Source organism: Rosa rugosa, chromosome 2 (genome assembly GCF_958449725.1).
Source record: "Rosa rugosa chromosome 2, drRosRugo1.1, whole genome shotgun sequence".
Lineage (NCBI taxonomy): Eukaryota > Viridiplantae > Streptophyta > Magnoliopsida > Rosales > Rosaceae > Rosa > Rosa rugosa.
The window spans coordinates 68911312-69034814 of record NC_084821.1 but is presented as its reverse complement, the minus strand read 5'-3'; the positions used below and the strand labels follow the sequence as shown (position 1 = coordinate 69034814).

The window sequence follows — 123503 nt, the reverse complement described above, 5'->3', positions numbered from 1 at the left end:
CTTTAAGTTGCTGGCTTTTGTTTTACCAAACAAAAATAGCTGCTTAAATTATTTTATAAGTCACAATCTCACAATCACCTAAGGACCAAAATGGGCCTGAGAAGTGAGATAGTTTAGAAGTGGAATTTACTGTTTGTCTATTTTGAGTAATTACGTGTGTTTACAATGTAATTCCGTTTGGATAATTTAAAATCGTTCATCTTTAAGTTTTACGTACGTGTGTCAAATTAACAATACAATGATTAAAATCAGCTAAATTCTAAAACAAAATTATTGTTACTAGTGTCTTTATCTTCTATCGATCATCATTAGTCTATCTCATTGTAAGAAAATATCAATCTTCCACGTTATCAGGGGCGGAGCCACGTTGGGGCCTAGTGGGTCCCATGCCTCACTGGGATTTTTCGAGAATAAGTAGTATAGAGTTTCCAATGATAACTAAATGTTGAGTTGGTTCAGTGGTAGCTCCTAGTTTCTAGCTACTAATGTAGCTGCAGGTCTCAGGTTCGAGTCCTTTTGCAGCATTAGGCTAGTTTCCTGTTTTTTTTAACCTACACTATTATTTCTTATAATTTTAAAAATCAAAGATAAAATATATAACCATCATAAAGAAAACTATAAATTTGATTAAAAAATATATATAGTTTTTTTTTAAATATTGATATTTTCGTAACTTTATTACAATTTATTAATTTTTATTAGAGTTTGATTACTTGATATATGCAATTTTTTTTCTAAGATTTCCGGGTGCCCCACTTGAGTTTAATTTCTGGCTCCGCCACTGCACGTTATTATTATCATTTGTAACAAAATAGTTTAAGAATAGGAGAAAAAGAGTTGCCATGCATGAACTGTTAATTACGAGATTAATTAATGTTTATCCCATCATTAATTTCATATTATTCCCAAGTACAATTATGGGAGCAATACCATTCACTGAATCTGATAGAGGAAACACCTTGAGTCATTGTACTTTCATGCATCTATAAGCTTAATGGACACAATATTATAATCATGTCATGAGATTGTGTTTAAGGGAACAGATCGTATCTAATGATATCGATTATGAACAAGATTAAGGCTGCCAATTGAACCCAATGTTTAGTTTAATAATAGCTGTGTGTTCAATTATAGAGGGAGCCTTTCAAGTGCTCGTAATTCATATGCAGCATATAGAGAACAATTAAGTTACACTTGCCAAATATGAGAAGGGGGTCTAAAAAGTAATAAGAAAGGGAAAACATCCTCATTTTCAAGTCTTTGCTCATAGATTTTGATTTTCAGTTGGCAATTTTGACCCAGCCAGCTGTTTACTTGCTACAGTTTCATCAATACAATACATTTCTAGACTGGTTTATATACTAACAACTATCAAGGGTTTGGAACCTGTAGGCATAATTGTTAATATAATTATAAACAAAGAGATGATTAACATACCTAAAGTAAGGTTTACTTTAATCAAGCTAAAGTACTGAAGTAGGGGCAAAATCTTAACGCTTTCATAAATGCTTGCTTCCTGCATATGCTATGAACAACTCCACTAAACTCACACGCCCATAATGCTCCCACTACAAAAAAGAAGTCAATTCTCTATGACCCAATTAATGTGCCCAGTAAAAGGGCTTTCATGCAATTATAATATACTTAAGGAGAACAAAATCAAATTAGCCTTCACTAATCAAAGAAGATCTTGCAATTACCTCTGTTTAGAAGAACCCTTTTTTTATTATAATGGGAATGACTAATTTTATTAGAAGAACCTCAATATGTGGCTATTATTTTCTGAGAGTAGAAGACAGAAGTAAAGTTAAAGAAGAGCATGAGAAAGAGTGTGATCTTAGAACATTTCATTATCACAAAAGTTTATTTGAATTGTATAATTAGTTATGACCATATGTTATAATTTAAAAGGTACATAAAATTATGGTACCATCATTCATTGAATTTAATTAATTTGTACCGAAAAGGACTACTAACATTCATGTATGTACTTCTTCTCAAGATCTATAGACAGTACACATGTCTAAAATTATGTCTGATTGTGTTAAATAGATTCGGATTTAAGCAGTGGGATTATGATATTAGAATTTGGTTGATGCTTGTTAATTCACTAATATATCTTGGTGTGATACATGGGATGCATATAGTAGGGGTTTGGCTTCAGCTCCCTGCGGCATCTGCAAGTATTTTTTTTTATTAACCTTCTCCGTCTTCTCTGGCATCGTTGATGTTCTCTAAAGGCTAAATCCGCATATTTATGAGTAGAATATTGCGGATGTGTATTATGTTATGGAATGAATTACATGAGGTCATGAAAATCGACGAGTACGATTGTAGCAATTTTTACAGAAATTAAGGCCCTTTACAAAACATAATGATAACCATGACTCGAGTCCGGCCGTGACTCTTACTCTCTCATCAGTTTGGACGGTGAGGCTTGAATTGAACAATGTTGTGTGGAAATCGGTTCATGACTAATGAGTCTGACTAAATTAGTAAAACCCACATGAATTTCTTTTTAGATGGGAAAACCCACATGAATTTCAGTCCAAATTAATGTTCACTCTTTGATTTTGGAAGTTACATGAAGACAATCGAGATTCATGATCGAAATACCAGATCAAAACGAAGATAAACCAAATACAATTCACTAATCTGTGAACTACAAAATTTTGTACAACCTTTGATGCACAAAACAAAAGCTCAAGCTTTCCAACCACCTCATCTAAATCTCTCTCACAAAAAAAAAAAAAAAAAAAAAATAAAATAAAATAAAATAAAAAAGAGAGAAATCCAACACAGACCAATCAGCTAAGATAAATGATGAGCATCAGCACCACCACGATGGTGAGAGAACATAGAAGAAACAGAGTGAAGCAGAATCCCCACTATGGCCATCTTCACCTGACCCCTCTTTGGGATCAGACGAGCAGTAATCCTCTGACTCAAGTTCCCACCGTTGATCATAGCACTCCTTGCACCTTCCATCTAGTTTTTGCTTCTGGGTTTGCTTTAAAATCACTGAAACTGAGAAAGATATAAGAAGATCGAGAAGCTTGAAACTTTGAAGCTAGCTGTGGTTTGAGTTTGTGGGTTTTCCTTGCTTTATATAGCGCTCAAAGACCCTGTAGGCCACCTCATCAGTTTGTTTCATTTTTTAACGCTAACGTTGCTCGTAGAATTTGACTGCAGTTTTTGTTTGATAAAGACAATCTTGACTTTCCCGAGTTGGTCACGTTCAATGTGAACCCTGGGTTTCTTGTCGGGTTTCCATATATAAAAAGCCAAACTTTCACCTTGTATTCACAACCGGAAAAGCTTATCTTCACGGCGACTTGACCTTGAAAAGTCACTCCCAACAAGAACCGCAACAAATTAATTTGAATCATTGAAAATTCTTAGTGGGATTAGTATAAAAAATTAAGCACGTGGTTCTGAAATAAAATCACAAAGATTAGTCTATTTTACTCATTGACTGAGCACTGGCTCATCTTTTTCCGAAGAGCCAAAGCATCCGGGCCCTTGTCCACATGGACCAGAATATTAGGGGACCCAGTCCAGACTCCAGACTACCAAACCTTCTTTATTATCACAAAAGTTTATTTGAATTGTATAATTAGTGAATAGTGATGACCATATGTTATAATTTGAAAGGTACATAAAACCATAGAACCATCATTCATTGAATTTAAATTGTACTGAAAAGGACTACTAAGGTTCATGTATGTACTTCTTCTCAAGATCTGCAGACAGTACACATGTTGAAAATTATGTCTGATTGTATTAAATAGATTCGGATCTAAGCAGTGGGATTATGATATTAGAATTTGGTTGATGATTGTTCTTCATATAATAATTCACTAATATATCTTGGCGAGATATATCATATATGGAATGCATATAGTAGGGTTTGGCTTCAACCCCCCTAGGGGTGCAAATGAGTCGAGTCAGAGCGAATACCAAGGTGATCATGTTCAACTCATTTACTTTTTATCGAGCTCGAGCCGGGCTAAAGCTTGAATTTTTTTTTCCATGCTCAAGCTCAGCTCGGCTCGGCTCAATTTATTGGACGAGCTCAAGCTTAAATAGGATCGGCTTGGCTCATTTGACTTTAAATTATAAAGATAAAAAATGAAGAAAGAAAATTTAAAATAATAATCTAAATTTGATTATTATAATATATACTTTACTTAAATTCTCAGATTCTCTTCCAATTGAAAATGAATGTAACAAAATGAATTAAAGTTTTGAGATTAAAAAATTTATATTTTTATGGGCTATTTCCCGTATACCCAGAAATCTCATGTATTGTGCCTGAATGCACAAAGACTTTTGTATTCTGCTGTTCTCCTAGGAAAAGACTAAAAAGGGATAGTCCTGTGTTTGACCTATAGGTTTCTGGATCTAACTATCTTCCTTTGGAAACTTCGTTTCTATCTTCTGAGAAAAACAAAACTAGTCTTCAACATGCCCACGTTTTTCACCTAACGGCTCCTTGCCTAGCGGTCACTTTAACAGGCGGAATCACTGCTAATTGCCTTCTCCTAAGGTTTAAAACTGATTTCTTTTGGTAAATAGAAAATCTAAAACTTCAGGTTTCGACAGGATGTATGTATGAAACACATAGATTTAACAGGATGCATATATTAAACAGAGAGATAATTTTGATAATTTGACAAAACAGATGGCCATCTGATTTCATTTATTCAAACATAAATACATGCTAAACATCCAGAGCCTCATTCTCAGGTAAATGCTGTTTAGCTATCCATAAGAATGAGTGGATACTTACTTGAAATGGAAGCACACTACTTCACACTAGGAAGAAAAAGCCACACTACTACTATGGCTTTCTTACTTCTTGAGAGAAGACTCTTCTGCTCAATTTTCTGATGCCTTACAAATGAAGCTAAAGCTCTTTATATAGAGAGCGGATCTCAACTAGAATTCAAAACATAAAAATATACAGCACAACTCCGTGACTTTCTGCTTTCCTGAGTGCTCCTGATGATGGAGGTCGGACGGGGAAAAGCAGAAATTATTTAGGTGAAATGTTTTTCACCTGTCTTTTGAGAAAGCAAAAGTAGCTTTTGAAAGTCTAAAAGTCTACAGTTGCAATTTTTTGGTGTTTTTTCTTCACCTGTTGTTTCACATGTTCTCATCAGTTTTTGAATTATGGTCAAGGACAAAAGAGTCGTTGTCAGCTTGAGCCATTCTAGCAGTTGTAGCATTATCTTCGACATCTGTATCAACATACATCTTGTAGTGGTTGTCATTTTCAAGTCTTTCGACCCACTTTAAGCATGCCAGTGTCGAGTCTATCTCCTTTCTTGTGAGAGATAAAAATAGGTCACTGCTGACTACGTCAGGATGATCATAGGCAGTAACAATGATTTTTTCTCCTGCTGCCAGGAAAGTATTGTTTGTATCTTCAAAGATGATCTTTTTGATATATTCTAGAGACATGGTCTTCATCTATGGGATGCTTGAATTTGGCTGGCCATTGTATCCAACACAGGCAAGCTGAAGATATTTTCTTTGAATAATTCTCACATAATGATATGGAGAAATATACTCAACTTCACCATTTGCCTTCTGTATCCATTCTGGTGGAGTGGATCTGAACTTCAGTCTCAGCATACAGTCATTTTTTCTGACATTTTTGACTGTGTTGACAATGATGGGGGGTAGTCCCTTGTGATCATCATTCATTTTGCTCCAAAGATTATGAACAAAACCATTTTCAACAAGCCAAAGCTTGTGTTCTTGAGGATGTTCACTCTGAACATTGACTAGGTATCTTCCAACAGAAGGTCCAGCAACAATGAATACAGTTGGAGGAATACAGGCTTCAGAATTATGACCTCCTATCAGATTATGGAATTCTAACCAATCTGATTCTTTTAGTGCTATGTGATACGCTAAAAGCAAGCGCGCAATTTAACCCTACAAAATGTAGTTGTTAATATAGAATAAGTAGGGATCGTTCTAGCCGGAGATTGAGGGTACACCTGTAATTGCAAAAACAAATAAAGAATTAATAAAAAGTAAAAATTATTATGTACAAAAATAAAACAAAGAATAGAAATATATACAAGTTAATGTAAAAAGGGGGGATTAGGATTTTTAAAATCAAAAATTAAAATAAATAAAATAAAGAAAATGTAAAAACACATATACAAGGGTCCACGCAAGGAACAAATATCAAAACCACAATCATATGAATGAAATCCAATTACAATTCCTATAGTTGATTATCTATATCATGAGAAATAAGTTGACCATGTGAAACATTCGAAGCAAATGATTTCTCATATTTTACTTTCATTGAATATTTAATCTAAGTGAAAGCACCTAAATTAAACCTATTGAACATGCAATCATAGTCTCGAAAGCTAGCTAATCAAGAACACATTCAATGCATGAAGATTAAAGAAAGGATGTCAACTAAAGTGCACAACCTAGTATGAAAAAGTTCATCTATTTGCAATCTCCTTAATTGATCTCGACTTTTGTCCAAAGCCTTTACTACTTAAATCTAGCTCCAATTACATGCATATATCCTAAGTTGGCCACCAAAGAACACATATATATATAATTTTTCTATAATCCAAAATCAATTAAGCAATCTCACATAAGCAACATAAAAATCAACATAAAGAAATCGCAATTTTTATTCAAACATAAGAATGGGCTTAAACTTTGCCCTAAACGTTTATGTTAACTACAATTCATAGTTCTACAAGGAAAAAGATAGAATTACACCGTGAAGGGAGTGGATGATGAAGAGCTTGAGACGTTGATGTTGAATCTTGAAAGCAAGACTTCACTATCACGGCACAAGGTGGATGATGACGGCTAGGAGGCTTCATGGCTTCTTCTTCTCTTCTTCTCTTTGCTTGAAAATGCAGAAACTTGAAACTAGAGAGTGGAAAGGAAATGAAACTAAGAATTAGAGAAAAATGGAAAGGAAATGGAGAGACAAAGAAGATGAAATGGATGAAGGAATGTGTTTTTCTTCTTTGTTGTAGCCTCTTTATATAGGCTACCAAGCAACACTATTTGGCCTTAAAAAAATCATGATGGGTTAGGTTTGAGCACTTAAACACTAATGGAATGTTAGGTTTGAATACTTAAACACTTAATGAAATTTGTTAGGTTTGAGTCACTTTATGCTCATTTTTCCTTCAATTAATTCTCCACTAAGACTTCAGATTTTGCCCGTGACTTCTTCATATGAAATGATCCACCATGAGTGTAAATCATGTTGTCAAATTTCAGAATTTATTTCCATGGCATTGGGCCGGAATCGCTGCTGGACTCCTTACAGGTCCAATTTTCCAGTTTTGCTTCTGCAGAAAATTGGGCTGACTGTTTGAAGGCCTTCCACTTCTATCTGGCTCTTGCACTCTTCATAAGAAATGTTTCTTAGGATGTCTAGAATGGATCTGGAAGGTTTCAGCTCATTTGGAGTTCATTCAGGTGGTCGCTCCTTCTTCATTGCTTGGCTTGATTTCTCCCAGCCGGAGTAGGAAAATGTGTAAAGTTGACATTTTTAGTGCATTTCCATTTTTCTTCATCATTTCTAGGTAATTATGGACCTAACACTTATTTCATCATCATCTACTCCAATGTACCTAAAAATAGAAATTGAGTTAAAAAACGATTCGTTATGGAATTAACTAAGCAAAATGTGAGGAATTAACTATCAAAATACCACATTAAAATGCTTATCACTATGATAGGAACTCTAGCACTTCCTGGATCTTCAAGGAAGTGAATTTTTTTATTTCGAACAGCACTCTGCTGCATATGAACTTCTTCAAACTGTGGTCTAGCATTTTCATAGAGTTCTTCAGCAAGTGCAAAGAGAGCTAGGAACATCAGACCACTGCTTCTTTCTTGAAAGGCGAATAAAAGATTATCCAGGATTGCCTTTTGGTGGTAAGCTAGCCTCTTGCCAGTTCTGAACACAGGAGCATCAAATGTTTGGAGTTCATAATTAAAAACATTTATTACTACATTTGGAGTAGGTTTGCTTTTTGACAAAGCAACAACCTTCAACGGTCTTGATGAGCCTTTACCTTCTACCGTTTGAGACGGGCTAGCCAATCCTTTACCCTGGGATTGATCAGTTGTGGCTAGTCCTTTTGGACTTAGCAAGAATCTTTTGAGGATTTTTTCTTTAGGCTCCTCAGCAGGTTCATGTTCTTTCCCAGTTCTTCTGTTTCTGGGGTTGCGTCCTTCGTCATTATCTCTTCGGTTGAACATTGCCAGTTCTCTGGTTAAGGCGTCTGGAAGATAATTCTTGTTTCCTGCAATTAATTCAACATTATAATCATATTGGTTAAGAAATAATTGCCAGTTTGCTAATCTTCCTCTGTCAGCAGCTTTATCAAGTTTAAAATTTTTAAAATTCTTTACTCTAGCACAATCGGTGCGGACAGTAAAGGGTTTTCCAAGAAAAGCTGGAGAATTTAAAATAGTTTTCTTGACAGCCAAAATTTCTTTTTCCCCTGTGGGATAATTTAGTTCTGTAGGGCTGAACTTGCCACTACAAAATTTACAGATCTTTTCAATGTTAGTTCCAGGTGTTTTTGCCAGAACAACACTGAACCAGTAATTATCACTTGCATCTATTTGAAGGATAATTTCATCATTTTCCTCTGGTTGTTGAAGAGGAGGGAGATTTTTGCAGAGATTTTTTATCTGCTTCATCGTTTTTTCATCATCTTCTGTGAAGTTCCATTTTCTTTTCGAACTTGTCTTAGGAGATAACATTGCTGTTAATCCTGAGATTTTGGGAATGAAATCTCTCTCATAGTTTATAACGCCTAAAAATCTCTCTAGACTCTTAGCATCAGGAATTCTATGTGGGAATTTCCAGATTTTTTCAAGGATGTGAGGTTGGAGTTTTATTACTCCATTCTTGATGTTTATTCCTAGGAAATCGACTTCATCGAGGATAAAGAAGATTTTCTTTTCTCCTAGGATGATTCCATGCTGAACTATCAGCTTTACAACCTCATGGAGATGTTTCATATGTTCTTCTCTGGTTTTGGAGAAGACAAGGATGTCATCAATGTAGACAACGCAGAATTCAGCCACATGTCTGAAGATGTTGTCCATCTTTCTCTGGAAAATTGAAGGGGCTTGTTTTAGACCAAAAGACATTACCAACCATTCGTAATGGCCTTGTGGTGTTCCAAATGCAGTGAGAGGAACACTCTCAGGATGCATCTTGACTTGCCAAAAACCCGACTTTGCATCGAATTTTGAAAAAACTTTAGCTCCTCTGAGCTGGTTTATCAGTACCCTTACTTGAGCAATCTGATAATCGTCTTTGACAGTCTTTTTGTTGACGTCTCTGTAGTCAATCACCATTCTAGTTTTTCCTCTGAGGTTTTCTGCATGATTTCTCACGTAGAAGGCTGGAGCATGATGACGGCTAGTGGAAGGTTGAATTAATCTCTTGTTCAGGAGATCTTCAATATCTTTTCTGAATTCTTTCTGATCTTTCTCTTTGTACTGAGGAATAGCTTTGACATGACAAATGGTATTCATATCATGTAATCGTAATTCACAGACCACTGGGTCTTTTTCCCAAAAATTTTGGGGATCTACGTCGATGTTCTGTTCGAGTAGTTTCTTGATTTTATCAAGAGTAGGAATTTTCTAAGACTCAAGCTTGTTCCAAAAATGCTTGATGTTATGCTCATGGATGAAACTAGTTTCTTCTACTTCAGAAGATTCTTCAACAAGTAATTCCTCTTGTTGTTTGATTTGGAGGATGGGTTCGAATTTGGGTTTGTAGTAGTTAAGATCACCACTATTCTGTTGCAATCTCTGATATTGGGTAGTAAAGTGTGGTCCTACTACACTTTTGGCTTGAGTAAGCCTATCTGCCCAGAACACCCGTTCTTCTTTTCTGAAGCCTATCGCTTCTTCATCCTGGATGAATCTTTGTTGGAGAATAAAATCATTTCCCAACAAGAAATCAGATCCTTGGCCTTCAGACTGCCAAACATTGTGGATGATAAAAACATGGTGATATGAACATTTTTTGCTACTTTATTAATTGTGAGATGGCTTCCATCAAACGTAACTCCACTAGCTATTCTTTTCTTATCTTCTTTCCAGAGTTCTTCTGGAATTGCAAATCTCTTTGCAACAGTCAATCTTAATCCATTATCTACAAAGGCATGTAGATGATATTTTTTATGGTCAGGGAATTTTAATCCAATCTCTATGTAGTTGCTATAGCGACTAGTAGAGACGATTTTTGCTTGTTGAAGCTCTTTTTCTTGAGCTTGTTCTTGTGGAATGAATGGTTTGCATTCTTCTGGAACATTTTCTGGTATTTCAACCAGTTCTATTGTTTCATCAATTTTTTCTTCATTGATGATTTCTTCCTTTTTTGAGGAAGAAGGCTCCATGATTTCTTGGAACAGAGTTTTTTCTATTTTTTTCTCTTTTTGATCAGAGAAATATTCTTCATATTCTTGTTCTACCAATTGGCTGACAAGGCCATTCTTGATTTTTCTTCTTGCTTCAGCTATGAAGCATTCTTTGTGATAAGTCTTTTTTGACTCTTCACAATACATAGGAAGTCCATTCCTTTCGTGACATAGGCAGTAGTCACAAACGAATATACCAGGGTTCACCTGATAGGAAGACATTATTGATTCTGTCTTACTTTCTTCCCAATTTTTGATTTTTAGAACATTCATCTGTCTAGATTCTAAGTATTCTATTTCAGAATCTGTTTCAGAGTCAGATGATTTTTCATTGTCAGACCAGGCAGAGTAAACTGACCTGTCATATTCTTCATCATCAGAATAGGCTATTTCGTAGCCTTTCATGTGTGATGTTTCTACTATAGGCTCATATTCTTCAAATAGAGCTTTAGTAGTTCTTTTACCCTTTTCCGGGCATTCATTGGCATAGTGCCCTTCAGCTTTGCATAACCAACATCTGCAGGCTTTCTTTCCTTGTTGTGTATTCTGATGGTTTGGTCGATGATTCTTCTTTTTCTTGAAGAAATTCTTTTTAGGATCTTCATCCTGTTGTTTTTTTAAGTTGGAACTTGTAGGGGGCACTTTGATCGGAGTTGTACGGCAGTGGATATTCATGGGTAAGGACCCAAAACTTTGCCCCTTTGTCTGAGTTAGCGAAGACTAGGCCCAGCAAACTTCGAAGGACCTGAGAATCCTAGGACAGTTGCTGTTGTGTTCTTCCCGGCAGTTCCTTGTATATGCACGGCAGTGAATTGATCATTTCAAAAGAGGCTTGGCAAGATGCGTGTGGTGTGGGAGCTAGAAAAGCATGAGTTTGAGAAGAAGAGGTTCCAGCAGTGTTGTATATTGGTTGAGGTTTGTGAGATAAGGGGGTTTGGATAGAAGGTGAGTTTGAAAGGGTGGAAAACTATGGATGGATGTTGGAGAGAGGAAGCATGAGAGAATAAGAGTGCTAGAGAGCTTGCTAGCACACTCCATTCTGCCCCCCTGCTTGGTTAGTAACATAGCTATTTATATGCAATTTCAGCAGCTAAAGGAATCTCGGTGGAAGGTCTCTACTCCATTCTGTCAGGTTTTGTCTAAAGAAGATTGTGGAATAGGTTTGGCATATTTTCTGCCGTGAAATCTGCTGCTGGGATTATGTGTTGCTGGGATTATGGGATTATGCTATGCGGCTAGGATCAAGAATCCTATGTTTAGCATTTACTATTTTGTTTGGTTCTAAAGGATTTGGGCTTGGGTTTTTGGGCTCTTTCTCTTCTTCACTTACTCGTATTAAGAGTTAGGCCGTTGGGCATGAATTTTGGTCCCAAGTCCAAAATTATCAACGAGCCTAAAACTAATAACGGGCCTCATGCAATTCCGTTACCTTCCATACCACACCCATTCTTGTAAGCCCCAAGTGCGTGAATGTGGCTTGGGTCCACGTGCGTGGCGTGATGTTTGCGGGTGTAATTTTCCTCGAAATATGAATTGGGCTTAAATCATGAATTGGGCTTGTTAGCTGGATTTTTGGGTGTCAACATTAGCCCCCTTGATTATGTAGGTCGTGCAAGCATGTTGCGGGCTACATAATCGAATCCGAAGACTCATTGCATGATATATTGGCTTGAAAGATATGTTGGCTTGCAAATCCTCCAAATATGAGCTACGACTTATTCAACTTGAAAAACAAATGCTAGTCATCATCGAACTCCTAGAAGGAAAGAGTTCAACCTCCAATCACCTTTCTTTTAGGAAAGTGGTCTTGGCCTGTGAAATCCATTAGGCTTTTCTCATCTTTTTGTTTCACAAGACGTCTTTCTCCTCAAAAGTCAGTTTTTTAATTTGGAGGGAAATGAGCTTGTCTTCCTTCACAGTCTTTTGATATGAGAAATCATGTTCACGACCTCCTTAGCCTCTTACAGAACAGATTGATTGCGTCAAGCATGTGGTAGAGTATCTTTAGGCTTCTTGATCAGATTTTGCGCCTGGAAGAAAGGAATGGAATGAAGATTGCTCTATAGGCTTGTTGGGTCGAACTTCCTTCTGCTGGGTATAGGCTTCTTATTCCTCTGCTATCTCTATCTTTCCCCCTTCTCTATTTTAGCGATGATAATAGCTGTGTTATAGCGTATTTTGGTTCTCGCGTTATCAATTTGCTACTGTGATTGCTTGTCGCTTCAGCGACATTGAATTGTTGCTGTGATTGATTTGCTGCGTTTTTCGTATTTTGGTTTTTGCATCAATTTGCTGTTGTGATTGTTTGTTGCTTCAGCGACATTGATTTGTTGCTGTGATTGATTTGCTGCGTTTCGCGTATTTTGGTTTTTGCATCAATTTGCTGCAATGACTGCTTGTTGCTTCAGCGACATTGATTTGCTGTTGTGATGTGAATTTGCTCAACAATGTCGGCAACTGATTGAATGAGAATAACTGTTGATACTGCATTTGAATTTCTTGTCATCAAGCCCTACCACTTAAATATACCATCTTGGGAACAAAACTGTGAACCGGTTAGCTAGAAATCCAGAAATTTTATGCTTCCTCTAACACTTTGCTGATTCACTTCACTCTTATGTATGGCTGAATTGCTTGACTTTGATTATAGGCATCACTTTGTATAGTATGCTTTGCCATGGCTAATATATTTTTTTAATGCCGTGATTGCAATAAAGCATGATGCAGCATGGTATTAATTGGCTTTATTTACCATGTAAATCATGTTTCTTAGCTTGGCTTGGCCATATTAATTCAATGGTTTTAGTTTTGCTTGGTTTCTTGCTTGGAGTGTGAACGGCATGTAGTAGCTTTGCTTGGGTGTGTGCTTTGGTAGCTTGAGCTTGTGGCCATCTTAAGTATTTTTAGAGGGAGTCAGCATTAAAAAGAATGAGCTTGGTTGCTTGGCATGGCCCTCATATGTTCTATGGTAGAAGCACGACCTTAAGAGAGGAGCATGGCATGGTTTGTGTATGCATGTCGGATGCTTGTATGCTTAAATTACTTTTGCTTGGCGTAAGCTTGTTTAAGTATTGGCGTGTTCCTCTTGGTCGTGGGTCTGCTTGGCTTAAGCATGATCTTAGCACGAGCATGTGCTTGGCATGATGTTCGGGTGGCATGAGCATAAGCTTGGTATTAGCATGGACTTGACATGATATATTGGTTCATAGAGTTAGGCTAATATGCCATGTATTAAGCATGAAATTTCTCGTGATTGCCACCTTATATAGGGTTTAGACATATTTGGGCTCAAATTTCATTGATTTCTTGTTTGCCTCTACACCTTATAGATCCATCTCAACAATGATTTTCTTCTAGAAAATCAGGTATGATTTTCTCTGTGATGCTTTGAGGGAGAAATTAATAACTTGGGTTCAAGATTTTGGGCTTTTAATGATATATACGGGACATTTAAATGGTAATACTTGATGTGAAGAACGGGCACTAAATTTGGTGATAGATTGGATATGTAGATGCTTGTATAGAGTAATGAAGACTCAGAGTATAACTTTGGTTACTGAATTTTGTATGGGTAGCAATATTTGGATTTGTATATGTAATGGCGTTGGAGCAAAAATCTATGACAGGTTGGAATTTGAATTAAGAGTAGGTATATGCCTGATGTTGAAATCATAACATGTGAAAGCTTGTATAATGCTTGCTGGATCACAAACCGAAGCAACATTCAAATCCATAGGCACGCCTTCGTCTCCCTCAAGCCCTTCAATTCCAGGCAGAAAATCCAAGTAGTCCAAGAACCTTACTTTGTGAAATGGGCATCATTAGTTCACTTTTCACTACTACAAAAACTGAATATGTGGACACCTCATTAAAAGATACAATGACGCAATTTAAAAAAAATGTCCTTATAAGTGATTAAGTACGTTTGAGAAACACGGGGCTTTGTTTTAAAGTCGGCAGTATTTCTAAAACCACGGGCGCTTCACTAAAAGTGAAAACTTTTCTCCTTTGCCTTCCCAACACAGCCTCAACGCGATAAACGTTAGTCTTTCTCCAGTACCCTAGTAAGATAGAACGCGCCTCACGCGCGGGAAAAAAACAGAGAGATTGAGAGCGCTCTCTCCCGGCCGATCGTTGGCGGCGCCCCTGCTGCTGTGTTTCGGTCCGGGGGGGGATGATTACGGAGGTTAGCGGCGTGGCTCTAGGGCGGCGGTCTGGCTCAGAGATGGGTATTGGCGGCTGCTGCTTGGATCGGGGCGGAGTTACCAGATCTGGGTCCGTTCTTCATGGGAGCTGGTTTGGTCTTCCCGGCGTGTTGCGATTTGCCGGCAGGGTTCGATTTGCTGGTTGTTGAGGGTGTCTCGGCTTTGGACGGTGGAGTGGCAGTGGCCGGATTCTAGATCTCTTGGAGGTGTCGAGCCCAGTGTGGCTCCGATTCTTCTCGGGTTTCGATCTGGGATGCCGGCCATCTTCTGGTGTGGTTGGCTTTGTCTTGTGTCGGTGCGGTGGCGTTGCGATACACAGCCTCAAGCCCTCAACGCAAACACAAAATCCCTTCTCCATAGCTGAAATCTCGTCTTCTCATCACCACCTAGAACCCATACCAGGTTCACATCAGTAGATCTTTCGCTATCACATCAGTAGATCATACCAGGTTCACATCCGAGCAGAAGCTTCATTGTTTTTCTCAAGTCTCTAATTTGAGAGGTACCCACTTTGTGCATCACAACAATTTCTTATATCAGCTAAAGGGACTTCTGATCTGGGGTGTTAATTTGACTGTTTATTTGCTTATCCCTTTGTAGGTGATTAATGTTTCATCACCCAACACCCCCGGGCTACGTATGCTTCAAGGAAGAAAGCAGTTAAAGGTCCTTGTGAAGAAGGTATGGAGCTCAACTATGTTCAATATCGTTGTTCACAAAACTAGTGCAAAATGTAACACTTTCTGTTATGAAGGTACAAGCTGCTCGTGATGAAATGCAATGGGGTGAAGAGGGCCCTCCTCCATTGCTCGTGAAAATCGCTCCAGATTTGTCTAAAGAAGATCTCGAAGATATTGCTGCAGTATGTATATATATGCTTGTAATTGATTACTTCTTTTGTCCTTAAGATGGTGCTCTCATGGTTTTCTTCTGTATGGATATAGGTGGCCCTTGCCCTTCGCTTGGACGGATTGGTATGTTTCCTTTTAAACAGAAACTTAATGAGTATCCTTGTTTGGCATATATGCTCTATCATGCCTATCAAAATGTGAATATTACTTGCTTTTTGCACTGTTAGGCTGCCAACTCTGTGAAGTAATAAAATTATAAAAGACTTCTTTACTGCTTAGATGTTGCTGTTGATGCGTGGTTTATTAAAATCAAAGTTTCTCTGCATAATAGATACTTTATGATTAACATCTCAAGAATTCGTTGTCTTTGATCACCCCCTTGAGATTTCTGAGAAATGGGGGAAAAAGGAAAAAGCTTTTTCTTTGGCATATGTTAAGAAGAATGGCCAATTACTCAACTTATGAGAAAGATGGAAAATTGGCTACATTATCCCATGCTGTGAAATGATGACTATAGGGTATTCTATATGTTACTGATGAGTTTATAATTTTAGTATGTGGGGTTTATTCTTGAAATTTTGTTTATTGCGAGTTAAAAATTTGTTTAATTTGTTTCTAGATTATATCAAACACAACTGTTTCAAGACCAGACAGAAGACTCTGTTAGTAGAAACCCAGTGGCTTCTGAAGCTGGTGGCTTGAGTGGGAAACCACTATTTGATACCTCTACCAGACTCTTAAAGGATATGTACCTGTTGACAAGGGTACGTTGGCTTTTCGTATAACTTGTTATTCATGATGTTTACACTGAGGTAGAGTGTACATAGAACTTGAGATTGCACTTTTTGGTTCATTTTGAATATATGAATCAGAGCTCGAAACTTTTTGACTTGTTATCTGTTATCAATCAGGGGAAGATTCCTTTAGTAGGGTGTGGGGGTATTAGTAGGTAAGATGCGGCAAGAATCAGAAGATTCAAAGTATAGCAACTAGGTGGGTCCTCACTGTCATTTATATTTTTATCATTTTGATTTGTTCTTACATCTGTATAGTTTGTTTTTTCCTCTTGTTTATTTGAGATGTCTTGTACGCACTCTACTCTTTGTGCACTTGGGTATCATATATTGTTAAGAAGAGGTAATCTCTTTGAACAAAAAAAAAACAGAAGAGGTAATTAATTTCAATGGTTTGGATGCAGAATCTAAATAAGACTGGGATTTATTTGTGTAGGATGATGATGGTTGCTAGAAATTTCTTGATGTAAGCAACTTCACTTTTTGTGGGATATGGTTTTTGTTTTCTATTTCCTTGTATATACTACCTTATTTTGTTATTTTTTTTATTTGCAGGTGGCAGGGTTGCTTCATTTCTTCTGAGCTAGGTTGCTGCATTGGCTTTGAGGTATATTCTGTATTGACCTTTTGAAACTTTTTGTTCCATTTTGGTGAAAATAGCTTGAATCAATGTGGTAGGCAACGTTCACTATGTTGACGAATGATATATTTATACATCTTTATGTTCGTGCTGAAGTTTGCATGGACTTGTGAACACAATAGGGGTAATCTAATTAAGATCATGTACCATATTTTCAGTTTCAATATTTTCTTATAATTCTCTGTTATTTGAGTGATAATGTAAGGATGCTGAGTTCATTTGTTAATTTTTGGGTATGTAAATTACAGGGAATGAAAGATCTAAAGCTTGATAGAAACATAAAGACACACGGCCCTTCTTCATTAATGAGGTAAATTTCATCTAGTTTTTTCTTGATTTATTGGCACTTGTACAAGTTTATGATTTCCAATATTGGTGGGTTTTTTTGCCTAAATTTCTGTGATAAAAGTTGGAACACTTGTATGTGTTGATATTACTTCTAAGTTTTAAATTCTAGGCAAACATGTGTTCGATGTTACTATTATTTACTACTCTTTTATTGGTTTTGCAGTTAAAGTAGAAGACATTCATGGACCCTCATGATGAATATGATCTGATGGAACTTGTATAGTTGTTATTAGATTGGATTGTAATTTCTAGTTTAGTAAACTTATGAAAATGAATGTGCTCATATTTTAGCTATTAATTTATAATGGTTCGTAATCATTTATGTAAATATGTATATTTTATATTTTTTTTTTGTGTCATGGAAAACATACCAGGACGTTTTTTCCACATCCTTAAAGATTTGAGAGGACGTTTTTATGAGATACAAGGACGTTTTCATAGCGTCCTTATAGATATCAGATGATGTTTTTATGAGTTACAAGGACGTCTTTCTAGTGTCCTTGAAAATATTAGAAGACGTTTTTTTATAGAAACAATGACGCTTTTACAGTGTCCTTGTAGACATTTAAGGACGTTTTTCGAATGTCTTAAAAGATGACTTACAATGACTCCTTGATAGATGACGTTTTTTTTAAGCGTCATCTAAAGTTTTTTAGGACGTTTTTCGAACGTCCTTAAATGCATTTTCTGTAGTAGTGTTTCTTTGTTGATCTGATTTGGGATTTTCGTCCATTTCAGTGGGTTTGGTTCACTAGTGCTTGTTCAGACTGCAGGACCAGAAGCTGGGACAAATTGGTGAAGCCCAGAAGGTGTTCGATCAAATGCCTAAGAGAGATGGTTTTGCGTGGACTACAATGGTTCCTTCTCATACTCGTGTAGCCGTGTAGGGAATATGATTTCGGCGAGGACATTGTTTGATGAGATGATAGAAAGGTGTACAACTACTTGGAATACTATGATCGATGGCTATGTGAGACTTGGTAATGTGGAGTCTGCATATTTGTTGTTTAATCAAATGCCCATTAGGGATTTGATCTCGTGGACAACGATAATCAATTGTTATTCTCAAAACAGGATATTTGGAGAAGCATTAGCAGTGTTTACTGATACAAGGTGGGTTGAGAGAATTCATGGCTGAGATTTTGAGGATGGGGAGACTATAGGATAAGAATTTGGTCCAAATGCGAAGGTGGTGTGGAGAAGGAAACCAGAAGAGAGAACAAAGTGTGAAGTTGCAGAGAGATAGGAGGATGAATACTGAAGTTCCAGATTTACCCCTCAAAATTTAACGCCGTTGACGACTTTACTGTTGCTAGGTACGGAAATTGGGTCGGGGCTAAAACTTCCGGTACCATTATGACATTTTTCAAAGTATAGGTATGAAAATTAATAGTCTGGAAAAGTTCAGACACTGTTTGGACGAATTTCCCGTGAAAATATAGTAAGAGGATTCCTCTTAATAGTTGCAATGCCTTTACACCATAAGTATTCCTGTGCTCTACCCTAAAAATAAACTACATAAAGTCACAAAGGACTGGTAAAAACAATCGATACAAGCAACAACGAATTGTAAGTATTTGAATTGGTTTAGGATTTAATGAAAAGTAGTTATATATGACAAAAAAAAAAAGCATATCATACACACAGTGTAATACTATATGTGATTGCTTAACCGTTATTGCGAATATATAGAGTTTGCGTATAGAAAATTGATTTGTAGCCATCAATTTAGTGAAAATCGTTAATTTGAAATATTATTATAACAAGTTTCTCTACACTTAAAAGTTTAAGTTCAAGAAAGTATTCACACATATTTTGATAAAAACACAGCTCAATAGGAGCTCTCTCTCTCTCTCAAGGAGAGGGCGGCTAGGTTTCCTTAGGTAAGCTTAGAGGCTCTCGTCCAGCGGCTCCCGTGCCGCGCTAGGCTATGGCCTTGTCGGTGAACGGTGAGTACGGCCGGGCGGGGACGTTTTGATGGCCGTTTCTCAGCCTGTGCTGCGACGGCGCGGCTTGGACCTTGACAAGATTGCAAGCCTGTGGTGAGCCTGCATCTTCTGATCGTTTGGAGGCTCTATCGGCGTTCTGTTCCCTTGATCGACAGCGGCGGCTAGCATGACAGCATGAGGTGGGGCTTCGACGGGCGCGTTTTGGATCGGAGTTTTCCGATCTAGTATGGGTGCTTCAGATCCTTGCGGGGAGGAGGTGTTTTCGGGGAGGTGGTGCTTCTTGTCGGTGTGCTGGCGACGATGGCGGGGTGGATGGTCATCTGACGTCTACTCGTGGCGGTGGCTAAGGTCTCTTAAACTTGGTGGAGGCATGGTGGCTGCTGCAGCTTGGAGTTTGGCTAGGGTTTGAGTGCTCTGGGATCTGGGCTTTGCTTTGGGCCCAATTTTATTATTTGTTTGTTTTTTGTGTAATAATGCGCCATCTTTTACTGGTTGGTGCAGTGGACCTTGGCCCTGTATACCTTGATTCTTTGGGTTGTTACAATGTGTCCAAGGATCAGTACTGATGTACACCAACAAGGTCTTAGGCGGATGTACTGGTTTTTTTGGTGTTGTAGCCTCTCATTGATCAAGGCGGAGTAGTCTAAGCTAGTAGTCATTTTTAATGTGCAGTCAGTGCACTACTTGAGCAACGATTGTAATGGGTGATCTTCGGATCTCCTAGCTTGACCTTGTACGGTCGTATGATCTTTTTGATCACAGGAATATATCTTCCTTTCCCCTAAAAAAAAAAAAGTTTAAGTTCAAGAGCACTAGGTCTAGAGTACAACATAGGACTAATTATTGTGCAAATATGATAAAGTAGTCATATCACGTTGCTTATACGGTCAAAAACTAAAAATAAAACTTCTTTGAAATGATAATTTTCTCCGCTTTCTTCCTAAACTCTAACCCTTTAGTACTGGTTGTCTGTTGCGGAACAAAAACCCTAACGGATAGATACTCATTGTAGACGTACAAAAACTCAAAAACCCTACCATTGATTTTGCTTCTGTAGAAGTGATCGATTATGCATGGCAGAGATCTGATCATGAGAGATCAATCACAGGTCGCCCTAGTTTTCACAACTAGTATCGATGATCTCGTTGTATTGGTTGTAATCCTTTATCGGCTTCCTCCCAATAATGTGTCGAAGTGTTGGTTGAGTCTCCTCTCCGATTTGCTGCTCGCTTTCAACGTCTGCAACTTGAGGAATGAGGATCACAACTCACAAGCCCATTACATGATACTCTAGCTGTGTGGAGACCCTTCTACGAATGCTTCATAACGTCCACCGACCCAGTTTTCAGCACAATTGACTCGTCTCTAAGATCCCATATATATTGGCTCACATTTCTATCAAAACTTTGTGGTGATGGAACATCAGAGGTAGTTAAAAACTTGAAAATATTCAAGACCTTTGGGGAAAATTTTATAATACATACCCGTATCTCACGCACACATTTATAAATGTGACAACAAATTTGTTGTCAGAGTAGTAATGTTGAGTCATATTTTGTGTAATCTTCGTTCTAATAATAGTAATTACACCACCTACAACCTTGTTACAAGTTTTTGAACAAATTTGTTGTCAATGTTGTAATTTTTGTGTAATTATATGTAAATAGTGTAAATGAATATGGTAATTTTGTTCTCAATGTTGTAATTTTAATTCAAATAATTATAATTTTTGTTTAAATAGATGTAAAATGAGTGTATCATAAACATCACAGTAAACTATGCTCGACCTTTGGACCCTTGAATTTGCAATTTTGCATCTGTCTACCAATTTGTGATGATGATCGAGCAATTAGCTAAGATAAATGATGAGCAGCAGTAGCACCACGATCGTGGCTAGTGTGAGAAAACATGGAAGAAACGGAGTGAAGCAGAATCACCACAATGGCCATCTTCACCTGACCCCTCTTTGGGATCAGACGGCCAGAAATCCTCTGAGACACAACATTCCTTGCACCAGCCTCCATCTAGTTTTGCTCTAAAATCCGAAAGGGTCACTAAAATTGAGAAAGATATAAGAAGAAAGGGGCCGTGACCACTTACCCATTTTCAGCTTAAAAATTGCTCACTTACTCCACTAAAAGTTTTTTAACCCCATTTACCCAATCTAAAATTCATTGACAGTTTTGTCCCTATTTTAATTAATAAATTACATCTCTTCTCAGACTCTCTCTCCGATCTATTTCTCTCCCCTGCCCCCTCACCGATTTCTCTCTCTCCATGTTTGCATCCCATTACCACTGGTACACCTCGGAGTTCGCCGACCCAACTCAAATCCTCCACGTATACGACACCGTTTTCCATGGCTTCTCTGCAACTCTCACCTCCGATCAAGTTGCCTCCCTCAGCCAACACCCTGCCATTCTCCACGTCTTTTAAGACCGCCGCCGCCAGCTTCACACCACTTGCTCGCTGCAGTTCCTGGGCCTGAGAAACTAGAAGGGCTGTGGTCGGAATCTGACTACGGCTCCGACATCATCGTCGGGGTTTTTGATACTGGAGTTTGGCTAGAGTGTCAGAGCTTTTCCGATAGGAATCTCGGTCCGGTTCTGAAGCGGTGGAGAGGGGTCTGTGAGACCGGAGTTAAATTTACAGCTCGGAATTGCAATAAGAACCTGATCGGAGCTCGGTTCTTCATTAAAGGTCATAAAGCCGCCGCCAATGCCGATGGTCCGATAACCGCAATCAACGGCTCAGTTGAATTGTGGCGTGTAGGGAATTGGCCAGGGCGATTTTAAAGTTTGGGGAGATTTATGTGAGTTCTCTTGCAATGTTTAGAGGTAGAGAACCCAGACCAAGCAGAATAGCCAAAAAAAAAAAAAAAAAAAATTCAATGTCATTGGATGTGTCTGTAACTCTCTCTCTCTCTCTCTCTCTCTCTCTCTCTCTCTCTCTCTCTCTCTCTCTCTCTCTCTCTTTCTCTCTAGAGGGGTAAGCAAATGTTGTATCTGGGCTTTGATTGCGGTGGTTTGTTTCTCCAAAAAATTGGCCGATTTCAATATGGGATGTTGCTAGAAGTTATTGTTTTGTTTATTATGATTTGATTGGGCAATAATAAGATCATTAGTGGGCAATAAAATGATTATTAGAAGATAATAATAAGATTTATTGGGGGACAGTAAAATATTTATTGGGCAATAATATATAAGATTATTTATTTGGATAAACCTATTAAAATTTTCAAAATTAAAAACATCTTCATTTTTCACTAATTATTAACTCCTAATAAATTTGTTATTTGGGGGCAATAATATGGTTACTGGGTATTATTAAAGGGCAATAAATTCAGACGCTGGAATCCAGTCACCGGTCGTCGAAGTCCGCGGTCGGCCACTGGTCACCGGAGTCCGACAAGGTCTCCGATGACTTATCTCTCTAAGTGACAAAGAATGAGAGCGCAAAAATGTCTCAAAAATAAATAAAAAGGAATAAAAAAAATAATTAATTGGGTAATAGGGAAATGATCTCTTAGAGTGGTTGGGTAAATGGACAATCTTTTAGGGCACGTTTACTTACTTGGAAGGAAATGGAATGATTACGGGGTAAAAACATTCATGCGTTTACTAACATAAATGAATCGGAATGATTCCGGGTAAAAGAAATCCTGCGTTTACTAACACATGAAGGAATCGGAATGGATGTAGGTCCCACCTCCTTATCAGGAATCGATTCCTGAATACTCAGGAATTCGATTACGAAGGGGGGAGATGAGTTTAGGAATCATTCCTTCGGAATCAATACCGATTCCTTTCTTCTCTCATTCCACTTGTCTCCGATTCATGATTATTTTCTATTCCAAGTAAGTAAACGTGCCATTAGAGTGTTTGGATAAATAGGTAATTTTTATCCTAAAATGGTGTAAATGATCATTATCCCAAAAAGAAAAGCCTGAAACTTTGAAGCTATGTTTGAATTTGTGATTCGGGGTCTTCTTCGTTGTGCGTTATATAGTGCTCAAAGACCCTGTAGACCACCTCATCAGTGTGCTTTCATTTTTAACGTTAACGTTGCTCAGAATTTGACTGCAATTTTTTTTTTTTTGACAAAGACAATATTGACTTTCCCGAGTTGGTCATGCTCCATGTGAACACTGGGTTTCTTGTCGTGAAAGCTTATCTTCACGGCGACTCACTCCCAACAAGAACCGCAACAACTTTGAATCATGAAAGTTGCTGGCGGGATTAGTACAAAAAATAAGCACGTGGTCAATTGGTTCTGATTTCAAAAAGATTAGTCTGGTATATCCAGAATCCAGAGGCAGCTTTTTGTTTGTAGCTCATCTTTTTCCGAACAGCCAAAGCTAGTTCTGGATCTGAGCACTTGTCCACATGGACCAGAATATTAAGGGACCCATTCCATACTACCAAACGTTTTAATACCTCTTTTTTTTTAGAGCAAGTTCACCCGTTGGGTCACCAGGTCACGGTCACCAGGTCACCAGGGCACCAGGGCAGGAAACTATTCACTGCCACTGGATCTTTGCTTCCACCCGTTGGGTCAGGGTCACCAGTCAGTTACTGTTCATCGAATATTTTATTAATTTTTTTTTGGAAAATGAGAAATGTATGATGTAAATAAATAATATTGATAAACAATTTGAAAATGCAATCAAAGAAATTTTTATTGGTAGACAAATTATATGTCCACCGACACTCTTTTTTTTTTTTTTTTTTTTTAACTCCACCGACACTTTTATCCCATATACACCACCGAATAAGTTTTTGAAAAGTGTGAAAATATTTAAAACTCCACCGACACTTTTATCATGTACACCACCGACAAAGTTTTTGAAAAGTGTGAAATTTTTTTTAACTCCACCGACAATTTTGTCCACCGACACCACCGACAAGTTTTTAGAAAAGTGTGAAAATATTTAAAACTCCACCGACACTTTTATCATGTACACCACCGTTGGGGTTTTTGAAAAGTGTGAAATTTTTTTTAACTCCACCGACAATTTTGTCCACCGACACCACCGACAAGTTTTTAGAAAAGTGTGAAAATATTTAAAACTCCACCGACACTTTTATCATGTACACCACCGTTGGGGTTTTTGAAAAGTGTGAAATTTTTTTTAACTCCACCGACAATTTTGTCCACCGACACCACCGACAAGTTTTTGAAAAGTATGAAAATATTTAAAAATCCACCGACACTTTCATCACATGCACACCAACGACAAATTTTTTGAAATGAGTGAGTGATAACCCACCGACACTTTTATGTGTGAAAAATTTCAATAAATAGACATGATGTTTTCACTACATACACACACCATCCGAGCTTAACAAACCTTCACTCTTTTCATATCTCTAGCATTACATATTTCCTAAATTTCCCTCGTTGCAATGAACAATTTGTGGGATCAAATTCGACGGTCTCAGGATGAAGATGATGAAGAGATGATGGCCACCAACGCCATTGTCATGGCTGCAGTCGCAGAAGAATCTGGAAACCAACACCGAGGGCGCGGTTCTCATCCGGGTCGTGCACCAAATGAGGAACGATTTAGAGAAGAAAGGGGCAAAGGTATGTTGGCCGACTACTTTGTCGACCGGCCAGTGTTCAAAGATCCGGATTTCCGAACACGTTACAGGATGAGTCTCAATCTCTTCATGCGTATATCTACTGACCTTTGCCAGTACGATCGTTACTTTGTTCAAAGGTCAGATGCTACCGGCAAAGTCGGACTGCTTCCGGAGCAGAAGATGACAGCTGCCTTGCGAATGCTTGCTTACGGTGCAGGGGCAGATCAATGTGCTGAGTATTGTCGGATGGCGAAATCCACCTCCGTCGCAGCCCTTCAGCACTTTACACGAGGAATTGTTGATCTTTACTCAGCAGAATACCTCCGCGCTCCTACTGCAGCCGACCTCAGACGACTTCTTGCCAAAGCTGAGAAGAGAGGTTTTCCAGGAATGATTGGGAGCATCGACTGTATGCATTGGCAATGGAAGAATTGTCCGACAGGTTGGGCTGGACAATATAGTGGTAGGAAACAGATCCCCACTATCATCCTGGAAGCATTCGCATCTTACGACACCTGGATTTGGCACGCATTCTTTGGAATGCCCGGGGCATGCAACGACCTGAACGTCTTGGCAAAGTCTCCGTTGTTTGATGAGCTTACCGCCGGTAGAGCACCTCTGATCCAATTCCAAGTTAACAACAGAGCTCACAATCTAGGGTACTATCTCGCCGACGGTATTTATCCTCGATGGGCGACTTTCTTGAAAACTGTTCGAAATCCTACACGCCCCAAGGAAATCGAGTTTGCAAAGGCTCAAGAGGGGTATAGGAAAGATGTAGAGAGATGTTTTGGTATATTACAGTCACGGTTTGGCATTGTTAGAGGAGCTGCTCGTGGGTGGCATAAAGAGGACCTTCGATACATTATGTTGACGTGTATTATATTACACAACATGATTGTTGAAAATGAACGACCTGAAGACAGCGATGATGAGTTGGAGTCCGATGATGAGGAGGATAACAATATGAGGCCCAGGATTGCTGAGGTATGGGAGGGACCAACCGGTAGAGACTTTGATCCTGTTGGTAGAGATGCTCATCATATGAACGGATTCATGGACCGCTACCAACAAATTAGATCTGAGCACAGTCACTCCAACCTTCAGGAAGACATCATTCAACACTTTTGGGAATTTCAAGGCAATAGGAGTATCTAGATCTGCTATTTGTGTGTGTTTTCTATTAGTTTTTATGTTTTTAATTATGTTTGTGTGGTTTCTACTTTAGTTTTTATGTTTTTAATTATGTTTGTGTGGTTTCTACTTTAGTTTTTATGTTTTTAATTATGTTTGTGTGGTTTCTACTTTAGTTTTTATGTTTTTAATTATGTTTGTGTGGTTTCATTTAGCTTTTCATTTGTATTGGCAATGGACAAATAAATTTTCATTTCATCAATCTAATATTACATAAGTGAAAAACCAAGCATTGAAATCATAACAATACAATTATTTAAAATATATAACTCCCTAATTTTCCTAATCCTCATCTTCATTAGGAATCCAATTTGTGTTTGTGGGGTCATCCATATGGTTGGGGTTGGTGGATTCACCCGAAGAGAAAGGTGGGGAAGGGACACCACCGGTGAATGGTGGTTGTGGGAAGCCACCGGGGAAAGGAGATTGTGGATAATACCCACCGGGGAAAGGAGGTTGTGGATATGCACCGGGGAAAGGAGGTTGTGGATAGCCACCGGGGAAAGGAGGTTGTGGATAATATCCACCGGTGAATGGTGGTTGTGGGAAGCCAGATCCACGGGTTGCATCTTCAGCTTCTTTCTCCGCAATTTTTTTTTGTTTTCTTTGCCAGTAATTCTTTTTGGTTGGCGTCATCTTACTTGTGTCCATCTCCATAATACGCTCTTCCCTCTCTTGATTTTTGAATTGTTGATCTTGAATATCCAATTGCAAGCGTATATAATCTCGTTGTTGTTGGTCACGGAGATGTCGAGCATATTCCTCATCACGTTTCTCCTTGGCAGACAGCATTGATGTTTGGTTGGTTGCTATAGTCTCCACAGCGGCTGTCAGAGGACTGGAATCATTAGATGCTTTCTTTCCTTTCCGAAGAGCTTCTTTGGCAGCCTTCTTTCCTTGAGGCCTCACCGAAGGATTGGGAGTTGCATCGGCGTTTACCTCATCTGCATCTATGTCTAACTGGACATGAGAATCAGGAACGGATTGTTGTGTGTGCATCGGTTCAGTTCCTCCCCTGGAGGTTCCTCCAGCCGAAGAGGAATGGTTTGGAATGTCATCAAATTGTTGAAACCCCTTAACAATCTCGTAACATTCTAAACTAATGAAATCACCTTTTTTTGGTTTTCCTTTCGATTTGGTCATCGCAGCTCTCCACAAATCTTGTGCTTGACGTACCTATTTAATTTAAAAAAAAAAGTATAAATCTATTAGTACAAATATAAACGAGGTACAATGTATCAACTATTTAAATATAAGGTGACTATAATGTATAATTTAAATAAAATGAAGTCTAAAGTATGATTATGAAGTACTAATTTGAAGTATAATTATCAACTAAATTTTAATATATCAACTAATAATTTAAAGTATAATTATCAACAAAATATTTCAACTAATAATTTAAAGTAAGATGTATCAACTAATTAAATTTTAATATACACTAAAAGAATCATAAAAATTAATATTCGTGTTACACTACAAATTCATACCTCATCAATCATATTCGCACCACTCTTGTACCACAATTTCGCTTGCCTTAACGCACAATGCCAAGCATAAAGTTCGACTTTCAAGGTTTTCCACCTCCCTTGAAAAGCTTGCAATGTTCGGACATATCCATCCCAATGTTCGGCATAGTGTTGGCGTACCTCTATCCATAGATCATCTTTTCTTCGATCCGTACCGATTGCCGGATCTTGGCTAACAGCCTTCCAAGACTTGCACAATTGAATGTCTTCAATAGTCTGCCAACGTGTCCCGTCAATACTTGGATTTCCTACGGGTTGGACAATCGTATTGCCTCGTACACTCATATTGGAATCAAAAAATTGTAGAGTATGAAAGCTATGAGGAGAAGGAACAAAAAATTTTGAGGAAGAAAGATGATTTTTTTGGTGTGAGAAGTAAAATAGGAGGTGAGGTATTTATAGGAAATTGTGGTTATATTTTTTTTTGTTACCGTTGAAATCTAACGGTATTTTTTTTTTTTTTTTTAACCCCTGCAAATCGATTTTGGAATGTCAGCCGTCAGATGCATTTCAGTTTCATAAGCAACGGTCCAGATCTGTGGACCGTTGCATTCAAATCTGCAAAGTAGCCCAACGGCTACACGCCACGTCGCCGCAGCACGCCAGAAGACGACAAAAAAACGGCGCTACGCGCCTGCAGGCGTTGTCCCCGCTAGACGACAAGAAACTGCGCTTCACTTTCCCCCCGCGGCGCGTCTCCCCGAGCGTCAGTTTTTTGGGCCACGCTGGCATCCTGGGTCACGGGCTCGGTCACCCTCCTACCCGAGTTCGTGACCTGGGCCTCCCACTGTTGTTTTGCCCCAAGCCCGGTGGAAAGGTGAATAGTGAGCTGGGTCAAGTTTTTTCCTGCTTTTAACGTGGTGCCCGGGCAATAGGATGCCCGGTGAACTTGCCCTTAGAGGATTTTATTAATAAGAAAAATTACGACTTATAAATATAGAAACTACATTAAAATATAAAATAGTAAAAGAAATACTAGATGCAACAAAGCATCGGAAATAAAACCTAGTAAGGATACGAAGGGATGCAATTAAGCATTTGATGAGGCACCAAACGTTAATACTTTATCTCCTTTGAATTCTTTCTTTATGCCCAAGTTTTCTTTCTAAATTGATACGGTCGGGACTAGAGACTAACTCCCAAATATTGTGATGCAGTGGTATTCTACCTAGGAAAGTTATATATACAGTATTTGATGATGTGTAAGTTATAAGTAAATAAAAGCCTCGTTTGGGATAGCTTCGCTTTTAAAAAAAATCAGCTTTTGTTTAAAGTTTTAGATTTTAATGTGTTTGGTAAATAAATAAAAAACAGCTTTAATTGAAAGTTATAGGTCACTGGCAGCAGATTTTAGAAGCAGCTCAGAGGTTGCTTTTAGAAACTATTGTGGATCAAAACACGCTTTGAAGTTGTTTTATGTACTGACAGCACTTTTAAAAATATTATTTACCAAACACGAAACTGTTTTGATTCACAGCTGATTATTCTCACAACACAGTAGCAGCAGTTTTTTTTTAAAAGTCACAGCAATCCCAAAGTAGACTTAATGAGTGAGCTAGTTAAGAAGTGAAATTTATTGTTTGTCTATTTTGAGTCATCTTTATAATGCAATCTCATTTTAATTATATAGTTTATTATTAAAATGTGTCCTAAATTAAAAATACAATGGTAAAACCGATTAAAATCTAAAAGACAAAAAAATGATGATTAATAGTGTCCTTTGATCATCTTTAGCAGACTCTCTATTTTAGCTTCTTAGCTATTTTAGAGAACAGATTTAACTTTTTATATATTTTAGCAGTTGCACCAGACTCCTAAGTGACTCTCTATTATAACTTTTAGCTATCTCGCTCCTAAATATAGAGAGCGAGATGAGGCTCTCTATAATTTAAAACATTCTTTTTGAGTTACTTTATGTAATTTATAAATACATTGAAACTATTTAATATTCTTTTAAAAAATAATATAAATTCAAAATAAGCTAAAATAGAGAGCACTGAGAGCATCTTTAGCAATGCTAGCCATTTTTGAGTCAAATTTTAGCTAAAGTAACTAAAATGAAAAGTCATTTTAGCTAGCCACTTTAGAATTATATATGCATTAATTCTCTCTATTTTAGCTAGTTTTGAATTTATATTATTTTTTAAATGAATATTAAATAGTTTAAATGTATTTATAAATTACATAAAATAACTTAAAATGAATGTTTTAAATTATAGAGAGCCTCCTCATCCCACTCTCTATATTTAGGAGTGAGATAGCTAAAAGTTATAATAGAGAGTCACTTAGGAGTTTGATGCAGCTGCTAAAATAGATAAAAAGCTAAACATGCTCTTCAAAATAGCTAAGGAGCCACAATAGAGAGTCTGCTAAAGATGCTCTGATACAGACGTATTTCTAAAGTAGTTAGTCAAAATGACTTTTTAGCTACTGTAGCTAAAATTTGACCAAAAAATGGCTAGCATTGCTAAAGATGCTCTAAGTATTTCTAATGTTGCTAGCCAAAATGATTTTTCAGCTACTTTGACTAAAAAATAGATAGGATTACTAAAGATGCTAAGAGCATCTCCAACAGTAAAAGCTATTTTTTTAGCTAAATCATCTAAAAGTTAAATTTAGGTAGTAAATTTTCAGCTTTTTCTCCAGCAGTGTTAGTTAAACTAAAAAAATAGAACATGGAGTGTTTAGCTTTTTGTTATTTTTTCTCTCCTCCCTAGCTAAATTTAGCTAGAGATTTTAGCAAAAGCCAAATTTAACTTTCATATAGCTATTCTGCTGGAGTGCTAAACTATCTCAAATTAGCTAAATTTTTAACTTTTTGTTGAAATAGCTAGTCTGTTGGAGATGCCCTCTTCTATGGATCATTATTAGTCTATCTCATTATAAGAAATTAGTTTTAAAAAGAGTTGCCATGACCTGCTAGTTATATAAGTCTTTGTTTATCCCGTCATTCACTGAATCTGATAGAGGATCTTGATTCATTGTACTTTCATCTTCACTTAACGACACAATATTTTAATCATGTCAGATTGTGTTTAAGGGAATAGATCGTATTTAATGGTTTAGATTAATTATGAACAAAATTAAGGCTGTCAATTGAACCTAATACTTAGTTTAATATATAATCGCTGTGTGTGCAATTATAGAGGGAGCCTTTCAAGTGCTCATAATTTATATGCAGCACACAGGGAACAATTACGTTACACTTGCCAAATATGAGAAAAGGGTCTAAAAAGTAATGAGAAAGGAAAAACAACCTCATTCTCGACTCTTTGCTCATAGATTTTGAATTTCGGTTGGCATTTTTGATTATTGACCTAGTTGAGTTTACTTGCTACAATTTCACCAATACAATTAAATGATTAATACATTTCTAGACTGTTAACTAATAATATCAACTATGTAGGGTTTGGCATCTGAAGGCATATTTGTTTTTATAATCATAAACAAAAAGATGATTTAACACACCTACAGTAAGGTTTACTTTAATCAGTCTAAAGTACTGAAGTAGGGCAATTTTAACCCTTTCAAATTCTTGGTTCCTGACTTCCTGCATGCTATGAACTAGGGCTGGCCCTGGTACGGTTGCCGGATTTTTTGGCTTCAGCCGCTACCGTACCGAAAGCCTTCGGTTTCGCCAAATTCGTAGCCGTAACCGTGCCGGACCTTTCGGTTACCGGAAGTTCGGTTTACCGATTTTAACGGTCGGTTTCGGCCGGTATTTCAAAAGTCCGATCATCGGTAAGCCAAGTGAAGGAGATGAGGTTTGCAGTTTGAGGAAGAAGAAGAAACAGAAAGAAGGAAGACTACAGAGGTGGAAGAAGAGTGAAAAGAAGAAAAAACAAAGGAGGAAGAACCGAAGAAGAAAGAGACCAGAGTTGAGGATCCCAGAGGATATAAAGAAAAATTTTGATTCTATTGTGGTGATAGATGAAGCTGAGAGTGAGAGAAGTTTGATGAGGTCTGGGAAAGAAGAGAGAGTTCTTTGACTGGATAAAGAAGAGAGAAGATCGAGACTTTGTGGATGAAGAAGAGAGAGAAGAAAGAATTGGATATAAATATTTAAATGTATTTTCGAGCCTCTAAATATTAATGTGGGGACAAATTATGACAAGTAAAGCTAGTGGTCCAGTGGATGAGGCACGTGCTTACATTCAGAAGGTGCAAGGTTCGAGTCCGGGGAATGTATTAAGGCAGATTATTCCTTTCATTTTGGAATAATCACTTACTCGGCCGGTTCGGTTTGTACCGAACCTCTGATTTAAGTGAACCGGTGCCGAGCCGGCGACGTCCACTTTGGTCGGCATTACCGTACCACACCTCCGGCTGTCGTTTTGGTCGGCGCCGACTCCTCCGGTTCGGCCGGTTTCCGGTTGGTTCCGGCAGGTTCGGCATTTCAAGCCAGCCCTACTATGAACAAGTCCACATAAGTCACATGCCCGTAATGCTCCCACTACAAAAAAGAAGCCAATTCTCTATGACCCAATGTGACTAGTAAAAGTTTTGCTTTCATGCAATTATTAAATACTTAAGGGGAACAAAATCAAATTAGCCTTCATTAATCAAAGAAGATATTGCAATCTCTGTTTACAAGAACCTTTTTTTCAATTATAATGGGAATGACTTGTATTATTAGAAGAACCTTAATATATGGTTATTATTTTCTGAGAGTGGAGGACAAGAATAAAGTTAAAGAAACGCGTGAGAAAAAGTGTGATCGATCTGAAAACATTTCATTATCACTTTCATCGAAAAAACATTTCATTATCACAGAATTTTATTTGAATTGTATAACTAGTAATGACCATATGTTATAATTTGAAAGGTACATAAAACCACATATAGTACCATCATTCAATTCATTGAATTTAAATTGTACTGAAAAGGACTACTGAGGTTCATGTATGTACTTATTGTTTCCAAGATCTACAGACAGTACACATGTAATGTCTGGTTGTGTTAAATAAGCATATATTCGGATCTAAGCAGTGGGATTATGATATTAGAGTTTGGTTGATGATTGTTCTTCAATTAATAATTCACTAATATATCTATTGGTGAGATATATGAGATGCACATAGTAGGATTTGGCTTCAGTCCCTCCTGGCGAGGTATTCTTTGATTTATGCATGGCTGATGTTCTCTAGAGACTAAATGCGCATATATATGACTGAAATACGGATGAAATATGTTATGGAATGAATTATATGAAGATCGATGAGTACTATATATTAATTGTAACACATTTTACATAAATTAAGGTCTTTTATGAAGCGTAATGATAAACATGACTCAGCTCTTATATACTCGTACGGACTCTCCCATCAGTTTGGAAGGTGAGGCTTGAATTGAACAGTGTTGTGTGTAAATCGATTCATGAGTCAGACTACGCTCCCCCTGTTACATACATTATTGACATTTCTTTAAATTTAACTGCTAAGACTCTGTTTAGTTTTATCAAAAGACCTCGATATCGACAGTATTGTTTTACTTGTTACTTACTCCATATATATGGACTTGCATAAATTTAACTTTGTAATTTTCTCCAAGATCGGAACCAATAAGGCAGTGTTGGGTGCCACAGATCGTCGACCTTGTGAAATTCAAGATTGAAGACCAAATATATGTGAAATTATACGAGAGTAACTGTTGATTTTTAAGTGAACTTGGAAAATGAGTTGCTGGGTAATTTAGATGAAAACCTGGAGAATTATACCAAAGAGATGCATGTTATTTGAACTCTAATCTTTGAAGATTGTTTTTTTGGGGTTCCAATTATTATTATTATTATTATTATTTTTTTGGAGAATGAAATACTTTCATTAAAGAGGAACAAAGCCTCGAGTGCCCAGCAGAAGCTGAAGCAAAATACAACTAAAAAAGACAGTCATATAGATCCCGCGGGAAGTAGAGACTGGAAATACAACCAAAACTACAGTGTAAGACCCCATGGTCAGATCGCCACCCTATGTGGGCATGGGAATCCATCATTCCTCAAAACTCGAATCAGAGACGGTGGTGGCTGGTCAGCCCATCGCGAGGCCGCCATATGCGCAGCGCAATTCGCATTTTCTTCTAGCTTTTAGATCAGAAATAACCTCATTTGAATCCGATTCAATTCGGACATTTTTCAAATTCAGAGAGATAGCTAGATTAACTCCACATTGTACTGCTTCCGCTTCAGCAATTGACTTCTAACAACAACCCCCAGACCACCCGAAAAAGGAGGAGTTCAATTAGCTTGAGCTTGAAATCCCCTGCTTCTTCTAGAGGCTTATTTGATATTGATTACTGAATTACTGATCCAAGCGAACTAGCGAAGTTGTGAACAAAAGAGAAATATAGAATCCCATTCATATTTGATGCAAAAATCTACAATGTACAAAATTTAAGATCCACCGGTACATGAAGCTCAAATCTTTTCCGAAAAAGAGGGAAAATCAAGAGGCGAAAGCTATCTGCAGCACTACTACTTCGTAAGTACTATTCCTAATAGTTAGGAGTTACTAGAATGCTGCTTGTCCATGGCTGGACGCTGAGGAGTGAAAATGGAAGCCACAGAATTGGCCAGTCCCACCACTATCCCCATCTTCACTTGACCCCTCTTCGGAATAGGGCGCCCCGCAGGAAACCGCCCTGAAAAGTCACTGGCGTTCATCATTGCTCTCCCGGAAGTGGCAGTGGCTGTGGAACGCTCCATCTGTGCTAACTTCTCTGGACTCTAAAGTGTTGCAGGCGTTTGTTATGAAAGTTTAGAACTTGGTTTTGCTAGCTGTGTGCTCATCTAAAGCTTAGAGCGTTCTTATATAGTAGTACTCGGTGGATTGATTGAGCACAAGGTTGAAGCAAGGGTAGTTCAGTCACATCCATGTTGATGCAAGCACACTAGCAAATAATGATGCAAGCACACTAGCAAATAATGATGCTAGCAAATAATGATGCTAGCAAAGTAGCAAATAATGCTCTACAAAACTTAAAGCCGTGCATATGGTTCACATGGGATTTCAGTTAGGTTTGGTTAAACGAGTTGGGACACCACCACGACCACAAACATCATGTCGCACTGTTTGATACTTAGATTCCTTGTCATTTACACAAAATTCATCTCATTGGAAAAAGGAAAAGAAGAAGATTTGTCACATGTGTGTTCTATCATGCAATATATATAGTTGGTTTAACCAACTTTCTTTTTTGAAGATACGATTGTATGGACCTGAAAGAGCAAAGAGTATCAATAACCGCTGAAAATATAGTAAGAGGATTCCTCTGAATAGTTGCAATGCCTATTGACCATAAGTAGTCCTATGCTCTACACTAGAAATAAACTCGACAAATTCACAAACAATCAGTGAACACTATACAAGTGACAATAAATTGTAAATACTTGAGTCAATTTAGAATTTAATGATAAGTAGTCATATATGACAAAAGAAATGCATCTCATACACATTGTATAATGCTATATGAGATTACTTAATCTTTATTGTGAATATAAAGCACACAGATTTATATCTACATATCAGTTCGTGAAAATCATTAATCTAGTTCCACTAGCTGAAAACATTATAATGACAAGTTTCTTACGCTCAAATTAAAGTTGATGTTGAGGTTCAAGCACTAGGTCTAGGGAAGCCTTTATTTCTAGTGTAAAGCATAGGACTAGTTATTATGGTGTAAATAAGTTTTATGATCGATAGTAGTCATATCACGTTGCTCATAAGGTAAAATTAAAACTTAGTAGGATTTCTAATAAGAAATTAATTTCCTAGCATAATTAGTTAATTGTTTTCCTCATCTGAAATGATAACTTTCTCCGCTTTCTTCTTAAACCGTAAACCTATAATACTGGTGGCCGGCTGCGGAACAAAAAACCCTAACGGATAGACACTCATTGTAGACGTACAAAAACTCAAAACCCTAACCTCTATTTTGCTTCCGCAGAAGTGATCGATTATGGGAGAGATCTGATCATGAGAAATCAATCACAGGCTGCCCTAGTTTTCATGCACGACTAGTATCGATGATCTCCCCGACGTTGTATTGGTTGAAATCCTTTATCGGCTTCCTCCCAATAATAAAATATTCAGTTTTCAGTGCAAGTGTGTGTGTCGAAGCGTTGGTTGATTCTCCTCTCCGATTTGCTGCTCGCTTTCAACGTCTGCAACTTGAGGATCACAACGGGCAAGTCCATTACATGGTACTCTAGCTGTGTGGAGACCCTTCTACAGTTGTACGAATGCTTCATAACGTCCACCAACCCACTTTTCAACACAATTGACTCGTCTCTGAGATCCCATATATATAGGGTCACATTTTTATGAAAACTTTGTGGTGATGGAACATCGGAGGTAGTTAAAAACTTGAAAATGATCAAGACCTTTGGACCCTTGAATTTTCCTGTTTCTACCCATTTCTGCTTCCAGGTGGTCAACACCAGTTCCTAAACACCAACCAATATACGGTGCGTAGACTTCAGTAATCTTCAATCTATTAATTTCGGGCATTGATATATACTATATTTGATGTTTCTGCATTTGTAAGTTTTGTAACATATTACAAATTCAAGAGAAAAGAACTTTAAATCAAATTGTTGCTCACTACTAATTAATTTCTGCATATATAATAACGCTGGCTTTGTCGTTCAATCCTCTCATTCTCTCTTTACATTGCGCAGTGCAGATAACTTTTCTGAAAATATGTTTTAAATTGAATTTAGATTCAAGCTACAAATTGCAAATTCGAAATGTGGATTAGTTATTTGTGCCGTGTTAAAGTGGTATAGTTAGCAATAAACGAACAACGTATTGAATAAATTTTTCCTTATCATCTGATTTTCAGTCTTTCAGACTGCTGTTTGTCCTTCTGTGAAATATATATAGGCCATTACTTTATGAGAGTGGAGAACAAGAATAAAGCTAAACAAAAGCATAGAAAGAGTGTGATCTTAAACATACAATATTCTGTTTGAACTCATCTAATTAATTAATTGTGAAGGGCAAAACCATATAGTACCAGCATTCACTGAATCTATCTAAATTCTAAGTAAAGGACTACTAACCAAGGTTCATGTATGTACATCTTCCCATAAACTATATATAGACAGTACGTACAGATATTCAATTATGTTTGATTGTGTTAAAGAGGCATAGCTAGATTCGTATCTAAGCAGTGGGATTAGAGTTTGATTAATGTTTGTTCTTCATATAATAATTCACTAATATATAGAGTTACATATCCTGGTGTGATAAATGAGAAATGCACATAGAACGGTTTTGGCTTTAGTGTTTACATATATTTTTCGATTACACTAAGAAACTTCTCTTTCTCTAGCACCTTCAAGAATATCCAACAAAAAAAAAAAAAAATGCACATACATATGAGTTGAATACGGACATATAATTAATATGATGTGAAGTGATATATATATGAAGATTGATGAGTATGCTTGTAAACCTCTTACATAAATTAAGGTCTATTACTCATGATTTATTTATGGTCGCTGTACTTTCCCATCGGCTTGGAGGGTAAGGCTTCTTCGGTAATGAAATAGACCCACACACCACGTACTGTAACACCTTACAATGTCTGTATCTCCAAATTTAGCCAACATATACATATGGCTCTGGCTCTAACCTCACAATTTTCTCCAAGATCTGACCAATAAGGTGGTTTGGTGCCACTCCCACTTATTTGTCAAAATCAGGATTTCAGGACCATATAGATGAAATTATACTATACCTATAGTAAACCAGTTGATTGTTAAATAAAAACTCAAGAGTGGACTGTGAGTATGAGTTACTGGGTACTTAAGAAGTTGAGAGCAAAAACTGGAAAACTATACCCAATACCCTAATAGCTAGAATTGAAATCTGATTCTTTGAAGCTGGCTAATTGCTTATGGGGTTCCAATTTTAAGTAGCTAGAAATTTCCTTCTTCTTAAGATTATATATTCATCCCATCCAGATTGTGAACGAAAGAGAAGTATATAATCCCATTTCATATTTGATGTAAAAATCTACAATGTACAAACTTTTAGGAATACATGAAGCTCAAATCTTTTCCAAAAGAGGGAAAATTAAGAGGCAAAAGCTCTGGAGTACTGCTACTTCCCAAGTATTCCTAATCCTATTCCTTACTTAGGACTTGGTTGAATGCTGCTTGTGCATGGATGGACCATGAGGAGTGAAGAGGGAAGCCACAGAATTGGCCAATCCCACCACTATCCCCATCTTCACTTGACCCCTCTTCGGAATAGGGCGCCCGGCAGGAAACCGCCGCGAATAAACTCCACTGTTCAACATGGCTCTCCCGGAAATGGCAGTGGCAGTGGAACTCTCCATCTGTTATAACTCCTCTGAACTGTTGAATCACTTGAATGTGCTGCTGTGAGTGTTTGATTTGGAAGTTTACTACTTGGTTTTGCTTGATGCTCATAGAAAGCTCAAGGCTTTCTTATATAGTACCGGGCAGTGAGCACAAGCTGTGTAAGGGTAATTCAGTCTCTTGGGGCAGTGGGTGTTGATGTGAGAAATAGTGCTCAAGATATGGGCTCTACAAAAATTAAAGTTGATGAATTAAAATATTGGTGGCTGCTGCATATGCTTCACATGTTTTTTTTTCTTTCGGTTTGGTTGCTTAAAAGAGCTGGGATACCACCACAACCACAAACATCATGTCAAACTGTTTGATTCCTTGTCCCATACAGAAAATTCATCTCCTATTAGTCTATTACCTGCTACAGTGCTATATGTGTGTTATATCATGACTCGCTCCTGGCGAAAAGAAAAGAAACCTTATCACTTACTATGGGTGTGCTGTAGTACATGATAGTGGCTTTAACCAATCTAATAGCCACAAGTCTATGGAGGGTTTTATTTACACTCGGAGCGTTATATTTTGTACGTATTTCACTAAAAGTATCGGTGTCTTCTACCCAAAGTGTTAACAATGCATTTGAATCCATCATTAAATGATAAAATAATGCATTTGATGTTGGCCCACATTAACAATATATCCAATCGTATTTCAAGTTTAAATAATATGACATTCATTATCCAAAACACATAAAATCTAATGCATTATATTAAAAATACCGATACACATAACATAGTGCTCATAATGGACTACTTTGTCAATACATTACTTCTTTTGAGCGAATCTCTTCTCACTTCTAACACAAAGCATAGACCCATAGTGATGAGATGGCTTGACTTTTTCTTCTTAATAAAAATGGGAGTGTACATCTCGTAAGAGCTATAGTTATCAGTTCAGGGTCTCACTCGAGTACAATAAGAAATCATAATCTCCACTAGCTGAATGACATTATTTTGAAGTTGACAAGTTTCTTTACACCCAAACTCCAAGTTCAAGCACTAGGATTAGGAGAGCTTTATCTTTTTTTATTTTTTTTTTTCCTAAGATTAGATAAGAAAGAAAAGAAGATGAAATCCGATTTCAAAACTTTGAAATTGATTGATCGAGATTGCAACATCAACCCACTCAAGGATTGTCGTGCTGCTCATTCTGTTGATATAAATGATAAACCCATGGAATCTGGATAAATTTTCTTCCACAACAATCAATAGTTTTACATGTGTAGAATCTGGGTTGGTCCTGAAATAGCAACACGACCAAAAAGAATTCATTACATTCGGGTGGGAGCTCAAGCCCATAGCTCAACACTTGTTGGGCCTTCTATTTGTTCATTTGCCTGGTTTTGTTTTTGGTGGCTCGTAAGAGTACTAGTAAATAGTTTGAAGATTGACAAATTGTTGGATAAAATGTCTTATAAGAAATTGAAATATGCAACTTGAAAAGAAAAGAAAAGGTTTGGATATCCTACTGCTTCGAAATCGATGTTCTTTTATTGATACAACATGAAAGAAAAGAAAAAATTCGAATATCCTACTGCTTCGCCTTGATTTCAATGTTCTTCTAGTAAACACAACATGGAACCGATACTACAAGTCTTACAACAAACAAGTATACGGCTATACACAAGGGACGCCATCTAAAACAAAAACAAAACAAAAACTATACAAGGGACAAAATCAGACTGCGTCATGCTGTTGAAACGCTGAAGTAAGTTGAGCTCAAGCTGTTCAGCCTAAGGAGTTGCAGATATGCCATCAGTTTGTGAATTGCGGCACGCCGGCACCTATTACTAATCCTAATGCCTTCTACTTTCAGAATTTCAAAGAAAGTAGGCAGGAGTGGCCACTAGAGAGTAGAGAGTCTCGGTCTCCGCAACTTGACCTATTGAGCGACCAACTGTTTTTCCCAAGACAAAAGATGGGTTTGAATCCCTCCATCATGCAGTGAAATTCTTATGCAATCGTACAAATTAAGAATGATGATGCTTGAAAGAGGTCATCTTAATTAATTATTAGTACATATGTTAAATTTAAACATTGGTCATCTGCAAATCAATAATTGAGACTAGGCTAAAAGTGACTAGATTCACATTATGACTCAAAAACAATCGATCTGAAAATTTCCAGCACAATCATATTATCAACTTCATAGTCTTTGATATCATATATGGTAAATTGGTAATGCATCATGAAGTCCCAAATTAGTACTGAGAAAATGTACTGGGTTTATGACTGGCTTGATCCTATCCAATCTGTTTGATCATGGAGAAAAGATCGATGTGTTCCAATTCGGGACCCCAAGTCCTTCCACTCACCTGAGCAATGAGCACCAGTTTCCAAAAAAATCAAAAATAGTAGAATCACTTATGAATCACACTTCCTATGAGAAATCCACAAAAGATAGAAATCCACAGAAGATAGAAATCATGAAGGTCATGATTAGGGAGGTGGATGAATACAGTTCCCACCCAAAATAGACTGAAAAGTGAGTGAGGATCCCCTCATCTATCAACCTGAAGGTGGATTGCCTAACAATCTCCCGCCGACGTGAGGAACTTGCATACGCCTTGATGAGTTCATAATGACTCGAACACTATTCTTTGATGAGTTTGATCAAATAATTTGGTTTAACTAACGGGTATAGCTATGATACATTAATATTTCTCATACATGTCATATTTTATGTAATATTTATACTTTGAGAACTCATGTTATAATTTCAATGACTCATGTAGTAACTAGAAAGAAGTCCTCATTGAGATAAATAAGGTCCTCGTTATGATACGTTAATATTTCTCATACATGTCATATTTCATGTAATATTTACACTTTGAGAACTCATGTTACCATTTCAAGGACTCATATGGTAACTAGAAAGAAATCCTCATTGAGATAAATAAGGTCCTCTTTAGAGCAAAGTATGTAATTAGAAAAAAAAATCATCATTAAGGTAAATAAGATTCTTGTTACTTTGTTAGAATAAAGTAAGTTCTCATTTGAGTAATTAAGTCTTAAAAGTGATAACTGTATCATATCATATGTTAACATATTGTAGAATTTCCCTTAACTATTGGTCTAGCGATATTCTTCTGACAAATACTGGAGTGATTCTAAGTTTGAATTTTAAATTTTTTCAGTTCGTTTAAAAATTTAATATTTAATAATTAGGAGCATGCATGAAGTAATGATGATGTTATTATGAGCTATGCCTATGAGTGAGTAAGCTCTCCAACATGTACTGGTTTTCAAAATGTCTCCTCAACTTTGACGAGGCTAAAAATGTCCTAAAAGGAATTTCAAACGGTAATTTCACCTTGTCGATCTAGTGCATTTACTATTGAGTATTGACTGACATAAAATAAAACAAAGCAAACGAAAAATAAGTTCACTTTTCAGGAAGAAACCAAGTTTGCTATCATTGAGCAAAAGACCAAAATCAAGATAGAAACCACAGAGAACTATGTTGCATAAATTATGTCTGATCGAATCGGTTTTCAACTCCCAAAAACCAACCCGGTTGAATATGATTATTGTTGAAAATCATACTCTAATCTATTAAACTAGATTATTGATTGGTCAATTTGATCAGTTTAGTTTGGATAGTAAATGCACTAGATCGACAAGGTGAAATTACCAAAAATTAGTTTGGATACATCTATCTAGTCATGATTTCATAGTACCAAAAATTTACCTAATTGCTTCTACTATAAGAAAGAAGAAAGAATTTACCTAAAAATGGTTTACATGGATTAGATGATTTAGATCACACCTAATGGTGTCTCATTATTAATAAATAACCCTTATACAAGTTATATCACAAATTTGCTTCAACTTGTCCTTGGCTCAATTTTGTTCTTAAAGGGTAAGGCAAAATCAAATGACATAAAAGAAAGCCCAAGTTCCAATTATGATGCCATAAAGCTATCACTTTCTCTTGTGTTTTTCCTTTTATAAGAGCACCCCACATACTCCAAAATTTGAAAACACATAAATAATAGAAAACCACACGCAACACAAACACACTCAGCTCAGATCTTTTTCTCTACATTGATGATATGCCTTTACATTGTTCTAGTATGGCTATAAAAGCCTCTCACAATTTAGGACTCGTGAAATTGAATAACAAGCGCAAGTCCATAATCAACCACGTAGGAACAGTTAGCTTCTCTAAAACCCACCACCACAGAATCTCAAAACCCATTGGCTGCTTATCCAAGCTCAGCCAAACCCAGTCTTTCACAGTAATGGAGGACCCAAAAAGGTTGAGTCTTTCATCCCTACAATCCATGAAGCACACCCAAGAATTGGAAACTGCAGTCAGAGCTGTGCAAATGGCTTGTTCACTCTGCCAGAAAGTTCAGGAGAGTTTGATTTCCAAGTCCAGCGCTGTGGTTCAATCCAAAGGTGACAACTCTCCAGTCACTGTTGCAGGTTTGTTTCTTCACTCTTACATTTTTTTTTTATGAACTGGGTCATTGGAAATTGTGTTGATTTGAACTGGGTTTTCTGTGATTATGATTATGTAGATGCTTGCCTTTCTGGGTTTCGGAAATTGTTCTTCAATAATGACTGATATTATAGTTTATGCACACAAATTGACATGTGACGCATTGCTTTGAGTTGTAATTTGCTTTAGTTGAAAGTGCTATAAATTTTAATAAAAATATGATCTTGTGCATCTGTTTTGGTGGTTTCCTAGTGGCAACTTTATCATATGGGAATATGCTAGTCCCATGCTAGTCCTTTGTCTCCTAGGGTATCTGAAAGATGTGTGCTTTATTAAGCATTTGGTTTCAGTCTTCTATTTTATAAACCAGGCATTAACTTGTATAATGTGTGAATGTTGAACCGAATCACTAGAAGGCACAATTTAGATTTTGGACAGAGCATATAGGCAACTTGAGCCTTTTTAGAGTGTCTATTCCAGCAGCTCTATGGTTATTCTACCTTCAATAGCAATCTTTCTGTCCTTAAGATGAAATAATCATAATTGAACCGAATGTTTCTGTCAAAATTGTGTCTTGGTGTAAGAGTCAGCCATTTTGTTTGTAATTTATATAATCTCTCTGCATCATGTTATGGAACTTGGCGATTTGTTAAGAACCTCATATTTTGCTGTCTCTGGACTCATTATGATCGCTGTTTGGCTGCTCCCTTAGATTTCTGATTGAGGAAAAGTATCCCAATTTGTCTTTAACTTGAGCATCTCTGACAATTTGAACCAAATTCAGCTTCAACACCAAAGATAGCTTTTAAAACACTGATAACTTCTCACCATCCTCTTAAGAAGTTGCTGCTGGTTTATAGTTTTCGACATCTCTAAATGGAATAGCTTACAATATTTTGTTATTATACTGGAGTTCTAAATTAAAAATAGTGAAACCTGTGGTCTAAAGTATGTGACCAAATGATTACATATTAAACTCTATTGCTTCAACGTTATCATTTCATTGATTGATGCCTTGTGAAGTGGAAGGTTCAGCATTTTAGGTGAAACTTTATGGTCAATCTTCAGTACACAACATTCTATTTTATGAGAAATCTCTCTGATGTTTTATACTTTTTTTTTGAGGGGGTGGAGGTTATCCTTTCTGATCTTTTTAGGCATTTTGTTGTGTCTTATTCTATTGAATCTTGATCATATCATGCAAACAGATTGGAGTGTCCAAGCAACTGTGAGCTGGATACTGTCGGAGGCTTTTGGGAGTAGCAATGTGTCCATTGTAGCTGAAGAAGACATTCAAAACCTGTCCAAGGCTAAGGCAGCTGGAGTGTTGGAAGCAGTAGTAAAAACCGTAAATGATTGTCTAGCTGAAGCACCTCGTTTTGGACTTCAAGGTCCGAAAAAGGCCCTTGGGACTACAGAGGTTCTTGAAGCCATCAGTCGGTGCAACTCAAGGGGAGGCCCTACTGGGAGATTTTGGGCTCTTGACCCTGTTGATGGAACACTGGGTTTTGTACGAGGGGATCAATATGCTATAGCTCTGGCTCTAATAGAGGATGGAGAAGTTGTGCTTGGAGTTCTTGGATGCCCTAATTACCCAATGAGAAAAGAATGGCTAAACTATCATCACCGGTATCATAGAATTATATCCAAATTGACTCCACCAACATCAGAATCATGGGACAAAGGCTGTGTAATATATGCTAAAAGAGGTAGTGGTGAGGCTTGGATGCAACCCCTGCTCCATGTAAACAAGAACTTTTTGTGGCCAAACTCTGCAAAACCTGTCCGAGTGTCCTCCATCGATAATCCATCATTGGCAACCTTTTGTGAACCGGTTGAGAAGGCAAATTCAAGTCATTCCTTCACAGCAGGACTAGCTCACAGTGTTGGACTTAGGTACATATGTTCTGAATTCGTTTCTCTTTGCCATGTGTGTACTATAATTTGTCATGAATTCGAAGGAACTCACATGAACTGTATTGATATATACTCTGCCATTCTTAAACAATAGTTAGAGGCATTTTACCCATTGTGATTTGTAACCATGAAATCAGTTTGTTAAGCTGAGCCCCTTATAACATGATTGCAGATGAAAATAAGTTCTGGGTTATAACGGAAGCCTGGAGGTACAATAGATATGTGATAAAATGCACCAGGTTTAGACTAATAGAGCTTGTTATGACTGCAGGAAGCAACCATTAAGAGTATATAGCATGGTGAAATATGCAGCTATAGCTCGTGGGGATGCCGAGATTTTTATGAAGTTTGCAAGGGCTGGTTACAAAGAGAAGATATGGGATCATGCAGCTGGTGTTGTCATCATACAGGAGGCTGGTGGTGTGGTTTCAGACGCCGGGGGGTGTCCACTGGACTTTTCAAAGGGTATATACTTGGAAGGTCTTGATCGAGGTGTGATAGCTAGTGCCGGAGCAAACCTACATGACAAGATCATCAGGGCTGTTGATGCTAGCTGGGACTCCTCTAGTCTGTAGTCCCTGCTGCTCAACATAAAATTGCACATAACTCCTTGCATGTCAGAGAGGAGCATTGTACATTAGTGTTTTCATTTTTCTATTTTTGGTTTATAAAATAACATAAAACATCAGTTTGCTTCAAAAGCAATCGGGGATCTTGGTATTCAGAGTCAATTATAACGGGACTTTTAGGGGAGAAAATCATCCAATTGTATCAGAAAGGTGGAAATGCTTAGGAACCAATTATTGAACCCCAAATAAAAAATTAAAAATAGCAACCTATTGCCTTCACTGCCTTGCGTAATGATGCAAAACCCATCAACCAAATGGAGTATGCAACAAGGCTTGGGCCTATGGCCCCAACTCAATGAGTCTCAAATTTTTTTATACAGAGATAGAGGTTACCAATGTCCATGCCCACGCACAAGCTCACGCTAATGCGAGTGAGGCTACTAGTGTCTCCTCAAGCGAGGTTAAATACACTTAAAAGACGTATGCTTTACCAATTCTGTGGGAATCACTTTTTGAACTTTCTCCTAAAAAAACATAAAAAATTTGTCTGAGACCATGATTTTCCGTAAAATTGTAAAAAAAAATTAGGTTGAGATTTTTGAGTTCCATCAATTAGAGAATTACTTAAAAATCATGATTTATGGGTGAAAGATTTTGATGAGAAAAGAAGAACATGCGATTTTTGAGAATGACAGACACAAATTTGATAAATTAAACGAGAAATGCTAGCAACTGTTTCTACTGATCTTTTCCATTACTCTTCACATCCAAGTTATGCAATTTCCGTAGTAACTTGGGAATAAACAGTCCACTCAGATTTGTGACAAGGACAATGTTCCACTCTGCATCTCAGCAAAGAACTTATAAAAGTCATACGTGTTCTTAACTGACATGAACTTCTTGACTTTGACAGCTGCTATTGATTAGGAAAGGACGAGTAAGTGCCTATAGATATCGAAGCTCCGTGTCCAAATCGATATTTAATACCAGAAGGAATTAAGCAAAGTGTTCGTGAGGAAAGATTGAGATCACTAATTAGTTAGATGCAAAACAACTCATTTTCTTGATAGGCATACCTGTATGGACTCAAATGTCAACTAATTAAGATAAGTAGATTGGTCGGCCCTAGAGTTTAATGGCTCACGTACTGCTCAGCTCCCCCTGTTGACATCTTAATCAACCAGCTACAATGCCTGGTTGTCGAGATCTAGGATACTCATCAACAGTTCTTTTTTTGAAGTTTTTCTACGATACTTATCGAATCTAACATAAAAAACAATCTATACTTCAAAGAAAGTGAGAAACCTTTGGTTTAGCCTGCTCGTTTAGTATAATATTGCTTGTTTATAAACTACCCTAACCATAAGCACAACATGATTCCACATTTCCATGAACATATCATTTTTCTGAAATTATTTACTGCATCATTTTGTGAACAAGAAAAGGATCAGTTCAACAAAGTCGGTTCACTTTAATATTAAAATTCTTGTAACTAGCCTATAGGCATATTTGCCTCACTATGAGGAGAATAAGTGGATTCAACTTTAATGGGGTAGGGATGGGTCCAAATGATACAACCATTGGACCACACTCATAAAGAAGTTTTTTTTTGGACTAAACACTCATAAAGAAGTTATCAATGAAAGTTGAAAGGTGGGGAATATTGATCAGAGAATTGAAACTGCATTTTCGATAAGTAAAAGTTCAGATCCCAGCTCTGCATTATGAGTTTGGCAAAACTTAAGTGCAAAATTAGGTGTTTAGATTGAATATTAATCTATCCAACACTGGTTTTGTCATCTTGTTTGTTAACTCGTATTCCGATCATTTAATGTATGGAAGAAGAGGTCTCGTCCGACTTCTCCATCCCCGACTACGTATGTAATATAACATCTGATACTCTCTAATAGCTAGGTGCACGTTGACGCTGTACGTGAGAGAGGATATTAGCTAGGTAGCTACTCATTCGATCACAAAACTTTTGGGCACGATAGTAGTCTAACAAGTTAGGCCATATAGTGTTGAATCTGTTGTGCTCTAACAGTCGTCCTAGTGATTGTAGCTTTGCCATAGGGGACTGCATGCGTAGACTATACACTTGAAGGTGTATCCATCCCTACAAATTGTGACAGAAACTGAAAACGATGGTTTCGAAAATATGACCTATTAGGTCAACCATATCAAAGATTTTGGGAACCAAAGCTCGACTCACACATGCTGAGCTACTAGCTAGTGAGTAGTGACTAACATCTCTACAAGTGCAGATGTGTACCTCCCTTGAATGTGGTCATGACTTCAAGTTTCACCGTCGTCTTTAAATGAGTTTGCAGATACGAAGTTGGCTACATTTATTTCATGTCTAAGAGCTTAATTTAATGTTTCTACGACTCTTGTGACAGCTAATCCAACTTCATTATGCTTAGCAATCCTCAAAAATATCTTATTGTTTGCGAGAGTACAAGTGTATGACTCAATGCGTAATAAGATTGTATTCATCCCTTTTTTAATCTTTCGTCAACTAAAGCTTAATGGGATTGTACTCTCCATGTTACGTTACACTAAAAAATGACATTTTGATTTTATATACTGAAGATTGTTTTATCCGATACATCAATTTATAAGACTCAAACTATTGTTTAGATAAATAAAACGTGATGAATAAGTAAAGAATAAGGTCAAAATATACAAAAATATGAATAAAATGTTATATTTTGTTACTTATTCTCGAATTTAAAAAAAAAATCTACCAATCAAGTCTCTATATCAAAAATTCTCTTATCGATATATTAATTAATGCATCAATAGATGCTGGGAGCGTCACCCGAACTCCATGCAAATAAATGATAAGATGATACAATCTAATTGTATATTTGTCATCTCCTGCATGAAAGTAATCTAAAATCAAAGTCGGTGTACATCTGTGTATATCACTATATCCCATTAACATGTCGGTTCCCAATTGTTCAATATTATCATGTAAAAATAGTGGGTGCATATCACTAAAAGAGTTACCAAACTTCATGTGTCAAACTTTGATGATCCAATAAATGAAGAGATGAAAAAAATTGAAGAGGATAATAATTGCACCCAACCTACTCACCCTCTGTAACTGTCCTCCAACACATCCTCCTCCTCCATTAATGTCCTTTGTCTTCCCACTATCATATATCCACTTCAACTTTTGTGTATATATATCCCTTTCTCAAACACTACCTTCTCTTCCATCTCATCACACTCCTAAAGAGCAAACATGATCCCAACAAGTCTTCTCTTGGCAACTTTGATCCTCACTGCTTCACTTGGTGGCTTGTCTGCCCGACCTGAGTCCACCGGAGCCTTCTCAGCTGAGCTCAAGCACTCAAACAACAAGAACAAGGGTGGTGGAGCTGGTGGCAATAATGGTGGTGGAAACAATGGCGGCGGCGGCGGCATGGGAGGGTTCTTTGGGCCCGGAGGTGGGTTTGACATACCCGGATTTGGAAAGGGCTTTGGAGGCGGCTATGGTGGAGGGTACGGCGGTCCGAACGGAGGCTCCTCCAAGGGTGGTATCGTGAGGCCTACTCAGGTGTGCAAAGAAAAGGGTCCTTGCTTCAACAAGAAGCTGACATGTCCCGCTAAGTGCTTCACCTCCTACAGCCGCTCAGGGAAGGGCTACGGCGGCGGCGGCGGAGGCGGTGGGTGCACCATCGACTGCAAGAAGTGTACTGCTTATTGCTAGAGGAATAGGGCTGGTTTGTTCTTGTTATGATGGAACCAGTAGATGGTAAACTATTAGTATATAGAAATTATGAGTTTGTAATAGTTCCTATGAGACTGTTCTATGTTTTTACTGAGTCACTTCCTCTCTAATCTATTAGTTAAATAAAGAATTAGTTGGTAATGGAGGGGCTCTTGTGTTTGTTTTCTAAAAGCTTTAGGGCTTGGCTGGGTGTTATGCTTCTGTTGAGAACCCATATATACGGTGATGTGAGCTCTAGTTTATTTGAAGTCTTCTATACATTGGCAATACCATACCAAATTGCTAATTTAGCCACAGGCACCTAATTTGAATACCAAATTGTTAGCTATATGGTATACCCAACTTCCGTAAACTGAGGAAAGCAATCTCATAATCAGAAGCTCTACATTTCGCCATCAAAGCAAATCCCAAACAGCAGAGAAGTTAAGCAACCTATCTGTAACTAATATGATGCTTCAATCCCCACTGTAAATATTGGGTCAGACGGAAAGATGTGAGACGGATCAGTAAGATGAAGTTACAGCTCTCAGAATTACTCAACTCTGGAACCGACACGTGGTTCCAAAACATTGTACTGAGAATGATTGAATTAAACTCCATTACAGAATTCTTAGAAGCAGCAAAATGCAGAAAACGTGTATCTAACAAGCCCTTGGATTCAAGTTTCCATATCACTCCAATATACTAAAAAGAGGTAGTAGCACTTAATCACTTGTGAAATATGTAGAGGGGGTACAAATCAAAAAATAAAGGCTCGAGCAAAACATCTGTATCCGCAAATCCTGTAGCTAAGGGCATATACAACCTAAATCAATACAGAGTCGCCATCTTTTCCTTCTGAATACATGTTTCATTGCCTTATATTGCTGCCCTCACAACATGTCTTGCTCCTTCACGCCTCATTTCAGCAGCTTTACCACTTCCCCGGAAGTACATGTATACTTGCTGAATATGTAAAGAAAAAGAGGTGTTAAAAAAGAAACCAAGAATCTAGTGCTACAACAGAACCCGAGATATTACAAGTCCTTTTGTGACAAATTGACAAGGAGAACAAGACCTGAATAACCCAGATGCTAAGCACTGATTCAAGACAGAACATGCCAAATCCAATGAAGTAGAAGATCTATAAACAGAGCAAAATCATCAGTATCAGCCATCAGATCGTAATACAATAACAAAAATATCAAAACTATAAAATAATATGCCATCTACATGAACAGTCATGAGTAGAATTTTGTAGTCTCATATATCCATTAAAAGAAGAGGAGGCATCTGAAATCAGTGAAGGGTACATGGGCATAAGCGAAATTCTATAGTCTTACCCCAACCAAAGCATGATCGCCTAGAACATCAATTGCAGCCAGAATGCCACTGTTCCAAAAGCACACAACAGGTACATCATAAGTAGAGAACAGGAAAATAAAAATTTCAAATCATAAACAATGTTCAAGCATATTCCCAATTTTAATTCCTTACGTTACAAGCATCCACTAAATATTCACTTTTATCTGGGTATATAACTAAGTGTATAACTAAGAACAGAAATATAGATCAAGTGTATTGTAGCATGTCTGGAGAGAATAAACCTCTGCAAACAGTAGAATTAAATTAAGGTTTCTAGGGACATACGTGAGAGATTTTCCTTTGAAGATTATAGGGGGAGCGACCGCAGCAAAGATGCAGAAACCAATGTGAAACTGTACAGAAAAGAATATAAGTATTGGGTATGCTAAAATTCCTGGAGTAAACTGCAAACCTACTACAACAGGAGATCTGAGACAACATTACCAGGTAGAACAGGAAAAACCATCCGTACTTCAATGCACTCTCAGACCTGCAATAAGATTATAAGAAAGAATACCAATCAATAGCACAGCTAACACTATATTCAACAGTTAATGCATTATTCCACTTGCTTTCAAAACTTACGCATGCATTAGCATAAATTATAAGGAGGGAGGAAATTCTACAATGCACATATTACTTATTTGAATCACATTGATTGGTCATAACTAACAGAACATAGTATCATATTGCAACATGTTCACTATGCTTGTTCTCAGTTGCTTCATTATAGTCTAACACAATGTCCAATCTTCAGAGAATTTCTTTGTGGCTTATTAACAAGGGAACAGTAAAACTGGAGCTTGGTAGTTAACAACAAAAGATATCAACAACCAAATTTATCACCAAGAGAAAGTAATACCTGAACACGCGGTAAAGAGGACGGTACCACAACACATAAGATCCAGGGGCCCCAGCAATGAAATATATAACCGCAAGGAACCAAATTTTCACCCCTATACCAATAGGAGGAAATAATCAATTTCACCAAACTCGAAACAGCAGATCCAAAATCAATACTCAAGCAATTGCAGGACAGACACAAGGTATATCTTTGTACTCACCTTCACCCTTAATCCAGGCAGTAGTCACAGCTATTATATTCCAGAATAGGCAAGCAACAATTCCTGCATAACATCACCATTCATCAATAAATCTCTAAAGTCTTCAGTATATAGTAGAAAAACTTATTCATACATCTCTATAGTCTCCAGTATATAGTAGAAAAACTTATTCATACAGTCTACCTGACACTCTAATCATGATAGCAGAAGACAAGTTCATGCAATGATATATGGATTACAGAATAACAAGAACTGTTAAACATCGGTTATATTATCTTTGACCGCTATAGTTTTAAGGCCATCAAAATTGTGAACTCAACACCATGTTACAAGGCCAACCATCATGGCACCAACAGCCATGATTTCAACTAAAGAAAACTATTGCCAGCACATGTATACATTTTTTTTTTTTTTTTTTTAATTGCATGCAATTAGAATCCTGACACATGTTATCAAACAATTTATAAATCAAGCAACAGTTGACATACCTAACCATGTTGTAAATGCAACATACATCACCCTTTGTAAATGAATTGGTATTTCATTTGCAATATCATGATGGATAAGTGGAAAGAAAGGGGGCCAATTTTTTTCCTCAAGAACAATTCCAGCTGCAAAACAAAACAGAGCATGTCAGGACTGTAGGTGATCAACTTTCAGAGGATATCCACTTTCTAAGTTTTTAGATAAGGTTTTGAACACATTTACCGATATTTCAGCAAAATAAAGAGCAAGGAATAATACCTCGTGCTGCAGCATCCTCTTTCCGTTTTACAATCTACGTGAAACACCCAAAAAAAAAAAAAATGAATGAATGTTGAAATTTGTATTGTATGGACCAATAAAGAATTATAATACAAATTTACAGGAACATTTGATGCCGATTTTTTTTTTTTTTGTCAAAAATGTAAAGTAAGAAAAAGATCAACAAGAGACCAAAAAAAAAAAAAAAAAAAAAAACTGCTCTAAGAATATTCAAGTAAATATCTCAGAAATTTAGTCCTCGCAAGATACTCCTATTCATCCCTAACCAGAGTCACCGAAAAAATGCATAATGGCAAACATCAGTGCTCTACATCCTTTATGTTCAGGATAGTTATGAAAATTTTCAGTCTCTTAATAAAAAAAATATATAAATAAATAAAAATTTGATAAACAGGTTGACAAACATCAGTTCTCTACAGCTGAGTATTAAATTTCCATGCAATCAGAATTTAGAATTTCTTTCAAGTCATACCTCTTCACGCTTTCTCAGTTCAGCTTCTTTAGCTTGGAGTTCCCTCTCCCTCTTTTTCAAATCCTAAATCAAATAATAACTAAAATTAGAAAAACACTAGGCCAAATACAAGTAGTCTAATTAACATCCTCTCAATTCAAACTTACCCCACTTCCATCAATAGGTATATCGACGGTTTCACCAATACCGTAATTGAAACCAGCACGTTCCGGAGGCAGAGGTGATAGTCTGGAGTTCTTGGCAGGAGCAACGCTTCCATGATTCTGGTCAATACAAATGCATTAGAGCTCAAACAGGTATAGTTTCTATGTTTCTGCATACAAAACCACCGTCTATGTTCTTCATGCCTAATAACTTCACAGTCCATGCTACGACTTACCAAAATTTATCTAACAACCAAGGAAAGATGCACGAAAACTGAAATATTCAGGAAACTATCTTCCAACGATTGTTGTAACATTTCCTTTCAATCTGAATATAAACTGGCGAACACTTTTGTTCATCAACAGCCGCAGAAAAATCAGTTTCTACAATCCACTCCGACGAAGTTTTGACTGATTATTTTTACACACAGAGATTTAGATCACAAATTTCTATCGCAAGCTACTGTAACACATACTCAATTACACAGACTTCAAATCCATGGAGATTCTACATTCAAACTGAATAGCTACAAACTTAACACGATTCACTTCAATTTCACTGACAATCCAAAACCGAAAGGATCGCAGATCTTAAGATCTACTAAACCGCAGCCAAAAATCGCAAAGACTAGCTAAAAACCACAAAACCTTTCAAGTCAACCCACCTTCAAATCCAAATTTGACTAGATTCAAAAACCAAATCATCGCATCCAAACTCATCACAACCAGAACCAGAAAATCGCAAAAGGACACTCACCGAGAACGGATTGACTTCCTCTTCTTCAGCGAAGGGGTTACTATCGAATCGACCGGCCATGGATGAGGGCGAGTGGTTCTGTACTGAGAGAGATCTGAGAGATTAGGAGAAATCGAACAAGAAGAAACTTGGAGGAGAAGGAAGAAGAAGAAGAAGTAGAATTGAATATAGAGAGAGAGACGAAGAGAATTTGAGGGCACGAAAGCTAAGTGAGGATTGAATTAGAATTCTAGAGAGAGAAAATGAGTAAACGGTTTGAATAAAGCGTTTTTTTTTTTTTTTTTTTTTTCTGGAGAGAAAAAACGGAGGTCCTGACTCGTCTATAATCTTTTGTCACCTTTTTGGACAACGAAGGCGGCCTTTTCGTTTTGATTTTCGCATTCTTCAGGGGCAAAAATGAAAATTTGGGTGTTTGGTATTTCTTAAGATGTATTAGTTGTATAGTTAGTCAATTAATCCATTATGCTCTGTTTTGTTGCTTTGGTTGTAACAAATTCCATTTTTGGGTTTCAGCTGGGAAAGTCCCGTCTGTGTAGGGCGGTACTAAGTTTTTATGAATAAGTTATGGCGGATTATTGTCTTGATTACTAGTGCTTCATGCTGACGTAATTGGCTTCTAGGTTTTATGAATATGTTGTTACCAGATTGACACCCTTCCCTTTCAAAAAAAAAAAAATAAAATTCTATTGTTGTTTTTTTATGGTTGTATGAAATTGTTGTCATTTTTCAATAGAATAAAGTAAAATTTGGACGATTCAATAGTCTTAGTAGTCTCACAAGAGAAAAAATGGTGTTTAACGCTTTCAAATTGATAAAAATTAAAAAATAAGGAGTGTCGATGAAATCCAATAGATTTGGTTTAACCGTAAAACCTTAGGCAATTTGGCTTAATAAACAAAGAAGGTTCGTACGGCAATAGAAAATTATGCAAGCATCACATGGACTACAACTTTGTAAAGTTATAAAATGACTTTTATTTTCCCTTAAAAAAAATGACTTCTATTTAATTTTTCATTCTATTTTCTTTTTGGCCAAAAGTTTTTCATTCTACTGGAAAACTTGTTTTCTCATTATTAAGGCTAGAGCCGCTAGACAACAAGACTATATCAGGCACAAGCTGTAAAGACTTGATTTGATTATTATTCTCTACGCGCTATTAATAGTCTTCTAGAATGATTAATTTTCCTTGTTCAAAATTCCTTCTTTTTTTTTTAGTTTTTATATAATCTTGGCCCAATGTAAGTCGGCCCAGTTCTAATGAAACCCAACTTCCCAGTCCACATTGCACAGCTACAAGGCGGGCAACTTTTCTACACCCACCCATTTGGTTTTTGCAAGGATTGATCGGCTGATAATAGAACAAAAGTAACGAAGAGTCAAAACAGCAGGGAGTTGCGGGGAACAAAGTTTTTCGAAGGTTCAAAAAATGAATAGATTATTGAGTTCAATGAACGCTACACATACTAAACTATCGAGTATAGAGGATTGTGTATGAGAAGGTGCACTAAGAATTTTCTCAAGTTAAAAAGCTTCAATGGTTGTTGCGTAACCGCTGTTTCTTTCTCCGTCTTTGGTCAGTTCTGAATGGATCAATCCACTTCTTGTCCTCTTCTACAGCACGATTCCACCGTTCTTTGAACATTGTAAACTCCCGCGTTGATTGCCTCCGAATCTGCCCAAGTGCATGTGAAATGTAAGAACCATAAGTTCATCTAGCTCTCCTGAGGTGATTGTTTTTGATTAACAGTACAAGAGGTCCGAAAATATCTTAACACATTAGATGGAGTCTCACCTCGGTTCTTCCATCGTGATTTGAAACAATACGTTTCTGAATATCAATAAGAACAAAAATTAATAAGCTGGGGCAGTTATAGAACCTCTTACGAAAAAAGAGTTTTATCTATTGGTTGTAGTAAAGTTTACCTTCTTAGAATTGGAAACCTGCATATAGGGAGAGAAATCAGAAGTGTTAGCAGATTAATGTGCAGGACAATGTTAAGAGACGATCTGAACACAATGAAAATGGGGAAAGATGCAAGGAGCACTAACCTTTTTTTCGGGTGAGTCACCCCCTCCCAAACTTTGTATACCCTTATGAAAAATAAATTCACTATCAACAACTCCAACATTCTTTGTACGGTCCCCCTGCAAAATGCCATATTTTATTTATGACCTCTGGCTGAATGCTTGATGTTCTATAACTTTATAGAAAGGATAAGAAACCTAAGCAATTTTGAGCAGTACCAACCCTTGGAGCAGAAAATGTTACAAGAAGATTAGTATGAAAGTAGATCTTACCTGTGCACAATACCCAAGCTTCATGTCCAGACCCCATCCATGTACAAGATCATTCTGACCAACAAGAAAGCAGCTCCATGAAGAATTTAATAAAGGATATTTGACACGTTGGTGGTGCTCAAATTTAACAAGAGATAGTACTCCAGACGATACAATTACGAGTTGAAAATCAATACATTGAGGATATGGAGCTATTTGATAGTAAGAGTTTGATGTAAGTAGTAACAAGAGTCTGATTTTCTTCATCATATTTCAAAATATTAATTGAAGCCACAGACCAATATATAGAGGTTACCTGTATAAGATGCCAAGTGCAATGCCAGGCAGATCTTGAAAAGACTGGAGCCATACCTTCCACAAACCTGCATTTTGTAAACTTAAAAGACTAAGAAGGCCCGCCATTGTATTCTTTAGTTTTGACCCATACAGAAGACCACTGTTCTATGTATAATTCTAGAAGACTATAAAGAAGCAAATTTGTGTCTGCTTAGTTATGCAGAGATAGTGTTTATCCACATCCTAGCAGTCAATTTCCACTTTTAGGATGTGATTAAACCAACGAAATTTCTCATGGTGTCAAAAAGGAGGAGACCCTAAATTCTAATCCTCAATAATAGATGGATCACTCCTATACAGTATGAACTTTTAGAAAGAAAGTAATCTATCAGGAAGGTCGCTACTCATCGGAATGACAACTCACCCAGTGCATGGTGGTCCTCGACTTTCCTCTGTACACTTCACACTGCCTCTACTATCATAAACTCTTCTGCAGAGAGTGAAAATGTTTTATAAGTATAACAAGTATTCAGAAAGATGAGCAAAAAATTTTCTGACACCAGCCTATTTACCTATGGAACTTCTTTTTTTTAGCACGAACTGTAATTCTATGATGTATATCAGATGAATTTGGATGCAAAGCTGGCTGAGATATCTCCAGTCCTGCTTCTCTTACAATTTCAAGGTACCTGGGAAACAGCATCCAATATGAATTGACAGGTCTTCAAAGAGTGTATACAATCTTAATAACTAGAAAATAATTCCATATGCTGCCCCTACCAGACCGATTACAGATATTTTGACAAACTCTCTTTTCAGTGTGCCACATAAGTTTACTACTCAAACATATAACAAAGATGTTTAAGTACAAGTAAGTGCAATGATGGAGTAATAAACTTGAATTCAATTGCCCCCCTACTATATATAATATATATATATATATATTTTATAATCTTAGTGCATTTGCAAGATTTGAGTCATCAAGATCATAACATTTTCTTTGGATATTCCAGCATGTATTCAAATAACTCTCTAAACTGACTATTGTAATTAAGGGTATATAACACCAGAATAGTACCTTGCTGGGTTAAAATCCTTGACCCCCAAATCTTCATCCCAAAGGAATATGTAATCATAAATGGACACAATATCTGGATGTAGAAATCGTTTTGCAAACCACCTAAAAACACCCAAAAAGAAGAGAAATGAGAAAATCCAACAGCAAAAGTAGGACCTGCTCTTTGATAACTCCAACTGTGAGAGGAGACAAATTGCATTATTTTTAGATACATTACCACATTTCAGCAATACACTTCATACTTGAAATATTCAGACAGCTGCTAAACTTTGGATAAAACTAATATGTGTGTGTGTGTGTATAAAGAATAAAAAGAATAGTTGCTTAATGCCAGAGAATTTCACAGAATCATGAATGCAATTGCTAACATACCACTTTGTTTGGTTGTGGGCAACTATGTGTATGGCCTGATTACTCCACTCAAGATCCCACCACCCTTTAACATTCCCATCATAATGGAATAGTATAATCGTAAAGTTTTCTGGAAGAAACTGAAATTGATAAATTTAGGTCAAGCATGTCTCTTGATAGCATTTTAAACATTGTGTAGAAAAATCTATTACCTTTTGCACAATATCATCAACACTATGTTTCTGCTTAATACCAGCTGCAATAGCCAGTAAATTGCGATTGCTATAATCAACCTGAATCATTATAACCACCCCAAATCAGACAAGTGTCATCATCAGCACAATAATTACAATAAAGAAATTTCTGTTTATCCATTAAAGCCTACCAATCTAGCAATCATCTACCGGTGTTCAATTAAAGAGAGTAAGCAGACATGCAAGAAAAACATAAAAACGAGACAATCAGAGTATTACCGTTAACTTTGAACTAGTCAGCCATAAAGGCCTCAGTTCTAAATCCGACCTAGCTTGTATTATGCCACGAGGTAAACCATCCAATTTTCTGGAACTCAAAAGAATTTCCTGAAGGCAAGCATCAGAAGCACCTTAGAATATAATGAAGATAGAAACATACATCCACATCTGATCGGCATGCAAGAATTTTAATTGGTCTGGTTATTGCAGTGATTTGATAAGTTAATGATGAAGAACTACAGAAGCCTTACTTTAAGGTGTTACAAAACACAGATGAACCGAAGCAAGAAAAATTGATATGCATACAAGGATTCTGAGCATTTACCTGATTAAAGGGATGCATTCTTTCTTCCATCTGATAAATTAGAGGAGAAAAAAATGTAATCAGTAAGAGTGACCACTAGGTAAGGATAACATTACTTTGAAGAATTAACATAAAGGTCAAGTTCAGATAAATAGAAGGTTTAATTTACCTCTGTCTCCTTATAAGCCTGATATTGGTAATTGGTGGTTCTATACACGATGAACAACATTACTGTACACACAACTCCCATAAACGACACCTGCTTCATCTTTAATCCTCCGCTTTTTCCCTGCATCAGCAACATCTTTTATACTCAATGACACTGACTTCTGAGAAAACTCAAACTTAATGCTATAAAGTAAGAGATTGCGTATCATACCCCATCAGAGAAGCTGTTCTTCTTCTTGAACACCCATATCCAAGAGGTTGGTGTCTTCATAGATATCAAAACCTTCTACTTTCTCTACATGACAAACTGCAAATCACTCAAATCAAACAGACACCAACGTTAGATATAATTCCAACCAACTGCTATCAGCTCCACAATTTTAACAAAAGAACCCTCTTCCAAAATCAGTAGGAGAATAAGAAGACATTCAGTTATAATCTGGCTTCAAGTAAACACAAGAGATTGCAGAACCAACCAAACTTCAATGCAAAAAATCAATTACTTAATAAGTCTTAGAAGCCAAGATAATGTAACCTGGCACGAGAAGTTTGCTTTAAGCAAGTCCTAAAAGCCTAGACAATGTAATCTGGCACCATAAATTTGGTCTATATATTCAAAGAGATTGCAGAAAAAACCAAACTTTGAACAAAAAAATTTATTAGTTACTAAATTCATACAAGCACAAAACACGTAACCTTCTAATTTTTAACTCGCCCATCATGGAAAAACCTCAACAACAAATGGATCCCATTAGATCTTAATAACCCAATAACCAAAAAAAAAAAAAAGGATCCCCCCATTGCTTGATCACAGTAAAGAAAAAAAAAAACTTACCCGGAAAAACAAAAAGCAGAGAAACTTGTAACGGTTCTTCTTCTCTGGAAACTCCGGGACCCAATAATCAGCAGGGATACTAGACCAAGATCAAATCAAATCACCGAAATAATAAGGCCGGAAAACTCGAACAGTGTTGCAGCTGAGCTGATGAGATAGAAGGAGAAAACAGAGAAGGGCCAGAGACAGAGAGACAACAGTGACTAGGACAAGAGACCCAGAAACAATGTCCGTACGATTCGGGCAAAATCAGCAAGGGGAAGCCAAAGTCCGAATCAGATTGGATTAAGAGAGAGACTCGCCTGGTTTTAAGGTAAGCTGGGAGAGAAGAGAAGAGAAGAGAGAGGTATTGGCCTATTGGGCTGTGGGGGTGTTGATGGGCTTCCCGCCGACGACGAGTGTCGCTCACTGTATCAGACACGCAACAGGAAGGGTTCGCTTCGTGTCTCCTGGTCCATCATTGTTATATAAAAACTACAAGGGGAATCACACTGTTGCATCTCTCTCTCTCTCTCTCTCTTTCTCCTGTTGTCGAATTTTATAGTGAAAATTTTAGTCCAGATGGAGCCGTTTGGTTTGGTGCGGGTTTCTTCGGTTTTTGGAATATTATTAAATTGGAGTTAGTGAGGAGTGGGTTTCTGGAATATAATTAAATCGACGATAACCTCGCGTGTCACATCTGATTTACTAATTAAATGATTGCGAAAGAAATAGAGAGTGATATTTTCAGTGATTTGTGTGATAAAATGAAGATGATTTGGGTGTTGAGTTTCTAAACGAGGAATTGTGATTAGTGAGTCACACATCAAGTGACACAAGGATTTACTTAACTTGTGTCCGCTAAGCGATCAGAGAATTCGACATGTCAAATGGAGAAACTCTTGAATGATACGGTCATGCTATGTCCGTTTTAAGTATTTATATGACAAATGTATAAAATTGGGGTGTGGAGTTTCTAAGTGAGGAATCGTGATTAGTGAGTCAACATGTCATAAAACGAAATGTTCACTAATATTGCTTGTCTATGACTAAAGAAGAGGATAATGCCGAGCACCGACGTGCACTTGCACCAACATTAATATAGGGTTCGATAACATTAAATACAATTTTGTTTAAGGATATCTCTATTTGTGTTTGGCCCAAACTCTAGGTTACTTGACCTAGTGGTAATAGGGTTAAATTAGAAGAATCTAGATTCCTATTTAATGTACGATTACTTTCCTTGTACGATTAAGATTCTATGCATTGTAATCCTCTATATAAAGAGGTCCCTATTATCAATGAGAATACACAACAATTTCCTCTCAATTTCAGTTTCTCTACAACACGTTATCAGCACAAGCCCTAACCCTAGCTTTAGAAACCAAAACCCCAGAAATTGATCAAGCTCCACCAGATTTGCCTTGCCTACGCTACTACTGCCCCCGCGTCGCAACTCATCGCTAACCCTACCAGGTTAGCCTCGCTGCCCCTGTAGCGCCCGCAAGCACTGCTTGCCTTCTACCTTCGCGCGCGCTCGCCTGCCCTCGCGACCGCGACTCACTAGCGGCCTCGCGGCATCTCCACAGCATCCCCGCAACTGTCCTCGCGACATCCCCGCAGCAGTCGCATCCCCGCAGTGGCCCCGCAACAGTCCTCGCGACATCTCCGCAGCATCCTCGCGGCATCCCTACAGCGACCTCGCGGCATCCCTGCAGCATCCTCGCGGCCCTGCATTCTCGCAACACCGCGACCCTGCGACACAGTCCACATTCGCAACCCCGCGACACGCCCACAATACCGCGACCCCCGCGACCTCGTGCCCTCGCGATTCCACGACCCTCGCGTCTTCGCTACCAGCTTCAATCCTACAAGTCTGCTTACTTGCACTAGGACTGAAGCTCGTCTCCAATCCTACGACAAGGACCATATGTGTTCTGCAATCCTAAGAGGTAAACTTTTCTAAAAGTTCCTATTTTTGAAATTTTTCATTCTTTTCTTCTTTTCTCGGGGACTTGCAACCTCCTCTCTTCTACCCCCCTTTCTTCTTCATAGGGGAGACCAATAGCCGAACTGTGGGGGTTCGTGCTCACTCCAAGCTTGGAGCTTGTAGAGTCCTCCAAACTTAGAGTTTGTAGAGAATCTATGATCGACCACTTACATCATTGTTTCGATCTAATCCAATCCCTCTTGGAATTGAATTTCTTGGAAGCGACTACGCTCGGAAATTCCTAATTTCTTGGAAGCGACTACGCTCAGAAATTTTATATGTTTTCGTGGTAGCTTTTTCCGCTCCGAAACTAACCCTAATTTCTTGTTCTCTTTCAGGATGAGTAACCTGAACAAATTGGACTTTGCTCCATTGGGAACAACTGGCTCTGGATATCACAGGTGGGTTCGTGATGTCCGCCAGCATCTCAAGGCCAATGGAATCCTGGATACGATTCTCAAGCCTAGCCAGGACGTGCTAACTGTTGAGCAAGCTCAAGCTTCGGAAGCAAATAGAGCAGCCTTAGAGGCAAATAAGGCGAAAGCCATCATCCTAATGACTCGTCATATGGATGATTCGCTCCAGTACGAGTGTATGAATGAAGAAGACCCCAGAAAGCTGTGGGCCTCACTCGAAGAAAGATTTGGCAACGTCCGTGACTCCCTGCTTCCTGACCTAGAAGTGAGATGGCATAGCCTCCGCTTCTATGATTTCAAGTCAGTTCTTGACTACAACTCGGAAGCACTTCGCATTAAATCCTTAATGGAATTCTGTGGTAAAGAGATCACAAATGCGATGTTGATTGAGAAGACTCTCTCTACTTTCCCCGTCTCTGCATTGATGGTTGCTAAGAACTATCGAATCGATGTTAATGCAAGACGAATCACAAGGTTTCATGAGCTCATTGGAGCTATGAATGTCGCTGAAAAGCATGACAACATCCTTGTGAAGAACTATAATTCGAGATCCGTGGGAACAGAGCATATTCCGGAATCCAATTATAGTCGCGCCCTAAAGAGAGGGCGCCAAGAGCGAAACCCTAATATTAGGGATACTTCTGGACGTTCTGGTCCATATAATCGCTCTACTTGGGAAGGTAACCGCCAAAATAGGCGAACACGAAACCGAAGAGGTAAACGTGGAAAGAGAGAAGGAGGCAACGCCTCTGGCCATGTTGGTGGCGCCACCAACACTAAGAGCCATCTAAATGACGCTTTCAAAGCGCCTCAATCAATGGAGTTTGAGCAAAGAGATGTATGTTCCCGATGTGGAGTGTCTGATCATTGGGCACACATTTGTAGAGCTCGTGAAGAAATTGTCACCGCCTACAAAGCATATTGTGAAGCAAGAGAAGCTCACTATGTGGAACAAGAAGATCAAGAAGATGATCTAGAGTAAAGGGTTGAAGACTACAAATTTGGCTGGGATCAATAGATCGCCAATTCTGTTTAAGCCTTTATTTTCCAAGAGATGTAGGCAATTGCCATATCATTTTTGTAGTAGATGCCAATATTTTTGTCTTTCTTCAAAGTAGGCGTACTCAACGTAAATGTGATGTCTAGGAAGGTTTTGAGATTAGTGGTACTTAAGCTAGCCTTGCTCCACCGACATCTCTCTACTCACCTGGTCACATTTATTTTGGAATTACCGAAAGAAGTTAGACGACTACCATTGTTTTGCATTAGCTAGCATTTGGATTAGATTCTCCTAATGATTAAGGGACAATGATGTACTCTGTTGGCTTATGAATAAAACTTTGAGTTCTTTTCATTATGACTCCATTTTGATTCATGAGCATGTTACCTTGTGACTACAATGGCTGGGCCATCAGTATTAATTCAAGGACATGGAATAGCCCAAGTCTCTTTGCCAAATGGCACCTTGATTAATGTCACAGAAACTCCTACGCTCCTAGGGCAACTCGCACCTAAGGATAGCCAACGGATTCCATGCGAAAACGCATATAGAGAACGGAAATGAGTTTCTTTGCAATACCTCTAATGATTGCGAACAAAGGCGCATCTTAGAGAAGTTTATGTGTCTCTCTAGTGGACTCTATGTCACTATTCGAGCTATTAAATCCAATAAAGTTATGAGAGAAGATCTCTTGGATTTAGACACATATTGGCTTTGTCTCGACAGGATAAGTCACCCTAGTCATGATATGGTGATCCGTCTACTAAAGACTTCATATGGACACCCTCGAGCGAAATGAAGCAAGAATCAAAAATTGGTTCCTGGACTTAGCAAGACCGCAACAATTGCAGCATCTGGCGCTGCAGCTGTCTTGGGGCGCCATATGGCCGCCCAAGTCCCTTGTGACAACGCCATATATGGCGCTACCCATGGCCATGACGCCATGGATGTCAATCCCCATGGTTATAACGCTATTGATGCCACTTCCCATGGTCATGACACCATGATGGATGATGTAGTCACAAACTTTGCTTCAATATGCGTTTCAGACGCTCAGGCCCAACCAAAATTCTCATTGGTTGCTTCTAAAGCCTCTCGCTCGTTTTACAAAGCCCGTTCCTTAGGGAAATTAGGACTGAGACCGTCCTATGCAAAGGATATGAAAATACTCATTATGTTCTTACATAGAATCCGTAGGGATTCTGTGGACTAATTCCACCAACTTGCGGACGTTTAAATATCTCATGATGTTGGTTGATATGCAAACACGCTGGTCACGTGTTGTGCCATTGTCCACTTGTAATGCTGCTTATGAAACACTCCTAGCACACATCATATGACAACGGGCTCACTCCCCGAATCATCCTATTCAGTCAATTGGATTTGACTATGCTAGTGAGTTTACATCGAAGACTTTCGATAGTTATTGCATTTGGGACTGATGTTGGACATCATATTCCCATGAGCACACCCAAATGGTCTCGCGGAAATGACTACGATGGTAGTCCGGACATTGGTAATGCGCACCAACCGCCTTATATCCGCTTGGGGTGATGCAATATCGCATGCAGCAATGCTAATTCGTCTACGACCCACCGCCACTCAATGTACCTCTGCGTTACAGCTAGTGACTGGGTACAAGTATCGTACTTACGCGTATTTGAGTGAGCCATTTATGTGCCAATTGCGCAGCCACAGCGCTCTATGATGGGTCCTTACAGACGAATGGGTTAACTCAGTTGGATTTGAGACTCCAACAATCGTCCGCCACTTAATGCCCTTGCATGGCGATCTCCTTACCGCTAGATTTGCGGATGTCACTTTGATGAGACAGTCTTCCAGTCGTTAGGGGGAGATACGAACACGAATGTTCAACAGGAACGACAGGAATTGTCGTAGTCTGTCCCCACTATGTCTCATCTCGATCCCTGTTAAAATGACGAGATCACACAAATATGCTGCAAACATGCCTGCAAGGATGGATGTCCCTACGAGAGGACGTAGCACCACCCTACACAGAGGTAGGCATGGCGCCAACGCCATAGAGAGTGGCACTCTGGCGTTACAGGCCATGGCCCCAGCTAGGATGCATGGGAGGCCCGTGGGTTCGAATGATACTTTGGCACATTCCAATCCTTTGATCATCGACACTCATAATCCGTCTCATGAGAATCTTCCGGGTTATGGTTATCGTTGGGGGACGCCTCAACTTTAGAACCCTATTCCTGAGAATATAGAGCTCTATGAAACTTACACTAGTGTACATGAGATGTGGGATAGAAACTCCATCATAATTGATGATGTAGTCGCGCATGAGTTTGTTGAGTCTGATGATATCGAACCACGCTCCGTTGATGAATGAATGCCAACGTAGAGAGATTTGGCCCAAATGGAAAGATGCGATCCAGGTTAAGATGGATTCTCTAACGAAGAGGAAGGTTTTCTGAGCTAGTGATGCCAACACCTCCTGACATAAAACCTATTGACTAATGGGTCTTCCTTAGAAAGCGTGATGAGAAAAAGAGATGGCAATCTCGCCTTATGGCGCAAGGCTTCTCACAAAACGCCCTGGAATCGACTACGATGAGACATATTCTCTCGTAATGGATGTCATTGCACTCCACTACCTTGTCAGTTTGGTAGTTTTCGAATAACTGAACATGCAGCTTACAAATGTGGTCACTACGTATCTCTATGGGGATCTAGATACGGAATATACATGAAGGTTCATGGTGAACTTCATTTACCCAAGTCAAGTGGCTCTAGACCACGGAGCGCGTTACAAAGAGGTTGAAACGCTCACTAAAGTGACTACTTGATTGGGAAGGGATATGCCCACGCGTTTCCATTACAAGTTTCGGATTCTATCGCGGTTTATGTTGGACATGATCTTCATTAGAAGCCCTTAAAGAGTTAAGGGAAACCGCTGAACACTAGAAATCCGAGTTTGAGATGAAGGATTTTGGGAGAACACGATTATGTCTCGAGCATCGTGTTGATAGATGCTTAGGCATTTTGACAAGGTCAAACCTTCAAGCACCCCCATGATCGTCCGTAGTCTTGATCCTGAAAAGGATCCTCTTCGTTCAAAGGATGATGACGAAGATGCGCTAGGGGCAGAAATGCCCTAGTTAAGTACAATATGAGCATTATTGTACTTAGCTCCATGCACAAAACCGGACATCTCATATATTGTGAACTTGTTAGCTAGATATAGCTCTGCGCCAACGCGACGCCATTGGATTGGTGTAAAAGATATCTTTCGATACTTGAGATGTACGATTGATATGGGCTTGTTCTATCCCTACAGAGAGATGATGGATTCGGACCCATCACACACCAGGAACGCCGCCAACACTGGCCTGCGTCCCCTCTCCCCATCCCAAAATGAAGTTAGCGTTTTGGAAGGTTTTGCTGATGCTGGGTATCTCTCTGACCCACACAAAGGTCATTCCCAAACTGGTTAAGTGTTCACCATGGGTAAAGACCGTGATATCTTGGAGGTCTACAGAAATAGACCCTAGTCGCTATATCTTCGAACAATGCAGAGACTATTGCTCTTCACGAAGAGATTCGTGAATGTATATGGATTGGATCCATAATTACGCATGTTCGAACAATTGTGGTTCGAAGTCTACCATAGATGAGCCTACGAGCATTTAGGATAATGCAGCTTGTTTTGAACAAATGAAGCAAGGCTACATCAAAGCGACAACACCAAGCTTAATCAGCAACAACATACTCTCCTCAAGATCAAAATGAACTAGGTTCGATCTGAGGACAGTGTGGCAGACTTGTTCACTAAGTCATTGCCTAAATTCCACTTTCGAGAAACATGTTGGTAGCATCGTTTACGGAAGTTATCCGAACTCCCATGACCATAGTCATCAGGGAGAGATGCAGACATCAGGGGGAGATGTCTATATGTATGGTCTCGAAACGTGAAATGTGTGTTGTGCTCTTTTTCCCCTTCGACCGAGGTTATTTTTGTCCCACTGGGTTTTTGTTACTCGGCAAGGTTTTTAACGAGGCAACGAGAGAAGCACCGCGTTTGGACAACACAAGGGGGAGTGTTTAAGGATATCTCTATTTGTGTTTGGCCCAAACTCTAGGTTACTTGACCTAGTGGTAATAGGGTTAAATTAGAAGGATCTAGATTCCTATTTAATGTACGATTACTTTCATTGTACGATTAAGATTCTATGCATTGTAATCCTCTATATAAAGAGGCCCCTATTATCAATGAGAATACACAACAATTTCCTCTCAATTTCAGTTTCTCTACAACAAATTTTTAGTTATTAAAAAAAAATGTTGACTGTAAATATCAAGGGTTGAGATTACCAAATAAGTGTTTGGTCACTTACACCACCGGTACATAGAAGAATTCTCATACTAAAGAATTTCGTTGTATTCATATCTAAAGTTAATGCAAGGTATTGAGATTAGAACACTAAAAAAATAATTGAATATTCTCAACCCAAATACAAAAATTAGAAGTTGATGACAGCAATTTATTAGTGAGAATAAAGATTAAAAAAAAACATCTGAAATTTTGAATTGGTGTTTTTGTTATTTTTCTACACCTGGGACAACACAAACAAACAACAATAGTAAACCTGTTTTTTAACCTGTTCGGTCAAGTGTCGCCGTCTGGCTTACTCCAAAGTCCAAACTTCAATCTTCCCAATCTTGGAACTTTCCGGGGTTGGCTGGGCCTTCTTTCTTAAAGTTTCTTTCCCCTTTAATATCCAAATCTCTGTTACTGAATAATAACTTTAAATGTAATTTCGTCCAAAAAAAAAAAAAAATTAATTACATTTGGTTTTTTTCAACTTCTTTCGGAAATTTCACAGATATTTCCTGAGATGTAAAGACTGGCTTTGTCTCCTTTTGATTTTTTATCTCTTTTGGGCAAAGATATTGATTTAAACATAATTACGAATTTAATACATGATAATGTAATAAATTTTATCCAAAGATTCTTGATGAGTCGAACACATAACCTTGTAATTCTCAAATTAAAAGTCATTGTCTTTCCACTTTACCAAACACACACACCTCATTTTTATCCAAAGATTTTAGTTGAACTGATATTATGCTGCAATTAATAGCCTTAATCCTATCAATAAATCACAGTGAATGGGTTTGTTAGAGTTAACGAAATGTGAGTTTATGAATAGTAAAGCAAAGATATGACAAAGACGGATTATTACATTGCTACACTACATAGCATTGATGATCAATTGCGGCAAACTAGGGAAATTTTTAATTTTCATTTCGCAAACTCTGCTAAGGTAATCAAATCATCAATTTGGATAATGAGTAAAGTTTTAATTAGATTTTACAAGTTTATAATAAACTGACTCTGTCAAGTTTTATATCAACATTTCGTTGCTTGTAAATTGAAGAATATATCAATAGTTCACACTTTGTAACGCGTCAAGTTGTTAGTTTAAGACAATAATAACCAAACAGGTCATTTTAATGCTTTTTACTAATTTGACATATATATGTTCTTTGTGAAGGAAATTTGTGACAGTGTTCTGAAACCGCAAAACATATGGGAGTCGATGTCTTCCTTCAGTGAATGGGTTTTTCTCATTGACATATTCTTATCATGATCACTATGGATCTCACAATTAAAAAATAGAAAAACCTTAGCTCAAACGTGGGTTTAGAAACCTGAAAACAGAGACGGAGGGAGTTGGTATACCATCGATCAATCAAATTATCAAAATATATAAGACTTTTTGAAGGTTTAAAGTTTAAACAAAGACAAAAGGCGAAGACTTCAAGATAATGGTTGGACAAACACGTTATCATACACTACGTGTTTAATAAGAATTGGAGGTGCACGATCTATAATCTATGGCTAGATACTCCCCATAATATGGTCCTAATCATTTAAAATTAGTTAAGAGATAAACCAAATGCTTAGAGATGATCATTTTCTATTCCTTTTGGCTCAAGTTAGGTGCCCAAAAAGGCAATACGTGCGGCTATGTGAATGGCCATAGTTGATAAAAAAAGTTGGGGAGCTAGTTTTGTCACAAATCATTGTCTAAATTCACATGCATGATACGATTGATGTACTCGTTGCGAAATCTCCCTATCGATCTAAAAAGAAATGCTCGGACCAAAAAAAAAAAATTCAACGTGAACGATGGATTTGATTTATTTAGTTGTTGGTTTTGTGTGGCTTAGCTTTGTGATTATTGGTCCATGCATATTTGATGGAGAGATGGTTAGGGGTTGTTGGGGAGGTTGAAGTGGTTCTATTTCCTAGTCAAACATTACCAATTTCACGTACCCCACGTCTTACTCTCTCCACCAGGAAAAATGAAACCCTTTACCTATCACATGCAGTGACATAGTCAATGAAAGGAGGCTAGAGAGCCTGGTGAGGTAAGACCTGTCCGGAGTAGTCATAGCCCAACGTCGCATGCTGAAAATAATAGGTTGATTTTATCCGTTCATTTTTTTTTTAAATAAGGATATATAATGTATAGCTTACTTTTTACAATGTATCAATCTCTAAATCTCTAAATCTCTTTAACAAGGATGGTTGAAACTAAAATCGAAGAGGTGAAATCATTGACGGATCTACAAGGAGTTGTCATAGTCAACATCTTTATGACCTATGAGATTGCCGAAAATTAACAGGTGGGTATTACCTACTATTTCTTATAAAACTATAGTCTAAAATGATTTGTCCCAAAGTCATTTTGTTACATTCAATACATTGATCTCTAAACCTGTTTAGACATACTTGAAAGCTCATCCTTTGCGGCGAAAGTCCCACCCCGACTTATATGTTTCTTGCGTGATCCTATTACTATGTTCCATGTCCATCCTCGTGTAAAGAAGTTGAAATTGGTCATCATTTGAAATGCATGCAATTGCAATCGTTGAACTACAATGGCAAAGGAACAAAACTAACAGAGAAGCATGTTGCTGAGCTAGTCTCCTCGATCACCTGACGCATAACTTTGAAGAAGTCTTGTTCTTTGCAACTTGTTTTGGTTCGAAAACAAAGCATATGGAGATGTGGATCCATCTTCTTTTGTCAATGACGTTGTAAATCTCCCAACGAGTAACACTCAAAAGTACCAATTAACCAACTATATGTGATTTACTCCAAATCATCTGCGGGTCCAATATAAACAAGGGAGGAGTTTGATTAGTTGAATAGTTAAGCAAAACGCACATGAAGACACAAAATCTATGTCTTACTGGTATAAATTACTACACTGCAATAAAGAGGACATTCCATTTTACAAAGAACATAGAGTAAATTACAAATTTTGTTATTCAGTTTTAAGCAAGCTACGTACTTTCCAAGTAGGACTGGGATTCCTAAACCCTTAAAGCTTCAAAAATGAAAGCAAGAATTACTCCAAGCATTTCAATAGATAATTGTGCACCCTGGGCAGTAGTAGCCGCCCCTGGGCAGCTCAATTTCGATGAAGTCCGCCCGGCAGATCCAGAGGTTTCGAATCTTTTGAGAAATTGCAACTTCTTGGCCAGGGCATGCACTTATGGCGAAGTGTCCTTGGCTCAAGAAAAAAGCACTGGATAAATTATTAATTTAACAAAAAAAAAAAAAATTAAAGCTGGCGAAGGAGAATTATGAGAAGGAAGGCTTCCCCATCAATAAGAGAAATCTAAGATCCTATCACGAAAATGTCATCAAACTGAAGGAGGTTGTCAGTTTTGACATCTCCAAGTCATGATGCTGGTGACATCTATATGGTGTTTGAATACATGGACCATGATTTGACAGGTCTAGCTAATCAGGCGAGATTTTCACTCCCACGTACAGTTAAGTGCTACATGAGCCAACTGTTGAAGGGGCTTCACTATTGTCATGCAAGTGGAGTACTTCATCGTAATATCAAAAGCTCAAATCTTCTTATAAACAATGAGGGGAATTTGAAGCCTGGAGACTTTGGGCTTGCAAGGACCTTTTCATCGAAAGATCATCACAATGCCAAGCTCACAAATCAAGTCGTCACGCATTGGTATAGACCTCCAGAGTTGCTTCTTGGGGCTACCAAGTATGGTCGAGCTGGTGATATGTGTTCTGCTGGATGTATGTTTGCTGAGCTTCATTGCTGCGGCAAGCCAGTTTTCAATGGTAAAACTGAGGCAGATGTTTTGACTAAGACTGTTGAGGTGTGTGGAGCTCCAGATGAGGTCAACTGGCCTGAAGTTTCAAGGCTTCCTTGGTTTAACAGATTCGACTTCAAGCAAATGAAAGCGCGAAAGAGGCCTCTTAGTGAGACTTTTAGACATTCTGATCGCCATTTTGGACTTGTTGGGGAGACTGCTTACTCTTGATCCTTCTAAGAGAATATATGTCAAGGATGCTCTTGATGCTGACCACTTCTGGACTGATCCATTACCTTGTGATCCAGAAACTCTTCCCCAGTATGTATCAACACATGAGCATGATATAATTAAAGAAGCGTAAGCAGCAGCAGCCATGTGAACCTGAAGAAAATGATGCAAAACATCAGAAACCAGTGCAGTACCAACAGCAACCTCCCCGGGGCATTCCAGTCAGTCACCAGCAATCTCAACAAGCACAAGCCCGACTGCAACCTTACAAGGCCAGCTATAGGTCTCAGCCATCGGTTGCTGCAGGGCTTCGCCACCGTTACGAGGGCAGGCCTCCTTGGCCCTCTGATGGGACAAGAATATATTATCAGAATGATCGTTCTGCTTCAGATTGGGACTCAAACATGGGGGTGGAAGCCGCAGTCGGCGTTACTAGCTATAAGAAGTGATGCTTTTACCTACTAATTAACAATGAGTGGGTTTTGGCCAGATAGCTAGAGTTGCTATAGGTTTAGCTTAGCATGGCTCCAGGCCTCCAGTTGTAATATGTTTTCACATCTGTAGATTGACCAAACTCTTGAAATGAAAAATTAGAACTTTCTTCCAAGAATTACCAGTTGTTATGATTAATGTGTAGAGTGTAGTTATGTAGTCGTTAAGTTGCACCAACCTAAATTGTTCACAAACTTTAATTCTCAATAACACATGTTATATTCAATCTAAAAGAGATTGCTAACTAAAGACGAAACAAAATTTTGATTTCTCTCGACTGCTGTAGTGCATTTTACAATGTAATCCTTCTAATGTTTGAACCAGGACTGTTTTGTACACAGGATCCCTACACACCCAATTCACACCTACATCTACTTTGTACGACCTCTTTTCCTTCCCTTCACAGGAACTACATTTTGTTGACCAACAGTTTTACGTCCCACTTTCCTTTGGTGACCAGATGTCCTTTTTGTCACAGCAAAAGATTGGACTGAAGGAGAAGAATCTGCATTAGCATTACCGGTTTTCTTACTTTTGTTTGAAGTCTTAGCAGCAGCCTTTCCGGCATTGGTAGCTTTTCTCGACAGCTTTTGGTTACCAGGGCGAGCACTTCTAGGTTTAACTGGAGGATTACACACTAGTGTATTGGAGGAGAGGTTTGCAGAGGTAGCCTTGCTGCTAGAATCCTTCAGATGCTGCTGCAATGTTTTGGTAGTGAGGTCTCTAAGAAGCAAAGCAGATTTGTATTCACGTGTGCTCTTGGAGTAAAACACTAGGGCATTGTTGGCGAGCAGCAACAGATCTCGAAACAGTTCCTTAACTGACATGACAGAATGGCTTGCAATTCGTGATCCTATTGTGTCAAAATCCATGTGCCTACGGATCATTTTCTTATACCTTCTTCTCTTCTGTATTGAATATGGTAGATAACTGTAAAGCATAGTTGTAAAGATCATTCTCTAGTTGAAAAGCATCAAATACTATCCATACCTGGCTATCAAGTCGATGACGAAAGACAGAAGCACTTTTATGTTCCAAAAATTTATTGAAAACATCCAACAACTTATTAGTTCCATCCTTGGTCAAACCTCTTTTCCAATCACCTGCACCAGAAGATCCCAAATCCTCACGACACTCACTGGTTGAATGTTCTATACACCGCAAGGCAGTTATAGCATCAGCTGAATCCAAAAATCCACTATCCCCAACACTCGCCTCCTTAACATCCCTACTACAATCCTTCCTCTTCCTCTTGCCCCTTCTCTTTCTTAGAGTCCCTCCAAGTCCACCGTAGAAAGCCCCAATTGAGATTTTTTCGTGCTTGAATGATTGTGAAACTTCTCGTTTAGTCTCAGTGTCTTCAGCTGACACTGTCGCTGGTATCTGGCATTCCAGTGAGCAGCTTGTCAAGGCTTCACATGTGAAACTGCCAGCGGATGGCTCATCCTTACAAATCTCTTTACCACAAGGGTAATGTCCCTCCGACTTTTGAGAAGGAACAGGTGATTCTGTTTGGCCAGAGCCATAGTTGATGCAACCACCTTGCCCTTTCTCAGCTTTAAGAGATTCAAGTTTTGATTCCAAAGACCTGTAACAGCCACATTGAGTAAATATCAACACAAACACAGGCAGAGGCTTTAGGACACCTAAGACTGCAAATAGACAACACTCCCCAGAGATACGTACAGCAAATTTTCTACTCAAGGTCTTGAATGCAATGCATTATAGATCAAAATTTTAATCACGTAAAGTGTCGTCTTCTTCTAATTTCAACTAATGACATGTTCAAGCTAGCTGATATTTTCATCTTAACGTCCTCAGAAGGGAAGCAAGTATTCTTCTAAATACCAATTGGGAAGCTGGCTGCTTTTTCTGACTTGTAAACATAAACATCCTGAGAAGACAAGGAAATGACTCACCCTATTGAGTTCTCAGATTGTTTTAGAGCTTGCCTCAACTCTTCCATTCGTTTCTTTCGTAGTTCCTCAAACCACACCCTGCAGAGAAAAACATAAGATATGTAAGATGAGCACATATGTAACCAATTCAGAAAGTAAAACAGTCCAAGCATAGGGATTAAATATATCCGAGTATGTTAAAAGTATCCAGAAAATTGAAAGACACATGAAACAGTAAGCTAAGAATTAGAAACTTAAACTCATAAGAATATGATGCAATGTGCACACTTCAGAACAACAAAAATCAGCTTACTTGCATCCAGAGTAACGCTTTTGCAAGTCCTCATATTTGGCTTTACAAACCTGAAAGCAATACACAGGCGTATCGAATCAGAGAATGCTAAAAGCAAGAAATCAGCCACATATATCTGACATTTTGCACATCAATGAAATCAACAAAATCCAAGAACTAATCAAATGGAAAAGCCTAGTTTAATAGAAACAATTCAAATTCAGCATGTTACAGAGCACATTCAAATACAATTAATTGGTATACAAAAATTTCACCAAGTGGTAACTCGAGTAACTTTACTCACAAGTCACATCTTCACTAGCCAAGTACAAACCAGACTTGTAATAATTTTGGCCTAAACTATTTATGGACTGACCCAACAGAACAAACAAAAACACAAAATTATAAGCTCCTACAACAGAAGGTAAAAACTATGGGTTAAAATTTTCACCCACCTTTCAATTTCCTAGAAAGAACAAAACTTTACACAAACCGAACTGAATACAACTTACGACATGGTTCAAATGTTTCTCACAGCAATCATTGAAATTTAAAAATGAAAAAAAAAAAAAAAAAAGGACCTCGGGTGTAAATGCGTACGGACAAACGGTTCGGGCTCGGAGCTCCGCGGCGACCAGGTTCCAATCTCGGGTCCCGTATCGGATTACGGCCCCAGCCAAGAGAAGCTCAAGCCATGTGCCCCACCTGCTCTCTCCTATCACCTCCGCCACCATCTTCGCCCTCCACGTGTACGGCTCCGATGCATCACCAACCTCCACCACCACCACCTCCTTCCCTGTTCTCTTATCCTACGCGCCCTCCACGACCCCGGCTCACGTTAGCCTCCGCCGCCGCGTCCACCACCGCGCTTGAATTAAAATGGAAGGAAGAGACGGAATTTGACCAAATCCCTGTTCTGGGTGTTTGAAAAAGCGGTTTTGGATGAGAGAGAAAGGTGGTTTTGGGATGATCAAGGTGGTATTGAAGGTGGTTTTTTGAGGTTGTTTGTTTGTTTTTGTTGTTTATGGGAAACTCAATTATAGTATGCGTGAGACAAGGTGTTGACGGATTCTAGTATTCTAATAAGGTTGACGAGAATAAACGTTAACCAGGTTGAAATGAAAATGAGAGAGAGAGAGAGAGAGAGAGAGAGATTGAGATTTATATACGAAGTTACGAACCAACTGAGACAACCCGTGTAATTGGGTTGATCTTCCTAATAATAGAATAGAGGGACCAAAGGGTCTTAAAAGGAAATAGTAGAGGGGCTCTCTCTCTCTCTCTATACTATGTTGATCTCTAAAATTTCTTACAAAAATGTTTTCGTTTTATTTTATTTTTATCAAAGGAAATCACCATTTATATCGACTTCATCACGCATTTCGGCCTAATTGAAATATAATAGAGATCAACATCCTTCTTCACTATGAATCTTGTTACATTTATTTTGTTACAAAATTTTCATGGTTGGCCTAATTGAAATACAATGTTGATCATTCTTCACGATGAATTTAGCTATTTCTTGAACTACCTTGTTGCATTTATTTTGTTACAAAATTTTCATGGTTGGCCGCGACTAAAAATTCATTGTTACTCATCCAGACGTCTTAGGTTCAATATGCAAAAAAATTGTTTAAAGTAAGCAAGGATGCAAGCGTAATTTTTGTTCCCGGGTTTGACGTCTTCATCATTGAACCTCCATGACATGCTTATAAAGGTAAAAGATCTTAGAGCAAGTTCACCCGTAGTCAAGAAATGTCAAAGTTGAGAAGTCAAGAATTCGACCAGTTAAGATACTGTTCACTGCCACTGGACATGGGTTTACACCCGTTGTTTTTCTTGACCGGTCAAGACTGGTCAAAACTCCACCGAACATTACCGTTACAATTAATTCCTATCAATATTAACTCATCCACCGTCGGATTGTTCACCTTAATTGAAACCAACGACCCAGATTAAAGGACCGTTGGTTTCAAATTTTTTGAAAAGCCAACGGGTTGATGCCACCTGTCCCCTGCCGCAAAAGCAATGTCGCTACGCGACAAAATAAGGATATGCAGAAGGTGCTGGGCCACATGGCGCTTCTCGATTGGTCCGTGGCCTCCACTCCCGCGACTGTCTCCTTGCGTCCGCACCTGACGTCACCCACGTTCTCCTCTTTGGCGAGCTGGCAGCTCCAGACCTTGGGCAAGAAAATAGTCAGAGGCTTGCCCATTTTTTTGGCTTGGGTCAAGAAAAGGCAAAGCTTGGCTGGTCAAGCAAGGCCCGGTGGAAGGTGCTTTTTCAATATACCCGGTCAACACATCATCAAAATGACATTTTTTGCCCAGTTAACTCCACCGCTGCACATGCTCTTAGGGTGGGTAAGGGTATAATTGTTTTTGCGAGACGTGAGAGATCTGAGTTCTATCAAGTTCTGCAAGAAGCCGAGTGTGAATTGAGATTTATAGAGGGTAAGGGTATAATTACTCCATATTATCATTGATTGTAAATATGTTTTGCATATATAAAAATACATGGAACAAAATAAACCATATTAAACCAAACATCAGATAACATAAATAGATTTTGACAAAATACTTGATTTAATGAGAACGACTGAATGAGAATGACTAATTTTTGAGTCTCAAAACACAGACACCAAGGCATGCAAAAGATGACAATGACCCACATATAGACGTAGCAAAAACACCCGCATGTATAGACGTAGATAAATACATAGCAAGGTCTTAAATTTTTTTAAAGAGACAGCTATATCCTAACACACGACACCCATTGCTATTACGTTTATACGTTACATGCACCCGTAAGGACGCTACTCTAAACTAAATTAGATACCCTATCTTTCAATTAAAGTCTTCGCCTCTGTTTCTCATCAGAAACTGTGACATTAGTCTGCAATAAACCAAAAACCACAGTTAAGACAAGAATCTGCAATAATACTTATAAGGAACAGTAGAGTAAAGAAATACAAATGAAGATAGGAAAGACTACGAATCTAATTGCTGATGCAAACAATGGTAATGGGGTGAAATAGAAACAGGAGGATTAAATCCAAGTCTAATTGCTGATAGGAAAGATTACGAATCTAATTGCTGATGCAAACAATAGTAATGGGGTGAAATAGAAACAGGAGGATTAAATCCAAGTCGCATCTTGAGTACACACCCTAAACACTAGTTGAATTGAATTTAGTTGGGCAATTTCCACCAGCCAAAACGCAATTTGAAGATGGCAAAACTATATGAATACAGAAAGGCCACCACCAAAGAGCTTTGAACGAAATTGAAGATTAAAATGGAGGGTTTTTATCCCCATTAGGGCCGATGAGGATTTTTTTTGTATGCTAAGATATTTGCTGTTACCTTTAGCAACACCCTTATATTTTTGTTGATCACAAAAATAGATCAATTCAAACGAAATTGCAAATAATAAAAGAGTGAACGGATGTCCAAAATTGCAGATAACAATTACAATACCACAACGGATCAGGAGGAAAAAAAAAAAAACAATTAGGGCAATGTATTTTGTTTAGGCAGATTCATAACTCATTCAAGTAGATCTTAAATTTCTAAAGGAAGGAGATGTAGATGATAAAGAAATTCTTACTTCTTACACTTGTTGTCCGTTTTGGAGGCGCTTATGAACGATGGGACCGTCTGGAATAAAAAGTAGGCTACAGATGCATAACCCACAACTCGAAGAACCTGATTCGCCTTTGCACGAAAGGCCATGGCCTCCAAGACAGAGGAAAATTTTGACAACTGTTTTAGGGAATCAGAAACTGAGAGAAATTCGTTGTGTATTCTCATTGATAATAGGGGCCTCTTTATTTATATAGAGGGTTACAATGCATAGAATCTTAATCATACAAGGAAAGTAATTGTACATTGAATAGGAATCTAGATCCTTCTAATTTAACCATATTACCACTAGGTCAAGTAACCTAGAGTTTGGGCCAAACACAAATAGAAATATCCTTAAACAACGACAACATTTTTGCGAGATCGATTTGATTTTGCTGATTTTAGGGTTCGATGACCTTTATATCGCTGCCCAGATAATAATATCTCAAGATTTAAGTTGGGCCTTCCGTTAAAGAGTCTTCAATTATTTTCAGGAGCCCAACACATACATGTAGAAAGGGCCCAACACAAGTCCACAAAAGTCCCTATTCCAAGTGCATTTTAGTGCTGGGATCTACTTCTTGCTGCAGGGCTTACCAAGACTCTCTTGGTAGGACTATCTTCCTTTCAGCCCATTTTTGTCGTAGTTCGATTGTCCGGATGAGTCACTGTATAACGTTATCTACATTTATTATTAATGAATTGATCCCCTTTTTTTTTGAGGTGGTTTTGGGATGATCAAGGTGGTATTGAAGGTGGTTTTTTGAGGTTGTTTGTTTATTTTTGTTTATGGGAAAACTCAATTATAGTATGCGTGAGACGAGGTGTTGACGGATTCTAGTATTCTAATAAGGTTGACGAGAATTGGGTTAGGGTATAATTGTTTTTGCCAAACGTGAGAGATCTGAGTTCCATCAAGTTCTGCAAGAAGCCGAGTGTGATTTGAGATTTATAGAGGGCCATCTTAGTTGTATTGGATAGTAATAGAGGGCCATCATACATGAAAATACATGGAACCAAATAAACTATATTAAACCAAACATCAGATAACATAAATAGATTTTGACAAGTTCATTCTCTTAGGCAGCATTCCCATTCAATTAAGGTACAGAACAGTCTCAACAGACATTAAAAATCCTCACTACATTAGTTATAATTACATCAGCCAAAAGTACTCTCAAAGATTCACATTATGATGGGTTCATCTGTTCCGATTCAGGCCTGCAAATCAATCAAAAACCAAAGAATAGACAAAGAAGTTAATGTCACATAAGAATCTTTGCAACAATTTTCAGAACAGCACATCAAACACAAGCTAGCTTTATGTCAAATCTTGCAAATCAACCAAGAAGAAGAAACTGGAACAGCAATCAATATCCAGATTTAGCTGTATATTCAGACCACACCGAAAATTAACAGAATTGTATACCTGTGTTCCTTGATGCAAAATCTCCTTTGACATCTTTGTTGACCATTCTCCTCCTCTCTCCACCTCTCTGCACAGTACAGTGAGCATTTTGTCATACGCGCCTGGTGGGCATACTTATAAACAATCACCTCTGTAATAATTGATTTGCATGTATTGGAATTTCTAAGCAATTTTTGCTGCACATATACTCATATTCCACAAACCAACCTAATAAATTCAAAACACTTGATGAATTGAATACAGGATGAAAAGAGGTACTTTGTAGGTTAAATGGGGAAATCTAAACTATTAAATGTGCAGAACAATTTGCTCGTAGCAATGCATAATATTATGTAAATCAAATCGAAACAAACAAACTATATAGAACTAACCTATTCTCTCGATTAAGCCCTCATTGACTTCTTTCCACACTTGTATCTTGTCTCGAGTGAGATCCGCCAAAACCACAGCAGCTCCAACTTGCAGGGCTGCAAGAAAGGAGATTTCGAGAGCATAGAACCAAGACATCGAGAATTCTGAGTGTGGGTTGCGGGATTGTTTTTTTTTTTTTTCTGGGTTCAATTCATATTCGCTAGCATAGAGCATCCTTTATATACTTATTTGAGCTGTGTTGGGCCCTTTTTACATGTCTTGGGCCGTCTTTCGTTTCCCGGTGAGTCTCTGTGTCTATTTTTTTCGGCCTAATTCTTTAGGGAGTCCTATTTCAATATAGAGAAGGAAGTGGGCCGAGGGGGGCCTAAAAAAGAATTAAATTCAATTTGCCTCATCAGGAAATTAAATGAATTATTAGAAATCCTAATAAGTTTTATTTTCACCTTATGAGGAACGTGATATGACTACTTTATCATATTTGCACAATAATAAGTAATCATAGACCTAGTGCTCTTGAACTTGAACGTTGAGCGTAGAGAAAATTGTCATAATAATGTTTTAGATTAATGATTTTCACTTAACTGAGAGCTACAAATTATTTTTCTGTACGTGTGCTCTATATATTCACAACAACAGTTAAGCAATCTCATATAGTATTACACTGTGTGTATCACATGCTTTTCTTTTGTTATATATAACTACTTTTCATTAAATTCTAAATCAACTCAAATACTAACAATTCTTTGTTGCTTGTATCGTGTTCACTAATCGTACTGTAGAACATATGACTACTTGTGGTGTAAAGGCATTGCAACTATTAAGAGGAATCCTCTTACTATATTTTCACAGGTTATTGATACTCATTTAAGGTGCATACAATGAATCTCCAAAAAAAGGATGTTGGTTAAACGTGCTATATTGCAAGTTTGCAACACACGGATTACGGATACAATATTCCCCTATTTGTATAGTGAGAGATCTGCTTCTTTTCCTTTTGCCAACGAGATGAATCAAACAGTGCGACATGATGTTTGTGGTCGTGGTGGTATGCCGACTCTTTCCGCCGCCCCGCCGGGATGTTATTCCATTCCCTAGATATCCTGGAAGAGCAGATCTTTAAGTAAGGGTTTAGTCTAATATATATTTTTGATGGGTTAACCACAGTAATGTCTCATTGATATTCCAAAGTTTAGACAATTGTGTGTGTGTGTATATATATATATACATTTTTTTTTTTTTTTTTTTTTTCTGAATTTATGTTATCTGACTAGCAAATTTGTGGATTTCTATATATGCACCCTTCCACGTTCTAAACGAACAAAATATTCAACACACGGACCAAACACAACTGGAGGTCAACATGTTGAATTGTAGAAGATCTGAAATTGAAATTAGTAATAACAACCCTCCCATTAAGAAAATGCTAAATGAAAAATGAGGGTCTAAAGAGAAATAGAAAAATCCGAATTATTTTGAAATATGATCTTAATAATGGAACACTCGTGTTTATTGGAATTGTTTATTGGACAAATTTGGAATTCTTATTCCGAAATAGAAAAACTATTTACTAATTTTTCTTCACTGGTCAACACTCTGTAGTTGAGCAACTAACTGAGACTGCACTTGCTATCACCAACCAAGGACCAACAGGGTCACATTCCTACTACATTTTAGCACGATCTTACCATAGCAAGGTAAGAAAATATTATGCTCTTCTTTTTTATATGGCAAAGTCATGATAATGAAGGGTTCTTTATATTTTCTCTAATCTCTATACATGTGTTGGTAAAAAAAGTATAGCTGGGCAATAAAAGATATTTGTTTGACGTGTTCTTGGTCATTTACTCATGGGTAATTGATGGTAGAGGGACTGATTTGTACTATTTGTAACTGTTAATGCAGGGACTGGCTATGGTAATGCCACGTCTAAAGTTGCTGTAAGTAATCCAATTAACCTATTTGATAATTCCTACACTTGATTTCTTTGTTGATAAAATTTGTATGGAAGTGTTTACACTGATATACTAATCCATTGGTTATTTATTTATTTATTTATTTTTCAATTAAGTAGAGTTTTCTTTCGTGAATGTCTTACATTTTTAGATTATGACATGAGCCAGTATAAAATGAGGCAAAAACAAGTTGATGTCTACGAACAATAAATCTGGTTGGCAACTTTTATTGAAATTGTATTGACTCACTGTATGCATGTGGAATTCTTAGAAATACATAATTTCTGTAGAAATACCTTATTAGTGATTTGCTATCGTTTATATAATGTATTTTTATGCTTATTTCGAAGAAATTTGACATCCTTGGCTTTTGTTATTTTCCTATCTAAAAACAGGTTTTAGGAGGAATCAAGTCTGCCACATTATGGTGAGAAGCAATCTTCTTTGTGTGTATTTGTTTTGTGAGATCAATACAAAAGTGGGAGAGGGATTTGGGTTTTGATTACAGTCCGAAATTCCCAATTGTTGGTTTTTTCTTTTTTCTTTTTTTCTTTTGGATTTTGAATTGTTCTCTTATTCTGATGTGGGGATATGTATTGGATTTGAATTTGCAGGTTTTTATTTGGTGGTTTGCATGAAATCTCATCTCAGCTTTCATCACCAACCCTAAAAATTTGGGTTCGTCATCAGCAAGGTAACAGTTTGTGTCTTACAACGTATTCCTGGTCTAATTTCTCTTTTACTAATTTTATCATGCTTTTTTTCAGTTTAGATTGTTTGCAAATAGACCACTTCTTTTCCATTTACGAAATCGTTCACAAATAGTGACTTTTTCTTTGCTAAGGTGGAACTGACAAGAAAATATTTTAAGGGACGAATTGTCTTTAGATTTGGAAGGTAGTTTCTTAATCTTTTTAGTTTTGATGTTAGCTTTAGTTACATTTCTGGACAGATGTTCGCAGTTTTTGATTAGTATTTAACTCGATGTTTCAATCTTTGAGAATATATGCTGTTAGTATTCATGTAACTTGAAAATGACCATTTTTTTTCATACTGCCTAATAAGAGGGGCTTAATTGAGTTTTTATATCTGTATCTTTGAGGTGACCTTAATTATCTTTCCCCGTTTCTGTTGTCCTTTTTTGTTTGTAATTGAATGTGGTATGGTTGTGTTATTACTTTGAGAACCTTAGAGGTATGAGGCTTGCAGTATAGTTGTTGAATCAGATGATAGACCCTGTTTCCAATCATGAGATTTTTGGAAACAATGCTTTTGTCTACATTTTAGATATCTGTATGAGCTGGACCAGCACATTGACCATATTTTGAGGTCAGCATCCATGGCCAAAATTGGCTTATCTTTTGATCGAGAAAGCATTAGAAGAATACTCATACAGTGTGTGCTTCCAAGTGCAAAACAAGATCACCGAGGTACTGGCTCTCGGCAGGACCTGGTGATTTTCAATTGTCTCCTTCTAGCTACAATCAGCCAGCTCTTTATGCTGTTGTAGTCCAATACAAATCACCTTTTAGTTCAAAGGGTGTTAAAGTAGTAACTTCATCAATCCCTATAAAACCGCCCCAATTTGCAGTTATGAAGAGTGAATTATCTTCCAAATGTGCTTTCAAAGATGGAGGCTGAAGAAGAAGGTGCCTTTACAGCGATTTGGCTGGATGGTGATGGATTTATTGAGGAAGGGCCTAACATGAATGTGGCTTTTGTTAGAAAAGACAAGGAACTTCTGATGCCTCAGTTTGACAAAATACCAAGTGGCTGCACGGCTAAGAGAGTTTTGGCCCTTGTAGAAGGCCTGGTGAAGGAGGGTAAGCTTCGGGGACTGAGAGTCGAAAATGTGACTGTTGAGGAAGGGAAGAAGGCAGATGAGATGATGCTTATCGGCAGTGGAGTTTAGGGGTAATTCTTTACATTCTTCTTAGCGGAATACCACCATTTTGGGGGAGGACAAAGTCGAGCATATTTGATGCTGTTAGGACAGCTGATCTGAGGTTCCCATTTGATCCCTGGGATGGCATCACTGAATTAGCTAATGATTTGATTCAAGGAATGCTCTGTAAAGATCATTTTAAAAGGCTCGCCACTCACCAGGTTTTAGGTAGTTTAAGTAATGATTGCAGTAACAGAGTTTGCTCAAATGAACACGTTCCTTGAGAATCTGAGATCATTCTAGCTAGCATCTGTAATATGATACGAGTTAAAGTTGAAAGTTTGGTGTAGTATGATCAGTACTTTGATATGAATTTTTTTAAAAGTATCATGCCATATCTACCGGTTCACTTCCAAATTTGGAACACAAGTCTTCTTCCATTTGTTACTTTCTTCACCTTGATGCAGAAGCTAAAGGCTGAAATTTCAATACCAAACTACGACTAATTGGAAGAATTCCTGAAAACAATTGACCACTTTCCGATTAGTCACAAAAAAACCCGCAGCAAAGCGCGGGCTGATTTATTAGTATTAAACCAAACATCAGATAGATTTTGATACTTATCCAGACAAGTTTACTATCTTACGCAGCATGCATTCCCATAACATTAAGGTGCAAAACAGAACAGTCTAAACTAAGCCATGAGAACATTTATGTAGTTATAATTACATCAAGCCAGAAGTAGTGATGCCATCCCATTTGATTCCTAGGCAGACACAAATAGAGTTAATTAAATTAGATGAGAACAACATTTCCTTTTGCGGTCTTGCCTTTTGGGGTTAATATGCTATTCATATATGAATATTCAGCTACATTCCTCAAAAAGCTAGCAGAATTTTATTATCTATTAATTTCCTAGCTAGTGAGGTAATAATTTCCTAGTCAAACATGAAAAAATAAGGAAGACAACTTTTCATGGATTCCTATTGCAATGTCTAAAAGATTTATTTTCGCGGAGTCCTATATATCCATTGTATAAAAGAGGTGTGAGGTTTGGTATTACTAGCTTGTTGGAAAACAATGGCTGGAAATAACGATCAGGGAATCCTCATGCATAGACTGGAAGCAAATTAATTTTCAAACAGATGATTCGATCTTCTGAAGACTTTGAGTAATTTGTGGATGATGAGAAATACATTGAAGGAGTTAGCCGAAGATGTCACTGGCGAGACTGAGGGACTCGAGCTATGATGACCCAAACACAACGGTAACAACATTAATGGACCTACCGGCTACCGGAACATCTTACTGTCGAAATCCTTATGGAGACTGCCTGTAAAATCACTCTGTTGCGTCCAATGTGTGTCTAAGACCTCTTTCGACATAGCTCGCAGCCCAGGCTTTGCTACACTGCACACCCTGCGCTTACTTGACTCTGCTATGAACTCCAGTATCGTTGAATTACCTCAGCTTATGCTTGTTACTGGAAGGACGTGTGATGATAGGACGTTAGTGTGGTGGCAGTCATTCAAATACATGGCAGCAAGCAGACATTGACAAAAACCAAATATGTCTCTCAAAGTTGCTTCGAAAATAACTTCGTTGTAGACTTTGTTTTCTGCAACTTGTTTTTTCTTAAAACTTAGGCATGGAGGTCCATGCTTGTTGGTCAATTAATCCACTTAGGGAAGAAGTTTTACAGCTACCGATTAGTAACATCCAAGTTCCAACCACCAATGGTTCAGGGGATAATGATTGGTATGGAATGGTATTTGATAATATTACTAGCACGTACAAGATTGTTCATGTTTCGGCAAGTATGAAGCGCATGCAACTGTGTTGTGGCCCAAGTTCTTGTACGTACTACGTACAAGCTCATGGCGACAGATACACTTGGCTCCTTCTTTTGATGTAAGCTGTTACTTTTCGGGCAGACGTATAAGGAATGCAATATATGTATGTGGAGACATGCATTGGTTGATTGCCAATAATATAGAAAGTCCCGGTCACATAATTTCATTCAATTTTAACAGAGAGGAATTTTATGCGACTCTTCTTCCCACAAGTTATGGCACGGGTTATAACTTATTACATATTTGCTTAAATTGAGAGGATCTTTGGCATTTGTGGAATTTCATCCGGATGAAGATAATATTAAGATATGGGTGTTGAAAAGTTATGATGAGAAAATATGGGTGCTACATCACAAAATAAAGAAGAAAATGCTCATACGATGTGGTTGTTTTAGAGAGACTTGTGCTGAATGGGAGCATGGCATATGTTTTGCATAGCCGGAGGAATGTTACTTTTTGGACCTAAGACATCCTTCGATGAAAAGAGTAGAACTCCCTGTTTGGACCCAAAATGAGCATTTTGGTTTGACAAAGCGTGTCTTGGAGAAATTGAGCCAATATCAGTGGCTCACATATATATTTTCGATAAGTTCAAAAATATATTATTAAGAGGCTAAATAAGGCCTACCAAACATGGAAATGAAAAATCAACTTTAGCACATTTTCCTACTTCGGCTAGGAGAAAGCGAGCTAGACAAGAAATGAGGGATGGCGGACTAACCATCCGAACTCCAAATGAGTTGAAACTTTCCAGATTAATTCTAGACATCCCATTGATCATTTCTTATGAAGAGTGCCAAAGCTCGTTCGGAGTGGAAAACCTTCAAACAAACAGTCCAATTTTCTGCAGAAGCAAAACTTGGAAACTGGACCTGTAAGAGGTCCAGCAGCATTTCTGGCCCAACCACATGGAAATAAATTCTGAAATTTTACCACAATAATCTACATTCATGGTGGATCATTTCATATGAAGAAATCGAAGGTTGAATCTGAGTTCTTAGTGGAGATAAAAATTGAGGGATAAGGGAGCAGAAAATGACTTAAACCTAACATTCCATTAGTGTTTAAGTGCTTGAACCTAACAAATCCATAAACTCATAAGTGCCCCATAAACTCATAAGTGCTCCATTATGATTTGTTTAAATGCCAAATAGTGTTTCTTGGTAGCCTATAAATAGAGGCTACAACATAGAACAATTGACTCATTCATACATCAAAACATCTCTAAGATGATCTAAGTTCTCTCTAGAGCAAACCTCTCTAAGAGCAACTCCTTTCCTTCTCTTTCTCTTATAGGTGATCACACTCTAAGTCCTAGTCTCCTCAGGAGCCGACTATCAGTGCCACCAAACCCTCTGTCAAAATGCTTCGGTCCTAGTCTCCTCGGGAGCCGACTGTAGTACCGCGACCACAACGGTTACGGAACCAGCCAAGCAAGGGTAACGCCCTAGCAACCCAGCCAAGCTAAAGTCACGCTTTAGCAAGTACTTCTCTCTACTTCCCGGTGATTTCGCTCTGCTTAACCTACAACGTTAAGTATCGACTTGGTGACACAAGACAAAGTCCTCCAGCACGAGGCACAAAGAATCCTGCGACGAGGTTGGTGCTCTCCTCGTCTACAGTCGCTCAAAAGAAGTCAGGTCAAGGGACACCCCCAACGACCGCACCCAAACGGTGCTGGCACGCCCGCGCAGAAAAGAGACTGTTGACCAGCTGCAACAAAATTGGAGCCAAACACTCCCCACACCGGAGCTAAGCATATATGGTCCTGATTTTTGGCCAAGAATCTTTAGTCTTGATTTTTGGAGAGGAAGAGATATACTCTGCAGCATCTTCAGCTATACTGAAAGCTTAATTTCACTGAAAAATTATGGCAAGTTAAATGATTGAAGCAAGGGAAGGAGAATATATACATCCCACATGGGAAAAATGGGACCTTGCCTATGAGTTTATAAGGGTTTGGGCCACTCCATCCATTGCCAATTAGTTTTGGATGTGAACCCTAAATTACTTTATTATGGTATCAGAGCGGGTTATCCACGTGTGCATACCTAACGGCCACACGGGCTCCACGTCACCCAAAATTTTCCACGTGTATGTGCATGCCTAATTCGCCACACGTGCGGGGGCGTGTTGAGAATATATACATCCCACATGTGCATGCCTAACGGCCACACGGGATCCACGTCACCCAAAGTTTGAAAATTCGCCACACGTGCGGGGGCGTGTTGAGAATATATACATCCCACATGAGTTTTCCACGTGTATGTGGCTCCACGTCATCTCCCACATCAGACCATCAAAATCAGGAGAATTTGCACAATGCCTGAACGGGAATACTGCAGGGATTACTTCCTGTCTTGAAGCTCCTCAGGCAAGACTTTCCTCACAAAATTCTTGGGCTCTAGTATGCGGATATTAAGTAATGCCGAAGACTACTCTAGGAAGGGATGACTACTTCTGTCTTCAAGCTCCTCAGGCAAGACTGATATTGCTTTAATCTTTGCCTCACAAAGTTCCTGAGCTCTAGTCTACCAAAATTAAGTGATTCGGTGTATGACTAGAGGAGGTAGAGAGCATTGAGACAAAATTGTGATAGGAACAGTAACTTGGGATGAATGTGTTTATGCAATCCTGTTACACATTATATCAGTGAAGCCACCTTTTGCAGTTCTGACGGACAGTATCTGTTATGACTCTTGAAGAATTAGATTCAATTCTAGAGCACATCTTGCCAGCACGCCCCCCTTCCTACAAACAAAATAACAGGATAGACTTTCTGAGCGTCGATTACTATATTTTCAACTAAATAAGAAATTATGTCCAAATGAAAGTGATATAAGTATGCAAAGATGACCGGATACGTTTAATAAACGAATAGCTACTATCTGTACCATCTAATTGAAAAGGAATAGCAACAAATATTTCCTTAAGGTTAATCCACCTCCAAAACTTACACGTGCACAGAACAAGATCAGAATATCAGAACTTTAATGGGAAACTCTACTGCATATCATTCATTCAGTAGAAAAAAAAGGGGTGTGATTTGGTCACTATTACAAATGCATGATTTCATTAGACAAAAGGGTCTTTCCACCTCCAAAATAGGTTGTGTGCACGTGGAGAATTGTGTTTGGAACTTACTTCTGCTGAATAAATTCTCATACAAGGGCAGGATTTGAAATAGTCAATGAGGCATAATGAAAGGGAGGTAGTGCTTCTGGTACTTCAGAAGGCAATGATTGCATTTGAACAGTACTAGGACCGACACTTTGCAGTGTGACGGATTTTTGTCCCATTTTATTTTTCACTCGAAAGAAGGGATGTCCGTGTGAGTTCTTTAAAATACGGATCATCATGTCACGACCAGGATGCCCTAGGCGGTCATGCCAAAGTTTGTATGAGTTAGTGTCCCACATTTCATTGTTGGTGATGGCATATGATTCAATGATCCGAATAGTAGTGAGGTACAGTCCACTAGATTGACTCATTAATTTCTCTAAAATGCGTTTCCTTCCGTATTCATTAGAGGTAATATAAAGGTATTCGGTTCCATTCTCACAGTGGGTTTCTATATGATAACCGTTGAAACAAATATATTTGAAACTTAATAAGGTTCGATTAGCTCTTGGTGCATACAGAGCATCTGTGACTTTAAACATTGTGTCGTTAGGCAACAAAAATTTGGCGGTTTCTCACCCTTTTATTACAATCATCGTAGTCGCAAAGGAATTATAGGCTCTTAATTCAATGAATAAGTGCCTATTCTATAATGTGGTGTGGGTAGTCCCACTATCAACTAAGCACTCACGTTCTCCTCGATTCATTCCTACAAGTAAATGGGGGGTATTATTAAAGAATTCGAAAATATATCTCATATTCTTTAGAGTATTTCTATTTAGGTAGAATGATAATATTTTCATTCTAATTTTTTTTTCTTAGCTATTGGCTATGAGCGTGCTGATAACCTGTGAAAGTAAAATGAGAATTGGTCTACTTATTTCATTAGATAGTCTATTTATATGGGGAGAGAATTACAATGGAAATAACTTTTAATGCATAGATGTCTGTTTTGGTCATTTAACCTACCTACAAAATATAATTTGAAATATAAAATAATAGGGATGTGTATTAAGTGATTAGGGGTGTGTATTTAAAATTTCTCAAAACTTAATGAGGTAAGTGGGAAAAAAAACATCTTAGAAATGAGGTAAATGGACAAAATCCCTATAATCTAAACCTTAATTAAATTATAATTGGAAGTGAAATAAGGGAAGAAATGAACTCACATCATATGAATGATGTGTTGGCAATTTCTAGTAAAGCTCTGAAAAACCAAAAGAGTTTGCATTACTCTGTCTCTTCCCCGGCCCTAAAAATCTAAAATCATTGCTATATATTCATATTCTTATGTTCGTCTCCTTTAGAACAATTATGATCTAAATCAATCTACTATATATACATGACTTTGCAGTCTGCATATTCTCTGTTTTCTGAGGTAGTTTAAGAAGACCTTCCTGTATCTACATCCAAGGAAACAAAATAAGACAGATAAGAAACACGGTATACAGCAAACTAGGCACAAAAGTAGAATAGCAAATTTACAAAGAGAAGAAGAAGGATGAATGTAACCCCCATTCCCCCAACCCCAAGTCCCCAACTACAACTGAAACCTAGTCTACAGATCACCTGCTTAGTTTAATCTAAACAATGACCAAAAATGCTTATGTGTTCAGACTTCAGACTATAAAATAACAAACAAAAAAAATTGAATAATCTAACATATATAGTAGACAACTATAGTTTGTGTGTTAAGTTTTGTTACAAATATCTTCTCAATAATTGACAAGTCATTGTGGACCTTGACTAACCAAGGCTTGCACCATCAATTGCTTTACAAACCTTCTTCTAATCTCTGCCCTCTGTAATTGCATTACATGATTATGATCCAACCGTCCGTCAGCGCATGGACACTGGCAGCGTACGTGCTAGTCACGTGCCTGAGGTCAAAACTTAAAAATATAGCATGGCAACCACGTGGCTCGAACATGACCGCCTACCTGTACCGCTCCATCACTGAGAGACAACCAGCATCAGTGTTGGGTTATTCATTCTTTTGAGAGATGACCACTGCGCCAACCACCAAAACCCATGATTCTTCATCTCTCTGGTTCAAGAAGCAGCACCCACAAGCGAATTTTTCTTATTTTATTCAATTTGAAAGTACTCATATTAACAAGCTTGCTACTTCTGCATCTCAATCCGCACCACCTCCGACAACTCGCGCGTCGTTGTTCATGTACGCAAAAGAGGAAAAGTTTACCTCACAGTTATTAGGAGAAACGAAGCAAGTGAAGCCTCTCTAGCTCCTCCGCCGCCTCCCTGAAGCTGCTCGATCTGGAATTAACCGGAGATTGGTGATCTTGAAATTCTGAGCAATCTCCCTCACAAGCCTCTGGAACGGCAGCTTGCCTATCATCAGAAGCTCCATGCATGCTCTTCTCTTTAACTTTAGTCTTTAAAAAAGGAAAAGGTAAAGCCGGAAAGGAGCACTTGCATTCTTTCTTCTTCTTTTTTTTTTTTTCTTTTTTTTTCTTTTATCTGGTCGTAGTTTGTTATAAATCCAAGATGTCGGCAGCTGACTTGTAACCAAAAAAAACGATGTAGTCAGCTGACTGTTGAGAAGATCGAGAAGCCAAACATAGCCATCGATTTGACCTCTTCTAGTAACAAACTCAGCTGTAAAATATTTTTTCAACCAGTGCGTTTTCCAACAACTGGAGCCATACATATTTCTTTTACCTAATCTGGCAATATCAGGCATCCAACGGCTGAGAACCAATGATACCAACCCTACCCAGTCAGCCATCAATACATATCATATCATGAGAGAAGGCATCTCTTAGCTGCAGACTTGTTGTCTGATTTTTTTTTTTTCTTTTGCTGTACGTCTTCGGCTCTGGACTCTACACAAGCATGGATTTGGTCTTCACTAATTTTCGTCATTCGATTTCATCTAATACTCATTAAAACTGATGCGTTGACGCATTTTCTCATCAACAACTTCATCGAAAGGTATAATTTCCATCGATCTTCAAGGTCTCATACAGGCCTTGACGATTTACATGCAGAGGCCAAGATCTGATTGATATAATTTATTGCAAGTTTTTGTTTTTTCTTTTCCGTACAATTCTCTTCTCTGCAAGTAGGGTGGCCAGCGATCAGGAACCACTCAGATGGATCTCTCCATTTTCCTTAATTTCAGACTTACGATTATCTCGTTTTTTTCTGCAAACAAATAAGAATACCCTAACCGGAGCCTGTCGAGTGCATGCTTTACTTCTTCTTTTTGAATTTTGATTAGTATTATTTGTTACAGATCTGATATTAATGTGTAAATTTGTACATCTCCTTGTTGTTAGGGATTGATTTGGCCTTCTTTTACTCCTTCTTCTTTTTCAATTTTAATTAGTATTATTTGTTACAAATACCTGACACTAATATGTAAATTGATTGATTTGACATTCGTTTTCATACTTCTATGCAAATGTTGTCCTGAAAAGTAGTTATTAATAGAAACCTATAAGGCTGTAACCTACCTATAGGGATACACACGTAGCCCAAGGATTAAATGATTTATTATGATTTCAATTAAATGTGTTTTCCTTTTTTTTCTTTCTAATAATTTATAATTTTAATTAGTCGATGCACCCATTGCCGCCTCTGCTGGGGTAGTATTTCCGAGTATTAAAATTCTGAAACTCAGTGTTGTTTGATTAATTTATCGTATGATCACTCTGCAAACAATGACCAACCTAACAATTCCATAATTATTAGTTTCAATACTCCCCATTGCAGCACGATAAGACTTTCAAGCCCCGCTTAATGTATTTTATGTTTGCTTCTAGCAGGTGTCGCGAGCTGAAGTGATGAATGAGTTTTGAGTCCTTAGATGCTCCTTACGATATCGAAGCACGTGATGGTTTCCAAACGTTCTTTAAAGAGGCACTTGTCAGTGTGATCCTTAAGGAAGAAAGGAGACTCGATTGTGGTCTTTGAAGGAGGAGAAGTCTACAATATGCTACTAAATTCGTACATCAATGATAGACGAGCTTCAAATAGTATAGACATATTGCATACAGTGGTAAACCAGTTCCTTGTGTACTATTGCATGAGTTAGTCTACTGGAAACTGGTCTACAACTGCATGGAACTTGTGTACTATCTATATGGAGTTTGGTATTAAGCCCCATTTAGCAGGTACTACTTAGTATGACGTTATTGATTGCAGTGTAGGGACTTGTCAATTATACGTGAATTTGTAAAAATAAAGACCTAATCTATAATGTCATTAAGAGAATAGAACTTGCTCTCCATAACTGATTTTTTTTTACGATAAATCAAATGACTATAAATATGGTAGAAAGAAATTTTCCACTACTTTCCCATTGAGAAAAAACTTTCCACCATTCCATACCTTCCTACACACGGGCTCACACTCTTACTAGTATTGTTTAGTATTAAAATTCCATGTACCTATTTGAGATGTAGTCCTTTCAATCTGTGATTTAGGTGAAAAAAACTGTAATACATTATTAGCAAGTAAAATGCAAATGATTTAAACATGAGTATGATACAACCTCTTCTCTTAATACCAGTATAGATGCATACATATTATTACTAAAGAGATCATTATTTTAGTGGCATTTGTCCCGTACTGAGAGATCACATTATTAGTGCGTTTGAATTGGTTCTTGGCTTCTTATATTGATTATACATTTATTGTTGCCATGAGAAAAACAAAATTAAAATGAAAACATAAACATATCCTTCAGAACGACTAGCACTCTGCATATTTACTGAAATTGGTTTGAAAATCATTTTTCTCGATCAGGTTTTCCACTTAAATTGAGTTAAAGATCTAATAAAACAAATGAGTTGATGATTGGAGCTCATCGTTTATTATTTATTTATCTTTGTGCGTCTAGTTCATATTAGTGCTCATCGTTGCAGGAGTATGAGCGGTATATCAACCTTGGGTCTCACGTAGTTGATTTCATCTTGGTCAAAAGAATGGCTAGTCATATTTCATCTCATTGATAGGCAAGCCCGCTGGATTCCAGTAAGCTCTCATGCAGACCTTCCAATGTACGTTTTCTCAAAGCTATTTCATAGTAAGCGTCGTTTTAAAGTTTCCGTTATGAATTTAAAATATTTGCCTAGTAATGCAACTTTTAACAAAAATTTAAAATTTGATGATCTATAGAATATTAATGCAGTAGCTCAATACCATTTGGTTTAGTGATATTGACTCATTTTCATTAATTGAGGATTGTGGAGTTTTGACTTACGGAAAAGTAGTTGATGTAATAAATAATAAAAAATTAATGCATTAAAATTTTACTTAAATTAGCTAGATACATTATATTAATTTGAGCATAGGACTACGGTATAGGACGAGAACTCTACACATAAATTTTCTCTTCTTTTTGTTGTCCGACAATAAATTATATTAGTGTAAGACAATAAATTCATTTACTGCTACACATGAAATTTGTAAACAAACCATTTAGAGGATCACTTTAATGAGGACTAGTTGAAAACTTTCTAATCAACGGTATGTGAGGTCTACTTTTCGATTACATTACGACAAATCAACCGTTAGATGTTTATATATGCATGAGTAGATCACTCCTAAAAAATTTCTTCCAAATTGCTAATTGTTAAGGTACCATACTAGATCAAATTAATGTACGAAGCAAATCTGTCAAACATGAATTGTTCATGTTATAATTGATAAATAACGATTATAAATGCCTTAATGATTTTCATTTTGGGTCAAAAATTGAATAAATGATCCACACATGAATATCTAAACATCTAATTGTTGATTAGCGAAATGAAATTTTTTAAGAACAGTAAAACACATATGGCTCACTAAGAAGATTGGTACGTTTTCTTTCAAATAAATCAAGACAATACATGAAGTTGAAAACTCAACCCAAAATTGGTATGTATTGTTACATCCTCGTTTAGTCAGTGTGATTTTGGTCAAATTTGTAAGGGCAAATCCGTTTCTTCAAGGATTGATGAAAAAATAAAATAAAAATAAAAAATAAATAAAGAAGAAGGAGGATAAGGAAGATGAAGAACAAGGAGATCGAAGAAAATCAGATTTGGGTATCCAAATCAAACCTTGATATGGGGAGGGACTGAGGAAGGAAGGAGGAGAACAAATCAAACCTTGATGTCAAGGGGGGAAGGAGAAGGAGGAGAAGATCAAATTTTGGTGTCCAAACCAAACCTTTGAAATACTAAATTATCCTTTGAATAATAAATATTTGCATAAGGTTAACGGTGTTATTAACGTCATATACTAAAAGTGTGCCGGGTTTTGAAAGTCAGGTACCGTTTTGATTTATTTGAAAGTAAATGAACTGAATTTTGGAGTGGGTCATATGTGGTGTACCATTCTTAAATATTTTCCTTTGAGAAAATATAATCCAAAAGTGGTTTCACAAAAAAAAATCCTCAACAAGTCCTCGTTTTAGTAGTCTTCATTAGAGCCTCTCTCCATTTATCATAACTGTTTATGCTGTAACCTGTAAAATCAGTTAGAAAAAATCATCGATAACTACAGTCACACACCATCACACACAGAGGATGTTTGTAGAGGTTCACCTTTGTTCACTGTGGAGCTAGGCTATGTCCAATTAAGTATGCATTATGGGTAGAGGGGTTACAAGGGTCAAGAACTAAGAGCTCTATTAGGAGAGTTTAACTCTCATAAGTGGTAAACGTGTAATGTTGTGAGGGTGTCTTCCTTACATAGCAGTGGAGGACCTTTTTTACAAATGGACTAGCTAATGGACCTTATTACAAGAATGTCATCATATATATGTGGTGGGGAGCTCCTTATGTATGTATGTTTGGTATCGATGAAGAATATTCTCTCTATCTTGACAAGGGATACTAGTCATGAATCCTTTAATAATAATAATAATTAGAGCTAAATATTGTTTACTACTATGTGATTTAGTCTAAAATTCATTCAGTTCCTGGACAAGCACCCATGTACTTTCAATTTTGATTTAATAGGTCCAAAATGTTAGTCTTCCGTTAAGTGAGCCAATTATCTTGCTAACATGACTAGTGTGGGGCCTATATTTTATGACATGACGATTAGGTGACATGCATGGGCAGCTAATTAGGGGTTTACATTGACTTGGTGGGCTTCTCTTTGATGACATGTCACCTTGTGAGTGAATGAGTGGATGCCACTATTAGAAAACTATCAAAAATAAGGATTTCTAGTAAACCTTTGCTCAAATCCATGACCATTAGAATACAACTCGCACAACAAACCACCATGCTAACCTTGCATTGTTATAAATTATCCTAAGTTTTTATGTTTATACAATGTCCCTTGAATTTTCTCTTCATCAAACTATATCTCCTAAACTTTGAAATAAAAATTCATTAACCATTTTTTATTTTATGAGAAATGAAATATTTTCATATAAAAAAAGAGACAATTTTGTTCAAAGGAAGATATTTAATTTTTTAGCAATAGATATGACTCAATTAAAAATCAAGTATTGTAAAAGTAAATGGGACTTGATCTACTTATTTCATTAGATAACCCCTTTATACAGGGAGAGACTACAATGGAAATATCAATTACAATAATGACAATAAATGAAAATTGAGCTGTAATCGCTAATCCCCTAGTTTCCTCTTCGTCAGTTACTTTGACGAAGACACGTAATGTGTTTTTCCTTTAACACTTCCCCTTGTGCTAAGTCAAAGACGAAATGGTGCATGAATTGTTGCCTCACTAAAAACATTGCCAAGTAAAAACCCTGTGGGAGAAAAAATACACTTTGATATAAGGAAAAGAGCACAATGCACCTATTACATTTGATGATGACATGTGTGTGTTAAGACTCCCCCTAACGTCTACACTTCCCTCTGATCCTTACATTAGTCAAGGGAGTTTGGAAAGTCTTCGCATTCTTATGTTTTTCACATTTTTCTCAAATATGGCCTTAGACAATGATTTGGTGAACAAATCTGCCACATTCTCCTCAGACCTTACTTGATTCACTTGAATCTTGAGGAGAGTCTGTTGTTGCTGAAAAACTTTGGCAATATGTGTTTTGTATTATCACCCTTGATATAACCTACCTTCATCTGTTCGATGCAAGCTGCATTATCTTCATCAATGCAAATAGGATATTCAGTTGTAGAACTCAAACCACTTGTCCCTCGAATATGTGTAATGATAGCTCTTAACCATATACACTGATGAACCGCCTCATGTAGAGCAATGATCTCAGAGTGATTCGAGGAGGTAGCCACTTTGCTTGGTTGAGCTCCAAGATCTCGTTGTGTTGCCAATGGTAAATACATAACAAATTTGGGAACAACCTTTATGTGGGTCAGAGAGGTACCCAATATCAGCAAAACCAACCAAAACATTATTTGGGGTTTCGGTGTAGTCATTGACACTTTCGCCATCAACATTTCCTTTGGGGATTGCAGTTCCATCTGCGACCCCTCTTGTCTCTTTGTAGGGAAAGAACAGTCCCAAGTTAATGGTTCCTTTTAGGTATCAAAAAATGTTCTTGATACCATTCCAGTGACGCTGCGTGGGCGCTCAGCTAAATCTAGCTAACAAGTTCACTGAGAATGCAATGTCTGGTCGATTGCATTGGGCTAAGTACAATAATGCGCCTATTGCACTTAGATAGAGAATTTCAGCTCGCAACACCACTTCATCATCTTCCTTTGGACGAAATGGATTTTTCTTTGCATCCAAACTTCAACTGATCATGGGAGTGCTAGCAGGATGCGCTTTGTCCATGTTAAATCGCCTGAGCATCTTTTGGACATACGCAGACTGGTGGATTAGTATTCCACAAACTCGGTGTTCTAGTTCAAGGCCTAGACAGGATCGAGTTTTCCCAAGATCCTTTATCTCAAACTCGGATTTCAAGTAGCCCACGGTTTCTCTTATTTCATCAAGAGTACCTATTATGTTCATATCATCGACATATATAGGTACAATTGCAAGTCTGGAACTTGTTTTCTTTATGAATACACATAGGTATAATTCATCGTTCTTATATCCCTTTCCAATCAAGTAGTCACTTAGATGGGTATATCATATCCACCCGGATTGTTTCAATCCATAAAGTGAGCGTTTCAACCTAATTGCAAACGCACTCCGTGGTTTAGAGTCACTTAATTTGGATAATGTAAGGTCATCAGACACTTTTATATATATGAATCAAGATCCCCGTAGAGATATGCAGTAACCACATCCATGAGCTGCATTTCCAGTCCTTTGGAAACTACCAAGCTAACTAAGTATCGGAATGTTATAACGTCCATTATAGGAGAGTATGTCTTCTCATAGTCAATTCCAGGGCGTTGTGAACAACCTTGTGCCACAAGGCGAACCTTACACCTCATGACTTCATTATTCTCATTACGCTTTCTGACAGAGACCCAATGTCCTATATGCTTTATACATGGTGAGGTTAGTACTACCGGACCAAATACGTGTCTCTTTGCCAGAGAATCTAGTTATGCCTGGATTGCTTCTTTCCATTTACTCCAATCTGCTCTTTGTTGACTGCAATAGAGCGTGGTTCGATATCATCGTGCTCTATGATTTCTTGAGCAACAATGCATGCAAATACATCATCAATGTGTATGGAAGATCTTCCCATCAACTCGTACACACTCTCATAATCCATTGAGATTTCTTTGTTCTCTGGAATCATTTTAAACATCAGAGCGTCTTCCAGTATTGATTCATGGACATAACTATAATCAGAGACAATCTCATGAGAGAGATTCTCTACATTGATGATTAATGGATTGGTTTGTGCGTTACTCGCCCTCTTCTTCCTTGGGTAAGTGTCAATCGAACCAAGTGGCCTCCCTCTCTTCCTTTGGGGAGCCACCGCCTCAACCATACCTCCACTAAGTGTTGTTGCAGCGCCTCTATCTGCGGCACTGTGCCCCTTGTTGGAGACTTCAAACCTTGTAGGCACATTTGCAGCTGGTATATGTGATATCGTCAGTTTTGCGATATCAGTAAATACATCAGGCATTGAATCTGCTACGTTCTGAAGGTTGATTATTCTTTTCACTTCACTTTCACTTTGTGAAGTGCAGGGATCAAAACGAGACAGAGTGGGGACAAACCACGACAATTCCTGTCGTTCCCTTGGAAAATTCTGTTTTCTATCTCCCCCTAACGATGAGAAGACTGTCTCATCAAAGTAGTGCAGGGATCAAAACGAGACCCTAACGACGAGAAGACTGTCTCATCAAAGTAGTGCAGGGATCAAAACGAGACAGAGTGGGGACAAACCACGACAATTCCTGTCGTTCCCTTGGAAAATTCTTTTTTCTATCTCGCCCTAACGACGAGAAGACTGTCTCATCAAAGTAACAATACGCAAATATAGCAGTAAAGAGATCGCCTGTTAAAGATTCTAAATAGCGGATAATTGTTGGAGATTCGTATCCAACATAAATCGTCTATGAGAACCCATTTTGGAGCGCTGTGGGGGCGCAATAGGCACATATACTGTGCAACCAACTATGCGTAAGTGTGAAATGTCAGGCTCATATCCAGTTATCAAACATAGAAAATGGTTGGCTAGCCGTGGGTTTGAAACGAATAAGTAAAGCTGCATGTAATATTGCATAATACTAAGCAGATATAGGCAGGTTGGTGCGCATAACGAGTGCCCTAGTCACCATTTGTAGCCTTTTGATGGTGGCTAATGCGAGACCATTTTGTGTGTGCACATGAGATACATGATGCTCTACATCGCTCCCAATAGACATGCAATAATCATCAAATGTTTTTGATGTAGACTTGATAGGGTGATCAGGGTGGTGAGCCCTTAAACGTATAATATGTGTTAGGGGTTTTACAAATGCAGCATTTCTTGTGGACAATAATGCGATATGTGACCAGTGTGTCGAAGCATCCACCATAACCAAAAAGTACTTGAATGGTTCTCATTCTGGATGGATAGGTCCACAAATATCTCCTTGTATCTTTTGTAGGAATAGAATGTTTTGTTTTGTATCTTTAGCATAGGAAGGTCTCGGTCCTGTTTTTGCTAAAGAGTAGGCTTTGCAAAACGGGTGATGTGTCTTTGAAATAGTCAATGAGGCATAATGAAAGTGAGGTAGTGCTTCTGGTACTTCAGAAGGCAATGATTGCATTTAAGCAGTACTAGGACCGACACCTTGCAGTGTGGCTGATTTTTGTCCCATTTTATTTTTCACTCGAAATAAGGGATGTCCGTGTGAGTTCTTTAAAATACGGATTATCATGTCACGACCAGGATGTCCTAGGCGGTCATGCCAAAGTTTGTACGAGTCAGTGTTCCACATTTCATTGTTGGTGATGGCATATGATTCAATGATCCGAATAGTAGTGAGGTATAGTCCACTAGATTGATTCATTAATTTCTCTAAAATGCGTTTCCTTCCGCATTCATTAGAGGTAATATAAAGATATTCGGTTCCATTCTCACAGTGGGTTTCTATATGATAACCGTTGACACAAATATCTTTGAAACTTAATAAGGTTCGATTAGCTCTTGGTGCATACAGAGCATCTATGACTTTAAACATTGTGCCGTTAGGCAACAAAAATTTGGCGGTTTCTCACCCTTTTATTACAATCATCGTAGTCACAAAGGAATTATAGGCTATTAATTCAATGAATAAGTGCCTATTCTATAATATGGTGTGGGTAGTCCCACTATCAACTAAGCACTCTAGTTCTCCTCGATTCATTCCTACAAGTAAATGGGGGGTATTATTAAAGAATTCAAAAATATATCTCATATTCTTTAAAGTATTTCTATTTAGGTAGAATGATAATATTTTCATTTTAATTTTTTTTCTTAGCTATTGGCTATGAGCGTACTGATAATCTGTGAAAGTAAAATGGGATTTGGTCTGCTCATTTCATTAGATAGTCTATTTATATGGGGAAAGAATTACAATGGAAATATCACTTACAATAATAACAGTAAATGATAATTGAGCTGTAATCGCTTTTCTTCTTCGTCAGTTACTTTGATGAAACACATAATATGTTTTTCCTTTAACAAGTATTCATTTATCTTCATCAAAAGTACTTAGAAAAAAAACAAACTAAAAATCTGAATGATGAAATTTTTGAAGTACTTGAGTCTATTCATGGGATATAGTATTAATATAAAAACTAAGGTTAACCTAATATTATAAATAAACATTTTTATTTAATTTTGTGAGGAATATAGTATAAATATAAAATCTAAGTAAAATTTGTAATATTGTGGGGTTAGTGTGGTGATTTGTTGAGTGACTTGTATGTAAGAGGTTGTGGATACAAGTTATTGGTTAGGTTGCTTGTTGAAAAACATTTTATTTGATAGATTTCTAATAGTGGAACTCACTCATAAGTTGACTATGCATACCATCTCAATACCACATTATAAAACGTAGACCCCATATGAGCCACACCAGCCAATAAACGGACTCACTTAACACAAAACTAACGGATTTGCTTGTTGTTTTTTTATTAAATGAGAAATTGAGTAATTGAATTAATTTTAGACCCGAACCACATGATATTAATCTGTATTTAGCCATAATAGCTATCCTCTTTGTTCACGAAACACTCATCTAAGCATGATAAGAGAAATTATGTGGACTCCACACTAGATTGTCAGAAAACAAATGATTATAAGTCTCCAAAAATTCTTCATTTACGCTCCATTTAAGACTAGAGCACAAAGGCCCAAGCCCAGTAAAAAAATAAAAGATAATCCCCAAACCGTCGGTGCAATGTAACCGCGTGATAACCCTATCATATAGTACCCTTGGCTTACATCCTAACAATCTCTACCTTGACATCTCCTCACTAACCCGATGTCGAGAATTTCCTTCCTTGGCCGGATGGTGGCCGTGGTGCCTGTGCGAGCTTACTGTACTGGAAGGGAGCTGAATCAGCTGATGGTTATTGAACCTCCTCAATCCCGCAAATGGTGGAGATTTCCTTTTCGAGGGTTATGGATGGGGACGAGTGCTGTTGGAGTTGGGACCTTGTGTATCTCTTACTATTCAGTGTCCATTCAGAGCAAGTCTCACCGCCTCGATCATCATCGATCTGTAAGGGAGGAAGCTAGGGCTGAGAAGGAGGAAGCTAGGGCTGAGAAGGCCGAGGCTAGGGCTGAGAAGGCCGAGGCTAGGGCTGAGAGTGCCGAGGCAAGAGCTCAGAGGGATGAGGCAAGGGCGGTGGCAAGAGCTCAGAGGGATGAGGCAAGAGCTCAGAGGGATGAGGCAAGAGCTCAGAGGGATGAGGCAAGGGCGGTGGCAAGAGCTCAGAGGGATGAGGCAAGGGCCAATCGGGCGGCGGCGGCTCGGCAAGGAAGGATGGTTTGGCCGTGGAAAGAATAACGAGAAGAAGGAGAACTGATTTTTTTTTTTTTTTTTTTTGAGAAGAACTGATTTAGACTTTCTGTTAATTGTAATTGAACTGATTTAGACTTTCTGTTGTGATGTATTTGGATGCGATGATTTGGTTTTTGAATCTAGTCAAATTTTGATTTGAAGGTAGGTTGACTTGAAAGGTTTTGTGGTGTTTAGCTAGTCTTTGCGACTTTTGGCTGTGGTTTGGTAGATCTTAAGATCTGCGATCCTTTCAGTTTTGGATTCTCAGTGAAATTGAAGTGAATCGTGTTAAGTTTGTAGCTATTCAGTTTGAATTGGTAGAATCTCCATGGATTTGAAGTCTCTGTAATTGAATATGTGTTGCAGTAGCTTGCAATAGAAATTTGTGATCTAAATCTCTACATGTAAAAATAATCAGTCAGGACTTCATCGGAGTTGCTTGTAGAAACTGATTTTTCTGTGTTCACCACCTTAGGTTTATATTTAGATTGAAAGGAAATGTTACAACATTCATTGGAAGATAGTTTTCTGAATATTTCAGTTTTCGTGCTTCTTTCCTTGGTTGTTAGATCGATTTTGGTGAGTCGTAGCATGGACTGTGAAGTCATTAGGCACGGAGAAAGCCGTTGGTTTTAGTATGTATAAACATAGAAACTATACCTGTTTGAGCTCTAATGCATTTGTATTGACCAGAATCATGGAAGCGTTGCTCCTGCCAAGAACTCCAGACTATCACCTCTGCCTCCAGAACGTGCTGGTTTCAATTATGGTATTGGTGAAACCGTTGATATACCGATTGATGGAAGTGGGGTGAGTTTGAATTTAGAGGCTGTTAATTAGATTACTTGTATTTGGCATAGTGTTTTTCTAATTTTAGTTATTATTTGATTTAGGATTTGAAAAAGAGGGAGAGGGAACTCCAAGCTAAAGAAGCTGAACTGAGAAAGTGTGAAGAGGTATGACTTGAAAATTCTAAAGTCTGATTGCATGGAAATTTAATACTCAGCTGTAGAGCACTGATGTTTGTCAACCTGTTTATCAAATTTTTATTTATTTATATATTTTTTTATAAAGAGACTGAAAATTTTCATAACTATCCTGAACATAAAGGATGTAGAGCACTGATGTTTGCCATTATGCATTTTTTTTTTTGGTGACTCTAGTTACAGATGAATAGGAGTATCTTGCGAGGTCTAAATTTTCTGGGAATGATTTCTGAGATATTTACTTCAGTATTCTTAGAGCAGATTTTTTTGTCTCTTGTTGATCTTTTTCTTACTTTACCTTTCCTACAAAAAAAAAAAAAAACATGGCATCAAATGTTCCTGTAAATTTGTATTATAATTCTTTATTGGTCCATACAATACAAATTTCAACATTCATTTTTTTTTTTCTGGTGCTGCATGTAGATTGTAAAACGGAAAGAGGATGCTGCAGCACGAGGTATTATGCCTTGCCTTTATTTTGCTGAAATATCAGTAGTCTTCTCATTGTTTGGGGTTAAATGAATGTGTTCAAAACCTTACCTGAAAACTAAGAAAGTGGATGTCCTCTGAAAGTTGATCACCTAGAGTGTTGACATGCTCTGTTTTGTTTTGCAGCTGGAATTGTTCTGGAGGAAAAAAATTGGCCTCCTTTCTTTCCACTTATCCATCATGATATTGCAAATGAAATACCAATTCATTTACAAAGGGTGATGTATGTTGCATTTACAACACGGTTACGTATGTCAACTGTTGCTTGATTTATAAATTGTCTGATAACATGTGTCCGGATTGTAATTGCATGCAATTGAAAAAAAAAAAAAAAGATGTATACATGCGCTGGCTATAGTTTTCTCTAGTTGAAATCATGGCTGTTGGTGCCATGATGGTTGGCCTTGTAACATGGTGTTGAGGCCTCAATTTTTATGGCTTTAAAACTATAACGGTCAAAGATAATATAACTGATGTTTAACAGTTGTTGTTATTCTGTAATCCATATATCATTGCATGAACTTGTCTTCTGCTATCATGATTAGATTGTCAGGTAGACTGTATGAATAAGTTTTTCTACTATATACTGAAGGCTTGAGATTTATTGATGAATGGTGATGTTATGCAGGAATTGTTGCTTGCCTATTCTGGAATATAATAGCTGTGACTACTGCCTGGATTACGGGTGAAGGTGAGTACAAAGATATACTTTGTGTCTGTCCTGCAATTGCTTGAATATTAATTTTGGATCTGCTGTTTCGAGTTTGGTGAAATTGATTATTTCCTCGTATTGGTATAGGGGTGAAAATTTGGTTCCTTGCAGTTATATATTTCATTGCTGGGGCCCCTGGATCTTATGTGTTGTGGTACCGTCCTCTTTGCCGTGTGTTCAGGTATTACTTTCTCTCGGTGATAAATTTGGTTGTTGATATCTTTTGTTGTTAACTACCAAGCTCCAGTTTTACTATTCCCCTGTTAAAAAGCCACAAAGAAATTCTCTGAAGCTTGGACATTGTGTTGGACTCTAATGAAGCAACTGTTCTCAGAGTGAACATGTTGCAATATGACACTATGTTCTGTTAGTTATGATCAATCAATGTGTTTCAAATAAGTAATACATGCATTGTAGAATTTCCCCTCCTGACAAATTATGCTAATGCATGCGTAAGTTTTGAAAGCAAGTGGAATAATGCATTAACTGTTGAATATAGTGTTAGCTGTGCTATTAATTGGTATTCTTTCATTTAATCTTGTTGCAGGTCTGAGAGTGCTTTGAAGTACCGATGGTTTTTCCTGTTTCTGGTAATGTTGTCTCAGATTTCTTTTTGTATTAGGTTTTGTTGTCTCAGATTTCTATTTGATAAAGCTGTCCTACATTTCTTGTTGCAATGTAGGTTTGCATTTTACTCCAGGAATTTTAGCATAGCCCTTTACTTATATTTTCTTTTCCGTACAGATCCACATTGGCTTCTGCATCTTTGCTGCGGTTGCTCCCTCTATAATGTTCAAAGGAAAATCTCTCATGTATGTCGCTCGAAACATTAATTTGATTACTGAATTGCACAGATTTATACACAATAAAATTATATAACTAGTGGGTGCCTAAGGAATTAAAATTGGGAATATGCTTGAACATTGTTTATCTACTTATACACAATAAAATTATATAACTAGTGGGTGCCTAAGGAATTAAAATTGGGAATATGCTTGAACATTGTTTATCTACTTATGATTTACCTGTTGTGTGATTTTGGAACAGTGGCATTCTGGCTGCAATTGATATTCGAAGTGATCATGCTTTGGTTAGGGTAAGACTATATAGAAGTCCGCTTATCATATGACTGTCCATGTACCCTTCACTCATCTCAGATGCCTTCTTTTCTTTTAATGGTGTATAAAACCTATAAGCAGTTGGCATATATAATTTTGTAGTTTTCATATTCGTGTTATAGTATTAAGATCTGATGGCTGATACTGATGAATTTGTTCTGTTTATAGTTGTTCTACTGTATTGGATTCGGCATGTTCTGTCTAGAATCAGTGCTTAGCATCTGGATTATTCAGGTCTTGTTCTCCTTGTCAAATTGTCACGAAATGATATGCATCATATTTGGTTCTGTTGCAGCACTTGCTTCTTGATTTCTTTTAACACCTTTTTCTCTTTACATGTGCAGCAAGTATACATGTACGTCCCGGGAAGTGGTAAAGCTGCTAAAATGAAGCGTCAGGGAGCATGACAAGTTGGTGAGGGCAGCAGACAAGTTGGTGAGCAGCAGTATAAGGCAAAGAAACATGTATTCAGAAGAAAAATTATGGTGACTCTGTATTGATCTTAGATTGTATAGGCCCTTAGCTACAGGGTTTGCGGATACAGATGTTTTGCTCGAGCCTTTACTTTTTGATTTTACATATTTCACAAGAGATCTCATTTCACAAGTTACTTTTTGAAAAATTATGGCAAGTTAAATGATTGAAGCAACAGAAGCAAGGGAAGGTGTAGGGCACCTGGATTCAAACACTCACTTCCTTTATTAATGCCAGTGTTGTTTAATTGTAATTAATTTGTTTCATTAAACCTTTTTGTTTAATTGTATCCTAAGTATTGCTTTCTCCTCTGTGAAGCTAACTGCATCCTAAAGGCAATGCAGTTAGCTAAAATGCCAATAGGAAACTCATGTCCCTGAATCGCTAAGCTTTGAAGGAACATATATTTTTAATTTTTATATTTATATCATTGAAGGATCTACATTGCAATGTACATACATATATGAGAATTAGATACACGGTAATTAAGACACAAACTGCAATCTCCCTCATCAGACCATCAAAGTCAGGAGAATTTGCGCAATGCCTGAACGCGAATACTGCAGCGATCACTTCTCCTGTCTTGAAGCTCCTCAGGCAAGACTGTCCTCACAAAATTCTTGAGCTCTAGTATACCGATATTAAGTAATGCCGAAGATGACTCTAGGAAGGGATGACTACTGTCTTCAAGCTCCTCAGGCAAGACTGATATTGCTTTAATCTTTGCCTCACAAAATTCCTGAGCTCTAGTCTATCAATATTAAGTGACTTGGCGTATGACTAGAGGAGGTAGAGAGCATTGAGACAATTGTGATAGGAACTGTAACTTGGGATGAATGTGTATGCAATCCTGTTACACATTATATCAGTGAAGCCACCCTTTTGCAGTTCTGACACAGTATCTGTTATGACTCTTGAAGAATTAGATTCAATTCTAGAGCACATCTTGCCAGCACGCCCCCCTTCCTACAAACAAAATAACAGGATAGACTTTCTGAGCGTCGATCACTATATTTTCAACTAGACAAGAAATTATGTCCAAATGAAAGTGATATCAGTATGCAGAGATGACCCGATATGTTCAATAAACGAATAGCTACTATCTGTACCATCTAATTGAAAAGGAATAGCAACAAATATTTCCTTAAGGTCATTCCACCTCCAAAACTTACACGTGAACAGAATAAGATCAGAATATCAGAACTTTAATGGGAAATTCTACTGCATATCATTCATTCAGCAGAAAAGAAGGGGTATGGTTTGGTCACTTTTACAAATGCATGATTTCATTAGACAAAAGGGTCATTCCACCTCCAGAATGGGTTGTGTGCATGTGGAGAATTGTGTTTGGAACTTAGTTTTGGGCAGGATTTTGCTTGCCATTATACTCACATGGGCTCATAAGTGAATATCCATCCACATGGACATCCTTAAGGCTGGTGGATTGAGGATACCTTTAGAAGAAGCTGCGGAGTAATTTTGGCACTCAACTTTTCAACAAATTTTACCACTTGCACTCCAGTTTGGAAGTAGTTACATGCGGAGTGCAAGTTGGAAAGCCAAAATCACTCACAAAATTGTATAGAACTATTATTATAGAAGTCTACTATCACATCACTGGTGTCAGGATCTAACCTTACAAAGACTGGGAGAATTTTCTGGATCTTTTGCAGGTGTACAGAGCATTGGTTGCAGCACTCCAGCCTGTATTCAGAATAAATATTGAATCACAACTTGTTTTACGGTGAGACTATCATTCACAACTTACAAGAAGAGAGTGTGTGGTAATACCTTTGCTCTGCCTGAAGATTGACTCCGACCGCTGGAGGTGCTGAAATGGTTGACCGTATCACTGGGCCAAAGACTGCTACTAGCTTCAACAGCATCTCCAATGACACATGTGCATGCCTGTACATTTGCAAAATTATAAATTTCTGTAAGAAACACAATCCACCACCAAAAATACTATCATGGGAATTTGACATAGACCTTTTATCATGAAGACCATATCAACATGCACATGATTCAATTCAAGTATTAAACTGCATGACTCTTATTGGTCAGGAAGATTTCAAAATGGTATTTTTACAATATATCATCAAGAATAAATTCTCCCAAGAAATAGTATAAAAGACTAAAACTCCTAACGGCCTCATTTTAATATTAGTTTCTTTCAAAGGTAATCTCCCTATAGTCATATCATCTAAAAATGTTAGGAAGCTACAATCTGACTCCCATATTAAAATGGAGTCATCCTTAATTATTGGAAACAGTTAGCAGAGTAATTTCGTTCCTCTGTCAGTACTCACTATTAACCATACATAGTAGCAATTCTCGTGTGACAGATTTTTACCACTTCCCCCAAAAATTCCTACACTTCGAGTATCTCATCCATTTAATAGTTACCTCTCAATTTTGCTATCAAGTAAGCCCAGAAGCACAGGCAGCAAACACGAAAAGAGATCTAATGTCAGAATATCCATTTTCTCCAGGATAACACTAATCACATCTTCTTGTACCTGCACCATGATCAGATCATTATTAGAAAACCAAATATGGAGAGAAAAACACCAGACCTTTAAGACCACCAGAATCAGTACAAGTAACACATGAAATTATCCAATAAATACCCACCGAATGATCTGGCAGCTTTCTGATAGCACTGATAGCACCTTTAATATCATTTCGTTCCCAAAAATGCCTCACCACCTGCAGTTTGCACAAAGGGGGCAGCGTCAGGGAAATATTCAAGTAATTCAAATATGACTCATCACAGCAGAGAAAGATATGCAATACTATGTGTAAAACTACAAAGACAGATTTACTGGAGAGATGATTTGTATATTGATCTGTAGCACATATATACAATACTACAGCTTGATTCTAGTGATACAAAAAGGAAGCTATTCTAGCCCTATTAATGTCTAATAATATAGAATCAATGTGATGATACAGAGTGAATGTTGACAGCTATACAAGATGCTAATTTAGCTCACTTTCCAACACTCCCCCTCAAGTTGGAGAGTGGATATCCTGCACACCCAACTTGCGAATCATAAGCTCAAAGTCCTCCTTGCCAAGAGCTTTAGTTAGAACATCAGCCAGTTGATTTTTAGAACTCACAAATCGTGTCTCCACTGCACCATCTTGAATCTTATCCCTGATATAGTGACAATCCATTTCTATATGCCTTGTACGTTCATGAAACACTGGATTTGCTGCTATATGTAAAGCAGCCTTGTTGTCACAATAGAGCAATGCCGTTTCCTGGTGTAAAATCCCCAAGTCTTGAAGCAAATAACGTAGCCAAGTTAATTCACAGCAAGCTCCTGTCATAGCACGATACTCTGCTTCAGCTGAAGAAAGAGAGACTGTTTTCTGACGTTTTGACTTCCATGAGATTAAAGAAGGCCCTAGGAACACACAATACCCTGTAGTAGACCTTCTTGTAAGTGGACATCCTGCCCAATCTGAGTCAGAAAAAGCTCGTAGCCGAAGATCACTATTTGAGGAAAAGAACAAGCCTTGACCAGGAGCTGACTTGAGGTAGCGTACCACTCGCAAAGCTGTCTCCCAATGAGCTTTTCGAGGCTGATGCATAAACCTGCTTAATATATGAACAGGATATGTAATGTCTGGCCTTGACACTGTGAGATAAATCAATCTTCCAACCAAACGCCTATACTTCTCTGGATCTTTGAGTAACTCAGTCTTATCTGACAACTTTAATCCACGTTCCATGGGTGTGTCAACAGGAGCAGCACCCAATAACCCTGCATCTTTTATAATTTCTAAGGCATACTTGCGCTGACAAATAAATATCCCTTTCTTAGATGCTGAAACCTCAATGCCAAGAAAATACTTTAAGCTGCCAAGATCTTTCAAACGGAATGTTTTATGCAAAAATTTCTTGACATCAGCTATACTCACAGGATCATTGCCAGTAATTAATATATCATCAACATATATCAATAAGACTGTAAAAGACTTGCCTTGCCTTCTGGTAAAAAGAGAGTAGTCTGCTTTGGATTGCACAAAACCAGCAGACCGAATAACTTCTGAAAATCTAGAAAACCACTGCCTTGAAGCCTGTTTCAGACCGTACAAGGATTTATGCAAACGACAAACCAAATGCTCCTCCCCCTGTCTCCGGAGCCCAGGCGGTGGAGACATATAAATTTCTTCATCCAGGTTGCCATGGAGAAAGGCATTGTTGACATCGAGTTGAGAAAAAGACCAACCACGAGACGCAGCTAAAGCAAGGAGACAACGGACAGTAACAATTTTAGCAGTAGGAGAGAAGGTGTCCTGATAGTCAATACCGGCCAATTGCGTGAAGCCTTTGGCCACCAACCTGGCCTTGTAACGTTCAACCGAACCATCAGACTGGAGCTTGACCTTGTAAACCCACCTACAACCAATGGGGATCTTCCCAGGGGGCAGCGTGGTAAGGGTCCAGGTACCGTTGGCCTGCAAAGCCTCCAATTCGGATCTCATGGCATCCCTCCATTCCGGAACAATAGCCGCCTCAGAATAAGAGGTCGGTTCATGGACGGCACTGAGCTGAGCAACAAAAGAGGAGTAGGCAGGAGTGTAGCGATGATAAGAGACATAATTAGCCAATGGATACCGCGTACCTTTGGTAGGACCTGGCTTGAAGGAGGGCGATTGGTAAGCGCAAGCATTAGACTGAGGCTTGGAGAAGTCGATATCGGCGAACCGAGCAGGTGGCGCAATGGAGCGTGTGGAGCGACGGAGCGGTGGAGGGCCGGGAGAAGGCGGGTGGGAAATAGCTGCGGGTGGAGGTGAGGGAGGAGGAGATGGAGAAGATGGTGGGGATGGAGACCAGCCTGGCACCGGATAGGACAGAGGGGTAGGAACAGGGGTGGAGAAGGACGAAGGAGGTGGGACAAGGGCTGGTGGGGCTGGTGGCTTGGGTCGCCTGGAATATTGACGAAAGGGTGGTGGGGCTGCTGACCGGACGGGAGGAGGCGGAGGCGATAAAGAGGACGCGCCAAGATCGGCTTCTATGGCAGGACTGGTAGGCGGAGAAGAAGAAGGACGCGTGGGAGTGACCTGGGAGACAAGATCGGTGTCTATGGAATTAGTGAGAAGTGGAATTGGGCCTGGGTCATGGGCCAATGGAGCAGAAGGAAGAGTGGGTTGAGTGGAGGCATAAGGAAACACATCTTCATGAAATTTAACATCTCGACTGGTAAAAATTTTTTTAGTCGATAAGTTAAACAGTTTGAAGGCCTTTTGGCCCACCGGGTAACCAATGAAAATGGAAGGAATTGCTCGGGTGTCAAATTTATGAGTAGGGTGCACATTTGTGGCATAAGCTAAGCATCCAAAAACCCAAAGATGAGAAAAAGAAGGGGGTTTTGAGTAAAGAAGCGCAAAAGGAGTTTTGTAAGAAAGTATGGGTGAGGGCAACCGATTGATTATGTGGACGGCAGTGAGAACACACTCCCCCCAAAATTGTGGAGGAAGATGAGCCTGAAATTTTAAAGCACGAGCCACCTGGATAATATGGCGATGCTTGCGCTCCACAACCCCATTTTGTTGAGGCGTGTAAACACAAGAATGTTGGAAAATAACGCCATTATCAAGAAAAAAGGAGCGAAGGGAAATAAATTCACTACCATTATCACTGCGGAAAGTTTTAATGCGAGAGTCAAATTGAGTGAGAATGTGAGCAAAAAAACGCTTCAAAAGTGGTTGTGTTTCATCTTTGTGCCGCATCAAGAAAACCCAAGTAAATCGGGTGAAATCATCCACAATAGTAAGGAAATAAAAAGCACCAGAAAGAGAAGGGTGTCGATAACGACCCCAAATATCACAATGAATTATTTCAAACGGGCGTGTAGAAGAAATAGGACTAGAACTGAATGGTAATCGACTCTGCTTAGCCAAGGGACATACATGGCAATTATTATTTGGCTGAATGGAAAAATGCAAGAAATTCTTTGCGATGTGACTTAAACAAGGAGAGGAGGCATGACCCAAGCGATTATGCCAAAGATTGGTAGAGGAAATGGCAAGGTTGCAAGATGATTTGGAAGGAGTGGTAATGGAAGGTCTGGTTCGTTCCGTCGCTAGTGCCACCAAATAGTATAGCCCATCACGTTCTTTACCCAAACCAATCGTCCTCTTCGTAGCCAGTTCCTGCAAAACACACCAATAAGGATAGAACGTTACTGAACAATTCAGACCTCTTGTCAAGCGGCTAACCGACATTAAATCAACTTTGAACTTTGGCACAAACAGCACATTATGTATATAATATTCGGTACTCAGAGGCAAAGAACCTGTGGCTTCAATATGCACTTTTTCTCCACTAGGTAGCAAAACAGGCGGTAATGCACAAGTTTTATTTTTATTCAACAATTTAGAGCACGAAGTAATATGATCTGTCGCCCCGCTATCAATTATCCAATTGCGGGAATTGACTCTAGACAAACCTGGCTGCGTTACTGCGTTTGCTTTGGAACTCGAGTCAGTATTTGGATTGGGCTTTTGGGCTTGTTGGAGAGCAGCTAAAAACTGTTTGAATTGGGCCGCAGATAAAGTAACTGCTGGTCCATTCTCCTCTTCTACGATGCCTGTCGCACTAACGTGGTTAGCAAAAGGAGAGGGCGCGACTGGTGTGGCAGTGTGCTTCTTGGGGAAATTTCCTGATCCTTGCTTTGCTTTGGGATGACCTGGAGGAAAACCAATCAAGTGAAAACATGTTTGGACCCAATGTCCTGGATCACCACAATAGGAACAGTGCGGACTTCCCCTTCCTCGACCTGAACCAAAACGCGCAGTGAAGCCGCGTTCTGCATCTCGACCGGTCTGAAATCGGTCACCACGACCGCCTTTGCTGCCGATCTGGTTCGGCCGGCCGCCACTTCGAACAGCCATGGCAGCGGTACTTGAACTGGAATCCGCTGCTGCAATAAATCGTTGTTTTTCTTCTTGGGCAACGGCAGCATATGCTTGTCTGACACTTGGAAGGGGATTCATCAAGAGGATTTGACCGCGGGTTGCACTGTAAGTCTCATTTAATCCCATCAAGAATTGCATGAGCTTTTGTTGATCTGCCTGTGCTCCTTGTGATGCTTCTGAATGGGATGCCAATTCATCCCATAAACTCTTTAATTTCGTGTAGTATGCAGAAACTGATTGTTGTTCTTGCCGGAGTGAAGCAATGTCTCGCTGAATTTCAAATATGCGAGGTGCATTGCCTTGTGAAAAACGCTCACTTAGATCTTCCCATACCTCATGAGCTGTTGGATAGTAGATGATACTGTCAGCAATTTCAGAACTGACTGTGTTAACGATCCATGAATGGACCATGTCATTGCATCTTGACCAGCTCGCATATCCTTCTGGGTCAGCTTCGGGTGACGGAACTTTGATTGAACCATTCACAAAACCGAGCTTGTTCTTAGAATTGAGAGCCATTGTCATAGCCCTCTTCCAACCTGTGTAATTGTCTCCATTCAATGGTTTGGAGACTAAGACCAATCTGGGATGGTCTGAATGGTGAGTGAAGAATGGATTTGAGATATCAGATGTTGGATTATTTGACTTGCTGGAATTGGGTGGTGGTAATGGGACATCATCACCAGCCATGGTGATTATGACTTTTGTGAATTGGTTGCTAGGAAGGCTAGAGAAGAGTCAGGAGCGTGAATCCTGCTCTGATACCATGTAAAACTACAAAGACAGATTTACTGGAGAGATGATTTGTATATTGATCTGTAGCACATATATACAATACTACAGCTTGATTCTAGTGATACAAAAAGGAAGCTATTCTAGCCCTATTAATGTCTAATAATATAGAATCAATGTGATGATACAGAGTGAATGTTGACAGCTATACAAGATGCTAATTTAGCTCACTTTCCAACACTATGACATTGCACCTATACATTAGCCCAGCGTAAAATCATTACAATAAATGAAGCAATTCACATGCCATTAATAGTACGCATTAGTATAGAATACTAGATTGGAGCAAATCTAAAAACAAAATACAGGCTTCCAACACTTTACAAGCATATGTGGTAAAGTTATCGTTATTAGGTTGCAGTCTCAACAAAACCTTTATTTCAGAAAAGTTTAGTAACAGATTGTGTCATTACTCATGAATGACACGAACATGCACCAAAAGATATATGTACCTGCAGTTTTGTCAGGCGGGATCGAAGGGTACTTAGGAATGCATCATGAGTTTGCATCAGATCTTCAGCAGGATCATTGTTTGCAGATGACATGTGCCTCCCAGAAATTTGAGGTTCTTCTTCTCGCTAACCAAACAAGAAATACAGATCATGTTCCAGATTGATACAATAGCGATATGCACATGACAATTAATATTAAGGTTCTTATTCTTCTGCATTTCTCTAAAGGTCTAAGCTAGCATACTAACTTCATATATTCAATACCATATATGATAGTATTTAATATACAAACTTTATTATGTTTCAAAAAGATAAAAATAAACAAACTTCATTAATTCTTGATCTGATTAAGTGTTCGTGTTCAGCCTGAAGCTTGAATTGCAGTGCTTCTTCTATATTAATTGGAAACTGAAACTTCAAGTGTTTTCGATGCCACTACCATGGACAGTTGCAGTTTAGAAAAGCGATGTTTAGGGATAGAAGATACCTGCATGGTGAATGTTTTATCCATTTCATGCATCACGGGACAACATATGCTAGTTGCTTTATCTTCAGGTATCACATTACGAGATATGCTGGTTGATTGATATTCAGGTATCACGGGACCAAATACGCCAGTTGCTTGATCGTCATTGCTACTAAATCTCTCTCTCCTTTCAAATCTCTCAACCAGGGTGCGAGCCCTTCCTGGTACAACGACAACTGCCAAAAGTGGAATATTAAGAAATAATGTTATATAGAACCAGAAATAAGGTAAGCATTAACAAAACTCCATTGACAACTTTAACGGGGCTCACTTCCTTCTGTTATTGAGGGATCCATTTCCTGAAACATTAACAAAATAAGTCACTACTCACAATAGAAATGTTAAAAACTTAAAAAATAAAGAATAAAAATAACTAAAAGAGAATGAATGAAATAGTAACTGGCCTTTACACATAAAATTGGGGAAATTTTACAAAGAAAGATGATCTCATTAAGGACCTTAGGAGAATAAAGGCTCTGATAGCAAAACAAACTTCCTGAGGTCAGTTGCATACTATATTGTTCGATATAGATTGTTAAAATGAGTATAGCTCGAGTAGGCAATGGGCGAATTGTCAGCTAAAGGCTTTGATAAGAAAGAGAGGTTCCCATTCAAGAGAAATCCAATAATATATATATATATATATATATATTTTTTTTTTTGGGGTAGGGGGTTGGGGTGTGTGGGGGAGCAAGAACAGATTAAGATATATAAGTTTGGTTTCTAAATAGATGACTTTATAAAAGAACCATAACTTGCTGGTTTCCTATTCAGAGGGCCTCTTCAGTGATAATACTGCTTCATATTTCTCTTCTACACTCTCCATCACTATCTTCTGATACAGTTTTGATTTGAGAACTGAAACCCACTGCACCATCAAATTTACTCGTCATACTGCTGAAAGTTTCAGATTCAACGGCCAATGGTAGCTTCTCCACGTCAACTTTGCTATTTGATGGGCTTCGCACATGAGCTGGTCTGACCAACATACCACGCCTAGTTTTCGAAAATGCAACAGATTCTCTTCCAGAGTTAGCTGAGTCTTTTGCATTGGGACTGCTTCGAGGTACGATGCTAGGCACAACTAGGGATTTATTGACCGTCTTTTCATTAGACTTTGGGAGCGACCCTGCTGCAGGAATCTGCTTCTTAGCACTAGTTTCCTTTAAATCCAATGGGGGTAAAACTTTTGAAGAATTAATTCTCTGTGAGGTAACTGGCTTTCCACCTGCAGCTTTACAGAGAATACAAGAGACAATAAAAAAAAAGTGAAGTAAAAAGAAAAGAAAAAAAATCAAATGTTAGCATAAATAATGACACTGGAAACTGGAAAGCTAGACTCCTTCATTAATGCCTCATTGGAACATCAAGAGTGGACCATCACAAATAATAATTGAAACAAAATCCTTTTTATCACGGTGACATGACAAAACTGCAAAAATAACTTCAGTTTTGTACACATCTATGGGAATTGCCAAAATGTCTTCTCAAACAAAACAAAGAAGGTGAAAGATTGGAGTAACTAAAAGGCAACAACCAAAGTCAACTATGTGGAAAGTATGACCATATCACAAGCTTAAGGAAAAAGCAATGCCAAAAATATGGATGGAAGCACCAAATTGGAATAAAACCAACAAAAAAAAAAAAAGTTGACAGGAAACGATATAAACTTACAATCAACATATATGTTCTTTATTTCCTTTGTGTCATAATCAGGAGACATACAGCGCAAACCCAGACTCCTTATACCAGTCTCTACTTCTCCATGATTCCTTGCAACTTTACATGAGATTTCTCATCTAGACAGTCATTTTGCCCAGGTGTTGAACCAGCTCCATATGACTTAATAAGCTGACACAGAAAGAGATAAAATAGGACCAATAACTCTCAGTCAAAGGTGTCAGGAATAATACTGCCTAAAATTATGAAGAGGTACAAGAGTAGTAAAATGATGTTTAAGGTAAGGTGAATACCGACACATCTGCAAGACTGCAACCCAGAATCCAATAGAATTTCGATAGTAAGAGCATCCCAATAGCTTCCCGTCATGAATGCATAAGTCAGCAAGTCTTGACCATCCCATATCAACAGAATCATGGGATATTACAGGCTCCCATGAATAAACCAGCAAATAGGGATCTTAAGTTTACATGTTAACTCAATACAATCCCCTAGAGTACTAAGACAAACAAATGAAGACCTTCAAACTGTCATCCAATCCAGAAAATATTGTCCTCCCATCAGGGTGGAAAGTAATTGCGCGTACTCCCCTGTAGGCTGGAAACAAGAAAAAAAAATTGTCAGACTAACTGGATGAAAGTCACATTACAAGAAAAACATAGCTAGAGGAATATATGATGCTCTATCAATCTCAGAGAGAGAGAGAGAGAGAGAGAGATATATTCAATTAATAACATAAATTACCTCAGGCCTGCTAGATCCAATCAGTTCAAAAGTTTCCAAATCCCAGAATTTCACAGTTCTGTCTGCTGAACCTGGAACATGTTTTGTACATTTCAAGCAATTTACTGGTTACTACATTAACATGACGAGAAGCAAAAGTAGAAAGTATTAAGGGAGCTACACAAACTGCTTAGTTGAAGCCAAATCACTAAGAACTAATAAGGCTACAAGCTTGCATAACTTATCACGAAAAAACAAAAAAAAACAGTGGCCTTTCTTTTTGTGTCAGACCTTTACCTTTCTGTGTGATAATAACAGTATTCATACCATCATAATATTGCAATCTTTTTTGGCATACCTTCCATCTCTCTCTCCCCCCTCCCCCACCCCAAAAATAAAATAAAATAACAAGCAAGACAAAAAAATTTCATATGGAAGTGCAAGATTCATTTTGCTTGAGATGTATGAAAGGCTATTATGTATTTCCTGGAAAATGCTACCCATTTTATATCTCTGACAATTTCTCACCTCACATGCAGAGCCAACTTTATATTAATGACACTGTTAGTTTAAGTCTGATATACACAAATTAAGTCACTCACCTGTGGCCAAGAGAAACTCAAGGGGATGAAAATCTATAGACCGAATATGTCATTCATGGAATTTAAAATCATGCAAGAGCTTCCCTGCAGTTAGATCCCACACCTACGTAGCAATGACACGAAGGTATGACTATGGTCATAGAAAAATATGTGACTGAAAGCCACTGACTGATAGTGTCAAACACACCAGGAAAGTATAATGGCCAGGATGTTACCTTTAGAACATTGTCAAACCCACCAGAAACTACCCATCGACCATCGGGAGTGAACTTAATAGTACTAATGCCTTGAGTATGACCTTTGTATGTGTGGATGCATCCCTTCTTTCTAATGTCCCAGATCTTCAGATTAGTGTCCATGGAACCAGAAGCAAAGAACTCACCAAATGGATGAAATTTAACAGCAGAACAGCTGGATCTGTGTCTGGTAAGTATACGAACCACTACACTTCAAGAACAATAGCTAATACATTAGAGGTTTACTGAAGAAATTATGTTCACTGTATTGTTTCGTCAACATGAAGCCATGTTACTAGTCTGTATACACCAATCAACAAAGATAAAAGACTTGGACCCAAGAACTGTACCAGACCTCTATCATACTAAGCCTATCAAGTGTGTGGTAATCAGCTAAAAATATATAAAATCTCTTGATTAGGTCTGGGAAGTGAAGATGCATCATTCCTTTCCCTCGCAGGACTAGAAGATGTAACCTTTTTCTAAAACGGACAGTCATGTTTGAGCAGAAAAAATAAATAAATCAAACAGCCAACTTACTGTTTGTTTCCTCCAGATCCCTTATTTTTGTTGCGCCAGTAGAAGCTCCAGCAAGCACCAAAACTTCTGCTGAATTAAAAGCTACAGATTCAACTGGACTTGTATGACCAGTGAGACTCCGCATATTTACTCCAAAAAAGAAAAAAATCATGTGGTCAATATTAGACTATTAGATTACAGCTCAGCTCAGCAGAAGAATAGACCCTAAGCTGGTTTCCCATGACCAAAACCAGCATGAGGAGGATTTTCAAAATGGTTTCAATGCAGTTAATGAAAGGGGAAGTTTTCGATTTATAATCTGCACTTATGGTACAAAAAGAAAAAAACAACAAGTTGGTGAGTAAGAAGCAGGTGATTGGCGTTGTACATATAGCTTATATCCTCATCATCATTCTGCACATGTTACACCAATCCTTACAGGAATGCCAACGAAAAACAATAGAAGGTTGTTTCTATTCAAAAGGAAAACAATGTAGAAAATGCAATACTGTAGATTAACCCATTTGACACCATCAACTAGAAAAAGTAGCAATCGCCTAAAAGGCCTCATTAACCAAGCATAGAAAACCGACTTATCCAATGGGACTAGATGTAAGGCTACTTGGGTAACATTATGACATTGCAACTGGAGCACCGGGGTTAGGATTTAGGAGATATGAAGAAGAAGCAACAGGTTAAGCACTTGACGCAACTATTAAAAAAAAAAAAAAACAGTATTCAGAGCATAAGAACCAGCTTCATATGCTGCAGTTTTAAGAATTTTATCTAATATATATAAACTGGAAAACGTTCTTTGAAAAAACCACTTGCAAGCACAACTGTAGATAACCCAAATTACTTGTTGAACCACTCGAAATAGAATCCCTTCCAGTAAGAGCATCTTGTATTAACATCAAGTGTGCAGCCCAAGCAGGCCTTATGGTAATGACAAAGCCCTCAACATTTGGATCATTTCCGGCTGCCATTACCTGAAGCTCAAATGATGAGCAGCAATTTTCCTACAATGAAAACCAATAAAGTTCCTTCAAAGTACATCAAACAATGACAGTAATTGTGAACTTTATCAAAAGAAACTAATCACGGTGACATTTGAGACAAATTTTGAGTTGCTTCCATAGTACCATATCAATGATAGAAGAAGATTCCTTTTGAAAAATGATAAATACTTTTGTGAAGTCATGGAAGAAGACTGGCAGAAGAGTAACAATAAGCTGCCTTTGATAATCTCAGCAATACATAAACGTCAGAAGCAATTGGTAGCATAATCATCATCTCAATTGGGAAAACCCAATGTTAAAGAAAAGACACGACAAGAGACATCAGTTGTCAACATTTTTCTTAAACTCCAATAAAACTGGAGTAAAGTATTCTAGATCTTATGCTAATTTCAATATTTTGACATCCCAGTGCAAGCAGATTGGACTAAATCACAGATACAAGTAAGACACTCGAGAACAAATTCTCGACAGAATATCCAAAACCCAAGACAATGGGAAAACCATTCCAAACCTTATATCTCTGATATGAACCTCTGTCTAAGCCATGATTGATAGTCTTTTCCAAATATATTTGAATGTCAGATACAACCGTCAGGTTCAAGTCCCCGATCAAGCACAACAGCCTGTGAAACCAATGGTATGTTAGCAAGAGAATGAAGAGATCAAAAGTAATAGGTAAAAGGATGAGGTAGGATCAGGACAGAGATACCCTTAAAAGTGTATAGACACCTCTTCTGTGTGTACCAGAGCAACAAAACACTTGTACCGGCTCTCTTCCCACTAGGAAGAAATACCTCTGGAGTCTGGACTATAACATGATAAATGATAATATTGGCAGTGTGTGGTGCTCCTGTTCTCTTTTCTACGTTGATTTGATAGTTGAACAACAGCACTGCTACTTAGCAGATTGAACAAAGGTGTTATTATTATGAAGACAGGTCCATTGATTCAGTTACAGATTGGTTTTCAACAACCATACTTGATCTAATGAGAATGTTCTTTTCTTGTACTCCTCATTTTAGTTGCTTTTCCAGTTTACCTCTCTTTTTTCTTTCTTTTGTGACATGAATAGAGATGTTTTTTTGATCTGGTGAGACTTACAGGAAATTCACACAAAAACATTTTGCAAAGAAATAGGTGCAGGACCTCCATATGGGACTAATGCTTAAACATTCAGTAGTATATAAATAGTGATACTTTAGAGTCTCAAAATAAGACCATTAATGACATACGGTTACATACATATGCGAATAATGATAACTACTCGCATATTACATTAGAATCAACTACTGACATATTATTACATTAGATTCAGGGCACCCTTAAAATAAAGCAGCAAAATAAATTCACTTGGATGCTTAAGGCCTCTGTTCCTCTTCACTCTGTTTCCACTTGAGAGCCGCTTCAGAGAGGAAGGCTTCCTCAAGCCTGCAATAAAACCAGACACAATGGTGCAAGTGAGAGAGGGGGGGGAGGGGGAGAGCAAGAGTTTAAAAAATCAACAGACTATATACAGTTGTTAAGGATTGAGAGCAAGAGTTACAACGCATAAGGTGTCTCATTCATCATATGAAAATCATAGATATTTTGGTCCAAGACTCAAGGTGCCTCATTTATCAATTGACATGATTAAATTTTCAACATAGTAAACGGATTCTTATATGAGAATTAGGAACCCACTCGGATTGAAGATCGATTGGTCCTAGGGTTGTCCTTCCTTTAATCATTCCTCCTATTTTCTCGTTAATTTTTTGTTCAGTATTAATTTTGATGGAAGCTAAGTAAACAGTAGCCTAATTTCAATGTCATCAACAGCCAAAATATACGAATACAGAACAACAACACTAATAATAATTGAAGAGAGAAAACTAAAGATTGCGTGTGATTACAAAAAAATAATAGATCAATTCAGCAGTAAGAAACGATAAAATTGAGAAAACACTAATAATAATTATCAGAAATTCTAAAGGAAAGAGATTTAGATCTAGAATGAATGAATGAATGAATGATAAAGAAGAAATTCTTACTTGGCGATCTCCCTTTCCGTTTTGACGACGCGTACGAGCAAGGGGGTCGTCCCCAAAAAAAAGATGGCAAAAGATGTACAACTTGCGGCTTTCACAGCGAGTTGCACCTTTGCACGAAAGGAGGGATCCGCCATCGCATAGCCCTCGCTGAGAGAGAAAACTTTTGACCACATCGTCATTCTTGCCAACATCTATCTACTGGGATTTTAGGGTTCCACAACCTTTATATATATATATATAGCTGCCCACATACGATATACTTGGGCCCCAAATCTACAACTACTCCGTTAAAGGGCCCAACACAAGTCCACAAAAATCCCAATTCTGAGAAATCCCGTTAAAGGGCATCATTTAATTTCGCAGGTTCTCCAATACTGGGCGAGATAAGGCCCAAAGCGTCTTAGCACGTGCCATTTCCTTCCTTTACCAAGCCAAACAAAACCCCCCAAATATATATATGGGATATTTCCCGTATACCCAGAAATCCCACATATTGTGCCCAAATGCACAAGCACTTTGTATTTTACAATTCTCTTAGGAAAAGACTAAAAGGGATAGTATCATGTGCTGACCTTTAGGTTTTGGATCTAACTTTCTACCTTAGAAACTTCGTTTCAAACTTCTAAGAAAAACAAAACTAGCCTTCAACATGCCCAAGTTTTTTCACCTAACGGCTCCCTGCCTAGCGGTTACTTTAACAGGCGGAATCACTGCTGCTTGTCTTAATCCTAGGTTTAAAACTGTTTTTTTTTTTTTTTCTGGTAAACAGAAAATCTAAAACTTCAGATTTCTACAGGATGCATGTATGAAACAGATAGCTAATAATATTTTAATTTGACAATTTGACAAAATGGATGGGCAATCTGACTTTATTTATTCAAATATAAATACATGCTAGAAATCCAAAGCCTCATTCTCAGGTAAACAGCAAAGGGCTGTTTAGCTATCCATAAGAATGAGTGGAGACTTACTTGAAATGAAAGCACACTACTTCACACTAGGAAGAAAAGAGCACACTGCTATTATGGCTTTCTTACTTCTTGAGAGAAGACTCTTCTGCTCAATTTTCTCATGCCTTACAAACTGTTAACGTTAGTGATCCGTGGGATCTCTAGTTAGCTTTAGAGAGAGAAAGAGAGTGTGTGTGACACGAGAGAAGTATAGTGGTTCATCTCCCGCCTTAGCGGGAGACTACATCCACTTGAAAGCTTAACTATGTGTGTTGGGCCTTGCGGCCCAAGTGGACTACATGAATGTGTAATAGAGTGGTGTTTAAGTGGGAGGAGGCATTCCTTTTATAGGTGAAGGAAGCCATCTCCTTTACATGGTTTTCGATGTGGGACAAGCAAAGATAACTATTCTAGTGTAGAAAGCCTAGTTGTGAGGGCATGTTGGCAAGGTTGGGAAGGTGGCTTCCCGGCGACGTATTTGCCACTTCTGGATACCGTAGCGTAGCTTGAACATAGGGCTACAAGATGCAAGTAACGGTCGGGTCTCATCATGGCTTGTGGGTGTCCCAAAGAGGGTGTAACTTATGCTTGGTGAGATAGCAAACTAGTCTCACTAGTAGAGGTATCTACAAGTCCCCGAAATCCCCAAGTAAGAGGAACTTCTTGGTTGGGGAGTTATAAACATGAAGTCATCAAGCATAAGTAACCGGGCGGCACGGAGCCCCTACAAGTCCCCGAACTCGGTAAGCAAGAAGGGACTCGTTAACCTGCACAACAAAGACAAAAAAACAGGCATATGTAGAATGCTCGTTGCATTGGGCAACAAATGTGAGTTGCATTGATATGCGTTGGCATATACGAATGTATGAGGTGCGTGATACATGGTCGTGTGAGTATATGGATTGCATATGATAAATGTGTGACGCGCGCAAGGAGACGAACGAGGTCGAGTTTGGCGCTGCAAAGGTAAGCGTTTGTAATTCGTGAATGATGAATACGTGAACGCTTGTGTTTGTTTGGTTGTCGCTCGTATTAATGGAACGCGAAAAGAATTCAATTTGTCGCTTGCGACAAATGGTAGAAGAATTCAATGTTCCATTAACGTGTGGTGTGTCGAGTAGACATGAGCGTAAAGCTCGAGGATTGCCGGGAAGGCATGAGCGGAAAGCTCGTGAGTGGGAAAGCATGAGGGGGAAGCTCGTGGGTTGCCGGGAAGGCATGAGTGGGAAGCTCGTGGGTTGCCGGGAAGGTATGAGCGGGAAGCTCGTGGGTTGCCGGGAAGGCATGAGCGGAAGCTCGTGGGTGCCGGGAAGGCATGAGCGGAAGCTCGAGGGTTGTCGGGAAGGCATGAGCGGAAGCTCGTGGGTGCCGAGAAGGCATGAGCGGTAAGCTCGTGAGCGGAAGCTCAAGGGTTGCCGGGAAGGCATGAGCGGAAGCTCGTGGGTGCCGCGAAGGCGTGAGCGGTAAGCTCGTGAGCGGAAGCTTGGGGGTGCCGCGAATGTGTGAGCGGTAAGCTCGTGAGCGGAAGCTCAAGGGGGTGCCGCGAAGGCGTGAGCGGTAAACTCGTGAGCGGAAGCTCGGGGGTGCCGCGAAGGCTTGAGCGGTAGCTCGGCGGTGCCGGGAAGGCATGAGCGGGAAGCACGAGCGCGAAAGCCTGGCGGTGCCGCTGAGGCACGAGCGCGGAGCTCGGTGTTGCCATGAGGCATTAACGGGTAGCTCGATGGTGATGCCCTGAGGCATGAGCTTGACCGGTTGCTAATTATGCTGGGCTGTATGTATAAGTCCCCGAAGTCCCCAGTCAAGGAGGGTGTTCTTGCGGGTTGATACAAAAGCGTAGCTTTGTGCCGTAAATCAAGCATAATTAGTGCGAGTGCGTCGTCCATCTAGAATTGGTCGGAGCGAACGCTTTTGCCCTTTCGGGTGGGCCCCTGCTAGGCCCTGCGAGGAGTCCCCCACTCCTGGCTATAGACCTCCGGATGGTCGGAAAATTGTTTGATGAGGGGAGCTGCGTTGAAGCAGTGGGTGTTAGGTAGCGAACTTAATCTTTGGTACCCAAGCGTCGGGGTTAACTGCCGGATCAATGGCTGCCGTTGGCTGTGTTAACTAGTCCCTTTACTATTTCTCGGAGGAGAAACTTGACTGCAATGCCGCGTAGCGGTCATTGTCATTATGAGGCGTTGCCTTACCGCTTGGCGGTTGGTCTGAATGAAAAATGATAAACACATAGAGCAAGTAATAATATTTTGTTCGAGTGTCCCATGTTTATTTAATTTTGCAATTAAATGCATGTGCAGCATGTACTTGTAGTGTGGATGCTAATAACATTTTGTAGGC

At 38.2% G+C, this 123503-nt stretch overlaps 9 protein-coding genes, 2 long non-coding RNA genes and 2 pseudogenes across 12 annotated transcripts; 8 read left to right on the top strand and 5 right to left on the bottom strand.

Moving 5' to 3' along the window:
• Positions 1 to 14995: 14995 nt before the first annotated feature.
• On the top strand, positions 14996 to 16900 carry LOC133733828 (dihydroorotate dehydrogenase (quinone), mitochondrial-like). Of its 2 annotated transcripts, XR_009857929.1 has the most exons (6): positions 14996 to 15164; positions 15263 to 15343; positions 15417 to 15524; positions 15607 to 15636; positions 16133 to 16277; positions 16863 to 16900. XR_009857929.1 is itself a non-coding variant. In XM_062161469.1 (5 exons), exons 2-5 carry the CDS (start codon positions 15302 to 15304, stop codon positions 16178 to 16180), a joined length of 228 nt encoding a protein of 75 aa, XP_062017453.1. In that variant the 5' UTR covers positions 14996 to 15164; positions 15263 to 15301; the 3' UTR covers positions 16181 to 16417. The 2 variants fall into 2 exon arrangements, 1 of the variants encoding a protein (XP_062017453.1); XM_062161469.1 differs by lacking the exon at positions 16863 to 16900 and having other exon boundaries at positions 16133 to 16417.
• A 181-nt stretch (positions 16901 to 17081) lies between these two features.
• On the top strand, positions 17082 to 17623 carry LOC133733829 (uncharacterized). Its single transcript, XR_009857930.1, has 2 exons — positions 17082 to 17257; positions 17459 to 17623. It is a non-coding gene; the product is annotated as an uncharacterized LOC133733829 (long non-coding RNA).
• A 7026-nt stretch (positions 17624 to 24649) lies between these two features.
• Positions 24650 to 25987, top strand: LOC133731389 (uncharacterized). The gene has a single exon (XM_062158771.1). The coding sequence runs from the start codon at positions 24650 to 24652 to the stop codon at positions 25985 to 25987; it is 1338 nt and encodes a 445-aa protein (XP_062014755.1).
• Positions 25988 to 26208: 221 nt separating this feature from the next.
• Positions 26209 to 27915, bottom strand: LOC133733452 (uncharacterized). The gene is made up of 2 exons (XM_062161070.1): positions 27514 to 27915; positions 26209 to 27199 (listed from the first exon to the last, which is right to left on the bottom strand). The coding sequence occupies exons 1-2, from the start codon at positions 27835 to 27837 to the stop codon at positions 26306 to 26308; spliced, it is 1218 nt and encodes a 405-aa protein (XP_062017054.1). The 5' UTR covers positions 27838 to 27915; the 3' UTR covers positions 26209 to 26305.
• A 14009-nt stretch (positions 27916 to 41924) lies between these two features.
• Positions 41925 to 44995, top strand: LOC133729705 (PAP-specific phosphatase HAL2-like). The gene is made up of 3 exons (XM_062157266.1): positions 41925 to 42357; positions 43582 to 44269; positions 44562 to 44995. The coding sequence occupies exons 1-3, from the start codon at positions 41982 to 41984 to the stop codon at positions 44863 to 44865; spliced, it is 1368 nt and encodes a 455-aa protein (XP_062013250.1). The 5' UTR covers positions 41925 to 41981; the 3' UTR covers positions 44866 to 44995.
• A 3046-nt stretch (positions 44996 to 48041) lies between these two features.
• Positions 48042 to 48739, top strand: LOC133729704 (glycine-rich protein DOT1-like). The gene has a single exon (XM_062157265.1). The coding sequence runs from the start codon at positions 48110 to 48112 to the stop codon at positions 48575 to 48577; it is 468 nt and encodes a 155-aa protein (XP_062013249.1). The 5' UTR covers positions 48042 to 48109; the 3' UTR covers positions 48578 to 48739.
• Positions 48740 to 49105: 366 nt separating this feature from the next.
• On the bottom strand, positions 49106 to 53432 carry LOC133729703 (secretory carrier-associated membrane protein 3). The gene is made up of 12 exons (XM_062157264.1): positions 53144 to 53432; positions 52390 to 52506; positions 52244 to 52306; positions 51751 to 51784; positions 51495 to 51617; positions 51007 to 51069; positions 50805 to 50898; positions 50387 to 50432; positions 50228 to 50295; positions 49921 to 49969; positions 49656 to 49721; positions 49106 to 49543 (listed from the first exon to the last, which is right to left on the bottom strand). Exons 1-12 carry the CDS (start codon positions 53201 to 53203, stop codon positions 49457 to 49459), a joined length of 870 nt encoding a protein of 289 aa, XP_062013248.1. The 5' UTR covers positions 53204 to 53432; the 3' UTR covers positions 49106 to 49456.
• A 1118-nt stretch (positions 53433 to 54550) lies between these two features.
• On the bottom strand, positions 54551 to 59451 carry LOC133729702 (uncharacterized). Its single transcript, XM_062157263.1, has 16 exons — positions 58927 to 59451; positions 58303 to 58398; positions 58093 to 58212; positions 57945 to 57974; positions 57620 to 57727; positions 57359 to 57439; positions 57168 to 57286; positions 56796 to 56897; positions 56290 to 56406; positions 56142 to 56207; positions 55737 to 55803; positions 55442 to 55495; positions 55193 to 55288; positions 55067 to 55084; positions 54936 to 54971; positions 54551 to 54815 (listed from the first exon to the last, which is right to left on the bottom strand). Exons 2-16 carry the CDS (start codon positions 58360 to 58362, stop codon positions 54675 to 54677), a joined length of 1215 nt encoding a protein of 404 aa, XP_062013247.1. The 5' UTR covers positions 58363 to 58398; positions 58927 to 59451; the 3' UTR covers positions 54551 to 54674.
• A 10241-nt stretch (positions 59452 to 69692) lies between these two features.
• On the top strand, positions 69693 to 71274 carry LOC133731388 (cyclin-dependent kinase C-2-like; annotated as a pseudogene).
• A 117-nt stretch (positions 71275 to 71391) lies between these two features.
• On the bottom strand, positions 71392 to 74546 carry LOC133729701 (uncharacterized). The gene is made up of 5 exons (XM_062157262.1): positions 73918 to 74546; positions 73358 to 73407; positions 73066 to 73143; positions 72137 to 72734; positions 71392 to 72054 (listed from the first exon to the last, which is right to left on the bottom strand). The coding sequence occupies exons 1-5, from the start codon at positions 74068 to 74070 to the stop codon at positions 71518 to 71520; spliced, it is 1416 nt and encodes a 471-aa protein (XP_062013246.1). The 5' UTR covers positions 74071 to 74546; the 3' UTR covers positions 71392 to 71517.
• A 5222-nt stretch (positions 74547 to 79768) lies between these two features.
• Positions 79769 to 82849, top strand: LOC133731387 (D-amino-acid transaminase, chloroplastic-like; annotated as a pseudogene).
• Positions 82850 to 84248: 1399 nt separating this feature from the next.
• LOC133731386 (secretory carrier-associated membrane protein 3-like) lies at positions 84249 to 105140 on the top strand. Its single transcript, XM_062158769.1, has 13 exons — positions 84249 to 84368; positions 92556 to 92600; positions 101625 to 101741; positions 101825 to 101887; positions 102341 to 102374; positions 102533 to 102655; positions 103035 to 103097; positions 103206 to 103299; positions 103666 to 103708; positions 103863 to 103930; positions 104166 to 104214; positions 104405 to 104470; positions 104581 to 105140. Exons 1-13 carry the CDS (start codon positions 84249 to 84251, stop codon positions 104641 to 104643), a joined length of 948 nt encoding a protein of 315 aa, XP_062014753.1. The 3' UTR covers positions 104644 to 105140.
• Positions 105141 to 119345: 14205 nt separating this feature from the next.
• Positions 119346 to 120453, bottom strand: LOC133733393 (uncharacterized). Its single transcript, XR_009857675.1, has 2 exons — positions 120220 to 120453; positions 119346 to 119620 (listed from the first exon to the last, which is right to left on the bottom strand). It is a non-coding gene; the product is annotated as an uncharacterized LOC133733393 (long non-coding RNA).
• Positions 120454 to 123503: the final 3050 nt, after the last annotated feature.

What these genes read in the sequence shown, in the direction of transcription:
- LOC133731389 (XM_062158771.1), top strand. Translation starts at nt 24,650, where the DNA reads ATGAACAATTTGTGGGATCAAATTCGACGGTCTCAGGATGAAGATGAT.
- LOC133729705 (XM_062157266.1), top strand. Translation starts at nt 41,982, where the DNA reads ATGCCTTTACATTGTTCTAGTATGGCTATAAAAGCCTCTCACAATTTA. An exon ending in CTCTCCAGTCACTGTTGCAG is followed by an intron (nt 42,358 to 43,581) that starts GTTTGTTTCTTC and finishes TCATGCAAACAG; the next exon opens with ATTGGAGTGTCCAAGCAACT. An exon ending in GCTCACAGTGTTGGACTTAG is followed by an intron (nt 44,270 to 44,561) that starts GTACATATGTTC and finishes TTATGACTGCAG; the next exon opens with GAAGCAACCATTAAGAGTAT.
- LOC133729702 (XM_062157263.1), bottom strand. Translation starts at nt 58,362, where the DNA reads ATGAAGACACCAACCTCTTGGATATGGGTGTTCAAGAAGAAGAACAGC. An exon ending in GAATGCATCCCTTTAATCAG is followed by an intron (nt 57,728 to 57,944) that starts GTAAATGCTCAG and finishes GCTTGCCTTCAG; the next exon opens with GAAATTCTTTTGAGTTCCAG. An exon ending in TTGATGATATTGTGCAAAAG is followed by an intron (nt 57,287 to 57,358) that starts GTAATAGATTTT and finishes TATCAATTTCAG; the next exon opens with TTTCTTCCAGAAAACTTTAC.
- LOC133729704 (XM_062157265.1), top strand. Translation starts at nt 48,110, where the DNA reads ATGATCCCAACAAGTCTTCTCTTGGCAACTTTGATCCTCACTGCTTCA.
- LOC133729703 (XM_062157264.1), bottom strand. Translation starts at nt 53,203, where the DNA reads ATGGCCGGTCGATTCGATAGTAACCCCTTCGCTGAAGAAGAGGAAGTC. An exon ending in AACTGAGAAAGCGTGAAGAG is followed by an intron (nt 51,785 to 52,243) that starts GTATGACTTGAA and finishes TGTTTCACGTAG; the next exon opens with ATTGTAAAACGGAAAGAGGA. An exon ending in GGTTTTTCCTGTTCTACCTG is followed by an intron (nt 50,296 to 50,386) that starts GTAATGTTGTCT and finishes TTTTCTGTACAG; the next exon opens with TTTCACATTGGTTTCTGCAT.
- LOC133733828 (XM_062161469.1), top strand. Translation starts at nt 15,302, where the DNA reads ATGCTTCAAGGAAGAAAGCAGTTAAAGGTCCTTGTGAAGAAG. An exon ending in TAAAGGTCCTTGTGAAGAAG is followed by an intron (nt 15,344 to 15,416) that starts GTATGGAGCTCA and finishes TCTGTTATGAAG; the next exon opens with GTACAAGCTGCTCGTGATGA. An exon ending in CCCTTCGCTTGGACGGATTG is followed by an intron (nt 15,637 to 16,132) that starts GTATGTTTCCTT and finishes ATTTGTTTCTAG; the next exon opens with ATTATATCAAACACAACTGT.
- LOC133729701 (XM_062157262.1), bottom strand. Translation starts at nt 74,070, where the DNA reads ATGGTGGCGGAGGTGATAGGAGAGAGCAGGTGGGGCACATGGCTTGAG. An exon ending in AAGCGTTACTCTGGATGCAA is followed by an intron (nt 73,144 to 73,357) that starts GTAAGCTGATTT and finishes TTTTCTCTGCAG; the next exon opens with GGTGTGGTTTGAGGAACTAC. An exon ending in GTCATCGACTTGATAGCCAG is followed by an intron (nt 72,055 to 72,136) that starts GTATGGATAGTA and finishes TATTCAATACAG; the next exon opens with AAGAGAAGAAGGTATAAGAA.
- LOC133731386 (XM_062158769.1), top strand. Translation starts at nt 84,249, where the DNA reads ATGGAGGTCCATGCTTGTTGGTCAATTAATCCACTTAGGGAAGAAGTT. An exon ending in AGAGGATGCTGCAGCACGAG is followed by an intron (nt 102,375 to 102,532) that starts GTATTATGCCTT and finishes TTTGTTTTGCAG; the next exon opens with CTGGAATTGTTCTGGAGGAA. An exon ending in GTGATCATGCTTTGGTTAGG is followed by an intron (nt 104,215 to 104,404) that starts GTAAGACTATAT and finishes TTCTGTTTATAG; the next exon opens with TTGTTCTACTGTATTGGATT.
- LOC133733452 (XM_062161070.1), bottom strand. Translation starts at nt 27,837, where the DNA reads ATGAGTGTACGAGGCAATACGATTGTCCAACCCGTAGGAAATCCAAGT. An exon ending in GTGCGAATATGATTGATGAG is followed by an intron (nt 27,200 to 27,513) that starts GTATGAATTTGT and finishes TAAATTAAATAG; the next exon opens with GTACGTCAAGCACAAGATTT.